Source organism: Pristis pectinata, chromosome 1, assembly GCF_009764475.1.
Source record: "Pristis pectinata isolate sPriPec2 chromosome 1, sPriPec2.1.pri, whole genome shotgun sequence".
Taxonomy (NCBI): Eukaryota; Metazoa; Chordata; class Chondrichthyes; order Rhinopristiformes; family Pristidae; genus Pristis; species Pristis pectinata.
Window position 1 is genome coordinate 127,995,746 of NC_067405.1, and position 104,456 is coordinate 128,100,201.

Genomic DNA, 104,456 nt, shown 5'->3' on the forward strand with positions numbered 1-104,456 from the left:
CTTTGCTATTAGGTAGGAGAACTGAAAAGGTGAAGACCCCATGAAAGGTCACTCATTTCCTGAGCCTATTATTTGCTATGATATTTGTTTGAGCAGAAATTGTTTGTTAAGGAGTATTTAAGGGAGAACTTTTGTCTCAAAGGTCACTGTAAGTCATGGGATCCTCCTTTGGTTGACTGTCTTCTAATTAATCTTTTGGGAAGTACTGCGTAGAAACTGTTAGTTATGATTTCAGATGTACTGAGAAGAGCTGTAAAGAGTCAATTTTATGAAATCATAGTGGAATGATTCTTATTTTGTTGTTTAAATATTTTGGTATTTTAACTGGATCTTTCTTATCAGCGTATCCTTATATCAATAAAGACATCTGAACATACAATTTAATCCATATGTGTGTGTTTGTTCATCTACTAGGATGATAGCAAGGTCATCCTTTGCATTTTGTGGGGGCAATGTGGTTGTGCAGCTGGCAGAGTTGCTGCCTCACAGCTCCAGTGACCAGGTTCTGACTTCCAGTGGAGTCTTGGGAGGGTAGAGTGAGAGGGAAGGGTGAATTGATGGGAATATGGACAGAATAAAAAAAATGTGGGATTATTGTAAATGGGTGCATGGTGTTTGACACAGACTGTACAGACCAGAGGGCCTGTTTCTGTCCAGCGTGACTCTCTGGAATGGAATTTGGGGTATATGATTCAGGGTTTATGGTCCAGTCAGGGTTTGACCAACTTGTAACCAGCAGAGAATAAAACAGTAGCACTCTGCATTTACATAGCACCTTTAACATTCATGAGGTTTCCCAAAATGCTTCACAGGACTGTTATTAAACAAGACGATGTCAAACCACATAAGAATGCTTCTGGGCTTGGTGAAAGTTAAGAGCGTAGAATGAGAAGGGCCAGTTGACGTCTCATCGAGGCAGTCAAAGTTAGAGATAACAATCATAGATGAGAGTTTCAGCAGCAAATAGACTGAGGCAGAGGCAAAGTTGGGTAATATCATGGAGGTGAAAGTAGTGGCCTTAGTGATGATGCCGATATGCGGTCTGAAGCTCCTTGCAGGCTCCAGTACAGTACAGGTTGGTTCAGTTTCAGACTATTGTCAGAGAAAGGAGTGGAATTGATGACCAGGGATGAAGTCTATAGCAAGGATAAAGTTGATGACTTTGGCTTTCCTCTTCATTATTTTGCTGGAGGAAAGTTCTGCACGTTCTGGGACTGGATATTGGACAAACTGTCTGAAAATCTGACAGTGGAGGGGTCAAAATAGGTAATGGTGAGGCAGCAATACAGATAAAGGATACTGACATTCCTTGTGCTTTCGAATGTCATTCCTGAGAGGAGTTCATAGGTTGGAAAATGGAGGGACACAAAATCATTGGGGAACTGGAAATATTAATGGAACAGGAAGAAAATTAAAAATACAGTTAGAAAATATAGTAAAATATATGTGAGTTTCTGAAAATATGTCTTTGATTTAAAGAAAATTATAGGGATTGTTACACTATCTGACATAAGTGATAGTAGATTAATTAATTTTATTTATCAATGCTCCATTCCTTAATAAAATTAATGGGGATAAATCATTGAGATATGGTTTGAGTTGGAAACAAAAGCCACGGGGAAGAATGAGAGATGTTCAGAAATCCTCAGCAGTAAGAGAACCTCTTCAAGGTCTCTAGAGAAGACAAGGCAGCAATTCTGGCCAGCATGTTAATCTGTGTTTAAACCATAGTGATGAACAAATCCTAATCAATGAGTTTTAAGAAATGAATGTGCATGAAATGATAAATAATTTTCTTTTGCCTTGGTTGTTGAATTTTCCCCTTACGTGAATTACGGACTTGTGTGAGAACATCTGGTCATCATTAAGCTACCACATGATGTGATGATTCACCTTCCCATTATCATCCCTGCATAATCAAGCTTTCACGTATTTGATGTGTGTCCAGAGTGCCAGTTACTTAAGGACAACGAGGCAACTCTTAAGTTGCCCCAATACTGCTGGCCACATGGCTCTCGGCTTGGCTGTTTTTTTCCATTGTGGCCCTGAGCGCTGGCACCAAGCATTTCAATATGAATGACTGCAGCATGGAGGCTGTCTTAGCATAGACAGTTGTTTGCATTCACAGAATGGCTCTAACAGCCAGCAGGATCCCCCAACCATACCTGCCTCCCCCACCTGGCCCAATGACAGTCAAAGATGTCATTGTTATTGAATGTCTGTGAAAATGCTCCAAATCTATCAAGAAATGAGTACTTAATTGTTAGCATAAATTAACTGCAGATGCTGGAAATCTAAAGTAAAAACAGAAAATGCTGGAAATACTCAACAGGTCAGGCTGCATCTGTGGGAAGATCAATAGAGATAACATTTCAAACATAGAGCATAGAACAATACAGCACAGGAACAGGCCCCTTAGCCCACAATGTCCGCACCGAACATAATGCCAGATTAAACTAAATCTCCTCTGCCTGTAATATAATCCATACCCCTCCATTCCCTGTATATTCATGTGTCTATCTAAAAACTTCTTAAATGCCACTCTCGTATCTGCTTCCATCACTACCTGTGACAGCCTGTTCCAGAGACCCACTGCTCTCTGTGTAAAAAAAAACCTGTCCCGCACATCTGCTTTAAACTTTTCCCCTCTCAGCCTAAATGCATGTCCTCTAGTATTTGACATTTCTACCTTGGGATAAAGATTCTATCTACCCTATCTATGCCATTCGCAATTTTATATACTTCTATCAGGTCTCGCATCAGTCTCCGATGCTCCAGACAAAACGACCCAAGTTTATCCAAACTCTCCTTATAGCTCATGCCATCTAATCCAGGCAGCATCCTGGTAAACCACTTCTGCACATTTTCCAAAGCCTCCACATTCTTCCTGTAATGGGGCGACCAGAATTGCACAAAATACTCCAAGTGCGGCCTAACCAAAGTTTTACAGAGCTCAGGCTGAAGACCCTTTGTCAGAACTGGGAAGGAGAGAAAAAAGCTTGCAGGGAGTGTGGGGGAGCGGCTGTCTCTGACAGGGTAAAACAAGGGTAACCATGGGGGTAAGCTATAAACAAGGTTATCTGGTCAATGAGTGAATGGGAGCAATTAGAGAATGAGAACATAGACAAAGAATATCAGAGGTACAAAATGCAGAGCAGGGAGACATGCCCGCACTACATCTTGGCAGTTAGATGCTGAAGGACACCACCCTGCTGAGGACAAACTCCAAGTGATTTGGGATGATTCTGTTCCTGCCAAATTGATGGAGCTGAAGGGTTACTTAGGACTTCTCAACAACTACAGATGACTTCTGCCATCTTCTAAGCACTGAGTTTGGACCTCTATATGGATTGCTGAATCACAAGCCAACTGGAAATTGGTAAAACAGAAACAAGAAGCTCTGCACAAAGGGTCGAAGCAGTTGTTGCTGAATTCACAGGTTCTTCTTTGTTATAATCCAACAAAGCCCTTGCTGGTGCCCTGTGAAGTATTGCCTTTGGTGTAGTTTTGTCGTCATGTGGAGAATGGAGATGAGTAACCAGCTGGTTTAGGATCAAGGTCCCTTTTCATAGTATAACTGGAAAGCTTAGCTACCAAAGTTGTACTTTGCAAAATAGGATACTTTTGTTGAATGCCAGCTGATGCTTCCTATGACCTCAGCTGGAATGCAGGGATGGGCAAGACTGACAATACAATAGGAGTACAGAGACTCTGAGTCAACACCAGTTGTTGCACGTCTGTGTGAGACAGCAATACCGAGTGGGATAGTGTCACTGCCGGAATACTTGGGCAGTACACTTGGCACAACCCAATAGGTTGATATCATGACATTACTGCCTCTCAGATGTACAAACACATCCAGCATGGATGAGAAGGAGAATGTGAAGGTAGCACATTGTTGCCATACAGGAAAAGATAGGAGCTAAGCACCTAGAATTATGTAGTTCTTTGCGGATCCAGAGTTGTTGTTCAACCACAAGGAAGAGCAACTAATCTGAAGGATGCCCATATGAACCTCTTATCTAGCATGTTGCCAGAGGTTCTGTTTGGTGGCTTAGCATAGACAAGCAGTACACTACAAATGTTAGATAGAACGTTACTATCAAACATAAAGATAAAGTTATTTAAGTGCCTAAAGTATTTTTCAAGAGCGCCAAAACACTTTTATTTTCACATTGACCTCTTTAATGCAAGCCACTTTCTTTAATTTTCTTTGTTAATTTTCTTTTAAGCAGTAAATATTTGTAGCAGGGTTGTAAAGTATCCAATAGGCTTTTGTTTAATGGATGGTGGTTAGTTTAGAATTCAGTCAAGTTGCAGCTGGAATGCTTGAGGATTTTCTCAGACTGCTGGCAATTAATGGCCAACTATAGTCCAGAGTCCAGGGACATGGCTCTCTCTGTACCAGTTTAATGAAGCATGCATGACTTTAGGCTGTAATCAGCATCTGAAACAATCTCAGATCCTACACCTCCAATGATTTAGGTAATTTTGGCATCCGAGTCATATTATACAAACCAAGAGTTGCAAATTTATTTTGACCAATGTAAAGGTTAATGAATAATTCTATATTGAGCACTTTGAAAAATTTGCAGTTGGAAGCATTTTTACAGTTAATAATGAAAATTCAATTTAAGAATCCAGTAGGGTAAAGCTGCTATCCATAACATATACAAAGAGGCCATTGTATTTATTGCTTTATGGATATCATGCAGTGAAGGAAATATATGCCTTTCCATTAAGGCGGAAAGACTAACTGAAAATGCCTGTGTTCTATTTCTTAATGGATGATGTCTTATACCTGCCCCAATACCAGATGCTTTGAATGCCCTGAATATTTTCACAGAATATTCATAACTAGAATATCTGTTTAATCAAAATTTGATGATTCCTTCATCACAACACAGTAAAGTCACCTAGGTTATATGCTCAGGTTTCTGTGGAGCTTGAATCCTGCAACCTACTGACTCAGCCAGTTCTTCAGTGACAGTAGCCACTGATCTGAGGTGGACATCTAAGTAGCATCAATCGTTAACCAGAGCCAGATGTGCTATTAGTCTGCACAAAGTCCTCAGACAACTCCTGTTATTAGTGGTCACAGAAGCATCAAATTCCTGCAAACATCATTGTGATAATGAGCAGATAAATACTTAGAAATGCATTCCTGGCCAGTAGCACTGAATCCACTGTCAGTTAGTGAAAGGGAGTTGGACTCTGTTGGACTCAGTAACTGCTCCATTGATGAATTTCTAGTTAAATCTGGTTTCAAGATATGGATTGAGAGATAAAGATTGATCAGGAGAAGAAGGTTATCCCAAGCCCTTCAAAATGGGATTTTTTAATGTCCAACTGAGAGAGCAGATGGGACCTCAATTTGTTTTCTCATCCAAAAGGTCATGCAGTGCTTCCTCAGTGTGGAAGGGAGATGAAGGGAGGTGGTGAGGAGAGGGAGAATGTTGGAGTGGAGTGATTTTGATTCCCTTTCAAGTTGGTGGGTTTCCTGAGACTTTGGAAGTCAAGAGAACTAGTTATAATGTTATAAAGTTAATATATAATCCTTAAAGTTATAAAACTGGTTAAATCAGAAAGTGCTAGCCTTATTAAAAGAGAAGCTGAGATTCTTCTCCTTAATGCAGTAGGGATAAAGTGAAAGCTTGATGGAAGCATTCAAAAATAAATTTGGTCTGTTGTGAGCATTAAATGCACAACATAGTCCTCTGTAGCCAATGGAACCAAATTTCAGGAGTTCAATGTGTGACTTTTGCTGCCTTTAACACATGAAACCATGGGCACATTTTTACCCCATGGAGCTTTGATGATGGCTGGGACTCCAGTTGAGGAGCATGGATTTAAGATGAGTGACAAAATAAGCAGAATGAAGATTTGGGTGATATTCCTTGTGCTGTGCTGTTGTGTTCCAACGTGTACTTCCTGTGAAAGTAGGTCCAGTGGTAAAAAGGAGCTCCTACTTGAATAAGGGGAGAATTTTTTTTGGTTGACAAGTGAAAAATTGTTGATTCTTTCACGGTTTTGGTTCTCAATCAAAAAATAATCTGATGGTATTGGAAATCAGGCAATGCATAATGTAACACTGAAGGTGTATTTAGTGATTATGGACCTCTTCCGATACAACGTAAGATTTTATTCACAATCCCCCAATATTGGTGTGTGATGTGCCATTATGACTCCCTCTGTAAAAATTAAAGCTATGTCTATGGTGTTTCAGTTGACTTTGGCTTTATGCACGATCTTCTCAAAGGGCATTGCCTGCACACTGTTATTCCTTCTGGTTCCTGCTCTTCTGATTGCATGTTTATCTTTCCAATCAATTTAATTCAATTTTTCTTTTCTTTTTTTAATTTTGAGTAGTTTGACATTACTGGGTCAGTCACAAAGCAGCAGAGAGAACTGAAGAATGTGATGTTACAGTGGAAGATGCATTGGTTTTACCTTTATGATTTTCACTATCAAATAGACAGAGGTCATTGCATGAGAAGTGGTTCAAATCCAAATGATTGCTGTTCATGGCTGTAAGTGGAATTAGCTGTTTGCAGTCTCCCTGCAGGTTTAAGTGCCCTATTTTTGTCCATTGCAGAATATGATGAGTATAGCAAAAATGTTATGTTTGCCACATAAATTAAGCACCTTTTTTTTCTTTTGATCTAGCTGGTTTGCTGTTTGAACCAGCATCAATTAGAATATCATTGCAATGTTCTGTTCAATTTCAGAGCTTTCTGTGTGATCGATTCTGAAATACAAAAAGAGCCATCATTTACTTCAGTGAACATTTTATTGCATTCTATTTTTGTTTCCTAGGCAGTATGGAAACAAGGGAACACACTCAACCCACTTTTCCCCAGATTCAGAAGGAACTCAGCTGCAATTCCAATGAAGTTATTGGCAATGTCAGAAATTCTGAGGAAATTCAGGACAAATTTTGTCAAAGACAACAGGATCAGTAGTTCAACTTATTGGACCTTTAAGATGAGGAAAACCATGATGATCTTGGCACATAAGACAATGTCATACTTTCTCTTGTTTTACACAGTGATAAGAACAAAATAGAAATACATAGATAACAGTTTGGTTTGCATCCCATCTCTATCCAAGACATTAAGGAAGACGTGGCAAAGTAAGTCTGCCAAGACCCACAGTTATACCAGAGGGATGAGTTCAAACACCACCACATAGGTGGAGAATTTACTTCTTTAAATGGGCAATCACGGGAGTGTAGGGCAGTCACGGTAGTGTAGCAGTTAACGTAACGCTTTTACAGCGCCAGCGACCCAGGTTCAATTCCGGCTGCTGTCTGTAAGGAGTTTGTACATTCTCCCCGTGTCTGCATGGGTTTCCTCCAGGTGCTCCAGTTTCCTCCCCACATTCCAAAGACGTACAGGTTAGGAAGTTGTGGGCATGCTATGTTGGCGCCGGAAGCATGGCGACACTTGCGGGCTGCCCCCAGAACACTACGCAAAAGATGCATTTCACTGTGTGTTTCAATGAACATGTGACTAATAAAGATATCTTAGAGATCTTATCTTATAAATCTGGACTGTAAAGCCAGTAATAATAATAGCAGCCATGAAACTAGCAGGTTGTCAGAAAAGCTTATGCAGTTTACCAATGGTGATCAGTTAAGGTAATTTACCATCCTTTGTCAGTCTGGCCTGTATGGGACTACAGACCCACCAGTATGGTTAACTACCACCTGAAATCCCCAAGCACTCAAGGGTAATTATGGATAGATATTAAATGCTGGCCTTGTCAGCAATGTATCCAACCAGTGAATGAAAAAAAGGTAAAATGTTACAGCCAAAAGTAGTGCAGCTGAGATCTAAATTGTATGAAGTCATGTGTTATATATGTTTTTTCAATAGACTATTGACCAACAAAATGGTTTTAATCACTTTAAAAGTGTTTAAACTATTTAGGTGTTTTAGATATTCTTTTTTTATCTTTTAAATAGTGGTGTGAATTAAGGAGCCAGAAGATCTTCACAGATTAAGGACTGTGTTCAAAACTTTCAGATTTCTAATAATTATTCTCCTCTGTTGTGATTTTCAACAAAAGAATTGAAAATGTTTTCAAAAAATGTTTTGAGTTACAAAACAGCAGTGATGCTGGAAAAGTGAAATAACAGAAAATGCTGGTAATACTCAGCAGGTCAGGCAGTATCTGTGAAACGAGTTCCTTTCTTTAGAGCTCTTTGCTGATGAAAGGTTATCAACTTGAAATGTTCCTTCTATTTCATTCTCCATGGATGCAGTCTGACCTGCCAAATATCTCCAGCATTTCCTGTTTTAATTGCAAATGTTGTTTCATTTATCAGCCAATTAGGAATGCAATTATGTAAAAATGAAGGAACAGCAACAGTACATCAGTCAAAGAGTAATGATGGGAAACTTTTTTCCAAAATTAAGCAGATTCTTAATTCCATTTTAGAAACTAATGTTCTTCCAATGGCTCGATCTTTAACCTCTGTGCCAAGTGTTACTAAGCTGCAAGGTGCGATCCCTGGGTTGGGCTGGGTTAGTCAATCATGGTTGAAGTTTCCAGCTTCAGGGATCAGACTTGTGGGAACTCCAGTTATGTGAATGCCAAGTGAAAATAGGATTGGCACCTTTTGGGATTGAATGTCTTCCCAAATGGAAGAGTACAGCATTTGGAACAGGCCCTTTGGCCCATGATGTCTGAATAAATGTTCAATACATATCTTGAACTCTGCTTTCAGTGCATATGGTGAGAAAGTAATAATACACATTCAAACAAGTCCATTATTATCAATAATCCAAATAGCTTCTTTGTCATTTTAAAAGTTGATGCATTGATGTGGACAAGTTCCAAACGTATGCCTGGTTTGGTAATCACAATCAAATCAGTAAATGGACCCAATAATTACCTCAGCAGTCCTGGTCCAGCAAAAGAAGAAATAATGCAGAGGTCCCACTCCTGATTGCTTGCTACTTGACTCTACTGTGTATGTCAGATGAAAATAGTATCATGTCAAATAATCAGATTGGCAATCTCACTGCCTAAATTCACACAGATTACAACCAGAGGAAGGTCATATTACATGAAATCTGCCCTCTGCACAATTGATCAAGAGACCTGGTTTGGGGTTTGTAACTTTTCAGCTTAATTTCCATTATATTGTAAATATATAGTCTGCATAGCTTGCCCAGCTATGTAGCAGAGTTTAGATTAAAATTGTCCATGCTAGCTTTTATCATTTTAGTCTTGTCCAAACCACACAGGTGTTTTAGTTGATCCATCTTTGGCAGCAAATGGAGAGAATTCCATCTTCTGTGTGAAATAGCAATTTGTAAAGTGAAATCAGAAAAGAGAGCACATTCACCAAAATGTAACTAGAAGACCATTTAGAGAGGACTTCCTGACTTCAATGATGTGTTTTCAGGCAGACATAGCCAGGAATTGTCCATCTAAGAACTGGTGTCCAGTCGCATGGATTACCAGGATGGTTTATGCAGGAGCAGGACCAGTACTCCTGCATTTGCAATTCTGACCTAACTTCTTCAGTTGGTTTCCTTGTTCTTTGATTTCCAGAAATCTAGCAGTTCATTTGATTCTCTTATTTGACCTATTTGATTACCTCTAAGCTGTCTTTATATTTCTTTTAATTCTTTCAAAGTTGCAGCATATATTGATGTTCGCAATATGATTTTGAAGCTTCATTACCAGTACATTAGTGGGTAAACTTGATTCTGCCAGTTAAAGAACTTTGAAAGTACACCACCAAGAATCTTTTCTGTCAGAGATAATCTTCATTATGAGGAAAGAGTTTCTATTTCCTTATTTTGTACCCTAATTAAGCTCCAGCTTACTGAAATTAGGACAAAAAATATCTTTCTCTTCACACGTTCATTTGTGCCCTTTAAGTCTGTAGTTCTATTTAATAACTTTAATAATATATTAAAATTGTTTGCCTTTAAATAGTGTCATCATTTTTTTTCATTGTAATCTTATGATGGTAGCTACCAATGTAAGCACAGTAGTCTAATTGTGTTCTTTCTTGTACAATTTTGTATAATTTATGTTTTTCTTGTGAATGTTGTGTATCTGATGTTAAGTGTCTGTGATGCTCCTGCAAGTAAGTTTTTCAATGCACCCGTGCATACATATAGTTGTGTATATGACAATAAACTCGACTTTGACTTGGTGGCAGAGAATGTTATGTACAGTTTATTATATTTGCACCAGGGAGTAGATCTCCACTGTGTCGATTGTTTAATTTTGTAAATTGAGTGCAAGTGCTCAAAGTGTCAGCAGATTTCCAACCTCTAGAGCAGGTGGAAACTGTGTGTGGCATTAGTTTCCATTCACAAATGCAGACAATGGGATAGGAACCTCATAATGCTGACCACATATTTGGAACATACTTCGTTTCATCAAAAATGAGAGTGTTTCGAGTTAAGGCACTCTGTGCCCTAGCACAAAATAGAACTAGAGAGCTTCACTAAAAACCAATAAAAGTCTATCATGTTCTTTATAAAGGTTATTGCTCTAATTTACTTAAGCTTGTTCCAACCAGATGTGGTCTTTGTTTAATGTTTCATCTTCAGCCACTGTGTATTTCAGAAATACACTTGTGATAATATTGATCCGCTTTTGTGATGTTCCTTAGAATATACAATCTCCTGTAGTTCTCCAATATCCTGAAAAGCACTTCTGAGAATCCTTTACAGTTTTTGATGTGTGTTGTTCTATTACAGCTATCCATGAATTTCCAAGTGATCTATTTACCAATAAGGAAAGGCAACATGGAGGAGTATTACTTCATATAACAGGAGTAAGTATAATTGTACAGATTTTTCACTGGGATTGTGCCCGTAGCTATATATTTTGTATTATTTTTAACTTGTAATATCTTTTCCAGGTAAAGTAGCCACAAACAAAGGAAACAAACTTTACTACAAAGGGAAAACAAGACTTTTTATCTAATTTTTACCTTCTAAAGTTAGGAATATAAGAGACAGAAACAGGAGAAGGCCACTTAGCCTCTCGTGCCTACTATACCATTCAATCCGTTCATAGCTGCTCTTTCACCTCAGCCACATTTTCCCGTATCAGCCCCATGTCCCCTGATTTTCTTCATATACAAAAGCCTAATCAAATTTTATCTGATTATGAAAAACAACTTATAAATTCTGTCTTGCTATGAGAAAATTCATATGGAAAACTGCACATGTATTGCTCATCATTTTTCATCGTTGACCTTCCAACTTACACTAGTGATAAGGAACTACCTCATTCAAGAAAATTTACATCATCTTCCCTGAATACGTAGATAAGTTATTTGTGATTATCAGGTCTCTACCTTCAAAGGGACTCATAAAACAATGTCCATGTTATATGCTTTAAATCATTGAAGCTAGATGAATTGCTGAGCTAAAGAAATTGTTAAGTTATTGACTCTATTTATCTACATATACATGCACAAATATGAATGAAAGTTGCATTTTAGGTGCATACTTTGGGTAGTGTACAGGAAAGGAATGATATCCAGCACATAGGTACAACTTCAAACCTATGTGGCAGGAAGCATGCATTATGTTAGGTAAATAACTAGTTAAAGGTAATTCCCATTAGCCAAGAAGCCTACAAAAAGAGGCAGTTCCATATCCTGCTAGATATTATAACACATAAACTCATAACTGAGGAAAGGTCATAAGCCTTTCCAAGGTCATCCCTTGGCATGTTTTGAACTGCCATGTTTCATTATCTTTTAACATTTAATATATCTTTCATCAATGAGATTATCTCTAAGACTTCCTCCTAGCGTGTAACATTTAAGTTCCTTTAATCTTTTCTCATAACCAGTGATCTTTACATTTAAGGCAAGTGTTCCAAATGTAGTTATAACTTGTCCTGGTGTACTGGCCAAAGTCCATTTTAATAGTGGTCCATCAGTTCAGTAATATAGTTTTACCATAATCTTTGTTTCATTTTTCAGCGTTATATATCCTTATATTCACCAAGTTTTTATCTGCCACCTTTTCACATGGAAAACTTGTCACTGTATTCCTCCTGTTTTTTCAGCTCACTCTGGTGAAAGGGTGCTACCTTCCCACAGACAACAGATCAGAAGATATACATTATTTTCTCAAAATAAATGAGCTCCTTTAATTATTGCATCAGTATGGTTCACAGGGACCCATATAAAAGTTGTCCCCGTTATTTATTTTGGTTAATTGAAGAAAGATGAGCTGTGTCAGGCTTGAGGGAGGTTAACTGGCCTACTCCTGTTTCTATTAGATTTTTAAATTGCTTTGCTGCATTATCTGGCTCCTTTCTTAATCTTACTGTGCTGACTGTTCTCTTCACGTTATTCACATCTTTCACAATTTTTAAGCTATGTGGAATTATTTGCAGTTTCAATAGGCCAATGCATTCATTTAACTGTGTAATTGATCTAAATCCTTATTGAAATCTCTTGCTGAATTTTCTATTCCTCACAGATGTTCTCCTTGTGTTATCAGGAAAAGTGATCAATTTACAGTCCTTTTTAATATCCCAGCCGATGAACAAAAACCTATACTGATTTTTATGAGGTTCTCCCAACTGGGTATTAAAACAAAAATGTGATTAATTGTGAGTGATTATTAGAGGCAATTGTGGAAGTGCCCTACTTGCAGTTTGGGAAGGAGTTTCTGCTTGGGGGACCTAATCAGTAGGCTCTCAAAAGGATTTTCTCAGGCACAATGGAAGCAAATAGCTAAACTGGTGCTCATCAATTTCACACTTTCATGCGCATGATAAAAACCTCCGCAGCAAGAAGTTAACCAGAACAATCAAGGTGAGAGAGGCCAGCCATATTTCTGAGAATGTATTCCATTGAGCATGCCTGCCTCATACATTCATTGGCTTGTCATTTTGCTGAAGTGCTATTAGGGTTTGCCATACACGTTCTTGTTAAAGACCCCATTATGCCATCAGTTTTAATGTGAAATTCTTACTTTATGCAAAGACTCATAAACATGGATTTCACACAAATGTTTGCTTATTTGTCTATCTACCAACATGACTGCACCTCAGGGTGAACAGAGGGCATTCTTTTCATATTTTTCTTTAGTAGAAAAGGCCTAACCTTTGGTCTCTCATATCCAACAGGAAAGCAGACTTGGAATGGCCTTGGGATTATACATTGTCATGGGTAATGTGTGGAAGTAATATTGATGGTGACAAGAATGAGAAGTGTATGAGCTGACTTGTGCAAAAGGTGCATCTGCTGATGGCATCTTTGTGTAGGGAAGGGATATGTTGTAGGTGGGCCTGTTTATGCATTGGCAAGGTGTGATAGTAAAGAAAAAGACTTTCTGAATCAAATGAGCATTAACAGCTCTTATAACCATCAACAGAGTGTCTTCAGGTTACTGCAGTATAACAGCTTCATGGCAGCTTTTACTGTTACCAGTTTATTTCATCTCAAGGCTAATCTTTAAATTGCTATATTCAGATTTTCTCCTGCACCCTCATATTGCAAAGGATGCCATGTCAGTTCCTCATTCCTTACCTTTGCCCGAATGTCTTGTAATTGCACGAGAGAATCCACTTTCTACATCTTTTACAGGACCATGTTGTACTAGAGCTGTCCTCTGAGTGTCCTGTTCTTCTTCAAATACCCTCTAGTCATATTTTCCTCGGATATCTGTTTAAGGTATGAGATAGCCTGGGAACCTCTGATGTTAAGACTCAAAGCTTATGCTCAGCCTTGATGCTGTCCTCCCCAGACCTTGATTAGGTGTCATTTCACCTCTTTGGCTGAAAATCTCATTATAAATGTAATTTGTACTGAGCTGCAAGACTTTGATTTTGTGATGTTTTTAGAGGGCATCGTCAAGATGTCATTTGTGTTCGTACAGTTCTTTTTGCTCGGATTTCATATATTGTGCTCCATGTGGTCAAAACACAAAACAAAACATGTTTTATCTGCAGTTTCCACTGCATGTGCATATGAGATCTGTTAGCATATGAGTGGCTTGATGGGACCAGTCAAAAAAACTGTAATTAGCTCCCGAGCTAAATGGTCCATTAGCAGTTTCCAGATCATAACCAACAAACTGGTTTCATTTAGAATTAACTCTTATTTTACTGAACAAAATATATATTTTATTTCTGAGGATCTGCTGTCATTTCTCTCCATTACTCTGAGGAAGTTCAGGTCACCTATGCATATCTGTGCAAATGTGGCAGTCCAAAACTTCGTCAAAGGAGATCCGACATTGGATAACTCCTGCAGCCCATTTGTGGAGCACAAGCATCCTGCAGTTTCCCAGCAATTACACTAGGGAGTCAGCCTGCTGAACCTGCTCCAGACTTGGGTTAGTTCAACGGTTGCATTTATTTCAGCAGAGGGGTACAAGTCTCCGGGAATAAAACAAGTTTCAGATAACTTGCAATGTAAATGTATTTATTTTAGTGTTTTCGTCTTTCTAAGTGTTCTGAAAATGTTGAATTTTTAATAGTTTTTGAAAGTTTGTGAAGAAAGTTGTTTAACAGCATTGACAGCTGGTTCAGCCTAGGGGTATTGCTTTAACCGGCTGTCAAAGTGTTTCTGTGGGATTATAGTCAGAGGTCCCTGTACTACGCAAGTTTCTTGAGAGCTGGTTTCACTCAGGAAATTCTCCCCAGCACAAGGTAAGAGTTGATTTAGCAGGCAAGCAAGCAGTGGGGAAATTCCAGGTCATAAATTTATTGCTCTGTGTGGAGTCTCGCTGTGCATAAATTGATTGCTAATTTCTTACAATATAACAGTGACTTCACAGCAGGTATCACTGCTTCAGCTCTGAGAAAGGTTGGGAAAGGTACTCTGGCAATGCCACAATACTCTCTACTGTCTTAGTTACTGTACTTAGTTTACTGTACATTTGAACCTTAGTTTTGGATTTCCACAACCAACAAGCACAGCAACAGTGATGTAATTATAACATAGAACCATACAGCACAAAACAGGCCCTTCGGCCTGTTTCGGCCTGTTGAATATGTTGAATTGAAAGCCATCGTCCTTGTTCCATTTTAAGAGAAGAGTTTCATAATAGTAACTTGATTTTAGTTTGTGAAGCTAGGAGCAGAAGCCTAACCCTAAGTCAGCGACAAAATCCCAAATTTTACCCCCTTCATCCCAACAATGACAGGCGATGAAACTATGCAATGCCACAATATGTACTGACTGCTTCCTTTCCTAATTTTTGGGCAAAGCTGTCTTGTCTGGCAGCAACTGACACAAGGATGCTTGATGCCAACACTGAGACCACACATCTCCAGCACTATAACTTCTTGTCTTAATGAGAAAGGAGAGATATTGGAATCACCTTTGCCCCTGGAAACTGACTATTCCTGGATTACAGCCAATAGGAAAATGGAACAAAGACCAGGATCCCACGATCTGTGTCCTTGAATTGCTACCCAACTTCCAATGCTTCCTTCAAGATGTGGAATACAGATTTCAGATGACGCCAGAATTCAGGGATTGTTTTTCCAGGTCCCCACCTACAATGCCAATGTGTAGAGCTTCTAAGAAAAAGAAGCTGGGAACAAACAGATTGATGAACATATGAATTAGGAGCAGGAATAGGCCAGAGGGTCCCTCAAGCCTGTATAACCGTAGCTAATCTGATTGTAACCTCAGCTCCATGTTCCAATCTACTCACCATAACCTTTCATCGCCTTTCCTATCTAGAAGCTATCTATATTTGCTTTAAATATATTCAAAAACTCTGCTTCCACCACACTTTGAGGAAGAACATTCCAAAGACTCACAACCCTCTGAGGGGGGAAAAAGATTGTATCACCTCTATCTTAAGTGAGGGTCCCTTTATTTTTAAATAGTGTCCCCCTAGTTCTAGATTCGCCCAGAAGAGGAACCATCTTCTCCAAATCCAGGACGTTATATGTTTCAGTCAAGCTCCCTTCTAACCCTCCAGTGGATACAAGCCTAGCCTTTCCAACCTTTCTGCCCACCATTCCAGATATTGGTTGAGTAGGCATTCTGTTAAATGCCTTCAACCCATCCACATCCTTCCTTAAATAAGGAGACCAGTAGTGTCTCATCACTCTTCTTTATAACTGAAACATTAACTTCCTGCTTTTGCATTCAATTCTCCCAGCAATAAACAATAACATTTTGTTAGCTTGCCCAATTATTTGGGAAACAAATAATTTTGCCTAATTATTTGCTGTTCTTCCACATTAACTTTCTGTGAAGCATGCATTAGGACACCCAGATCCCACTGCATCTCGGAGCTCCACGGCCTCTTGCCAAATGGATAAGCTTTTTTATTTTTCCTGCCAAAATCGAGAATTTCACATTTTCCCACATTATATTCCATTTGCCAGATCTTTGCCCATTCTACTTTCCTAACTAGCTTTGTGTCATCAGTAAATTTAGCAATCACACCTTCACTGCCTTCATCCAAATCTTTTATATAAATTGTGAATAGTTGAGGCCCCAGCACTGGTCCCTGTGGCACACCTCTCTTAGCATCCTGCTGACCAGAAAAGGATCCCTTTATGCCTGCTGTTTCCTGTTTTCCAGCCAATCTTCCATCCACACCAATATTTTACCTCCTACACCATGAGCTTTCATTTTCCACAGTGTGTCCAACCTCACTGGGCGTGATCTGGAGTGTCTGGTAATTTATAAAAATATTTGATTCTCTGGGGACTTCATTGTTACATCTGGGTAACTGAACATGGGACTGTGCGTGTTTACCTGGATTCAGGACAATCCATGCATATCTGCATTCGGGTCACTGTATGCCTACCTGACTCAGAAACGTGCATGCATTCCTGGACACAGGACTATGTGTGCATAACCAGACTTGGAACTGTGTATATTCATTCCTGGACTCAGACTGTGTATACGTAGATAGTCAAAAAATTGCAGATGCTGGAAACCTAAAATATAAACAGAAAATGCTGAAGCACTCAGCAGGTTCAGCAGCAGTTTTGCAGAAAGAGAAACAAAGTTAATGTTTTAGGTCAAAGACACTTCATCACAATTAGTATGCACATGCAGGCATACTTGAACCTGGGTCTGCATGGACACACCTGGGCTTGTGACTCTGTGCGTAAACATGCACTTAGAATCATGCATGCATACCTGGACATGAATACTTGGATCAGCAAAGACTTGGAATAAATAGTTTATATCTGCCACCATGACAAAAATGGGCAGCACAATGACACAGTCTCACAGCTGCAGTGACCTAGGTTCAGTCCTGACCTCCAGTGCTGTCAGTGTGGAGTTTGCACATTCTCCTTGTGACTGCATAGGTTTCTCCAGTTTCCTCCAACATGTGGGTTGGTGGGTTAATTTGCCACTGTAATATTGCCCATATAGTGTTGACAAGAGGTAGAATCTGGGGAAATTGAGGGAAGTGTGAGAAGAATAAAATAGGATTAGTGTAAAGGTGTTCTTGATGGTCAGCATGGACCTGATGGGCTAAAGGGCCTGTTTCTGTGCTGTAAAAGTCTCAGACTCTATAGCTCTAAAAAATACCAATGGCATTCCAACAATAATAGAAAATTATGGAGTGGGAGTGGCAGAGAATCCTAAAACAATCATTATTCCTGGAAAAAAGTAATAGGCAGTCTATTGTGACCAAAGGCTGATAAATCCCCTGGATGGTCCTCTGCATTCTGGGGTCTTGAAGGAAATAACTGCAGGGATGGTGGATACACTGATAAGCAGGGGTTGTAATATATAGGCATTTATAGAGGACTGACAATCTAACAGAAGACAGCATGCCAGAATAAATAGATAATTTTAGGTTTGGAGGCTGTAGCTAGTTGGCTGCCATGGGGTAATTGCGGAGGCTCCAACTATTTATACAATCTATGCATTGACTTAGATGTAGGGACTGGGTGCGTTGGAGTCAAATTTGCTGATGGCACAAAGACAGCTGGTGAAGCAAGTTGTGTAGAGGATGCAGTGTAGGATGAGTGAGTGGGCAAAAAATTTGGCAGTGAGGAGATGGGAGGTTATCCATTTTGGTGGGAAGGGTAGAAAAGCAGAATATTGCTTGAATGAAGACAGAACACTTGCATTGGAGGCAGTTCAGGAAGGTTCACCAGGTTGACGCCTGAAACACAGGGGCTGTCTTATTAGGGATGATCAAGCAGTCTGGGCCTACATTCACTGATGTTTAGGAGAATGAGATGATCTCATTTAAACATACAAGATTCCAAGGGAGCTTGAGAGATAATGCTGAGAGAATATATCCCCTTCTGGAAAAATAGAACAAGGGGGTGCGGTTTATGAATAACAGGCTGCCCATTGAAGATGGAGATGAGGAGGAATTTGTTCTTTAAATGAGTTTGGAGGCCAAACCATTAAGTATATTCAAGGCTGAGACAGAGAGAATTTCGGATAAAATTTGGGTCAAAGGTCATGGAGAGCATGAATGTAAGGTTGAGATAAAGTCTAGATTAGCCGTGAACTAATTGAATGCTGAATCAGGCTAGAGATGCTGTATGGTCTATTCCTGCTTCTTTTTATATTTGTATGTAAGTCAGACCCATGTGTGCATACATGGATTCACGCCACATACTATACATAAAATTAGGTCTTTGTGTGCATACATACACTCTAGATCTTGTCTGCATACATACACTCTAGATCTTGTCTGCATACATGAACAGGTCCTCACATGCATACATGCACATTTTTCTGCAATGTACTTGCATTCCTGAAATCAGGCCTATGTGTGTCCACACAGCCTCGAGCCTTTCAGACTACTGGCTGCAGACTTCAAAATGATGCACACCCACCCGGCAGTGAAGGGTTGCATTTACACCAATTGGAGTTTGATACCTGCTGCATAGAAGGTGTCACAACTTTCTCAGTGAAAGTGTTCCCAGCATTGCCCTAATCCCCTTTCAACAGAAGACCTGAGGTTAGTTTTTCTCATCACTTTTTGCACCCTCAGTTGTTTAAACTCAATGTTATCTGCTGGTTCCAACAAAAATGATGGTGGCCACACTGGGAGTAGAAGTAATGGAGTAATTAGTGCACTGCTATTTTCAATGCTGTACTGTATCATTTCTTTGGAGGAGAGGCCACATACTTGGCTGTCTGCTCAATGCTAGCTGGTCATGATCAAAATGCTGCTAAATATGGCTAACCTAATATTCAGGGCCTTATTTTAGCGCTAGGAGGATAAATTTGTTTAAAGTGATGTGGATTATTATGACTAAGTTGAAAGGTTGCTATTTATTTTGTTTGTAATTTCCAGCATCCACACTATTTTAAAAAAGATGTCAGTTCAGATTGTTCAATATAACTTCCAATGCACTCAATTTAACTCACAGCAAGCAACTAACAGCAATTTACAATGCAAATTCATGCCTCACTACTTTGGCATTCCTGTAAAGAAATATCTTAAATAAAAATATGCTTTTTTTGTCTGAATGTCTGGTTTATTGTAGGCTTTGAAATAAATCGGTTTGTATTTCTGTCGTTGAAGTCCTCAAGAATTAATTAACATTCTTATCCAATTTGCATCGATAAGGTGATTGTTAAAATAGTTAAGATGATCGTTTCCCAAAGACAGCAGCAAGCATTGTTTGCCTGACCAAACAAAGGTAAAAAAGCCGACAGTTACTAAAAATAAAATTTGCTACCTCTGCTTCCTCTTATGAACTTCTCGCTGAGAGAACTGACTAGTTCCTTTGAGGCTATGTATTCATTCCAGTGCTCCAGAAGATAACCATTGAAATGTTCATAACTTTTTCTGCAATACACATGCAATAGAATTTAGTAGCATGTAAGAGTGTGCAATTTTCCTGAGCTGTAATTATTTGGAACAAATTTATTTTTATACTCCAAAGTTTTATTGTGTCAACCTATGATCCAATGAGATGGACTATGACCTCACGATCTACCTTGTTGTGACCTCGCACCTTATTGCACTGCACTTTCTCTGTAGCTGTGACACTTTACTCTGTACGGTTATTGTTTTTACCTGTACTACATCAATGCACTCTGTACTGACTCGATGAAACTGCACTGTGTAATGAATTGACCTGTATGATCGGTTTGTAAGACAATCTTTCCACTGTACCTCGGTACAAGTGACAATAATAAACTAATACCAATACCAATAATACCAATATGATCCATAATTTTCTGTGCGTACTCTACAGTTTTCAGCTGGGTAGCTTGTTACTCTTGATTTATTTTTGGCACTAAAGTTAAGGCTGGAGAAAGATCTTCAGAGCTCTTCCATTCACTGTCTATCCAAAGTGAATTTGAGAAAATTGTTTGACCTTTTCCTTCAATGTGCATCATTTCAGAGGAAAACAACAAAAATATACCCAAATGGTGAGATATTAGTATTGGAAGCACAACCGAGCTCCCAGACACAGTGGATTTTAAAGGTTTGCACACCTGCACCTCCATTCACAGGGTCTTTCCAGAATTGCAGCAGCAGATGTAAATCATATCAGTGGCATACCAAGAAAAGCAGAATGGTGTTAGCTTTACTCCACCCAGATCATAATATGTACCTATATGTTTCGTTCCATCTTGTTGTCCTGGTTTTTCATTGACATGGGTGGGGCGATTGTTAAAATAGTTAACGAAGTGGATTGCTTCTCAGTAGCAAGTTTCACAACCCTATATTGGAGAAGCCGACATCCAGTATCTCCCAGGAGATATCCACTGAGATTGCATAACATTTACGTTACACTTATAAATGGATAAAATACAATCGATGGCCAGGCCAATTATGCCTTCAGGATACAAACAGAAATCAAGGCAAAAGCCGTTTTTGAGATGAGGAGGTAAATGTTGTAATCTTCAAGAGAAAAAGCATTTTTGGGAAATATGACTGACATTTGTTGTTTTCTCTTTACAGGCCGTGTATATGTTTTACGCACTGGCTATAGTTTGTGATGATTTCTTTGTTCCAGCCTTAGAAAAAATATGTGAGGTATGTTGACATGCATTGACTTAAGACATTGAGAGCATTATAAAAAATATTGTGCCTGAAACTCATATTATGCATTAACCACTGATTAAATGCTGGCCTTGATAGTGACACGCAGATCTGGAAAAACAAATAAGTAAGTGTGTCCTCATTCAGAGTATGTGTTTGCATATATTATCAAAAAAGATTAAATAGAGGTTGTTTTGATAGATCTGAAGAGATACAGTTTGAAGTCATGTCTTTGGTGTAGTTTACCAATGTCGCCTTTAGGAACAAGGATCACCCTCAATCACTTCAATTTTGTGGATTCTGAAGGGGCTAACGAAATTACTATGGGAAATGCAGACTCTTCCGCAGATGGGCAGAAGGTGGCTGACGAGACAGGTGGATGGGTAGTTTGTGAAGTGGTACGCTCCTTCCAGTGCTTACACAGGGCATCTATGTGCACCTGATGAATGGCTTTGAGGCTCTCAATACCAACTTGAACGTTCTTTCTCTATTTTGAGTGACCGTGGACCAGAGATTCCCAAGAGTCACTGAGGATGTTGCATTTCTTCAAGGGGCTTAAGCACATCATTGAATCCTTTTCTCCATTCACCTGGTGATCTCCTCCCTGGAGTCTGGTGCCAGTTATGCAATAGATGTGGACAGTCCGACTTAGCTGATGGAGAGTAACTGGAGCCTCAGTGCTGTGGCTGTTGATCACAGAGAGGATGTTGACGTTGGTTCATTTATCCTTCCAGTGAATTTGGAGAATTTTTTGGAGACAGCATTGGTCTTTTTCTAGTGCTTTAAGATGACTGCTGTAGACAGTTCAGGTCTCGAAAGTGTATAGGAGGACAGGGATCACTTATGCACAATAGACCATGAGTTTTTTGTCAGGTCTGAGATCTTGATCTTCAAATACCCTTTTCCTCAATCAACCAAAGGTTGTGCTGTTCCGTGGACAAACTTACAGAACAATTTGTTCGAACCGTGTGCCCAAGTGAAACCTTCAGCCACATCATGGTACTCTAGCTGGATCCAGAGGTGCAGAGCAACTGGGATGGGAAAGCCAAGCTGGCCCTGTAAAGTCCAAGTTAAGCTGATTGTCTAGGTCTTTAGAAATTAGTCTGTTTAGCTAAGATCACACTAACCATAAAAAGACAATTCCTACAAAGGTATAAAACAATAATATGAATAGTATAGACATCAGCAGCTGAATAGAGTGATTGACAACTCACCAAAAATATTACAGAATAGACAATAAAAATGATGATTGATCAACTATACTTTAAATTTAAACTTATCCTCAAGTTAACAGATCAGTAGGAACATATTGAAAATTTATTGTGTTCTAAAAATCTGAGGTCTGAGAAGGTGTAATTGTTTGTGTATCTGAATATTTGTGATGTCCTGTGATGACTTCTCTTTTTTTTTAATGTAGAGATTACATTTGAATGAAGATGTAGCTGGTGCCACCTTCATGGCTGCTGGAAGCTCAGCACCTGAGCTGTTTGCTTCAGTCATTGGTAATGTCCCCACACTCTTAATAAATCCTCTGGTACAAATGCAAAATACTGCAGTTGCTCTAAATTTGAAATAAAATAAAATAAAATAGAAATGTTGGGAATGCTCAGCAGTTAGGCAGCATCTGTGGAGAGAAGAATGAATTAACATTTCAATTCCAATGAAACATCACTGACCTGAAAAGTTAACCCTGTTTTTCTTTCTGCCAAATGCTGCCTGACCAGCTGATATTTCCAGTGCTTTCCACTTTAACAGAGAAAAAAAATATTTGTTTTCCTCTAACATTTAACTACAAGAGTGATGTGTATGCGAATATCACTGTCCAGGAAATTCCTCTCAGCTACTGGTAATTTAGATTTTCATGAAGTGCTTGTAAATTTTCACACAACGTTTATTGGACCTTCCCATTTCGCCTTGCGGAACACAGACCAGTTCTTCCCAAATCCAAGTGAGTTTCATGAAACTCCATCCCCTTGGGAAATGATCCATTTAAAATGGGACCCTCCCCTGATTCTTATTTCGGAGTTCATTCTTTGGATTGTATTCTCGATTTCATCAATAGGCTGAGTTATATTTCATTTAATTTTGTGCACAAACAAATCAGTTGTCATTGCCGTTATCTGTAGTTTGTAGCTGTAGCTGCATTTGCAAAGTTTGCAAATCAACCTAATCACTTGAATCTCTGAAAGAAATACAATTATTATTTCTTACTTTTCTTATAATGAAGTCTAGTAAAGCAAGTGCAAAGTAACACTTTCTTTTATGTTTCTGTAGGTGTCTTTATCACCCATGGAGACGTTGGAGTTGGAACTATTGTTGGTTCAGCAGTATTTAACATTCTGTGTATCATTGGTGTCTGCGGACTATTTGCAGGACAGGTTGGTCCTATTGAAAATAGTCCTGTTGAAAAATAATGAGTAAAAATTGAAAACATTACCAGCTTGTTATGTTTGTTCAGAATGGAAGTTCTTGAAAGCTTACATACCAACTCCAGTATTAATTTCCCTGGGGAGACAGGGGCAGACAGGTGTGTATGCCACCTGTTCGCATATCTCTGCCCCGGTACCTGCCAGAAAAGAAAATTGCAGATTCTGAAAGCCTGAAATAAAATGAAAATTTCAGGAAATGCTCAGCAGATCAAAGAGCATCTTTGGAGAGAGAAACGGAGTTAAAGTTCAGATTGATAAAGAATGAGGGAAATGGGTCTGAGAAAGTGGTTTTTGACTCACCTTCAGTTGTTCTACTGTTATTTCCCCTCAAGTGAATCTGCCCCATACATTCTGAAAAATGGTTTCCTATTTATTAAGCTACTCTTGCAGAACTATGAAGAATGAAAGAAGACAGTTACTCCAGCTGCATCAATCTTAATGCAAAGACAAAAACTGCAGATACTGGAAATCTGAAATAAAACTCAATAGGTCAGTCAGCATCTATGGCGAGAGAGAGATGGAGTTACCGTTTCAAGTCGATAGCCTTACATTAGAATCTAATATGGTTGATGAACGGTCACCAACCTGAAGGATTAATTCCATTTCTCTCTCGACACATGATGTCTGGCCTGCTGAGTATTCTGATCATTTCTGTTTGTTTTGCAACAATCTTATTACTGGGTCCAACGTAATCACTTGCTATGCTACTTCCATCACCTCAGAATATCAAAAGCAGTCTAGAGCTTTTACAGGTTATGAACTTCATTTGCACTTACTGGCAAGGCCAGAATTCATTGTCCATTCCTATCTGCGCTTGAATCAAGCGGCTACCTGGCCCATTTCAGAGGTTAGCTAAGACTCAAGAATATTGTAACATGGATCACATGGACTAAACTGCAAATTCCTCTCCCTATAGGCAATTAGTGAACTAGGTGGAATCTTATGGCTGTAATTTTCATAACGTCCATTACAAACATGACATCTAAGTCTAGAAATTAATTAATTAATGGTTTAAATATCCCAGATGTTTTGGTGGAATTCAGATTCATATCTAAGGTCTTAGTCCCTCTGGATTTTTATTCCACAAATTTTAACCACTCTGCTATCTTGATATCCTTATCTGAAAAATCTATTGATCTCCACTTTGCTCCAGCCTAGGCAGTGGAAGAAAGTTTGGGATTTCCCCTGCGCTTTGTGTGGAAATTCTTGATTTCTCTCCTGAAAGGCCTTATGTTAATATTATGCCCCCTGTTTTGAACAGCAAAGGACATTGGTTCTCTTTATTCTATTTAATCTTGTCAAAATTCTGTATACTTCAATCAGATTATCCTTCGATACTCTAAGAACATAGAGAACAGGTCTGTCGACCCATGATGTCTGCATTGAAAATGAATCTCAATCTAAACTAATCCTTGAAGCCAAAATAAGGAACCGTAGCTTGAAAATACTTCTTACCATTGAATGACTTTTGGTCCATGCTGAATCTGCAAGGGGCTTGTTTCTTTATGAGGCTAGGATTTATTGACCTTCAACCCACTATCCTGCTGGGAGCTGATAAACAAAATAACATTGACTTTTATAGGTGTATCATTTTAATTGGGGACATAATGAAAGTAATTTCTTGCCAGGGCTGATTCTCCTGTATAAATAACAGCAGAGTGATGCTAGTTAAGAGGTCTGGTCCTTGAACTGTATTATCCAGTTTTTGACTGTAGCAGAATAACATTCCAGCATTTAGGAAATTGCCCAACCAAAATGTGTTATAATTTGTGTGATGCCAAGTGTACTGGCCTGTAGGTTGATGTTGGCCAGGCTTCCTTCCTCTTTTGTTTGTGTTCTGCATTTTGCATTTTTGACATAGAATAGCTGAATAACACCAAAGAAAAATAAAGAGTAACATTTCACTATTTCCTTCAATAATGGTGAGGACTGATAGAAATAATAAAAAAGGTACAATTCTATCCTGCAGCAGAAAACCTTCTTATTAGAACCAAGCCTGTTACTCAGAATGTTTAGTTCTCTCTATAACTTAAAGCAAACATTATTACCTTTCATAACTGCTGTGTGGCTCAGGATCTTCTTATTTTATATACGTTATTTTACATTAAAAATAAGTTATGGATTATGCTTCATCAATGTCTTATGACAAAGATTTCCTCATCGCAAAACAATCTTTTCTGGAAATGAAGTTTAAATTTTAAGTAAAATTTTTCTTGATGTCTATCTTTGTATTCTTTAAAAGTGCGTAGGCTTTTGTGATTTGATATTCCCATCTGCCCTATTTTGAAAGCTCAGAAACATACAGAGTCTGTAACAGTATCCTTTTCAACATTTCTCCTTTCATCTTTTAATTTGCTGTTTTGGGGATCTTGTTCTGTACATTTGTCTAGACGACAAAATGTGCAAACCAAAAGATAAGCAGTACTTACCAAACTGGCTTTAATTTCATTGTCTGAAGAAAAAGTAGCAATGATTGATTAACTCCTTGTAAGGGAAGCTGAACAAAAAGAACACTGGCTTAAATCTCTGAAGAGGGACTTGAGCCCACAGCCTTGTGACTCAGAAACAAGAATGGTCCCATCTGTGCAATATTTTCTTAATGTTAAATATCTGGAGAAAGTACATAACAAATCATAAATGGTATTTGCAAGAAGAGATTTAATGGTCTGATAGGCCTTTTGTCTTCTAATCTCTTTCAAGTAAAAGACGGAAACAAAATAATACTAAAGGAAAGTACAAATACTTAGATACACAAAGGGTAAGAGAGAGGCTAGAGTGGATATTGGACCAATGGAAAATGACGCTGGAGAAATAGTAACAGGGAACAGAGAAATGATGGAGGAGCTAAGTAAGTACTTTGCATCATTCTTCACAGTGGAAGGCACCAGTAACATGCCAGAACATCAAGAGAGTCAGGGGGCAGAGGTGAGTGTTGTGGCCATTACCAGGTGGTGGGGAAGGTGCTGGGGAAGCTGAAAGGCCTGAAGGTGGATAAATCACCTGGACCAGATGGACTACACCCCAGAGTTCTGAAAAAGATAGCTGAAGAGATTGTGAAAGCATTAGTGGTGATATTTCAGGAATCCCTGGAGACAGGGAGGGTCCCAGAGGACTGGAAAATCACAAATGTGACACCCCTGTTTAAGAAGGGAGGAAGACATAAGACAGGATATCATAGGTCGGTTAGCCTGACCTCAATGGTTGGTAAGATTTTAGAGTCCATTTTAAATATGAAATTTTGGAGTACTTGGAAGTACATGATAAAATAAGGTGAAGTCAACATGATTTCAGTTAGGAGATATCTTGCCTGACAAATCTGTTAGAATTCTTTGAGGAGGTAACAAACAGGTTAGACAAAGGAGAATCAGTGTATGTTATTTACTTAGATTTTCAGAAGGCATTTGACAAGGTGCTGCTCACGAGGCTGCTAAACAAGTTAAGAACCCATGGTATTAGAGGCAAGGTACTATCATGGATAGAAGATTGGCTGACTGGCAGAAGTCAGAGAGTGGGGATAAAAAGGTCCTTTTCAGGATTGCTGCCGGTAACCAGTGGAGTTCCGCAGGGGTCAGTGTTGGGACCACAACTTTTCACTTTATACATTAATGATCTGGATGAAGGAACTGATGACATTGGTGGCCAAGTTTTCAGACGATACCAAGATATATGGATGGACAAGTAGTGTCGTGGGAGAAGTGAGTCTGCAGAGGGACTTGGACAGGTTAGGAGAGTGGGCAGAGAAGTGGCAGATGGAATACAGCATAGGGATGTGTGGGGTTTTGCACTTTGGTAGGAAGAATGAAGGTGTAAATTATTTTCTAAATGGAGAACGTATTCAAAAATGGGAGGTGCAAAGGTACTTGGGAGTCCTAATTCAGGATTCCCTAAAGGTTAACTTGCAGGTTGAATCAGGGTAAAGATGGCAAATGCAATCTTAGCATTCATTTTGAGAACAGTAGAGCATAAAAGCAAGGATGTACTGCTGAGGCTTTAGAAGGCATTGGTCAGACTGCATTTGGAATATTGTGAGCAATTTTGGGCCCTATATCTAAGGAAAGATGCTCTGGCTCTGGAGAAGGTCCAGAGGAGTTTCACGAGAATGATCCCAGGAATGAAGGGCTTGACTTATGAGGAGCGTTTGATGTCTCTCGGCCTGTACTTGATGGAGTTCAGAAGGATGAGGGGGGACCTCATTGAAACCTACCAGATACTGAAAGACCTGGATAGAATGGAATTAGAGAGGATGTTTCCATTAGTAGGAGAGTCTAGGATCGAAGGCCGCAGCCTCAGAATAAAGGGACATCTCTTTAAAACTGAGATGAAGAGGAATTTCTTCAGCCAGAGAGTGGTGAATCTGTGGAATTTGTTGCCACAGAGGGCTGTGGAGGCCAAGTCATTGGGTGTATTTAAGGCAGAGATTGATAGGTTTTTGATTGGCAAGGGGATTAAGGGTTACAGGGAGAAGGCAGGAGAATGAGGTTGAAAAAAAAACAATCAGCCATAATTGAATGGCAGAGCAGACTCGATAGGCTTAATTCTGCTCCTATATCTTATGGTCTTAATACATGGGAATCAACATAACCAGTTAACAGCATTCTTAAATCCTCAGAACAGCAATCAATTGACATTTGCTTTTAAAGAATGTTGGTCTGTATTGATTTTGTCAGAAAGCAGAGTTTCAGTCACCTGTTTAGTTCCAGGAAGAAGGCCAAAGCTTGATTTTTTTTCATGTTAAGAAGAAGAAAAAGGAGGATGCACAGTAAAGTAACTTTTCCTCAAGCGAGGACTGCACCTCCACAGAATCCTGGAAATGTTCTCAGTTGGCACCAGGAATTACTCACACTTGTTCATGGTGTTCTACTAATTAGCCTGATAAATTTGAAATTGTAGTGGCTTTTTCTACAATAACTAATAGAAAAATTATATAGAATTTACAGTAATAGCAGTCATCAGACAGATAATTAAAATATTGAGATTACTGTAATTCATTAACTGCTCCTTATGTGCTAATCCTTTCAGTCCTCAAGAAGTGAATTAGTGGTACCCTCTGCCACAATTAATAATTTTACTACAGAGTGAGCTCCAATGCGCTCCAAAGTATATAGCCCTGATGAAGTAATAGAGAATTAACCGTACAGCAATATAATATGAAAATTCAAGAGAAGTTTTTAAAACTGTTAATATTTTGAATGTAGGATTGTGGACATGTGTGCTTGAAAAATGGGTTTCAGCTTTTCTTGGTAGACTAAAAAAAACAGAATGAGAGGTGAAGGATAGAATTCTGCTTCAATTATGTAGGGCTCTGGTGAGACCACCTCTGGACTCTTGTGCACAGGTCTGGCCTCCCTATTTAAGGAAACATATACCTGTGATACAGAGGGATTGCAGTGAAAGTTCAGCAGATTGATTCCCAGGATAGCAGGCTTGCTTATTTGGAGAGAATAATCTGACTAGACCTATACTGTTGAGTAAGAATGAGAGGTGATCTCATTGAAACATATAAAATTCATGCGGGGCTTGACAGGCATTGATGTTTCCCTGGCACGAGGTATCTAGAACCAAGTTTCTCAGACTCAATGGGTTGGCCATTTAGGACAGAGATGAAAGGAAATTTCTTTGCCCAGAGGGTAACGACTCTTTGGAATTTTCTACTTAAGAGAGCTGAGGAGGCCCATTTGCTGAGTATATTCAAGGTGATTTCCAAAAGATTTATAAATCTTAAGGGAATCAAGATATATGGAGTGTGGTAATTGGTAAATTGGTTTATTATTGTAACCTGTACCAAGGTACAGTGAAAAACTTTGTTTTGCATGCCATCCATACAGATCATTTCACCACATCAGTACATCAAAGTAGTTAGTACAAGGGAAAAGCAATAATAGAATGCAGAACGTAGCATTAAAGTTAAGAGAAAGTGTAGTGCAAGCAGACAGTAAGGTGCAAAGCCATGACAAGGTAGAATGTGAGGTCAAGTGTTTATCTTTATACAAGAGGCCCGTTCGATAGTCTTATAACGGTGGGATAGAAGCTGTCCTTGAGCCTGGTGGTATGTGCTTTCAGGCTTTTGTATCTTCTGCCTGATGAGAGGGAGGAGAAGAGAGAAAGGAAAATGTCACTGAGATAAACAATCAGCCATGATCTTACAAAGTGGTGGAGTGGTAATGAGAGCCTGAATATCCTACTCTTGCTTCTGTTCCTTACATCCTTAAACATGCGCTGTGTATAACACATTCACACTTGGATCTCCACACAAATTTGTGAAATTGGACAAAGAGCAGTTGAAAGATGCAGTGTGATGTTGTGCACAGTGTTGTGCACTGGTATTGGTTTATTATTGTCACTTGTACCGAGGTACAGTGAAAAACTTGTCTTGCATACCGATCGTACAGGTCAATTCATTACACAGTGCAGTTACATTGAGTTAGTACAGAGTGCATTGATGTAGTACAGGTAGAAACAATAACAGTACAGAGTAAAGTGTCACAGCTATAGAGAAAGTGCAGTGCAATAAGGTGCAAGGTCACAACAAAGTAGATTGTGAGGTCAAGAGTCCATCTCATCCTGTAAGGGAACTGTTCAATAGTCTTATCACAGTGGGGTAGAAGCTGTCCTTAAGTCTGGTGGTACGTGCCCTCAGGCTCCTGTATCTTCTACCTGATGGAAGTGGAGAGAAGAGAGAATGACCCAGGTGGGTGGGGTCTTTGATTATGCTGGCTGCTTCACCAAGACAGCGAGAAGGTAAAGACAGAGTCCAAGGAGGGGAGGCTGGTGTCCATGATGCACTGGGTTGTGTCCACAACTCTCTGCAGTTTCTTGCGGTCCTGGACAGAGCAGTTGCCGTACCAAGCTGTGATACATCCAGATAGGATGCTTTCTATGGTGCATCGGTAAAAGTTGGTGAGAATCAAAGGGGACAAACCGAATTTCTTTAGCCTCCTGAGGAAGTAGAGGCACTGGTAAACTTTCTTGGCCATGGCATCTATGTGATTTGACCAGGACGGGCTGTTGGTGATGTTCACTCCCAGGAACTTGAAGCTCTCAACCCTCTCAACCTCAGCACCGTTGATGTAGACAGATGCATGTGCACCGCCCCCTTTCCTGAAGTCAATGACCAGCTCTTTAGTTTTGTTGACATTGAGGGAGAGATTGTTGTCATGACACCATTCCACTAAGCTCTCTATCTCCTTCCTGTACTCCGACCCATCGCTGTTTGAGATATGGCCTACAATGGTGGTATCATCTGCAAACTTGTAGATGGAGTTAGAGCAGAATCTGGCCACACAGTCATGAGTGTGTAGGGAGTAGCGTAGAGGGCTGAGAATGCAGCCTTGTGGGGCACCAGTGTTGAGAATAATCGTGCCGGAGGTATTGCTGCCTTTCCTCACTGATTGCGGTCTGTTGGTTAGAAAGTCAAGGATCCAGTTACAGAGGGAGGTGTTGAGTCCTAGGTCTCGGAGTTTGGTGACAAGTTTGCTTGGGATTATTGTATTGAGGGCAAAGCTGTAGTCAATAAACAATAGTCTAACGTAGGTGTCTTTACTGTCCAGATGCTCCAGAGCTGAGTGTAGGGCCAGGGAGATGGCGTTTGCTGTAGACCTGTTTCGGCGATAGGCAAATTGCAGTGGGTCAAGATTGTCTGGGAGGCTGGAGTTGATGCGTGCCATGACCAGCCTCTCAAAGTACTTCATGATGGTGGATGTCAGAGCCACTGATCGGTAATCACTGGAACAGGATTTGTATGTCATTCCCATCAGGAGCTGCTGCAGATCTCCCAGCTGTTATGTCATTATCATGCTGACCACTGGGAAGTGAGTGAGTGCTCAAAGAACTCTCTCCCTGACAGTTACCGCACAGTGGCAGGAAGGCTACCAGAGGTGTGAGAAAGCACACAGAGAAGGGGGTCACAGCATCAGCCTAAATATGTGGGCAGATGAAGGGTCTTGACCGAAATGTTGTCTGTCCATTTCCCTCCACAGATGCTGCCTGGCCTGCTAAATTCCTCCAGCATTATTTTTTTGCTTCAGCATCTGCAGTCTCTTGTGTCTCCTAAACATGTAGGCAGCCATCCTACCATCAGTTCCACCTGATCTCAAGCCAATGCAAGGTGCAGGCTGGTCGAAGGGACAGTGACTGCAACTTATACCTTAGAAATCATCTAAACAGCCTCAAATTAAAACAATGTCCCTGTAAAACTGAGATGAGGAGGAATTTCTTCAGCCAGAGGGTGGTGAATTTGTGGAGTTCATTGCCACAGAGGGTGGTAGGCCAAGTCATTGGGTATATTTAAGGCAGAGATTGATAGGTTCTTGATTGGTAAGGGGGTTAAGGGTCACGGGGAGAGAGAGAGGGGGAGAATGGAGGTTGGGGAAAAAAATCAGCCATGATTGAATGGCAGAGAAGACTCAATGGGCTGAATGGCCTAATTCTACTCCTACAGTATGTCTTCTGGTCTTATGAACAGAAAGGCTGTGATCAATGAAGGGAGGACCCGGGAATCATTTTGCGTAAGACTGACTATTGAACACTGTGAGTGGCAGATGCTGTGTGATGTGACAGTGTAGATTCCTTAATTGCCATCTCATTTCTGAAACCTGTGCAACATGCTCCTATTTTTTTTCTGTAAACAATAAATGTCACAGATTGCACACAAAAGGTGCAAGTGAAGGACAAGTGCGGTGTGTGACTTACATTCATGCCGTTCAGTCCAATTCGTCCATGCCAACCAAGTTGCCTATCTATGCTAGTCCCATTTGCCTGCATTTGGCCCATATTCCTCTAAGCCTTACCTATCCATCTACCTACCCAACTGTTTCTTTAAATATTGTAGTTGTATCTGTCTCTATCACCTCCTTTGGCAACTCGTTCCTTGTACCTACCACCCTCTGTGTGAGAAACATCCCCCACGGATCCCTTTTAAATCTTTCTCCTGTCACCTTAAACTTATACGCTTTAGTTTTAGACTTCCATACCCTTGGAGAAAGACTATAACTATCCATCCTATCTATGCCCCTCATAATTTTATAGACCTCTACAAGGTCACCCCTCAGCCTCCTACGTTCTGGGGAAAACAGTCCCATCCTATCTAATCTCTCTTTATAGCTTAAGCCCTCCCATCTAGGCAACATCTCTGTGATGTTATTCGGCTTGTGACTGACAATGATTGAACACCAGCCACACTATGAACTGGTGTGCCAAGGGCAACATCCCATTTAGTGAGGTTGATGCTAGTATGATTTCCTCTGCGTAAAGTTGCCTTCCACTTGGTTTGTAGGTACACTAATGGGCCCAATGCTATAATGGGATTCTGATTTTCACAATTTATTGCCCATCCCTAATCCCTTGAGAAGGTGATGGTGAGCCACTGCCTTGAATCTCTGCAGTCCATCTTGAGAAGGTACTCCCACTGCACTACTGGGTAAGGAGTTTCATTATTCCCCTTTCCACCCTTCTTAGCACTTGGTGGCAAGCTCAGGAGAGACTTTGACAAAATCCTGCCAGCAGATTGGATACCTGCTATTTAGGCTGCAGAATGGTATTTGATAAGAAGAAAGAATAAAAGAACACGATGATAAAGCAAGACATGGAAACACAGGAGTTAAGGCACTTTTTGTTCTTTGTGTCCTTGCATTTCTATGAAAGTTTGAAGGCTCATGTCATATCTGCATCGGTATGTTGATTAGAAGTGCCAAAGGCACTGAATGCAAATAAGGTAACCACAGGAAGGAAAGCACAAAAAGTTCTCATGAGAAATTCCATATTCTTCTGAAGTAACTTTACTTTCTGTCCTTTTCAGATTGTGTATCTGACTCAGTGGTCTGTGTTCAGGGATTCGTTGTACTATACTTTGTCAGTCATTCTGCTTATTGTGGTAAGTGAAAATCTTTGTTCTACTCACTGCTAAATTTTACATCCCAAAACATAAATGCAAGAAGTATCGCTGATTCCTAATGGCCCTGCCTTACATATTAAGGGTGCATTATCAGTAGTGGTGATATACATCATGGTCCAGGTCCAGTTACTGATATCACTGGGATACTGATATGTATAATTGACCATCAAGATAATACTTGAAGATGAAGTCAGTAGAATGCTTACCTTCACAGGTCACTGAGAAAGGATTTGCAAGCCATGTCTGCAGGTGTACATTTTGGCACAAAATTTTATGTCATATTTAGACTGGGTTCTATATGTTTATCATATGACGTTTTATATTAATACTCCTTTTTAATATTATCTATTCAGTCACAGCTAGAGAATCACCAGCAGTAAGTTCTTTTCACCCTTCTGCACCATTCCCTCTCATGTTCCCTCAGATCTGCCCTTGGTCCTTGGTCTTCTCATCTACATACTTAGCAACATTTCATGAAAACACAGCATCAGTTCCTACATTTACACTGATGATACCCTGCTCTGTCTTAGCACCATGCCTTGACCCCTCCACCTTTTTTACATTGTCAGACTCCATATCTATCCTACAGAATTGGATGAGCAGAGGTTTCCTTCAAGTAAGTATAGCAATCATTGTCTTTCATATTATTCACAAAGTCCCTTTCCTACCTAGACTCTGACCTTTTCTCTGGCTGCTCACTAGAATGTCTGTAGATTCTTCAGTGTTGCTGCTTATGAAGTAGAGCTACTGCCATTGCATCCTTTATTGTAGGTGGTTAACTCTAAGCCTAGGGAATGACTGCTACAATATCTCCAAGCCATAACAGATGATACATTTAGTCATTAAACATCCACTGACAGTAGACTATGCTGCTTCCCTTTAACCATCAATTATTTACACATGTTAAGCTATACAATAGGTTTAATATTTACAAATGTACAGACTGTTATCAAGTCAACCAATTATAATCTCAGTCAATCTACTGGACACTGTAGCCTTTGACTTCTTAAGTGTGAAGGTGTGTCAGTTGTCTATGAAGCCCTCACATCAGGTGCCCAGAATGTTGGTGGATCACTTGCCCTTCAGGCTGTGTTGGGTCCCGGTGTCTCCTGACCCATGAGCTGCCCAGCAATAGCTGCATCATAGAATCTGTCCTGTAACTCCAATTCATGCTCATCCTGTATCTGCTGTTCTCAGTCACCACCTTCCTGAGTGTCATGTGCACATTCTGATTGATCTGCTTCTATCATCATCTTCATCACTTGCTTCCTGGCTCCCATGGATCCATCTAGCCAATCCCTCACACCTTCATGGTTGGAGCTCTCTCACAGTGTTTCCCACTCTCCTGGATCCTTTTCTTGTCCTTCATTAGTCTTTGCAGGTTGCACTTCACCAATCTCAGCTGTGTCCACAACTAGTGATCCATCAGCATCAAAGCTCTGGGGAACGCTCTGTGGTGGAGTTGGTGGTGGTCCTGTTCATAAGTAGAAGCAAAGTAAACCAATGGTTCATGGATTATTTGATCCTTTGTCTAATAACCGCTGCCCCTCCCAATTGGAAAAACTATCAACATGCACCATCTGGAAGGGATGACCCAGCCACCTCCCTTCTTGCAGTCCTGACACACCGAGCATGATTTCACCAGAACTTCACTATCCTCAAAAATCCTAAATGCTAAAAGTAACAATTCCAGGATTTAGGCACAGCAACAAGCAAATGGCAGAATCAGCTCATATCTCTCATCCTCACTGTTCTATCTGCCACTTCCACTGCCTACCATCATCACCATTCTACCATAGAACTCTGCTGTATATTTACTATTCTGCTACCCCTCCAATCAGCAACATTACAACTTGTCACCAATATCTTGTGCTATGTTGATATCATATTGTGTCTATAGTCTTGCTGCTTGTTAAAGCAAATAAAAGAGGTAGTGCTGCTAACAAAACATTCTGCAAGCTCCCAACTGACAGCAGTGGCTGCGACAACTGTATCTCCAAGTAATACTACATAGCACACTCGGTTTTTAAAGCCGAGTATATACCCAAACCTGGCTGAGATTGAACCATCTGCTCATAAACAGAGTCAATTTTCACTTGGAGGTGAGCTGCAGATCCACACCATTATGATTGTCAATTTCAGCTTCACCCTGACTCAGCCCATCTGCTGGTGAAACCCTCACCCATACCTTTGTTACTTCTATTTCTGACCAGCCTACATTTTGAAGTCATCCAAAACTGCACATGCAGTAACCCACATAATGTTTCTACACATGAGTTCACTGATCTGCATTGACTCTTGGTTAAGCAAAATGTTGATTTTAAATTTCTAAGCCCTGTTTTCAAATCCCTCCATCTCCTCATCCGTTCCTACTTCTGAAATCTCCACCAGAGATATAAACCTTCCAAAGTAGCTTTACCACTCTAATTTTGTCATATTTCTTTACAGCATAGAATTCAACTATTTGGCCCTTCCAGGCTTCACCAGCTCTCAGAGCAATCTCATCAATGCCATTCCCCCCACCTACTTCCCTCCAATCTGTTCTATCTGTTCTCCTGAATATCTCCAAATTTAATCTCTCCACTATTGATGACACTGATGTCTCTGCTTTCAGCTGCCAGGCACCTAATTCCTTCTCCATGCTCCAGGCACAGTAGTGTAGCAGTTAGCGTAACACTATTACAGCGCCAGCAACGCGGGTTCAATTCCCGCCGCTGTCTGTAAGGAGTTTGTACGTTCTCCCCGTGTCTGCGTGGGTTTCCTCCAGGTGCTCCGGTTTCCTCCCACATTCCAAAGACGTATAGGTTAGGAAGTTGTGGGCATGCTATGTTGGCACCGAAAGCGTGGCGACACTTGTGGGCTGCTCCCAGAACACTCTACGCAAAAGATGCATTTCACTGTGTGTTTCGATGTACATGTGACTAATAAAGAAATCTTATCTTTTCTTTTCTTCTCTGAAACGTACCTCAAAATCTACCCAAATGACCAATCTTTGGTCATTGCTCTGATACTTCCTTCTATGGCCCAGTATCAATTATTTGATTACATGCCCATGCACTGGTAGGGAACATTTAGTTACAATAAAAGGATTAGTTCTTTTTGTTATTTGTCATGTCATGCCTGAAATCCACACAATGGAGTTGACAGCCTTCCAATATTTAATTTGTGCCACCTCCACTCATGTCACAATGGAGTTTATTAAATGCCATGGCAAAGCATTTGTCAACATCCTGACAAACATGGCCATTTATGCTGCCCAATGATAGACATATTGCAATTAACTGGGAGTCCTCAAAACATCCTTGTTGGCCTTCAACTTGCCCAATTATGCCATTCTTTGGACCTCACTAGCCTGTTTAGAACTCAGTTATACTGTACATCCCTGTGCATATGTAATGCAGTTTCAGTGGTGGATGAGGTGCAGAGATGCACACCCTAGGTTCATTCATGTTTCTGAGACTGGGACCGTTAATCATCCTGAAGATCATGATGTCCTGGAGAATTAAAGGTTAAAATCTCTTGGTTTTGTGATGCCACAGGAGAAAGTTAAACTTGTAAGCTTTTGATGTGTCAGGATTAGCTAGGAAAAATTGCAAGCACACGGAAATAAGTGACAGAGAAGACATCAAGCGTGAGCTGTTAAAATACAGCCTCAGTGACCTGTGTAGCAAGGGGATCCATTAACTGTGGGATAGAAAAATAAGAAATAGTTATCCACATTTTCAAAGGATTTGAGAACAGGTAAGTTATGAAGACTCCTTGAGAGAAGTGTCTGTGAAGAAGATAACAATAGCTGCTTTCAAAGGATTCAACAACAGATACATCAGGAGGACTCATGGTAACACTGATATGTCAAAAATGAGGTGTATAAAGATGCATGGTTTACAGCAGCAGAGTTTCACAGCTAGAAGCAGAAATGAAAAGCCACTCACTGTGTAAACTTAGCATAGGTAATTACTAGTCCATCAGCCTGTGTATGAAAAAAGTCTATTCTTTTAAATCTACTATCAAAGCATGTTATTGAGAACCATCAGTGGAAGGAGGTGAAGTCACAGATGACTGATGGCCATGAGAAGCTGGTGTATTCCTCTGAGCTGTATATAAATAACAAGGACCACTGCTGTGTCATATCCCACAAAACTGTACTACCAACCCCTCACCCTCCTCACCCTTCCACACGCCTAACCTTAACTAAGTCACTGTGATAGAAGGGACACTCCACAGCCCATCTTTTACTGAGCCTAGAATTGCAGCAGCTGAAACCCATGGGCTGCCTCTGGGCACGGAATTCAACATGCATAGTTGGTTTTACCTCTGCTAACTATTTTTCACCTCTAGTTTCCTTATTCTTTGTGCCTATGTACAATAAACTTAAACAACAATCAGCTTAACAATAAACCTTTGAGAAATGATTCACCACTGATGTATCTGCAGCCACCTTGCACTGGTGTTCCTATTCATGTAAGATGATTGGCATTCGTATCCATATATGGTAATGTGATACAATTGACAGCTATCACCAAATGTAACAGTGCATGATAATCGACAACATTTGCTTCAACATTTTACTAGTCACCTTATATGTGATTAATTCATGAAAAGGATGATGGTGCAAGGAGAAAGGTAATGAGAGGACCTGTAAATGATCATAGCCAAACCTACTGTAGAAGTAACTGGGAGAAGTAATTGTGATTTGAAATTTTTGAACTCATTATTGAGGCTAGAATGTGGCTAATCATAAGATGAAGTGCTTTTCCTGAAAGTGGTCCAGTTTTGGTGAACAGCTTCTATACTGATTGGTCACTTCTTTGTTTTAATGCATGTGCAAACTGGAGAAAATTCTTCCAGCTTCAAAATTCACATGAATTTTATCAGAAAGCTTAGAATTATTATCCTTATAAGTGCTAGAAAAGCTGCAGCCAGTGACAATTGATATCAGGGGAAGTAAGTTTTCTCTTTTGATTGAAAAAGCCAACAAGCATATTTCATCAATCCTTGAAACATCAGTTGTATTGTGTTATCACCTATAACGTATTATAGTGTCCTAGTCATCATCGTGCCAGAGTGAATGCCTTTCTGTAGATCCAAGATAGAGGGCTTACTCTCCTTCTCAGGGGAAAGGAATTTTTTTCTGGAATTTAAAGACTTTAATGCCTCACATTTATTGATGAAAAATAAATGAATCTCCAGCGAGTGGAATGGATTGCACAAAAATTGCTAATTCCACTAGGATATAACCATATGTGTAATATATCCCGCAAAGCTATGAATAATTCTTTCTATTGGATTAGTTTCTCAAAATGGGTGTTAGTCTGATGCATGGCTTCCCACCAAGCCACTATTGATTAGCTTGGCCCAATAGTAATCAAAGCAAGATCCCCGTGAAAGTCTTCACTTCTCTACCCAAAAAACAAAGAGCACTGAAATCATCAATGGGGCAAAAGCAGGAAATACTGAAAATGTGTAGCAAGTTAGGCAACATCTCTAAAGTGAGAAATGGAGTTAGTATTTCAGGTCAGTGGCTCTCATCAGTATTCTCTACAGAAGCAGTTTCGCCCTTTGAGCATTTCCACCATTATCTGTTTTCAGTCAGACTTTCAATATCCAGAAACTTTGTTAGGTGCCACACTCAGCAATGGCATTTGAAATCGGTATTTTCAGGAAGCAAATGTGTGAACTCACTTCATATTTTTTACAGAATGATTACATCATTAAAGGAAACATTCAGCCTGTCAGGTTCTATGTAACATCAATCCAGCTGGCCCCATTCTCCTGCCTCCTCTCCATGGTCATGTCAACTATTTCTTTTCAGATACTTATTAAACTGCAATTGAATCTGCCTCCATCACTACCCATTGCATGTCATCCACACCATAACCACTCATTGCATACATTATTTTTCCTTGTGTCACTTTTAATTCTGCTGCTGATTATCTAATTAGAGCATAGAACAGTACGGCACAGGAACAGGCCCTTTGGCCCACAATGTTGTGCCAAACTAATTAAACCAGTAGTTAAATGCCTAACTAAACTAATCCCTTCTGCCTACACAATGTCCATGTCTCTCCATTCGCTGCTCATTCATGTGCCTATCTAAGAGCCTCTTAAATGCCCCTATGGTATTTGCCTCAGCAATACCGCCCCTGACAGTACATTCCAGGCACACCCCATTCTCTGTGTAAAAACGCTTGCCCCACACATCTCTTTTGAACTTACCCCCTCTCATCTTACGTACATGCCCCCTAGTATTAGACATTTCGACCCTGAGAAAAAGATACCAGCTGTCTATCTATACCTCTCATAATCTTAGAAACTTCTTTCAGGTCTCCCCTCAGCCTCCACCGCTCCAGAGAAAACAATCCAAGTTTGTTCAACTTCTCCTTATAGCACATGCCCTCTAATCCAGGCAGCATCCTGGTAAACCTCTTTTGCACCCTCTCCAATGCCTCCACATCCTTCTTACCAGAACTGGGTGACCAGAACTGAATGCTATACTCCAGATGCGGCCTAACTAGAGTTTTATAAATCCACAACATAACTTCCTGACTCTTGAACTCAATGCCTTGACTAATAAAGGCAAGCATGCCATATGCTTTCTTTGGAACAAATTCTATGTTCCTGATTGTCAGTGGGAATAATTTCTCTCTATTTATGCTGTACCCAAGATTTAAAAAATCTCTCCTTGCAATTGCTTCTGTTCCAAGGAAAGCAACCTAGCTTCCTTGGTCTATCCACATAATCCCTAGAAACATTTTGGTAAATCTCTTGTACCCTCTCTAAAACACTTAGATTTTTTCTAAGCATGGCACCCAGTCCTGAACACATGCTTCAGTGTGGCTGAACCAGTATTTTACAAAGGTTATTCATGACTACTTATACTCTATGCCAGTATTTATAAATCCTCTTTCTTGGTGAAGAAGCTGAAAGTGAAGAGAAAGAATTTTAAATGGAGGAACTTACCACATGGGCAGCCATCTTATAAAAATACATCTCTTGGAGAGGCTGTGAAGGCTAACTCAAAATTAAGAAAATTACAGAGAATTGATCTTATAACTGGGGTTTGCATCACAAAGCAAGTTTACATGCAATTAAGGCCAAAATGAATGGTCCTGGTAAGATGCTTTGCCCAGCAGCAATATACACCAGGAATCTGTGGATGTGCTCAAATGGCATTTCAATGCTTCCAGAGGATGAGGTTCTGAGCCAAAAACCCATATGCAGAAAATTAGTCCAATTCTGCATATCCCAGTACAAAGTTAATACACATTTTATTATTTTCTTAACCAGAAATTGGTCATGAAGCCACTCTGTGATATAGCTTTATCCTAATAACATTTGTATTTTCCCTTCATTTTCTACACAGCTGTGTTAAAAATGTGAAATTCTCATTCCACGAGGCTCTATGTATTTGGCTTTAAAAGTTCAGTCTTCACATACGCAGACTTGGACACTGGAAATCTTTTTGACTGCCTTAAATATGGGTATTTATACACTGAGCTGTCAAAAAGATAGCTGGAAACTTGCAGAACATCTCAATGGCAGATTATCAATAAATGGCAAATTCTTTTGGGACTTCACACTAAACTCTACATGACAATGATTAGAAGAAAATTAATTCCTAAGGACAGAGTTAAAGTGAGTGATCCAAACCTTTGCCAGCAGTGAAAGTACAATGAACTGACACTTGCTTTATGGCAATACATATCATCTTGATAAGTAGTTATAATAAATATAGAATATAGATTGGACTATCAGTAAAGTATTTTTAAAGTATTAATATTCTGATCAGAGTGAGCCAAGCCTTTACATGTCAAGTAGAGCAGAAAAAGACAGCGTTGGCAATAATTTGAATACATTTTATGAAAGAATCATGGAGATTGAAACCGTAAAAACAAAAATAATGTATAAAATTGGTGTGGCTGGTTGCAAGTTCTAACAATTATGTTTAGAATATTTCTTATGAAATATTGTCTTTTGATTAAATTTCTAGAAACGAAAGAGATAACTTCCAAATATATCACATCTATCACGATGTTTTCAAAGATCTTTTCGGCTTGTGAAATATTTTTGAAAAATTATCACTGTTGTACAAATATGAATGTGCCATAAAAAACAATAAAATAATGACTGATAACCTGTTTTAATCATGTTGACTGAATGATCTATATTTGCCAGGACAACAGGAAGAACCTTCCTGGGCCTCTTCCAATAGTATAACAGGACGATCTTGTACCCCTCTGCAAACTGGTTCTCATTTTATCCAAAAGGTATCTCTCAGAAGGGATGGTTAGCTTTGACAGTGATGCGTGCTAATCTACTCTGGATTCTATTCCCCTTGTATTTAAATCCCATGCTCTTCTTTCTTGTTTCATTTATATTTAAGTCTGTTTCATTTCTCTCCTCTCTATACTCTCTGGGTTCTATTATATGATGTCCCTGCCTGAGAGCAGAAGCATTCAGACCAGGAACTACTGCAGGATCAGTTTCAGCCTTGGTGGGCATCGCATCTAGTTATATAAAGGAGAAGTTACATAACTAGTCATATCAGTGGCTGTCAATCAAGGAAGTTTGGGTTTGAGCTAGTGACCACAATGTAAAATGAATCTCAGAATGACAGCAATTTAAAATATTTAATGTTCAATTGATTTTTTAGCTAAGTGACATGAGAAGGAGTCACAAGGTTAGTGAAATTATTTAATTACTTTCTTTTCTTGCAGTTCATGTATGATGAGAAAATTGATTGGTAAGTAGTTTGAATCAGTAATTTTCTTCAAAGTTTTAATGTGGGATGATGTAGCTATAAATTACTGACAACATAATGGAATTACACTTTACGAATTAAAGGAGCCTGAGTTTTCACACAGTAGAGTCATACAGCACAGGAACAGGCCCTTTGACCCACCTCATCTATGCTGAACAAGGTGTCTTCCTGAGCTGGTTCTGTTTGCCTCCATTTGGCCCATATCCCTCTAAGCCTTTTCTATCCATGTCCCTGTCCAAATAGCTTTTAAACATTGTAGTTTTACCCACCTCCACAGCTTCCTCTGGTAGTTCACTCTGTATACCAACCACCCTCTGCTTGAAAAAGTTGCCCCTCAGGTCCCCTTTAAATTTTTACCCTCTCATCTTAAATCTATGCCCTCTGTTTTTAGACTCCCCTACCCTGGGAAAAAGACTGTGACCATCCACCTTATCTACACCCATCATGATTTTATATACCTCAATAAGGTCACCTCTCAACCTCCTGTGCTCCAGGGAGAAAAGTCCCAGCCTATTCAGCCTCTCCTTATAACTCAAGCCCTCCGGACTTGGTAACATCTTCGTGAATCTTTGCTACACCAGTTTAACGACATCCTTCCTATGCCTGGGCGACCAGACATGCATACAATACTCCAAGTGCAGTCTCACCAATGACTTGTACAATTGTAACATCATACCCCAATTCCTGTACTCACTGCCCTGACTCATGAAGGCAATCATGCCAAATGCCTTCTTCACCACCCTGTCTACCTGTATCACAATGAAAGTGGTATGCAATACATCAATAACAATCTGCAAATACAGCTTTGATATTTTTCTTTTCTAGCAATGAGCAAGCTAGTGTTAAAATATATATGCCTTGTGATTAACGCTCAATTATTGTCTATTAAGTAGTACATATATATGATAACATGGCTTGTTATAACATTGTGTTCTGCCACAAAATGATAACATGAATGTTTAATCCAGTATGTCAAGTTTTGAAACTCTGGTGAGCCAATATGGGGATGTGCTAAGTGATGATCATGCACTTCAGCATGAATATGGTGATTCATCTCAGGTGCTCTCACATGTGTCCCAGCATTTGGTTACAGAGCAATACCAACTGGGCCCTTGAATAGTTTAACTGTTTGTTTTCGCAACTGGGAAAGTTTTCTCAGTGTTTTGAGTGCTTATGGCATTGGTATCAATCCTCAGGCTCAGATTCCTGGTGTTCACACAGCAAGAATATAAAGGATTACGTAACTATAAAAACAATTTGGTATTAAAACTGATCATTCCCATAAGTGTCTCCAAGCTGATTGTTTCAAAGGGTGCTTTCACTTAATATACATATTTATAGCTGTGTTATGTATTGTTCCTGTTTCATTTCCTAACCATGGATATCCTGTTTACTTCTTTGAGGTGGGAAGGCCTTATCCTGATCCTAGTGTATGCAGGCTATATACTTGTGATGAAGTAAGTGTTCAAATTATTTGGTTTGCTTATTATCCATACTTATGCAAGATATGATGATGTTGCAGGGAGCATAATTTATCAACGAACTTGTTCTTTTTTTCTTTAACCCCTCTAAACCAGGAATGTTCCATGCTATCATTCTCAGCTCATTACAGGTACATTATATAGCAATAATCCCAGAAATTGTACAAAGAACAAGACAGCCATTGTCAAATTGAAAGTATTTACACATTACTAAGCATAAGAGAAAAAAGATATATAAAAGGAAAATTAAACAATTTTTACAGCACTATGTTGGACCTTCTATAAATATTTACTGATGTTAAAGATTCAAATTATACCTTTGACTTCCATTGAATGGGTTTCACATTAAACTGCTTGGATAAACTACTTTATTGGGTTAAATTAGCAACACAAGATGATAAGCTAATGTAGAGCGCAAGGCACTTGGGTTTGTTTACATACATAGGGAAAAAAGTTTAAGATCGACAACAACATAAATGCAACGACCATCTTTAAAGCAGTGAAATGTCCAAAGGAGGTTCAAAGGACGGTTATCAAACAAAACTGACGCCATGCCCTTTAAGATGATATTGAGACAGCTAATCAAAACCTTGGCCGAGGAACCTGATTTTAAGTGGCATCTTAAGGAAATGTAGAGAAGCAGGAAGGTTGAGGAGGAAACTCTAGAACAGAGGGCCATAGTAATGATCTTGTCCATTCTGGTATTGCTCCTCTATTTGAAGGCATGGCCATCAATGGTGGAGCAATACCAGAATAGACAAGATCATTACATCGGCAGAGAGCTTAGTGAGTTAGAGGACAGGATGCAGATAAAGAGAAAACAAGGATATAATATTCTATTTATATAGAGCCTTGATTTAATGACCGTTATGGTAACACAGTGGCACAACTAGTGGAGCCATTGCTTGTCAGTGCCAAAGGCTTGGGTCATATCCTGACCTCGGTTGCTATCAGTATGGAGTTTTGCATGTTCTCCTTGTGACTCCATGGGTTTCTTCTGGTTTCCCTGGTTTCCTCCCACATCCCAAAGTTGTGTGTGTTGGTTGGCTAATTGGCCACTATAAGTTGCCCATAGTGTATCGGCGAGTTGGAGAGTCCGGGAGGAATTGACGAGAATGTGGGGAGAATAAAAAAAAATGGGATTGATATAGGATTAATATAAATGGGTAGTTGATGGTCTGCATGGACTTGGTGGGCCGAAGGGGCTGTTTCCATGCTATGTCTCTATATGACTCTATGTTGTTGGGTTTGGAGATGGAATTGTGACTTCGTACAAAAATGTAAGGTGGATAATAGTGATTCAGCAGACCATCTTAACCCACTGCACATAAGTATTATTACTTCTTTAGAGTCTAGTGTACAGTTCAGTATCTTTACACTACAAAAAGGCTATTGAAGGACTGACCAAAATGAAAAGGGTACACTTATCAGCAGAGGGTGAGCAGAATGCAGGTTTCCTTCCATTCAAAGAGAACCTGATTTGGAAGGGGTTCAATAACACTTTATTTTATTCATCCACAGGGTTTCTGGCTAGGCCAACATTTGTTATCTATCCCTAGTTATTCTTGGACTGAGTGGTTTATCTGGTCACTTTAGAAGATGCTTAACTATATTGTTGTGGGTTAGGAGTCACGTTTGGGCCTGACCAGGTAAGGGCAGCAAGTTTCCTTCCATAAAGAGCACTAGTGAATCAAGAGGGGTTTTATAACTGTCCACTGCTTTGTATGGTTACTATTACTGCTACCATTTATTTTATTTCCAAATTTATTTCATCAATGAATTGAATTTAAATTCTCCATCTGCCAAGGTGGGATTTGAATGTGTCTTTGGATTATTTGCCAAACTCTGGATTACATTTTTAATGATGTGATTACCATGCTCCCATATCCTATGATATATTGGAACGTGAGCAATTTGGCAGAAATGGTGTTGATTCTGGAACATATGTATAAATCTGACTACCACACGCACATATTTTGTATATGGATGTGAAAGTCACTTAAAGGTCAAATAAAGAACTTAGAGAAGTGAGAATACGTACTCACGGCCATCTGGATGATTAATATATGCATAGAAAGAAAAGAAAGAAGGATATCAAGGCAGGGTATGAAGAGATAACTAGACTGGAAGGAGATCCTTGTGGAATACTGACTCCAGTTTGGGCTAGTTAGAATGTACCATTCTCTTACTGTAGATTCTCTATGGTGATATAAAATATATCAACAGTACTTCACAACAGCCTTTAATCAATGCTGGAGGGAACTCCCACTCAAGTCAGTTTTTGTATCTCTCAGCCATCACTTCTGAAACTGACAACCTTGTGCTTCGGGGTAGGCCGTGGAAGAAAATATCATTCTGAACTTTAAACTAAAATCTAATCTTCTCAGGTGATAATCTAGCACTGTGTCTCTGTCACACCCAGATCTCCTTGTGCCACTCAAATAAACCAGAAAATCAATCATCAGATTATGCTTTCTCACGAGTAAACCAGTACATAAATTGTCTTTTCCTTAACTTCAATGCCCAATTTTTATTTCACATCCTTCTGTCTTTTTCTCTAAAGCACTTTCCAAACATATACCAGCTGCTTCTCCTTCATTTGAAAAGTATTAATTGCAGTTTCTTTGAGGAACCACAGTGCTGTGTTAAGGCATATTGAGAGAATATTCAACACTGGCAAGTGATTGCAGGGGAAAGCCATTTGGAAAAGAATACCATAGTAAAACAGCAGTCTGGACATTATTTCATGTTTTTGCAGAAATGTCAATTAGAGATGCCTAGAATCAGGTCTCTCCAGTAATTAATGGGGCTCAGGTGGTGAGAACCCAGGAAATGACAAGGCAAATTTTATTAAATGTTAAAACCTACTCTTTTCCTCCACTCCTCTTAACATTTCCTTCTGTCAGAATTGCCATGGGCTATTTCTTCCATGGATGCTTTGACTCTGTCTAGAAACATGGCATGGCGGATTGAGTAGTTGGTTTGTGGATGCTGAAGCCTAGCTTCACCAAGCTCAGTGGAGCAGTTAGCTCTTCTTTCTCTAGGTCAGTGTTCAGTCTGGGGATGGGTGGCGAGTTGCCCACTGCAAGATTTAACTGTGGTGAAAAGGGGCAGTTTTAGCATAAAGGCATTCCATCAGTACAGCAGCCAGTTAGATTGCACCTTTCCAAATCCCTTTTAGCACCCAGACATGAAGTCCTGTCATTGAGCAGAACAGATATTAAGCATAGTGAAAGAAGTCATAGAGTTATACAGCATGGAATCAGGACCTTCAGCCCAAATTGTACATCCCAACCAAAGTGCCTTCTTGAGCTCGTCCCATTTGCCTGCATGTGGCCCATATCCCTCTAAACCTTTCCCATCCATGATCCTGCCCAAACATATTTTAAACATTGTAGTTGTACCAGCCTCTACCACCTCCTGTAATAGTTTGTTCCACATATCCACCACCATTTCTGTGAAAAAGTTGCCCCTTTAAATCTTTCACCTCTCACAAACCTACACCTTTCGTCTTAGACTCCCCTATCCTGGGAAAAAGACTGTGACCATCCACCTTATCTACGCCCTGATGATTTTATAAACTTCTATAAGGTCACCCCTCAGCCTCCCCCACTCCAGGGAAAACAGTCCCATCCTGTCTAGTCTCACCTTACAACTCAAGCCCTCCAGTCCCTGCAACATCCTTGTGAATCTCTTCTGCACCATCTCCATCTTAATCACATCCTTCCTATAGTTGGGCAACCAGAACGGCACACAATATTCCAGGTACAGTCTCACCAACATCTTGTACAGCGGTAACGTGACTTCCCAACTCTTGTACTCATTGCCTCATCTGATGAAAGCAAGCATGCTATACACCTTCTTCACCACGCTGTCTACCTGTGTCGCCACTTTCAGGGAACTGTGTAGTTGCACCCCTAGGTCTCTATTCTGCAGCTGTCATTTACTGTGTATGTCCTGCCCTGGCTTAACTTCCCAAAGGGCATCACTTTGCACATGTCTGAGTTAAATTCCATCTACCATTCCTTTGCCCACTTTCCCGGTTGATCGAGATCCTGTTTTAGTCTTAGACAACCTTCTTCACCATCCACCACGCCACCAACATTGGTGTCACTCAGAAACTTACTAATCGTGCCACCTATATTTTCATCCAAATCGTAAATATAGATGATAACCAACAGGGGGCCCAGCACTGATCCCTGCGGCACACCACTGTTTACGAGCCTCCAATCTGACAAACAACCCTTCACTACCACCCTCTGATTCCTTCCACCAAGCCAATTTCGTATCCATTTGGCGAGCTCACTCTGGTTCCTATGTCATGTCACCTTATGGACCAGTCTGCCATGCAGGACCTTGTTAAAAAAACTTGCTAAAGTCCAGCATGTATCGCCCTTGTCTATCCACTTGGTCACCTCTTCAAATTGGTGAGACATGATTTCCCACATAAAAAGCCATGCTGACTGTACCTAATAACTCCTTGCCTTTCTAAATGGAGGCAGATCCTGTCTTTCAGAATCCCCTCCAGTAACTTTCCCGCCACTGGCGTTAGTCTCACTGGTCTGTAGTTCCTTGGCTTGTCCTTGCAACCCTTCTTAAATAAAAGGCACAATGTTAGCTACCCTCCAGTCTTCCAGTACCTCACCCTTGGCTAAGGAAGATAGAAAAATCTCTGCCAGGGCCCCAATAATTTCTACCATTGCTTCCCACAATGTCCTGGGACACATTTGGTCAGGCCGGGCATATATCCATTTTTGTGCCATGTACCTCAAGACCACCAACACCTCTTTTATAACATCGATATGTTTTTGGTTGTCACTGTTCTCTTCCATGATTTCTCCAGCTTCTGTGACCTTCTCCACGGTAAATACAAGCAAGAAATATACATTTAAGATCTCGCCCATTTCACTTAGCTCCACACATGGACAGCCACACTGATGCTCAAGGGGAGCTATTCTCAGCCCCTTTACCCTTCTGCGTTTAACATACTTATAGAATCCTTAGGATTCTTATTTAATTTATCTGCCAAGGATATTCCATGTCTCCTTTTTGCCCATTTGATTTCCTTCTTAAGTATAGTCCTACATCCCTTATACTGCTCAAGGGGTCCAATTGATCCCAGCTATCTATAGTTGACATGCGCCTCCTTTTTTCTGACCAGAGCCTTAATATCTCTCGTCACCCAGGGTTCCCTAATCCTGCCAACCTTAGCCTTCTCTCTTACAGGAACATGTTGGCCCTGAACTCTCCCTATCTCACTTTTAAACGCCTTCAATATGTTAGACATGCCTTTACCTGCTAACAGCATCTCCCAATCAACCGTTGCAAGTTCCCATCTAATGCCATCAAAATTAGCCTTGTCCCAGTTTAGATCTTTAACTTGTCCTATCTTTGTCCATAATTATTTTAAAGCTAATAGAATTATGGTCACTTGTCTGAAAGTGCTTCCCCCGACACTTCAGCCGCTTGCTCAGCCTCATTTCCCAAGTGGAGGTCAGGTGTTGTGCTCTCTCTAGTAGGGACATCTACATCATGGTTGAGAAAACTTTCCTGGATACACTTAATAAATTCCATCCGATCTCATCCCTTAGCATTATGTCAGTCCCAGTCAATATCAGGGAAGTTAAAATTACCTACTATTACAACCCCATTATTCCTACAGCTCTCTGAGATCTCCCTACATACTTAAATTCCCGCTGACTATTTGGGGGCCTATAGTACAATCCCGGTAAAGTGTTAGGATACAATATGCAGAGAAGTGATAGCTTCAGTAATATTAAGTGATAATATTTGGCATGAAAATAAGAAAGGAATATATGTATGAAATGAACTATATCTTCTGTTATTGCATCTTGGGATGATCAGTGGATCAAAATGGTCTTTTCTAATCTGTGCATTCTATGTTAAATGAAGGGGTAGTGGGAGAGTAGAGATTTCAGTCACACACACACACACACACACACACACACACACACACACACACACACACACACACACACACACACACACACACACACACACACACACACACACACACACACACACACACACACAAGCACACCGATATGCATATCATTCTTTTTTCAAACATTTAAAGGAAGTGGCATGCTTTATATAGATCATAATAGCCAGAACGGATTTGAAGTAAATAATCTAATTCAGAGCATAATGTAGCTTCAATCATGCCCACTCATTATTTCTATAGTGTGTATCTGGGGAGATGTGATTTATGTTATTGACAGTGAAGAATGATATTTGTACCATCATTGAAATAGTAGGGAAATTCAATCTGTAGCATATTACCGGGAAATGACATCACAAAGGGATCAGTACCACTGCACTGGAATGTGTTTTCTGATCTTCTCCAAGGTCATGAGTAGACTTCATGTCAAGATTTTGCTTGCACTCACCACTTTATTTCCAATGATCTAGCATGAACGCTGTATTTACTTAGCTTTCTCTGGTCTGTTATGTACCCATGTGTTGGGGCACCATTGCATTGTTCACCTTGTTCAGGTGATGCTTGTAGAGCATTTGAAAGAAAATGTTTTTTGCTCATTCTGCTGGCAATGCAAAAGAAAATGAATCCCAAGATGAAGAAAATTGTTTAAGCTTTGTGAAATCTACCCGTGATTTTCTCCAAAAGTTATGACAGTCGAATCCTGTATCCATGACTGTGAAAGAATCTTTTCTCAACAAATGGTTGCTCAATTATTATCAAGCTAAGAATATTCCAGACTCTTAGACAGATCAACAGAATCAGGAGCTTACTCCCTCTGATCTCGTCTTCTTTGCTTGCAAGAAGAAATAGGGATGATTAAAATGCACGATCATTTATTTTGCACAATGTTTCAAGACCATTAAGTGAGCAAATGACCATGGAAACAAATAATGAGCACATACCAGAACTTTATGTTAGGGGAAACTGATTTTTAAGTTCCAAACTGCATTTATTATCTCAGCTCCATTGCCAGCAGATGGCCAATACGTAGATCTTCTCTTGATTATTAAGCCTATTACTGGAGATGTGAAACAGGCACAAGGCTAATGGAAGAAAATTATATTTTAAAAGCAGTTTCGCACTAGTTTTCTTTAAGAGAAGGAAGTTAAGAATAAGCTGCCCTGTGACATAATTAGTGAGAGCTATAGGTGCTTCTTAACATAAGAACATAAGAAGTAGGAGCAGGAGTAGGCCACCTGGCCCATCGAGCCTGCTCCACCTTTCAATAAGATCATGGCTGGTCTGGCTGTGGACTCAGCTCCATCTACCTACCATTTCCCCATAACCCTTAATTCCCCTGCTATGCAGAAATCTATCTAACTGTGTCTTAAATATATTTAATGAGGTAGCCTCTACTGCTTCCCTGGGCAGAGAATTCCATAGGTTCACTACTCTCTGGGAAAAGCAGTTTCTCCTCATCTCAATCCTAAATCTTTTCCCTTAAATCTTGAGGCCACGTCCCCCAGTGGACATAGTGGACTCTCACCTACCAGTGGAAACAACCCTCCTGCCTCTATCTTATCTATCCCTTTTTTAATTTTATATGTTTCTATAAGATCCCCTCTCATTCTTCTGAATTCCAGTGAGTATAGTCCCAGGTGACTCAATCTCTTCTCATAGGCTAACCCCCTCATCTCTGGAATCAACCTGGTGAACCTCCCCTGCACCGCCTCCAAAGCCATTGTATCTTTCCTCAAGTAAGGAGACCAGAACTGCATGCAGTACTCCAGGTGTGGCCTCATCAGTACCCTGTTCAGTTGCAGCATAACCTCTCTGCTCTTAAATTCAGCAATGAAGGCCAACATTCCATTTGCCTTCTTGATAACCTGTTGTACCTGCAATTCATGCACAAGCTCTCCCAAGTCCCTCTACACAACGGCATGCTGCAATCTTTCACCATTTAAATAATAATATCTTCAATTTTCCTTCCAAAGTGAAGTGAAATGACCTTGCATTTACCAACATTGTACTCCATTGGCCAGACCCTTGCCCACTCACTTAACCTATCTATATCTCTCTGCAGACTCTCCACATCCTCTGCACAATTTGCTTTTCCACTCAATTTAGCATCATCAGCAAACTTAGATATGTTACAGTGGCATGACATTCACTGTCTTCCAATTAGCCGGGACCTACCCAGAGTCCAGAGAATTTTGGTAAATTATCACAAATGCCTCTACTATAACTTCCACCATTTCCTTCAGTACCCTGAGATGCATCCCCTCAGGCCAAGGGACTCGTCTACCTTTAGGCCCACTAGTTTGTTCATCACTATCTCTTTAGTGATAGCGATTGTATCAAGGTCCTCACCTCCTCCCACATTTCTTCCATGGAGAAAGGTCCATTAATGGATACAAACTTTTTTATGATGAGGAACATGACATGAGAAAAGTTACAAATATTTGGAGGCATTGAGCAGAAACTCATGGAGGATCATTGCAATCATAAAGAATGAATTAACAATAATGTGTGAGATAGAGAAATGACATATTATATTAAACATAATTGATGCTTATAGAGTCCACCAAATGTTATTGAAGATATGGAGAGGGGCATTTTTAATTCCACCAAGCAGTGGAAACAGTGCAGATGGGCAGTTAAAATCTCCCCAGCTGCATACCCAGCCACCTACCAGTGTGAGCTATTCTGACACCATTTTAATCTGTTCAAATCAGCCCACAAAAACATGTACCCAAATCAGTAGGGCCCTTTCTAACATGACGAAAAGAGAAACGGATGTTGCTTGACCTGCCAAGTGCTTCCAACATCTTCTGGTTTTGTTTCAGATTTCAAGCATCTGTAGTTTTTTTTAAATTTTTCCTTTGTAGCATCAACAGGTTGACCCTGTGACATTTCCCACCAAGCCAACATTGCATCCAGCCAGAAGAGGCCCACAAAGCTACATTTTAATTTTTCTTGCAAAACTTTCATTATCACGCCCAAATGGAGCAGGAATACTTCTTCAGCCCTCCTGTGGAAAGTATTGCCACAATTCCCTTCCTCTCTCCCCCCATCCCCCCCCCCCGCCCCCCAAACCTCAGGCCACATGTTGAAAATCCGATGGAAAATTCTGCCTCATATCTGGCTTGGCTAGTGGTCACTGACCTTGTCTTCCAATTCATGCTCAGAATGGGTCCAAGTTAGGCCAATGAGTTTGACTTGCCAAGCCTGGAAGTTAATGAGGATGGTGATTTTTGAACTGACAGAAGATTGATTCCATAAAGTTCTTTTACTGGCCGGTGCTATCCAATCAGTCCAGAACAAGAAAACTATGATGCAGTGGAGGATGGGGATCCAGACAGAACGGAAGTTTCATTACCTAACCACACATGTTTAATACCAATCAAGCTGCAAATTCAGTTGATTTCAAGGTTAATCATGCAATTAAAGTTACTGCACTGTGCAACAGCAACATTCCACTAGCCTAGGATGAATCGTACCTGAAGATCTGAACTGTACATTATCATATTGCATTGACAAGGAGAAAAGTGAAACCACATTGACAATGCAAGTATCGCATATATGTTGTAGAGTTTATCCTGGTAGTGAGTGTATCTATCACAAATGAATATGCACTTGTTGTATCTGTGCCAATAATCCTACCTGCAAATTGAAATAACAGCAATAACCTATTTTGTTGTACAATATTTATTCACAGGTTTAATAACAAGATGCAGAACTATTTTGTGAGCAAGCTGATGAAGGATGTGGCAAATGGCAATGTGATCGGCAATGAGATGGAGGATGGTAATATTGATTCTCTCAGTAGTTGTGATGACCCATCACTCCCATTGTTATCTCAAGGTAAGGCTAAACAGACAGAAAATGGTCAGTAAAAAACTTTTATCCGCACTTAACATTTTTTTAATTATTCGGTAACTTTTTCAACAATTTTCTGAGCATCTTTGTCAACTGTTATTCAATTTTATTGTTAGAGAATTTAATGAAAAGGTGAATTTTCTTTTCGAGTAGATCTTTGTCAAACAAATTCTTTTGGGCCTCAATGACAATGAAAAATTGAATCAAATGCTTAATGTTTCATTTTTTTTTCACAATCAGGAGCAGTAGCGTTCCTAGAAGTGATTGTGTTGAGAAGCTGAAGGCTGTAAAGTTGCTGCTTTTTTCACTCTGAAGATGTCCTGCTGGGAGATGGCGCCAGTCACAAAGTGATTCCGCCTCTGCCAGTGCTGCTCTGCCCTTTCTTCTACTGACAACATGATTTGTTCACACGTGATTCACCCAGCATGAACCTAGGAGAAGTCTTTGTATCTAACCCACCTTGTGCCTTCCAGTATGCTGAATGTTCCACAGCTGATGCAGATCACTGCAAAAAGGGTGATTTCTTCAACGCCCCCCCCCCATGAAAACTTTGATTTTGGTTTTCATAGGAGTTATAGAAAGTTAAGACACAGAAGGGGGCCAGTCACCCCACTGTGGCCACGCCAGTCAGAAATGGACATTAGGTTAATCTTGCCACTAGGCTCTTAGTACACAGCTCTGCAGGTTCTGCCTCAAAACCTCACCCAGGGACATTTTTATATGGCCCCTGGTTACTGACCTTTCTGCTAAATAAAGTAGATACTTACTGTTTATCTCTCCAGGCCTCTCATAATTTTTGTACCTCGATTAAACCTCCACTCTGTTTCATTTGTTTCCATGAATGCAACCCAGCTTAGGCCTCATCATAATTATAATTCTCTGGCCCTGCAACATTCTTGTAAATAACTGCACCTTGTGGTGACCAGAACTGTACACAGTTGTCTAGCTGTGGACTAACCAATGTCTTATGCAGTTCGAGTGTGTCCTTCCTGCCTTTGTGTTCTGTGCCTCAGCCAATGAAGGCAAGTATCCTTGATATCTTCTTAGTGACTTATCTCCATGTTCTGCTACCTTAAGGGCCTTGTAGACATACACTTCAAGATCCCTCTTCCTAGTATTCTGGTGTTCAATGTGTATTCCATTGTCTAAGTTAATACAAATAAATAATAGAAACATGAGACACAAGAGATTGCAGATGCTGGAATTTGAAGCAACAAACAATCTGCTGGAGGAATTCAGCATCTGTGAGGGGGAAGAGATTGTCGACGTTTTGGGTTGAAACTGCAGCGGGACTGAGAGTGGAGAGGGGACATGGCCAGTGTAAAAAAGAGAGGGGGAGTGGTGCAGCAGGAGCCCGAGGTAATTGGTGGACTGAGGTGGGGTGTAAGATAACAGGCAGGTTGCACCAGGTAGGGGAGGGGAGGGGAGGTGGGTGGAGTTGGGAGACAGCGGCAGGGGGATGATATACGGTGGAAGACAAAGAGAAAAAAAATGAGAGGCAGATGGTGAGAAGTGGGGGGAGCGGAGTGTGAAGGTTGGAGACAGCTGCTGGTGGGGGGTGGGGGGGGGGGTGTTGATAAGCAGGAACACAAAGGGCTGCCAGTGCTGGAACTTGATAAGTAAAGGAGGTGATAATGGGAAGCATTAGGGGAGAAGTGAATGGCAGATAGAGCCAGAACCAGATGGGCCCTGCCCCCTCCACCCCCACGTTAGGTTGTTGCCTAGCTGCCCCAACCCTCCCCTGCCCTCACCCCACAAAAGATTTGATCAGATTCCTCTTCCATACTTCTGGAGACAAAGCAAAGGACACTTTGCAGATCACTCTGTCCAATATCCACACATTTGGCAGCGACGATCAATGCATATGATTGAAATCATAGGCCATCATAAACTTTCAGCTGGAGCTCCATTATATGATTTAAATGACAAGTAACTATGGCTCCATAAAGCATTTCCAAATATGTAAAAATTAAAGAAAATGGCAATGTTCAAATTCCATTTTAATTCATTCATTAATCCTCCAAAGTTAAGCGTGGTTTGTTCTCAACTGTGGTTCATCTGCTCACTTTGCTGAACACCAGTTTAATATCTTTAAATTGTTCTCCATCTACCTCACTAACTGTTGTCAGAATTCTGTCTGCTTAGCCTTACTGTGGTTCCTATTTCTTGATATCTTTCATAACAACCTTCTGAATACTATTTTGTCTTTTAAATGGTTTTCTTAATTAACAATATTTTCTGCAATAAATAACAAATAACTGTAATCATTCTTAATTCATTAACAATGGCCCAGGCTGATGATATGGTTTCTCTAAGCATAACACTAGCATTACATAAAATAAACTAGTAAATATCTTTCTCCTGATGGCTTGGTTACCTTAAATTAAACCAATGAGATGATAGATGAATTTATGCATCATTTTTGTTAATTTTGATTACAGTTCTATCCATCATTTTTAACTCATAAATGAACTTTGCAGGCATGAAGCTGCAAATGCCAAGGAGTCAGTCATTACAGATAAACAAATTATAAATTATATAGGGGGAAGTAAACAAATAGGTAACAATTAACAATCAAGCAACAAATTCAGATTTCATTTTTATTAAATTTAGTAATACAATTAGAATTACTGCAGTGTGAAGCTGCAAAATTAGGTTTCAGACTTTGGAAGGCCACAGACCCATGCTGGAAAATTCTGAGCCTTATTGTGCTTTCTAGGAACAGATGGTGTCATACTGCCAGGAGAGTTTAAAGTATGTGCATGCAAGCTGCCTGGGAATTCTGCTGCGGAATGTTCAATGAACCTTGGTTCAAACACTAGGACTTAGTCATAGTCATTGAGCCATGTGGCAGAGAGAGACAGACCTTTCAGTCCATCATGTCCATACCAACTGTCAATTATCCAGCTATACTAATTCTAGTAGTAGTTTTATAGCTTTCTATGCTTTGGTGATTCAAATGCATGTCTGGATACTTCTTAAATGTTGTGAAAGTTCATTTGCCCCTGCCACCAGTCAGGTAGTGTGTTCTACATTCCTACCACCCTATAGGTGAAAAGGTTCTTCCTCAGATCCCCTCTAAATGCCTTAATCCTTACCTTAAACCTCTGCCCTCTATTTGCTTCCATTCAAGCTCATTTAACCTGAGTAGGTTATTGTGGCCAGAGATTCGTCAGAAGGGATTAGGATGATTTCACTGGTGGAAGAGATCTTTACTGTGTTCCCTGGTGTTCCCTGTTGGCCTGCCATCAGCATTATTCATACCCCGTCCATGGGGAAGGGCATGACTTACATGTATCTGTTCTCTGATCTAAAGGTATTCAACATGGAAGAAGTGGATAAAGTCTTTCTGGCCTCAACCAAAGTGGCCATTTTACATGTGAGCCTGGCTAATGAACAGTGCTATGAATCTGAGGGACATAAAATTTGATCAAAATCATTCACCTAAATTCTCTTCATGTAGATTTTATTTTAGCTCAGGCACCCAGCTAACTGTTCCCCCACTACCTCCTCCTCCATAACTCAGGGACATTAAAACCATGCAGCACAGGTGAAACATAGATATGGAGTGTTTAAGATCTGTCAGTTCACTTGCACATTATGACATTTTATGCTTCTGAAAAATCCACTTTAAACAGTTAATTTATTACAAAGATGGTTGTCGTGCTTAAATGTGATTATTGAGTGGTTATATTTCCCTTGACAAGAAAACATTCAAATCCTCGTTATTTTCCACCTTAAAATAATAAGATCCTGAAATACAATCTCACAAGGCATCAGTTTCATATGCTGGTCTTTGAGCTTTTAGGGACTTACATACAATTTGTTTATGTGCAATGACCAGTTCAGTCTGCCAATGGTGTGGACAAGGAAATCTGTGCAGCAGAGAAATGTGACGGTATCGAAAATGGAAATGTTCCTCTGGACATTAATGCAAAAGAAGATGGCAACAAGGATGAAAGTGAACCAGAGCTCATGTCACCATTTTCTCCACCAGGTGAGGAATAATGCAACAGATATGTTTTTTTAATGTAATATGATCATTTTAAAGGCAAAAAGAAATCTATAACACATTCAAAATATGATTATCTGAAGTAAAATAATAATCAAAATTTACCACTGTTTACCAGTCTCAAAGGAATTATTTGGCATAGCCAGTGAATACACAAAAGTATTGCATTTCTGCATCTTTTCCACTAGATAGTCCTTTGAAATGTTCAAACCAATAGTGTAAACAATGTTACACAATTCCTCTGGGCTTTATATGGATTTTCTATTAATATAATGTAGACAATTAAGAGAAATTCTACAGAAATTACTGGTAAAACGGTTTAAACCAAGTCTTCCACCTAATGACCTTAACAGAACTTGGTAGGATTAGAAGATGAATCCATTTAATGATATGTAATATATCTCTGCTACTGAGGCTGAACAGAATCTTTGTAATAGTCACAAGATAATTAGAAGTCTGGAAGGTCCAGAATTGGTGAATCGTTCTTTATGTATTTATGGGAAGTATTGGTATTGGTTTATTATTGTCACTTGTACCGAGGTACAGTGAAAAACTTGTCTTGCATACCGATCGTACAGGTCAATTCATTACACAGTGCAGTTACATTAAGTTAGTACAAAGTGCATTGATGTAGTACAGGTAAAAACAATAACGGTACAGAGTAAAGTGTCACAACTACAGAGAAAGTGCAGTGCAATAAGGTGCAAGGTCACAACAAGGTAGATCATGAAGTCAATTTTCATCTCATTGTATAAGGGAACTGTTCAATAGTCTTATCACAGTGGGGTAGAAGCTGTCCTTAAGTCTGGTGGTACGTGCCCTCAGGCTCCTGTATCTTCTGCCCGATGGAAGAGGAGAGAAGGGAGAATGTCCCGGGTGGGTGGGGTCTTTGATTATGCTGGCTTCGCCAAGACAACGAGAGGTGAAGGCAGAGACCAAGGAGGGGAGGCTGGTGTCTGTGATGCACTGGGCTGTGTCCACAACTCTCTGCAGTTTCTTGCGGTCTTGGGCAGAGCAGTTACCGTACCAAGCCATGATACATTCAGATAGCTTTCTATGGTGCATCAGTAAAAGTTGGTGAGAGTCAAAGGGGACAAACCAAATTTCTTTAGCCTCCTGAGGAAGTAGAGGCACTGGTGAGCTTTCTTGGCCATGGCATCTATGCGATTTGACCAGGACAGGCTGTTGGTGATGTTCACTCCCAGGAGCTTGAGGCTCTCAACCCTCTCGACCTCAGCACCATTGATGTAGACAGGTGCATGTACACCGCCCCCTTTCCTGAAGTCAATGACCAGCTCTTTTGTTTTGTTGACATTGAGGGAAAGGTTGTTGTCATGACACCATTCCACTAAGCTCTCTATCTCCTTCCTGTACTCCGCCTCATTGCTGTTTGAGATACGGCCTACAATGGTGGTATCATCTGCAAACTTGTAGATGGAGTTAGAGCAGAATCTGGCCACATAGTCATGAGTGTGTAGGGAGTAGAGTAGAGGGCTGAGGATGCAGCCTTGTGGGGCACTGGTGTTGAGAATAATCGTGTCAGAGGTATTGCTGCCTATCCTCACTGATTGCGGTCTGTTTGTTAGAAAGTCAAAGATCCAGTTACAGAGGGAGGTGTTGAGTCCTAGGTCTCAGAGTCTGGTGACAAGCTTGCTTGGGATTATTATATTGAAAGCAGAGCTTTAGTCAATAAGCAGAAGTCTAACGTAGGTGTCTTTACTGTCCAGATGCTCCATAGCTGAGTTTAGGGCCAGGGAGATGGCATCCGCTGTAGATCTGTTCTGGTGATAGGCAAATTGCAATTGGGTCCAGGTTGTCTGGGAGGCTGGAGTTGATGCGTGCCTTGACCAACCTCTCAAAGTACTTCATGATGATGGATGTCAGAGCCACTGGTCGGTAGTCATTGAGGCATGTTACCTTGCTTTTCTTCGGTACCGGGATAATAGTGGTCTTCTTAAAACAGGTGGGAACCTGAGACTGAAGCAGGGAGAGGTTGAATATTGGCAAAGTAAGCCTTTACTGCCCATCTCTAATTGCCTTTGAGAAGGTAGTGGTGATTTAGCTTCTTGAAACTCTGCACATTTTGTGGTGAAAGTACTCATACAATATTGCTAGATACGGAGACCCCGTATATGAGTCCAGTGAGGATAAAGGAACTATCCAGTTAATTCTATTACTCCTTATGAGCACTGGTTGTGTTACAGGTATACTAAATTGACACAGAATGAAAGTTGAACCAAAGGGCGATGGCTGTTCTATATGTCAAGCCAAATTTTGTGCCTGTTTTAATTTGATAATTTCTTACCATGCTCTTAATGCCTTGTTTAGAGTGGTGTTCTAGATTTTTTTTTAATCATCTTAGCTTTCCTTGTGTACCTCGAGAAGACAATTTTAGAGGAGGGTCTTGCACAAATGGGCTAGGATTTGTTTCTGGGCTCGTTTTTAGTGCAGTGTGTATGGAAAAGCCTGAGAACTGATGGAGGTTAGAACTTGGGTCTCATCAGCAAACTTGGTGTGAGCTCTTACCAATGGTCACTTAGCCCTGCAAAAGTTTCAATAACAGGCTGCCTGCCCCATCAGCAGTGGTTCCCAGACATGTTCAAGGGAGGGCATTGGAACAAGCAATGTGTGTCAGAGAGGGGGAGAGATCCTCATTTGAATCCTAAGGGCTTGATCTCAATGGAATTATCTTGATAGGTTTTTTTTATACCTTTGGTTATCAGCTATTGACCATTTCTGAACAGCCAGTAGTTTTCCTGATGAGGATCCTTTTACAGGCATTAGGCCTAAGTTTACAGACTTAGTGCACCAAATGCCTCTCTTACTTGTCCATCCGTGACATTGAAGAAAAGGTCCTGGTGAATTTCCCTCTGGCAGCCAGTCTTGCTCACATTGCAAGCATCTGTGCCTCTGCTGAATTTGGTCTGCTTTAGGCTTATTTTATGCAGGACGTGGGCATCTGCATTTGCATTTTCTTCTCATATAAGCCCTCTATCAAAAAGGATTGACCTCATTGGTCTTCTCTATATTGGTTCCTGTTTGTTAGTTATCAAAAAAAACTCAAGGTGCAGCCTGCCCAAACCACTGTATGATTTAATCATAACTTCCTCCAACATTCAATCCAGAGAAGTTTGAAGTGATACACTTTGGAAGAACAAACTTCAAGGCAGAGTACATGGTTAATGGCAGGATTCTTAGCAGTATGGAGAAACAGAGAGATCTTGGGGTCCAAGTACAGAGATCCCTCAAAGTTGCTGCACAAGTGGATAGGGCAGTTAAGAAGGCATATGTTGTGCTGGCCTTCATTAGCCAGGGGATTGAGTTCAAGAGCCGAAAGGTAATGTTGCAGCTCTATGAGACTCTGGTTAGACCACACTTGGAATATTGTGTTCATTTCTGGTCATCACATTATAGGAAGGATGTGGAAGCCTTGGAGAGGGTGCAGAGGAGATTTACAAGGATGCCAGCTGGGTTGGAGAGCATGCCTTATGAGGAGAGGTTGAGCGAGTTAGGGCTTTTCTCTTTGGAGCGACAGAGGATGAGAGGAGACTTGATAGAAGTATATGAGATTATGAGAGGCATAGACAGAGTGGACAGCCAGCATCTTTTCCCCAAGGTGGCAATGGCCAATACTAGAGGTCACCCATTTAAGGTGCATGGAGGAAAATTCAGGGGAGATGTCAGAGGTAGGTTTTTTCATACGGGGAGTGGTGGGTGCCTAGAATGCACTGCCGAGGGTAGTGGTAGGGGCTGATACGATAGGTTCATTTAAGAGACTATTAGATAGGCACATGGACAAAAGAAAAATAGGGGGCTATGGGAGGTAAAGTAGAGAGGGGGATAGATTGAATGGGGATAAGGTTTATATAGGTTGGCACAACATCATGGGCCGAAGGGCCCATACTGTGCTGTACTGTTCTGTGTTCTATATATTTCTACTGTTTTATCCTGCAGCTCATTATTCCATTGGTGTTGTTGACTGCTGCTGCTTATTGGTGTTATCAGGGTAGCACAGTGACACAGCAAGTAGCTCTGCTGCTTCACAGCTCCACCAACCTGTATTCAATCCTGACCTCAGGTGCTGTTTGTGTGGAGTTTCCAGCTTTTCCCTGTGACTGTATGGGTTTCCTTGGGTGCTCTGATTTCCTCCCACATCCCAAAGAGGTGCCGGTTTGCAGGTTAATTGGGTCCTGTAAATTACCCCTAGTCTAGGTGGGTGGTAGGAGAATTGGGGTAAGTTATTGAGCATGTGAGAGAGAATAGGTTACTGGGAAGTGGGGGAAAGGGATTGGTGAGATTGCTCTGAGTTTCAGCATCAACTTAATGTGGAGAAGGCCTGCTTTTATATCATATGAAAATATGTAAATTAAAAAACATGTAGACCTTGAGCTTTTGAGCTTACTCCTAGATCTCACACAATTTCGGTTACATTGGCATCTTTTATGTAGATATTTTGATGCCCATTACCCTTGCCTTAAAGTGCAGACACCTCCTCTGAGGAGATATAAGGGAAGGCAGCAAAGCACCAATCATGCCAGGCTATTTTTTCATTCCTCCCATCAGCCATGCTTCAATTATGAGGCTCCTTTGAAAAATCATTCAGAATCAGTTACTGTAAGTGATAAGCAGAGGAGAAGATGCCTTTCATTTGGAAGAATTTTTAAAATGTGATGACACAAGGGACTGCAGATGCCGGAATTTGGAGCAATAAACAATCTGCTGGAGGAACTGCCGATGCTGGCAGTCCTGATGCAGGGTTTTGACCCGAAACATCAGCAATCCTTTTCCCACCACAGATGCTGCTCGATCCGCTGAGTTCCTCCAGCAGATTGTTACTCTAAAAGTGTGATGATGGTCCTTTCCATCTGACTAGAACTTGAGGCTGTTGAAAGAATTAACATTGTAAAAGTAACTGAAAAATGTGGATCACTTTGGTAATAATATCATTTTGTTGAGAATATAATGCTTTTAATTAGGTTATTTATCAGTACTCAAGAACTATCAATGCTTTTGGAAGGTAATTCAGATTCATGAAACTGAAACTGAACATTAGTAGTTGCAGCTGTTACCTTGGCTATCCCTATGTAACTTGAAATATGCCTTTAGTAAATACCTGGGCATACTAAGCCTTTTATGCCCATAGGGATATCCTTGTGTGTTGCTGCTCCACAGAATCAGCATAGTTTAATAATAATTATCTATGAATACATGACAATTTTATGTGTGAAATGTGCTTATAAAAATGCTATTACTACTGTTAATTAAAACAATTTGAACTTACTAATTTAAATCAAATAAAAAGGTCTACTCAGCCTTCTATCCACTGCCATTTATTTCCATTTATTTCAGTGGATTGCTATAATTGTGCCAGGGCTCAGTTGGCAAGTTTCCCAGCCTTCTAGAGCTGGGCAATCTGTAGAACTTTGCACTGCCCTATTGGTAGTGATGGGAGAACCCTGGCAGAGCACAGGGGAACCACAGTCAGCAATCAACTGGAGCACCCATATTCAGGATTTCCAAGATTGCACAAAGTTCTTGCTCTGCTACATTATAAGTGGGAGACTGGCTCCCGATGACTTCAACTGGCCCTGTCAAGACTTTCAATCAGACACCGATCAATTGAATTGATGTGGAGACACATTTGCTGCCAGTTTTATTGTATTTGAAGCATAGTATTAGGCCATTCAACCCCTCAAGCCTGTCCTGCCATTCAATATAATCATGGCCAATCTGCTGTAGGTCTCATTTCCTCTTCTGTGCCAGTTCCCCATAGCTCTCAATTTCACAATCTTTAAAATATGTATCTACTTCCTCTTTAAATGCCTCCAATGATTTAGCCTCAATAACCATCTGGAGTAGAGCATTCCAGAGATTCTACCATGGCCTGCAAGAAGAAATTCCTACAAGCGAGCTCAGTTTTAAATGACTGTGCCTTGTCTTGTAATTATGTCCCTCATTCAAGACTCTCATTTGTGGAAACGGAGTGCATTTCCCTTCACTCCAAACCACCTTCGGTGGCAGAGCTTTCATCTCTCTTGGGTCACACTATTCAATACTTGTATGGTTTTCTATCTGCTTTTGTCTTTCAAAACCTTCTTCAAAGCCTCCCTCCCAGCTTCTCTTCAGCCACCAATGCTCAGCAGGCATTTTCACATTTTCATACTTGGAGATGTATTGTTGCATAAATAAGCACTACTAAATGCTAGTTATTGTTACTTAACATGAAGAAACAACTGTAATTTCTCACGAGCATTCTTCAATCCAATATCAAAAGTGAATTTTTCCCCTAACAAATGCCTTAATTTTTTTTCACTTTCCCATTGTTGCCATAGATCCTGCAAGAGGTCTAACAGCAATAGTTACAATTTAAAATGCCAATGCTTTCACCTTGAAACAATTGTAAGTTTTATGCCTTTGTAAAATCAGCTTGCCAGTACACTGATGAAAAATATGTAACCTCAAGTTTAATTTGTAAACAGAACATCATTCTGGGCCCTTATCTTTAATTTACCTCAGATATGGCATATGTAAATTGAAACTGTATGACAATGTCAAACAACCTAAGGTTGTAAATATTCATAAATAAGCAAGCACCCTCAGTTCATTAGAAATAATGATGCTACAGCTCACCACTTCACCCTAAACCTCAAATTATATTAATGTTCAGCACGTAGCCAAGCTATAAATTGATGCACTTAATCTGATTAAAGCAATTTTATGTTTTTGCTCACGTTCTTATGTTTTCTACTGTACACCCTCATTCTACATAGTATTCACCAGAATGGGAGAAGTGCAGTATAAGGGTAATGACATGTTGAAAAGATGCTTGTGTCTGGGACCTTAACTCCCACATAGGAGTCAGAACATTGGACCTCATTGTTTCTGTCCCTTTTATCTCTTTCTTGGTTGGGGAAGTGGGCTAGCCTTCAACCAGATTAATAATAACATGTTAATCACCTTTTCATACAAATATACATGAAGCTGACATCATATGCTAGCTTTAACCTGCTCACCACCAACAAAAACAGATTCACTGTTGTTCCATACATGGACATGAAACTGCAGATGCTGGAATCTGAAGCAGGAGATAAAGTACTGGAAGAACTCATTGGGTCAAACAGTATCTGTGGAGGGAAAAGGATGGTCAATGTTTCAGGTTGAGCCCCTGCCTCTTCATTCTACTGGAAGTTAATATGAAAGGAGAGTGGCCCAAGTGTCTTTTTTATATATGGATCTCTCAAAGGGGGAAAACGGGATGAAGAGGCAAAGGGATTTTCACAGGGAATTCCAAAGCTGAGAAATCAAGGCGAGTTGGGAGAAAGGTGTGAGGCTGCACAACAGGTCAACACAAAATACAAGAGTTTTATGGGGTTTAGGAAGTGTTGAAGTAATGAATATTGAAATACAAGGCTGAGAATTTTAATTCTTAGCAGACCAAGATACATGAGCAAAACCTGTGACAGGATATGATATTGGAAAAAGAGTTTTGGATGAGGGGGGGCAGATAGGACGCCAACAAAGAGAACATTGGAACAGTTATGTAATTAGATGATAGAGATGTGCAAAATTCCTAGATTCAGGAAAGGTTATGTTAAGTTGGAAAATAACAGATGTATCTCCTCTATTCAAGAAAGAAGACGTAAAGCAGGAAACTACAGGCTAGTTAGTTTAATATCAGTCACGGAAAATGTTAGAAGCTTTTATTAAAGATATTATAGCAGGGCACTGAGAGAAACTCTAATTTATCAGGCAAAGTCAGTACGGGGAATCATGTATTTGACCAATTTATTGAAGTTCTCTGAAGTGGTAACATGTTATGGATAAGGAGAATCGGTACTTAGATTTAAGAAGCAACAAACAATCTGCTGGAGGAACTCAGTGGGTCATGTAGCTGAGCTCTTCCAGCAGACTGTTGCTCCAAATTCCAGCATCTGCAATCTCTGGTGTCTCCTTAGATTTCAGAAGGTGCCACATCAAAGGTTATTGTGGAAACTAAAAACCCATGGTGTAGAAGGTAACCTACTGATGTGGATAGAAGATTGGTTGGCTGACAGTAAACAGTGAGTAGGCATAAATGAGTCCTTTTCTGATCAACAAGGGGTAAGGAGTGGCATGCCATAGGGGAGGGAAAGTAAATGTATAAGGTAATGGTGAGATCACTTCTGGGATTCTGTGTACGACATCAGCCTCCTCATTAAAGGAACAATGCAAATACTTTAGAAGCAGTCCAGAGAAGATATACCAAATTAAGATCTAGTATGGGCATGAGCAACTTGTCTTATGAGAAAATGTTGGAGAGGTTCAACTTGGAGTAGTGGAGTTTAGAAGAGTGAGAAATGACATTTTATTTGAATATTTTCATGGGAAGTCTTGACATTGTGGATGTGCAGAAGATGCTTCCCCTTTGAGAAGAATCTAGAAGTGAGTGTTTAAAAATAAAGGGGAACCCATTTATAACGTAAGTGAGGCATTTTTTTCTCTCAGAGGGTCATGGTTCTTTGGAACTCCCTTCCTCAAAGGATTTTGGAAACAGAGTATTTGAATACTTTTAAGACAGAGTTAGATAGATTCTTGATGAGTAATGAGGTGAAAGATTATCAGGACAAGGCAGGAATGTGAAGCTGAGGTTGCAGTCAAAACAACCATGGCTCTTGAAGCCATGTTGCCTATACCTGCTCCTAATTTGCACATCCATGTTGCTTAAGTTAGCATGTCAGCCACCTTTCCCTTGCACTTCAAAAATTCTCTGGAATTAAGAGGGTTACTAATCAATCTGGCAACTGAAAACCAGTAATTAGAAGCAGTCGTTGGCATGATATAAAGATTTTGTTGGAATTTTTTTCCAATCCCTCTATTTCTTCACTGTGTAAAATCTAGTGCACTGAATTTTGTTTATCCCCAGATGGCTACTTGAATAAGATGAAGTGGCTAAGTTCATGGCCAGTCCTCATCATGCTGTTCTTCACCGTTCCTAACTGTGCAAAGCCTCGCTGGGAGAGGTTCTTCATGATAACCTTCATCATGTCTACCCTGTGGATTGCAGTCTTCTCGTATTTAATGGTGTGGATGGTAAGTAAGGAAACAAAGACAAATCATACTGTTTAAAGCAAATGCTCTCCTGAGCTCATCAAGGAATGACATTTGTAATAGTCCAAGGCTGCTTACATTCCAGATACTGGAAGTGTAATGAAAGAAAGGGAAGTATACGGTTCAGAATGGCGGTAGGGTATTGCTGGAAACAATCAGAATAATGCTCAGCTCAAACTGACTGACTTATAGCTTCTGAGTCACACTTTGTCTTTTGTACTGATTCTATCAATTCAAGGGAGTTTCTTATGAATTTGTGAAAGTGTTGGATGCAAAATGGGGAAAAGATCATCCCACCTCCTCAAAAGCTTTTTTTACCAATTTGCTACAATTAGTGAGCTCGAATACATCAATTCAGAGGCCAACTCAAAGGTATAAAACTTAGAATGGCTGATGTAATTCAGGGAAGTTTGAGATGTAATTAGGTTGTTGAAAATATGGTACAATGGACAAATGTCACCAAGTTTTATACCCCATTAGATTTCCTGTTTCCAGCTTAGTTTTGTACTGTTGTTTTAAGCGTAATCTTATCCCTGATGTGTGAAGTTTTATTTTTAGCATGGACATATCTACATAGTAAACTTTAAACTTCCTCAGATAAAATGTGCTGAAATGGGTTACATTTTTTTGTGTGACCCAGTTTCAAAGATATGTGGAAGTCGAATTTTTAAATAACATCAGCAGGCTGAGCCATGTTATTAGGACCAATGTTCAAATGAGATTTCCATGACATCAGGTTTAGAGGTTACTGGCATCTGCTTTGTCTCATCTAAAAATAAGGAATCCAAGCAAAGTATTTCTAAGAACCAGCAAGAGGAAGGGAGGACTCTTGGGTGAGGAAAACTGAATGGATGGCCCAAGAGAAAGATTGTATGAGAATTTTGAAAATAGCAAGTGTATTTATATACACTGAATCTTGAAGCATACATGAAGTCATTACAAATTGGTGATAAGGGTGGTATATTTTCTTTGGAATTGCTGAAAGATATTGATAATTCTTGTTTGTGAAGTTTTTGGTGAACTTGTAGCACCAAAACTGATTCCTCATGGTGTTTTCCTTGGCTTAATTGCTTAGAATCTTGTTTATCAAGTCTCCAAGTGTATATATGACAGTGCATGGCATATTACAGTGGTATGGGACAGCATGTTGCCTTATCCCTGCACTATTGCACCCACTAAGTTTAGCCATGTCACTGCTGAGTAGGAGTGGTATAACATGGGAGCTCCAACATGTATAATTGAATCTAAGAACTATTCAACTCCTATGTCAAATAAATGGATGTATTCCTTAAAGCAAACTTTATTCTGGATCTTGAAAGAGAAGTAGCTATTATGGGAGCCCAAAATTATGTGATTTGTGGATATAGAACAGGAATACTCCTGGCAGAGCTTGGGCCAGAAGTATTTGGCACACTGACAAATCTCTCATGCCTCATAAGCCGAAAGGTATCTTGTTTAAAGATATTACGCAAAAACTGGAAGATTACTTTAGTCTGAAGCCAGTAGAAAGAACTGAACGCTGGTGGTTTCGAACAAGGAGCCACAAGTAGGAAGGGAGAATTAGTGATTACATTGTTTCATTGAAGAACTTAGTCTAGATTTGCGATTTTGATGCCTTTTTAGATTGTGCCTTCCGTGATAAGTTTGAGTGGGCATTGATGGGTGAACAAATTCAGTCAAAGCCATTAGCATACAAAACCTGATATTCGAACTTGAACATAAAATTGCTGTGTCAATAGAAACATTATTCAAGAATGAAAGTAACTAGTGTGGCTGCTGTGCACTTTCAGAGAGCCACACCAAAGTCCAAAGGTGCGAACTTGAATCAAAAACATGATGAATGCATCAGTTCAGTCAGTTGCTAAAATTGCAGGGGCCATCACTCGGCACAGGCAAGTGCTTCACTTGTCAAAAGGGGGACTACATTTTGACAACCTTCAGATCCAAGAACAAGATAAACTTTGAAAAGCAACTTCAGTGGTATTTGGAAATGACAACAGAAAGTTGTATAGTATCTGTGCTACAAGCATTAATAACAACAGAGTCTTTCAAATAAAGGTATTGATTAACAGTCAATGCACTGACATGCAGATTCATATTGCTGCAGGCTGGTAATGATTCAATACATCAATAGTAGCAAGTTTAGCCAGATACTATTGACTGAAAGCCTGGTCAAACCATAAACCTATTGTTGTGAGGTTTTGACAGACTTTATGACAAACGGAGTGCATGATGCAACACAATGGACAGTAAGCAAAGTATAAAAATAGGCCATCTGGAATGGGAAAGGACTGACTGCGACAGCTCAAGCAGGAGTGGAAGAATGTATTCAGAAACAATGCTGCAATGTTGCACCTTGACACATTGTATGAAAGTATGTTCTGACAGCTCCACTGCGGTACAATACACACATTCATATCACACTAGATGTGAAGTCAGTTGAAAGAGAGCAGTCTTGTATGCTCTAAGGAGTCATGTTGAGAGCAACTGGATAGACTGGAATTTGTGAAAATTGACCCGAGAGGGCCAAGCCAGTAAATACTGTGCCCAACATAAACAATAGACTGAAGTCTCATCAAATCAAGCAAGAGGTAGCACAAAGATATCCACTATCCACTTCACAAAACTTGTATGCGGAGTTAGTAGGGTCGAAGGTAATCACAAGATTTCATCTTTCCCATTCCTATCCATCTTTGATAGATAGTCATCAACAAAGATAGTCAGCAGTACCTAGCCATCAACATGCACAAAGGTCTCCAGTCAAATCCTACAAGATCAAGTCTTCATCCAATGTTTTCTGGGCCACAGTGGACAAAGCCTTCCAAGAAGTGAATCATTGCTTGTGTTACCAAGATGATAAGTTGGTTGACGCAAGCACAGAAAGAGAGTCCTCTGATTTTGGAGGAAGTGTTCATGAGGTTATGTGAGCATAATGGAAGATGAAGTGCATATTTTTGCAATGAGAAGTAGTGTACCTTGCTTTGAAGAGCAATGTTGATGGCCTACAGACAGGGAAGTAAAAGCTAGACATCATCACCAATGCAACAATGCCTGAAAATATAGAAAGGCTAAGACCATATAGAAAGGCTAAGAACATTACAAGAGATGGTGAAGTTAATGTTGATTTGCAAATAAACCATTAGCTCTTTAGATGTATTTAAATATGCTGCGTCTCAATGTACTTGTGAAACATTACAATGGATTAAGAGAATTCAAGAAGCTAGGGATGAACTTATTGAAGAATTGTCCAAAAATAGAGAAGGAAATAAAGAACAAGCATTATTTTGTTGTGCAAGTTTCCTATGGCGATGTAAGGTTTGAACACAAGAATCATATTCAAAACTCATTGTTAGCAGCCTCCTCTATATGAATCAATGAAAATATGATACATGTCGCAGAAAAATATTACTCGGACCCGGAGGGCATCTGCTTCAGAAAGCCTTTATTGTAACATGATATCATGGAGAGCTCAGACTCCTAAAAGTGGAGTTCCTAGACTCTGCTCAACAAAGGATTACACTCATTTTTATAGTTAAAATATACATGACAAAAGCATTGATTCACACAAATACAAAAGTTTCACAGCATGTTCTAGGCGATAACCCGAAGCACCTATCAGCTTAAAAGTTACTCTGCCTGCAGCGTTAGGGTAGATTACAAAACAATGATTCCAGAGAAACACAAGTTCCCATGTCCTTCAAGCAAGCAAGCAAGCTAGATAGGGTCAGTTAGTTGGCAGTTAACCAAGGACAGACAGCTGTCATGGCAGAAATGGCTTTGACCCTTTTTAATAATGCTTTAAATTTTCTTCCACAGTTCCCTCCTTGTTGATCTTTTAGATCAACATTCCTCATATGGTATTTCCTCCTGTTCCTCGTAAGGGGGGGAGGGTCGTATCCAGAGGGGAAGGGTCCTTCTTTCTTTGGGTAAACCTCTTCACCTCACCAGTGTTCCTTGCTAGATTTATCTCTTACCATTTGGGGTACCATAGGGACTTCAGAACCAGACAAAACTTTCTTCATTAACTGACTACAGCATAACTTCAATGCTCCACATGCACAACACCCTGTCTAGCATATGTATGACATAGTGACAAGAAGGTGTTGGAATGACTGCTGCCTGCGATCGAAACCAGCCCTCCTACTATCACCAACCCTCCTAACCACTGCACCTTTCCAATATCTTCTGCAGATATTATGTAAAATGTCAGTCAGTGTTCCATGGGTGATGCTTTTTGCATCTAGCAGTGTGAATCCAATCTTCTTTCCCGTCGAACTTCAGAGCCGTTTGGGTCGTTAGCAGCATAGTGCAGGGTCCATAAAGAACAAGCATTATTTTGTTGTGCAAGTTTCCTAGGGGGATGTAAGGTCAAGGTTTGAACACAAGAATCATATTCAAAACTCATTGTTAGCAGCCTCCTCTAGATGAATCAATGAAAATATGATACAAATTCAAGGTATTTAGGAAATAGTCTATAAATTGCAATAAAATGTCCTTAAAATCCTCAAGTGTGTAACATGAGATGTCAGTTTTGAGGTAGTATGCTGTCTAGCAAACTATCTGGCCCTAAATATAATTATGTGCATAATATAATTCTATCTGATTACCATTTCAAATTATAAGGGATTTGATTATTTGTTTGTTTATTTCAGCCTTTACTAATATTTTATGAACCAATCTTTATTCTTCACTCTGCATAATGTTTCAAAGAAGATTTTTTTTTGTTTTCATCTATGCTATATCTGTGAATTTTCTAAGTAGTCAGCTGCTCAACTAGCCTGGTAATACCACAGCTGCTGCATGCTGTGTTCCCTTTCAAGTGACATCTTAGAGCAGTGGACATTAGAAAAGCAGTTCTTGGTGCAGAGATCCGTAGATTTCTGTGTGGAGCTTTCTTCAAGGTCAGATGCAAGTGCCATTGCTTCACTTAAAATTCACAGACTCCACCCATGGAAACTGTGCACCTTTTTTACTCTTAAGGAATCACACAATTCCATCAAATAAAAGTTGTCCAAGCATTGAGAATGCTATCTATATTGAAAACAAATTAATTATGCCCCATTGTATGTTCTTACAGCAAGATTCTATGTAAACATTCTATCAAATTTTGAAACCTGGGGATGTGTAGACATTTGAAGACTTTTTCAGCTTAAAATGGAAATTAAAACTTTGCATTTGAATGGTTTTACTGTATTGTCAAAGTTCAATGCTACATGAAAGGGCTAATTAAGTCTGTTCACCTAATATTGTTCTTTTTACTAACATCCAATATTCATGTAATTTGTGTCATTTTAATTTCTTTGTCACTGATGAGATATATTTGGACTATATCATTTTTAACAGTCCTTTTGTAAACTTTGCAATTGATAAGGACAGGCCATAGAAACCAAATACAAACCAAAGTCAGACATAATGCATGTTATTGAAATTTTTATTAACATAATAGTTTTGGAAAGGCAAGTTATAGACAAATTGGGATAATGATGTGGCTGATGATTCAGTGCTATTACTACTGCTGCTTCTAATTTATTTATCTGGTTTTGATGGATATCAGAAATGAAAATACCCAGTGAATGTGATTTATATGATAGCAGTTGGTGTAATGTGAATTTATCAGGGTAGCCCACACAAGGTTGTGACAGGAACAATTTTTGAAGCGAGTTATTGAAAGGACAGTACAGGCTTCAAAGCCACCCTTTATATCCAAATAATGTTGTCCAATGGATGACAGACAGACTATGAGATCTATTACATCGTATTAAGGGCTTTAAACTGCCTTCTCAGCAGACACTATATAGCCTGACATAAATAATCACGAAGTAGTGATATCTTACTTATTGGTTGAACATATATCATTCACTTGTGGTAGGTTGTCAAATTTGTGCTGCCCATTCTACAGTTGATTATGGTAATCTCATGTACAGTTTGTACAACCTGGCTCAGCAAATGGCTTGAACAATAGACAAACATGGCAAATCTTCTGAAATCTGAATCTCCCAGACTGATGTGTGATTCAACTATTTCACTGACTGCCACCAAACTGAGAGTTGAACTCTATAATGCTGGAGATTTCCCTGCTCAAATCACAGCTGTTGTTGCACAGAATGCATATCAGCTGAATTATTATGAAAGCAGGCAAGCCAAGATCAATCCAAAGCACTGGTTCTCACCCTGTTGTCTGATCAGCTCACTGCTGTGGCCTATGTCACATGCTGTTAGATATATTTTTCAATGCGTACTGTATGTGGCAAATAGGTCATGTGGATGTGGGCCACATAAGACATTAGGAGCTATAAATATGCAACACACACAACATGCTGGAGGAACTCAGCAGGTCAGGCAGCATCTATGGAGAGAAATAAACAGTAGACATTTTGGGTTGCGACCCTTCATCAGGACCGGAAGGGAAGAGGGCAGAAGCCAGAATTAAAAGGTAGGGGGAAGGGGAGGAGCACAAGCTGGCAGGTGATAGGTGAGTCCAGGTGAGAGGGGGAAGGTAGGTGGGTTGCTGTTGTAGTCTGGCAGACTGACCTTTATCTTACCAAAGCCAGACGTCAACTCTCTGACACCTCCAATTACTTACCCCTCAACCAGGATCCCACCAAGGAGCATCAGGCCATTGTCTCCCCCACCATCACCAACCTCATCACCTCTGGAGACATCCCCTCTACAGCCTCCAACCTCATAGTTCCCCTACCCTGTACTGACCATTTCTACCTCCTACCCAAGATCCACAAACCTAACTGCCCTGGTAGGCCCATTGTTTCTGCCTGCTCCCACCCCACTGAACTTGTGACCTCATATCTTGACTCTATTTTGTCCCCCTTGGTTCAATCCCTTCCCACCTACATCATGACACTTGTCATGCTCTCTATCACTTTAATGACTTTCAGTTCCCCAGCTCTGACCGCTTCAATTTCACTATGGACGTTGAGCCCCTCACCCTATCCCCCCCAACATAATGAGGACAGGGTTCCCCTTGTCCTCATCTACCACCCCATGAGCCTTTGCATCCAACACATCATCCTCCGCAACTTCCGCCACCTCCAACGGGATCCCATCACCAGGCACATCTTCCCCTCCCCACGCCTCTCTGCTTTCCACAGGGATCGCTCTCTCCACGACTCCTTTGTGCACTTCTCCCTCCCCACTGATGACCCTCCCAGCACTTATCCTGCAACTGTGCAAAGTGTTACACCTGTCCCCACACCTCCTCCCTCACCACCATTCAGGACCCCAGACAGTCCTTCCAGGTGAGACACCACTTCACCTGTGAGTCTGAGTGTGTCATTTATTGCATCCAGTGCAGCCTCCTCTATATTGGTGAGACCCGATGCAGATTGGATGACCGCTTCATCGAGCACCTTCACTCTGTCCGCCACAATAGCCAGGATCTCCTGGTGGCCAGCTACTTCAATTCCGTTTCCCACTCCCATACTGACATGTCTATTCATGGCCTCCTCTACTGCCACATTGTCTCCAACCTGATGGCCTCAACATCGATTTCTCTAGCTTCCTGTAACCCCTCCCTTACTTTTATTTCCCCCTTTTTCCCCTCCCCCCTTTGTTTTCCCACATTCCTGTGGCCCCTCACCTCTTGCCCCTCTCCCGCACTCAAGACCTGCCCGTCTATTCCCCACCTCCTTCCCTTTATTCCATGGTCTACTGTCTTCTCCTACCGGATTGGTGCCTCTTCTACCCATCACCTCCCAGCTTCTCACATCACTCCCTTTCATTCCCCCTCCCCTATCCACCTACCTTCCCCCTCTCACCTGGACTCACCTATTACCTGCCAGCTCGTGCTTCTCCCCCTCTCCCTACCTTCATATTCTGGCTTCTGCCCTCTTCTCTTCCAGTCCAGATGAAGGGGCTCAGCCCAAAACATTGACTGTTGATTTCCCTCCATAGATGCTGCCTGACCTGCTGAGTTCCTCCAGCATTTTGTGTGTGTTGCTCCAGATTCCAGCATTTGCAGAATCTCTTGTGTCTCTGAGAGCTATAAGTATGGTTCACAATGGAAAATGGGTTAAAAGTGCTTGAAAGTTTCCAATGTTTTGCTTTAATGATCCCTCATGTTAACATGCCAAAGTCAGTTCTGTGACTATCAGGACACTTTGGATGCTACAATACACTTTGCATTATAGATGATTCCTGCATAGAGTGGCCTGGTGGTGCTTGTCTCCTCTTCAGGAGAAGCCCCCAACACCTGGTATTCTCAGGAGGTCTCCCATTCAAGTGCCACCTAAGCATTGGTCAGCTTAGTTTCTGTGATGCAATGGGATCAGTCATTTCTAGGCTAGTACCTCCCTTGATGTAGCTTTATTCTTTTGGAATCTAATGTTAAGTCCCTTATCATTCTTCTTTTCAATTTGGCCTTCCTTTCAAACTAGTCAGAATGATATCAAACAATTTTCCCATAAAATAGGAATGATTAGCAAAGTTTTAATGACAGGTGGATTATACAGAATAAAACTCTGTCGAATTCATTGTAATGCCCCTTCCTTCTTGTGGTATGTATCATTGATTTTGTCTTAAACATAAGGGTTAAGAAGTTGGCAGACAATATAAAATTGGTACAACACACTCAAAATGCTGGAGGACTCAGCAGGTCAGCAGGTCCTGGGTACGGCTCCGCCACCACCTTGTGCCACATGGCTTCCAGCTCCGTTCCCAGGCCTCCCAGTTTGGCCCCAACAAGGATCCCAGGTACCTGCGTTCCATTCACTGCTGCTCCCTCTGCTTCTCAAGCCGGATTCTATGCCCCACGCCATGCGCAGTTACGTGTGGGCCCTGTCTCTGTCTCTGCCACAGCTCCGGGCCTCGCTCTCCATGACCCGCCACAGACCTCTCCGACACTTCCTCCTCTGCCTCCTGGGCTCTTGTGTCTCTATATAGTATCGGTAATTGACTTGAAAGAGAGGAAGAAAGCTGTAGGCAACAAGGTGCTTGGAGGAGTACAGGGGTGTCTGGAAGGGAATACATATCGAATGGTAGGAAATTGGGAAATATCGAGGAAGAAAGGGAACTTGGTATGCAGTCCTGAAGATAGAGGATCAAACAAGTCGATAAGGTGGTCAAGAAGACCAAGGGGGTACTTTTCTTTCTTAGCTCTGGCATAGTCTGGTGAAGCAAGGACATCATCTGCAAACTTGTAGATGGAGTTAGAGCAGAATTTACCCACACAGTCATGAGTATATAGGGAGTGAAAATTGGTAAATTGGTTTATTATTGTCACTTGTACCGAGGTACAGTGAAAAACTTGTCTTGCATACCGTCCATACAGATCAATTCATTACAGCAGTGCATTGAGGTAGTACAAGGGAAAACAATCACAGAATGCAGAATAGTGGTACAGTTGCAGAGAAAGTGTAGTGCAGGTAGACAATAAGGTGCAAGGTTATAATGAGGCAGATTGTGAGGTCAAGAACCCATCTTATCGTACTAGGCAACCGTTCAACAGTCTTATAACAGCGGGATGCAAGCTGTCCTTAAGCCTGGTGGTACACGGTTTTGTATCTTTTGCCCAATGGGAGAGGGGAGAAGAGAGAATGTCTGGGGTGGGTGGGGTCTTTGATTATGTTGGCTGCTTTACCAAGACAGCGAGGTATAGTAAAGGCCTGAGGACACAGCCTTGCAGGGCACCGGTGTTAAGTATAAACATGCTGCTTAGAATGTGAGTTTTAGCTGTGAAGATAGGCTGGGGTGTTTTTCTTTAAAACAGTTTAGATTGAAGTGAGGTTCACTGAAAATTCTGAGAGCTGAGACAAAAAAGGACATGATCAGGAGAGTAGCATAAGGCTGACTAGCTCTCTTTGGCTACCACAAGCACGAGGGACCAAATGGCTTCTTTCAATGCCATAAATGTCTATGATTCTGTGATAAATCAAAGCCAGGCTGTTGTCCTCCACTCTATTGAATGCATTCACATTCAGTAGAATGGTTATAGTTGAGTCACAGTATTCCTGCATGAAATTGAAGATTTGGAATTGTGCGATGGTTGGCAGAAGCAGATAAAAGGCTTTCTGCTGCCAGCCGCACTAAATAAGACATACCCACACATTCAATCTGTTACATTTATAATGAAAATTCATAAACTAGACAAACACCTTGTTTTGATGTACATCTTTGTAACAGCCTTGGGATACTGTGTGCTGTAAAGTGGGTATTTATACAGATCTTCTTGAGTTATTTGGTACCACATTCATTTGGCTGTATCCACTTGTTTCTTTTCTGTGTGCAGGTTACTGTAATAGGATTCACGCTCGGAATTCCAGATATTATCATGGGAATCACATTTCTGGCAGCAGGAACAAGTGTTCCAGATTGCATGGCTAGCTTAATTGTGGCCAGACAAGGTAAGTACAGATTTACTCATCTTATGCTGGTTTATTAATGCAGTTGTGCAATGTAAATAGGCTGCATTAGTTCAGCTTAGCAAGATATTAGTCATAATAGTTTCCAACAGTCCAATCCACCTTTAAAGTAACCCAACTGTTAGATCAATGTGGTTGATTTCTTTTTCTAGAAAAAAATTGATCTTAACATTGATTGTTTTTATGGATTAGCAATGTTTCCTTGTCAGATATCAGTAACTCAGTAATTTTAATTACACAGAAAGCTCTTTTAAAGTAGTTGAAATGGAAAATAGGTCATGTTCATTATTCTTTCCATAGACAACATTGTTTATAAGGGACTGATGCCTAGATTCATGGTCATTAACATTAAACACAATATTTAGTCACTTCAGCACAAAATATTGTGTTTAATGCTAATGACCCTAGATCAAGGCAAAATTCATTCTACCGGCTTGGTACAGAGTAGTAATGTGTTGATTTCACTAACTCCATTAGTGAATGGAGGAGAATGGAGCCCATTATGTGTAGAATACAATTCAGTGTATCACAATCTCCAAGGTGACTATTCAGATTGATTACCCCCATGAGAATGCTTGCTCCAACACTACATCTTTCCCCTGCCTTATCTTTATTGAGAGATAAGTGGGACTGCTGAAAATGTTACATTGAATTACAGATAATATATAGCCTTATTTCATCTCACTAAATCTTTCATCCACAGATAATTACCCAACATAGCCTTAAATGTATCTGTACTATGCACCACGGAATATAATAGTAAGTTATACATCCAGACTGATTAACTGCTAAAAATAGTTCTTTCACTGCCATGCATCCACTGATGTCAGAAACTCCTGAAGAAATTCAACATCATCTAACTTAATCATATTTCTTTGTTATTTTTCCAAGCTTTTTAATGTACTCACATTTGCTCACATATTCAATCTTCTCCCAATCTGTATAATCTAGTGTTTATGCCCCTTGTTATAATTCACCTCTGAATCCAAATGATTTTCCCATATGGACCACCATTCCAAACAATTTTAACAGTTAAATGTTAGTATAACAACACAGTTAATAGCAATCTCTTGCCTCTCCACTTAGTATCATTCCACGTGATATTTGTACTATGTCTTCTTCGTGAGGCCATGATCTGCTCCATGATAACATTTTCTAAATTTGATAGAGATTATCAAACAGATAAAAGCCAATGCGACACTGAAAGAAAGGTGTGTTGCATCTTGAACTGATTACCCATCTAATCATTGCAGTTGGGGGTTAAGACTTTCTCCCTTTCCTCAATCCCCTCCCACCACTTGTCTGATTTAACCGCAGAATGTACATGAAAATAGGGCATGAAAATGAGCTGTTTTCCTCTTTATAGTGTGGAATCACCAAACAGCATGGATAAAATCAAGAACTTATGAGCGGATGTATGTTAGAGAAATTCGTTACAACCTCATCTTGACACCTCATGATTATATGGTGGTTTGTGTGGTACTGTGCTATCCCACAGGATCTCAATACATTTCACTGAAACCCATGGGCAATGTTCAGTTCCCAGATACAAAGCAAAGGAAATAAGTGCTGAACCAGGATGATGGGCTTTCAAGCCTTCACATTAACCTGAGATGTTTAGAGTTATTCCAAAGACTATGATTGCATGCATCCTACACAACATACAGATGTAACCACTGCACAGAAATGAAGACACCACACTTTTCTACTTGGAATTCATTTGGAAAGGACAAAAAGAAGTGGATTGACTGAGAACTCCGGATGTCAAGGTCAAAGATGCCAAAAAAGGCTCATGGATCCAAAAGAATTCAGACAGCTAGTGATTGTCTTTATGATGTGGACGTAAGAATTAGAGGCAGGAGTAGGCCCTTCATCCCATAGCACCTGATCCACCATTCAATAAGATCATAGCTGACCTTTTATCTCAGTGCCACTTTCCTGAACTAAACACATATTCCTTGATTCTCTTAATATCCAAAAATGTATTAATCCCTATCTTGAATATACTCAGCAACTATATACTATGCCTTCTTGAGTCGAGCATTCCTCTCCTCTTAGTGAAGAAGTTCTTCTTGTCTCAGTCCTGAATGGTCAGTCTCTTATTTGGATACTGTGACCCTGGCTCTGGACACCTCATCCAGGGTAAACATCATCCATACATCTACCCTATCAAGCTCTGTTAGAATTGCGTGTTTCATTGTATGCTCAAGAGAATACGGACCCAATCTACTCAGAGGACAATTCCCCATCTCAGAAACCAATTTTGAGAACTTTTGCACTCCTTCAATTACAAGTAAATCCTTGGTTACATAAGGAAACCAGTGCACAGTATTCCATTTGCAGTCTCATAAGGTCCCATATTTCATTAGATTAAAATGACTTCACGCTTGACTCAAATTCTCTTGTAACAAGGGCCTTCATAATTACTTGCAACGTGTTAACTTCCAGTGATTTGTCTACATCCAGGTTCCTTTGAACATCTTTCAATTTCTCACAGTTTAAGAAAAGTACCCTGACTTTTTATTTTTTCTACCAAAGTGGATGATCTCACATTTTTCCATAATATATTCCATCTACCATCACTTAACTTATCTGTGTCTCTTTGAAGCTGTTCTGCATCCTCGTCACAACACAAGCTGCTACCTAGTTTTACTGTATATCTAAAACAAACATGAATAAATTGCACTTTGCTCCCTCATCCAAGTCATTGATACAGAATTGTGAACAGCTGGAGCCACAGCACCAATCCCTGTGTATCCCACTTGTCATGGTCTCCCAACCCAAAAGTAACGCAATTATTGATTAACCGGTCCTCAGTCCATGCCAGCATAATACCCCAACTTTACACTCTAATTTTGCTTAATGACCTCTTGTGTGGCACCATTGAAGGCCTTTTGAAAATCCAAATACACCATATCCACTGGTTCCCTACACTGTACTAGTTCAAAACTCTGTTGCAGATTTGTCGAACATGATTTGCTATACATAAGTCCACGTTGAATCTGCCCAAACACTATTATTTTCTAAACTACCCTACTACAGCATCCTTTATAACAGATTCCAGCAGTTTCCCACTCACTTGTGTGTGGTTCCCCATTATTTCTCTCCCTCCTTTCTTAAGCAGCATGGTTACAATAGCTATCGTCCAATCTGTGGGAACCTTGCAGAATCTATAGAATTTTGGAGCATTCATTTTCTCTATAACCACTAGTTTCAAAATCTTAGGATGGGGGTCATCACTTATTGGCTATCAGTCCCGTAAATTTTTCCAATTTTTTTTTTTACTAATGTTAATTTCTTTAACCTGCTTAATTATTGTAGACCTATTGTTTTGCACTATTTCCAGGAGATTTTCTCTGTCTTTTTCCATGAAAGCAGGCATAAGACCATAAGAAATAGGAGCAGCAGTAGGTAATTCATTAATGTCATGGCTGATCTTTTACCTCAGCAACACTTGCTTGCACTGACCCCATATCCCTTGGTACCTTTAATTCCAAAGCATCTTTTGATCTCTGACTTGAATACACTCAGTGACTAAGCCTCCACAGCTCTCTTGGGAAGTGACTTCCAAAGATTCACTACCCTCTGCTGGATGAAGAAAGTTCTTCTCATCCTTGAATGACATATCCCTTATTTAGTGACTGTGACCTATCGTTTGATATTGTTGTCTTGGGACCATACTGGTGGAGATAACCATTTAAGAGAAATATCATCTCTGTATCTAGCCTGTCAGAAATTTGTATGTTTCACTGAGATGACTTTTTATTATCCTAAATATGGAGGTATACCAGACCAATCTGCTTAATCCCTCCAACAAATCCATTATCCATGCAGTCAGGTTAGTAAATCTTTGCTGCACTCCTTCTATTGCCAATATATCCTCTCTTCAGAAGGGAGATTGGACCTGTGCATAGTATTTCAGATGAGGTCTCACCCTGAATACAATTGTAGCAAGATGCCTTAACAACATTCTATTTGCCTTCCAGTTACTTGGTGTACTTCAACATTACCTTGCAGTGAATCATATACGACACCCAAGTCCCTCTGAACATTAACACCTTGCAAATTCTCATCATTTAAAGAGTACTTAACTTTTCTATTTTTGTACCAAACTGGATGATCTCGCATTTAACCACATTATCTGCCATGTCTTTGCCCCTTCATTTGAGCTGATTATATCCCCCCAAAACTTTTCTGCATCCTCTTAATATTTGCTTAATTTCTCTGCTAATTCTTTATTCTGGGATATACTTCCTCCTATCTCAGTCTGTAATTCTTTAATGTTTTGCTAATTACTGAGCTAGCTGGCCAGGCAGGTAGTGAAGAGGATGCAGGGAGGCTTCAAGAGGATCTGATTACACTGGGAGGACGTGGCATCAGTCCCACCGGGACCATTTAGGACTAAAGTTGTGAATTAAAGCAGTCTTGAGAACTCAGGTGTAATGAATGACAGAGGAAGTAGAGGCCTCATGGTTCCCATCCTGAACTTTGACCCATTCAGATAACAAGATGGATCTTTCTGAAAATATTTCTTTTTCATTTATAAAGGCATGGGTGACATGGCAGTGTCCAACACAGTCGGAAGCAATGTCTTTGATATCCTTGTTGGTTTAGGTCTTCCGTGGGGTCTTCAGACAATAGTTATTGACACTGGATCTTTTGTAAGTATGTTGTACTTTTCATTAAATCAAACACCAATAGGAAGTATAAACAAATGATATGCCTCAAAGCTGAGTCAACTCAGTTATAATTTATACTTACCTTTCTCAAGACCCATCTCGACCCGAAATGTTGACTGTTTATTTCCCTCCATAGACGCTGCCTGACCTGCTGACTTCCTCCAGCACTTTTTGTATGTGTTGCCCAGATTCCGTCATCTGCAGAATCTCTTGTGTCTCCTTTGTAATATGCTGTACTTTTCCAGCTAATGCAGGAATTCAAGATACGAAACCAAAATTAAGCTGCATTTTGTAAAATAATAATGTGCTCTGTCTGTTTGTATGTCTTGTAATTGAAATTATTTTTCTGTTTACTTCTGCCCACTTTCTGCTAATAATATGTGCTCCTTTTGCCTAAACCTCACAACTGATTCAGAGGTATAAGTGCTATTTTTGGATCACAGTTTACAGTGATGAAGTTATTTAGACACATCTGAAGAATTCTTTAATAGAAATCAAACAATTTCACCAACTTCAAGTAATATCCTAATTAAAAGCCCTGACCTGCTTTCCTTAGTCAGGGCTTTTAATTAGAATATTACTTGAAGTTGGTGAAATTGTTTGATTTCTATTAAAGAATTCTTCAGATGTGAATCAAATCAAGAAGTGTCTTTCAGGTGTCCTGAGGCATGAGTCATTATTAATGTTTCAATTTATCCTGATGGCTGTAACCTGCACTTTGTGACTAAATGGATCCACTTTGTTTTACAGGTACGCATCAACAGCAGAGGCCTTGTTTATTCTGTCATACTTCTTTTAGGATCCGTGGCACTTACAGTAAGTAGGCTGTATTTTACTCATGCAAAAGATCCTTGATGATGCAACTCTATCACCAAATCCATGCCATAAAATGAGTAAGAGTTGATAGCTCTGAGTCCCAGGTTGAGCCTGCTGGAGGACTATCATGGGCAGTGATTGTGGAAATGTTGGTTTCAAGCTGGAGTGTGCAGGAATGGCAGATGGAGAACAATTTAGTTCAGAGGTCTTCTGAACATCATGGCTTCAAAAAATATTCATCCATTGAATGCATGGATCAGTTGATGCAGGAGGCTTCAAAGCAATAGCACTTCTAATGTTGGTGTTCTTAATATTGTGACTGGTGGCATTTAAGGCTTAAATGCTCCTTTTTACCATTTGAACAGTAGATTTTGTGTTTGTCCTCTGATGTTGCACTTGGTTTGACATTCCTCTAGGCTAGAACATTTCAGAGATTTTCCAAAGGCAGTTGGTTTTGACGATCTCTAGTTTGTGATTAATTCTTGTCATAAGCTTCCAGTACTCTGAACCACACAGCAAAAGTCTGTAACTACCAAAGGTAAACATAGTCATAATAGGGTAAGAACAAGGGATGGTAAAGGACTCTGCAGTGAATGATATGACCATAGTTAATATGGTTAGGATTATAATTATCACATATAGAATGGTTCTGCTATTTCATATGATAATTGAGAGGAAAGACCAGATGGTGCTTCCAGCCTGTCCTAGACAGCTTGATATATGATTTATCTCAGTACGTAAAATCTTCTAACCATCTTTTGTCCCCATTTACTACTGAGGAAGTTGAAATCCTTTACCACTATAACCCGACCACTCTTACACCTCTCTCTGATTTTCCTCCATGTTCGCCCTTCTGTCTTTATGTTAGGAGGTCTGTTGTACACTCCCAGTGAGTTATCTAACCTTTATCCATTTGATTGTTAATCAATATTGCAATACCACCTCCTCTTTTACATCCATCTCTGTCAACCCTGAAGATTCCATACCCTGATATGTTGAGTGGCCACTCCTACTTTTCTTTCAGCCATGTCTCTGTGATTGGATCAATATCTAATCCCATGTACTGTTCAACACTCTGTTCATTTGCTTTACTAGTCGGACTCCTTGTATTAGAATGGATGTGATTTAGCACTCCATTCCTCCCACATGCCTTACCATGCCCATGTTAGTTCTGCTTACCATACTGACTTAGTTTTCCTTCTATACTTGACTGCACCTGCACCCCAACTGTATTATCTCCTCTGTAGCCCATTCCCTGGCCAAAACAGTTTAACCGCTCCCACCTCACACAAACAGCACTGGCAAACCTCCCCACAAGGATGTTGGATCCTTTCCACTTCAGGTGTAATCTGTCCAAGTTGTACAGGTCCCAGCTAACCCAGGAGTGGATCCAGTGATCCAGAAATCTAAAGCCTTCTGCTATACACAGTCCCTTTAGCCACACATTCATCTGCCCTATCCTCCTATTCTTCACTAGCATGTGGCATGGGAAATAATCCAGAGTAACCTCAGAGATTCTGTTCTTTAATCTGCTATCCAGCTCCCTAAATACATGCTGCAAGACCCTCTTTTTACCTATGTTGTTAGTACCAAAGTAGATCTTGACCTCTGGCTATTAACCTTCCCCCTTTAGAATGCCCTGCAACCATTCTGTGACATCCTTGGCCCTAGCACTAGGGAGGCAACACGCCATACTGGATTCATATTAATGACCACAGAAGCACCTGTCTAGTGCCCTCCCACCTACTGCCTTGGACTCTTGGACTCATGCTCCTCCCTCTTGAGTGGCTGAGCCACCCAAAGTGACATGGTCTTGGCTCTGGCCAGACTCCTCAGAGGTACATTCACTCCCACCATTTTCCAGCATGTAAAAATGGCTTTTGAGTGAGATGCAGTCTGAGGTTTAGATTTCTCTCTCCACAGATGCTGCCTGATCTGCTGAATATTTCCAGTATTGCTTGTTTTTATTTTACTTTTAACACTACATTTATCTGAGAAAAAGGGAACAGATACAGCAGGTTGACCCTTTCCAGTCAAGGGAAGTATTTTAGACTGGAAATAACCAATTGACTGTGCCCCCAATGCTTTCTGAAGTCTCTGTAGCATCCTCTCTCACCACGCCTCCAAAACTCCACCCCCTCCAACCTCCCACCACTGTGTGGACAGAATATTCAAGCTGAGACTTGACCAAAGTCCTGTGCAAGAAGAAAAAGACATGCTTGCTTTTTGTGTTGAATTGTCTTGTCAATACACACTGGAACCTTTTCTGTTGATAACTTCACATCATTAGCCATGGATCTTTACAGATTAATGAACCATTATACTGAGATCTCTTTCCTTGATGATTGGCTTTATTTCTTTTCCCTGCAAGGTATTAGCATTTGACTTGATCATGTGTACAACACTGCAGTTCTGTAAGATAAACTTCTTTCATCAAACATCGATCGAATCCCCAAATCCATTTGTAGGAATCGTGCATCACCTTTAGAATTAGCCCTCACTCCTATCTTGTGTTTAAAAGTCTGGTTCTAATCAACAATGTGAGAGTAGTATTCTTCAGTCAGATGATGTATTTACTATACTGGGAGCTCTACTCATTTGGCTAATGGATGTATTCACCAGTCTAAGAGCTGTAATCACCAGACTGGAAGCTACTGAGGTTTCAGTTGCTGTACTGCATTTTAACAACCCATGTACTTGATTACCTAGTTTGACGCTTGTTCACCATTGAACATTGAATTTAATGGTTTTCCTTTCTTCTATTATTCAGTCCCATGTGCCTCTTCAGGTACATTGATAAGAATCTGCTGAAACCTATCTCTGTATGTAGCATTTCTGACTCATTTAATAGCTCTGCCAGTTATTTTTTTTATCAGATATGTCTACTTATTATCCAAGAACTAAAGTAAGATCTATCAGTGGATCTTATCAGTTTATGAGATGCACAGGTCAGGGCAGTTAGCTTAACATTGTATGCAGTAGGCATTTACAATATTACTCTCCTTGGAAGGTGAATTAAGCATTACCCTATAGCTGCAGCAATGTACTATCTATGGAAATCTTGCTAGCACCTAACAATAATTGTCCAAATATTAGACTTCAGGGGGCTTCATACCACCTCTCACCTAATCTCTGCACTTTCCAAAGTTGTGCACAGACCCCCAATCCAGAGTCAGACTCCTGGTTGGCATTTTTGTCCCTTCTCCTCCTCACGAGTTCAAGTGTCTATGGCATAATGAGCCCAACTGTTGCTAACATGGTCAAAATCCCCCAGCTTCATGTAGACGGTGTATTGAAGCAGAACTGCTGTGTTGGAATGATAGAATACTGCACATTTAATCACTGACCCACCGAGAGGAGGTATTATTTATATGATGTGTTATTCAGATGTGGCAAGCATGATTCAGAACAAAGTACAGGACTACATCAGTTCTTGTTTGTACCCTATCAATTACTTAGAGCACACTATTTTAAGTTAGTGTATGGGCCATTAATTGAACGACTATCCACAGATCTGCATACTGCATTTCAGCTCTACACCTTGTTAATAACTTTAAGCACATCAAATATGTCTCCCTTCTTTGTCCTTTGCAAATAAACAAATAAATTTATAACTTAAGGTAAGCTGTTAATGCCACTATCATGAGCAAGCCACAGGTTAAAAAGGTGTCCTTTTCCTCACAAGTTCTGTGTATAAGTGGATAGTTTCTTTAAAGAAACTTTTTTTAAACTAATTTCCAACTTATGTGGAGAAGTTTCCATGCGGTATTAAGTTCAAGTTCAAGTTTATTGTTGTAGGCATACCTACCCAGGGTATAAATGCCATGAAAGTTTGCTTTTTGCAGCTGCAGCACAGTAAGTTACAAATATAAATTACATAAACTTAAATTAACATAAATTATATGTATCCATATGGGCATTATATATTTTGGAATCCATGTCAATTGGAAATGCCCTTACTCTGGTACATTGGGGAACATTCAAAGTTCAGAAAGACTCATTCCTTACACTAAGTTCGTGCTCTCATTGGCTGAGCTTTCCCAATCACCTGAGCAACCAACCCCTTCTCCCCTACCCACCCACCAAACCTTGCTACTGAACTTGCCTCCACCCTGAACTCAGTGAATTATTCCAAAACATTATCACTGTGTGAATTCAAATACATCTTTGTAAACTTAGTTTTTAATTTGTACTGATTTTATTCATATCCTGGGGCCTAGTTGGTCTGAATCACTCCAAGATCCTATTCACAGGCAATGCAGTGTAGCGGTTAGCATAACACTATTACAGCGCCAGCAACCTGGATTCAATTCCCGCTGCCGTCTGGAAGGAGTTTGTACATTCTCCCTGTGTCTGTGTGGGTTTCCTCTGGGTGCTCCAGTTTCCTCCCACATTCCAAAAAAAACATACAGGTTAGGAAGTTGTAGGCATGCTATGTTGGTGCCAGAAGCATGGCGACACTTGCGGGCTGCCCCCAGAACATTCTACACAAAAGATTAATTTCACTGTGTGTTTCGATTTACATGTGACTAATAAAGATATCTTATCTAAGTTAAGGATATGAGATCAAACAGTAATACAAAAGGCCTTGCACATATATCGGATGGTCTAGAGCACTTCCCTTTCTGTGAGTTACCTCTTTAAAGGAGGGATGGTGGTAGTCAGTTAGTGCACAGTAAGTCCGCACAAGCAGCAATGTCATTAAACAGAGAATGTCTTCAAAGAGGAGTTAAATGTTCCATGGCTAAATATGGAAAGAGGCATGTAGGTACTGTGAGGTTCCCAATATTTTCTTGTTTTACTAGGAGCAAAAAAGCATCATGTTATTTAAAGCTACCAGTTTGTAAAAGGTTGGATATTTCTAAAGTTTTGCACAAATACTCTTCAAGACATGCAGGATTTCAAAATTGATCCTTGAAAATGCTTTACTCAGAAGAGTAAACAAATGAGTCTACAGCAAAGCAAATTTAATATGGGTTATAGTGGGAACAAAATTCACAGCAACTTCTCCTTTCATACTGATTGCCAAAATTCTCCCTCAAGAAAAATTCTTTCATCAAGAAAAAAAATGTAGGAAAAGAAAGGTCATCAAGGAGAAATTAATAAACTAATGGTTGTAAACACAGGCACTATAAACCAGAAAGGACAACCATGATGCATTTTGCTCTCAGGCAAATTGTTGGCTTTCTTGTTAGCTACTTGTTATGTCTGCTGGATAGGTCAGGGTTACTTTCTGATAGCAAAGACCCACATTAATATTGGAACATCAAGAGCATTGTATTTTGTCTAAAAAGCAATGATGTTTTTCATTAATTACGGATTTGTTAGAGGTAATCGATAATATGGAACTCAGATAATGCACTATTAGTTAAATTAACACAGCGGCTGCACACCTCGCTCTAGAAATTGGAATTTGCCCTTTTTTACTAAGCTAAATATGTGCTGTGCATAATGCTTTTGTCCAATCAAATCGCATGAAAAGTAGTGAAATTGGCTAAAAACATAGTAATAGCAGTGCGTAGGTAGAATTTTACATCATGTGTAAAAGTGATGTAATTCAATGTAAAACTAGGGTTTTAAATCTGATCAAAGAAAACCACAAAAATGAGAAGAGCAAGTTGGCTGTTGTTTGGGAAGATATGAATATGGACAGGCAGTGGCCAGCATTTAAGGAAATAATACATGATTTGCAAAAAATATATATTCCTTTAAGACACAAAACCCAACAGTAATATTGATCTGTCAGTGACTGATAGGAAAAATTGTAAACAGTATTAAATCAAAAGTTGCCTGAGAATTAGGAGCATTTTTAGAATGCAACAGAGGACCAAGAAATTTATGGAAAACAAGGCAAGATAGAATAAAGATTGGTCAACAAGGTTTGAGAACATGGAATTCAGGATCATGTACATGAATGCATTAAGAATTGTTGAAGAGAGAGAATGAAGAGTGGGATTAGCCAAATATTTCTCAGGATCACAGGCTGTGACTAGAGGGGTACCACAGAGATCAATGCTCAGGCCCCAGCTATTTACAATCTATATCAATAATTTGGCTGAAGGGACCTGGAGCCAGTTTTCTGATGATACAGACCGAGGTAGAATTGTGAGTAGGAAGGAGGATGTAAAGATACTTTAAAGAGATGTGAACAAGCTGAAAGGGTGGAGGACAACATGACAGGTGACATATAATGTGGGAAAATGTGAGGTCATCCACTTCAGTGCACAAAACAATGAAACTCAGTATTTCTAAAATGGTGACAGATTGGAAAATGTTGATATTCAAAGAGATCTAAATGTGATTGTACATGAGTCACTGAAAGCTAACATGCAGGTGAAAAACAAGCTATTAGGAGGGCATATGAAATACCGCCTTTATTATAGGAGATTTTGAGCACAGTAGTAAATTGGTAAATTGGTTTATTATTGTCATGTGTACTGAGGTACAGTGAAAAACTTGTCTTGCATACCGTTCGTGCAGATCAGTTCATTACACAGTGTATTGAGCTAATACAAGGTGAAACAATAACAGAATGCCAAATAAAGTGCTACAGTTACAGAAGAAGTGTAGTGCAGGAGACAATAAGGTGCAAGATCATAATGATGTAGATTGTGAGGTCAAGAGTCCGTCTTATCATACTAGGGAACGGTTCAATTGTCTTATATCAGCAGGATAGAAGCTGTCCTTGAGCCTGGTGGTACGTGCTTTCAGGCTTTTGTATCTTCTGCCCGATGGGAGGGGGGAGAAAAGAGAATGTCCGGGGTGGGTGGGGTCTTTGATTATGCTGATTGCTTTACTGAGGCAGGGACAAGTGTGGACAGACTCCATGGAGGGGAGGCTGGTTTCCATGATGTACTGAGCTGTGTCCACAACTCTCTGCAGTTTCTTGCGGTTACAGGTTAAGCAGTTGCCGTCCCAAGCCATGATGCATCTGGATAGGTTGCTTTCTATGGTGCAATGATAAAAATTGCTGAGGGTCAACGTGGACATGCAAAATTTCTTCAGCCTCCTGAGGAAGTAGAGGTGCTGGTGAGCTTTCTTGGCCATGGGGTCTACGTGGTTGGACCAGGACAGGCTATTGATGATGTTCACTCCTAGGAACTTGAAGCTCTCAACCATCTTGACCTCAGCACCATTGATGTAGACAGGAGCATGTGCACTGCCCTCCTTCCTGAAGTCAAGGACCAGCTCTTTTGTTTTACTGACATTGAGGGAAAGGTTGTTGTCATGACACCATGTCACTAGGCTCTGTATCTCCTTCCAGTAAATGTGTCTACTTGCAATCATATGGGATCTTGATGAAACTGCAAATGACAAAGAGGATTACAAACTGCATAATTACAAACAAATACAAACACATACAAACTGCCATAGAGGAAATAGAACAAAGATTTATCAGACTTTTCTGGGGATGGCGGGTTTGCCACATGAGGACTGATTGAGGAGACTGGGACTGTATTCTCCACTGTTTAGAAAAATGAGAGGTAATCTCATTGAAACAAAATTCTTACAATGCTCAGACAGACTGGATGCAGGGAGGATGTTTCCCCTGGCTGAGAAGTCTTTAACCAGGGGTCACAGTCTCAGAATAAGGGTACGCTGTTTAGGACTGAGATAAGAAAGTTCCTCACTCAGAAAGTGGTGATCATTGGGAATTCTCGACCTTGGATGGTCATTCAAGACAGATGTTGATAGATTTCTGCATATTAAGGGAATGAAGATTTGTGGGGATAATGCAAGAAAATGGAGCTGAGGTAGAAAATCAGCCACGATCACGATGAATGGTGGAGCAGGTTCAAAGGGTCAGGAGGCCTACTCCTGCTTCCAATTCTTAGAACAGAGAAACTAGAACAGTACAGCACAGGAACAGGCCCCATGACCCATGATGTCTGTGCTGACCATGATGCCAATTTAAACTGCATATTTACATGCATATGGGCTATATCCCTCAACTCCCTGCCTGCTCATGTGTCTAAATACCTCAAACGTTTTTTTCATATCTGCTTCCACCACATCTCCTTCCACCAACTCCCCTGGTATCTGCTTCATCCACCTCCCCTGGCAGTGCATTCTAGGCACCTGCCACTCTCTGTGTCAAAGAATTTAACACGTAAATCTCCTTTAAAGCTCCATCCTCTAGTATTTAACATTTCTTCCTGGAAAAAAATCTCGGACTACCTACCTGACCATGCCTCTCATAATTTTATATACCTCGATAAGGTAGCCCCTCAGCCTCCAATGCTCCAGAGAAAACAATCCCAGTTTACCCAACTTCATGGTTCTTGTATCCGATGGTTAACCTCATATCCCATGGTTCTTGGGTTCTTATGGCAATTTGCATCCAGAATCATCGGCTAAAGTGGGACATTTGCTTTTCATGGCACTGGGAAGAGCATCAGCATTTTAAGGAACTCTCCGCATGACAGCTGCTGAACAGCAGCATGCAAGGTTGCCATGGAGTTGATGGAAAACATGGTGTGGAGGGGGTGTGCGTGGCAATCTTCAGCTGCTGTAGGCACTCCCCACCCTCGTACAGTTGTCTGCCTTGTGCTGCAAATGGCCCTTTGCCAGTGCGAGATACTGGATTCAGCAGTGAAGGGCCCAGAGATTACAACAGACAGTTCCGTTGTGAAATATGTAAAAAGGCCGAAATCAGTGCTGGAGCAGAGACAGGGATTTCTATTATCCTGAGCATTAAATAAGGCCTTGGTGAAGCTGCACCTGGAGTATTGTGTACCTGACAGAGGATGTAGCTCCCCCAGAGGAAATGGAACAAAGATTTATCAGAGATCCTGCAGTTGCCACACACAAGGCATCAATATCATGTGTATATCCTTTACTCAATGTCTTATTGCCAGTCCCTGCTTCTAGTCAATTTGTCAGAGTTTAAGAAAAGTTATAAACTCCAATTTATGCCAAAAACAGAGGAAATGTGCAGTGCCTGATGTCATTAGCTGAGGTGAATTGCCAATTTCCCAGTGGGCGCAATTTCAACAGATATCTTTGCTTTGATCAATGCTGAGTAGAATGACATCTCTGAGGAATTTGCAAATGAAAAATGGATGATAGCAGATGCACTTTACATGGTTTTATGTTCCATCACATTCTGCTTCATTTTCTTGTTTTAACTCTAATTCTGTGAAGACTAAATGCAATTCATTGTTGAGATAGAAGATACTGATTGATTCTTAATCATCAAAGCTACCAGCTAAATGTATGTTAAAGCTGACAGCTTATATGGGTGTATAAGGTGGCTGTATTTATTTCTGCTGTAGTAACTGAAAGTATTTGTGATTCCAGGTGGCTGGTATCCATGTGAATGGGTGGAAATTGGATAAAAAGCTCGGTATTTATGTGCTAGTCCTCTACGCTGTTTTCTTGTGTTTCTCAATCATGATTGAATTCAATGTGTTTACTTTTGTCAACCTGCCAATGTGCCAAGCCAGCATTTAAGCATATTTGAGCACGACTGGATACCATCAAGAAAAGAACCTTCTTAAGCTGCTCTTGTATCTTTCTTTGATATATAAAGAATGTTTTCTTTTGGCCATTTTGAAAGTTAAAGCAGCCTTTCACACAGAGCCAAAACTATTATTTGAAAAGAAGACTGCTGACTGATTGTTGCACACTGAAGTCAAATAAGGAGCTCTCACTCCCTCCTATGGAGCTTTTAAGAATTACGCCTGTGGTTCAGCAATTTGTCTCCAACATCTGGATTTCCTGTTTGTTTTACAGCCTCCTGCTTGTGCACATGAGTGCGAAATTATAATGTGTTAAACAGCAAGAGTGCTACAGATCAGTCTTTTATTTCATGAGACTTCACCACACATGCTACGTGTGGGAAGCAATTTGTTAGGCAGTCTTTTCTGACCTAATTTTTAGTAGGGCCACGATACAAGTTGAAGCCTGTCTTTGTTTTTGTTCAGAAACATAAAGAGTATATGTTGGAATTGTGTGGACTTGAACAAGATCATTTGTATATTTGGTGAATGTAGCTTAAATAATGAACGAAAATGCTAAAATTGTACATTTTAATAGGAAAGTATATATGCTGACTTTAAGTTTGAATTTTGATTCATAGTATTTTGATACTATGTTATATATACCTATATAGAGAGCATACTGATGATAGTTCTTTTATGAAAAATGAACATTGTAACATTTTTAAACATTTAATTCATTTGTTCCTGCAGTGATAAACATGAATGAACTCATTCTTCAACTGAATTATATGGTGCAATATGGTTCCTGCAACATTTTATGATATTTTTGGCAATATAAATATTACTGTATATGTCATCTTCACAGCATATAATGCGAACACATGGAACAAGAGTCTCTGGTTAGGGACTTCTCGATTTTTTAATGTCTCATTACAGCCTTGGAAAATTGAAGAAAAGGGATGCTAACCCTTTAAATTTGTATATTTTCTCATTTAATGGTTGCTTTCTGCATGAAAGACAATGGACAAAGAGCAAATGAATCTTTCTTGCAAATCAGATTGAGGTTGCATAACTAGATATGATATGGCAACATCTTTAAAAATGCCTATTATTATTGATCCTATAATTTACAATTTTAATGTAAAACTAAGAATGATTTTTAAAACTACTTTTTGATGTAAATCATCATTTGGCTTTTAATAAATATTAAATTAAACAGAAAGCCAATTCGGGAAAATGATGAAATGGACAAACAGATTTAAACATACATGTAGATGTAATTGTTTTACTGGCAACATCTTTAAAAATGCCTATTCTTGATTATTGATCCTATATTTCAATTTTAATGTGAAATTGACAATGATTTCTAAAACTTTTTAACTGCAAATCATCATTTGGCTTTTAGCAAGCTACAAATTAAACAAAAGGTCAGTTCTGGAAAGTGATGAAGTGGCCATACAAATTTAACATACATGTAGATGTAATTGTTCTACTGTAAAGCACATATTACATGAATAGATATATCTAGGAATAAACTGCCTGTCAATGAGTGTGTTGACTCAGCTGCTCAGCATCCTATTTACAAAGATAGGATATATGAGTCTTCAAAGCAAACTATCCCATTTTGTACAACTGTGATCAGTTTGCATTGAAACTCTCTCTCTTGGTGTCTACAAATGCACAGTAATTCCCATATTAAAAGAATCCTGGTGCATCTTTTCATACTGTCATTTTCTCTTTTAATGTGAACACAGTCCATTTTTGAGTCCATCTTAATGGTATTGTGGCAATAAAATGGATAAGGTGAAAACTGAATGTTAGGACATTGAAAAGTCAGTTAAACTTTTGACTTTGTAGGTTATTGATTAAATATTTATGGTCTTGGCTGTTTGACCAATTTAGAGGATTGATAAACTGCAATTGGTCCTCTGGGTGCACAAAAACTGCACATGCTAGTGTTATAAACTAGCATTTTACATGGTGCCGTTTACAAACTCAACACAAATAAGTCTACAAGATGCAGATAATCAAAGACATTCTCGCACTCCCAATATTTTTACAGGATTCAACAGCCCACATTGTAATGTTAAACTGAAAGAGTTACCTTAATAGTAGACTTATGATAATTGCAGCTCCATAAAACCCTGAAAGGTCCACCTTTGATATGTATTGTTGAGTTGGACAATCAGGCGTTACAGGAAGGGGTTGTCATTCAAGGTTTCCCCCTCTGATTGCTTTCCCATGGTTCTGATTGCAGACCGTGTGAGTGTTTCCAACTTTGGTGTCCTCTCATGGTTGCCTAAAGCTGGCTGTCTGCCTGGGGTGACAGTGTGGTACTGAAACCCAGCATGAGCCATTACCTGCAGGACAGAAAATGTCAGGAAGGGGATCTGCGTTCATTTTGTAAAGTTGCTGGCCAGGATTCACAGAAGTTCCCAACCACTGGTGTGATGAAAAGGGACTAATTCAACCTATAGCTTGTGATCTTACCAGTCAATGAATGTTTATTGGGTTGGAGACCATTGACATGATGGGATTGTCTAGTTTAGTCATAGCTTAATGAAGGGCAGTATGGTGGCCTGGGCTTTATAAGGAATGGCCTTATACCTCATGATTGCCCTCATGGTGATTGTCTGATCATGACAATACCATTGGTGTGGTGAGTGCTGTCCTGTTCCCACAGTGAGTGAGAGAAAGACACGTGTTTATAAAGTGCCTTTCACATCTCTCTCAGAACATCCCAAAGCACTTTACAGCCAATAAAGTACTTGCAAAGAGTAATCATTGTTGTAATATAGGAAATGTGGCAACTAATTTATCTAAGCAAGCTCCAGCAAATAGCTATCCAACAATGACCATATGTTCTGCTTTAGAGAGGTTGAGTGGTAAATCAGCTCAATGGAAACACCTCCGCTACCCATCAAAATAATGCACAGGGCCTTTAACATCTGTCTGATAGAGCAGACGGAGCCAAAGTTTTACATCTGAAGCAACAGTGTTGCACTCCCTTCAGAACCGCACTAGTGTGTTAAACATAATCTTGTGCTCAAGACTTTGGTGTGGGACACACCCAGAGTCTTCCAAGAGAGCTTAACCCCCTCAAGCCTGCTTTGCTGCCCAGTAAGATCGTGGCTCATCGTCTTCCTCTTCTGTTCCCCATGTCCATTGCTGTCCAGGAGCCTGTTGATCTCAGTCTTAAATATATTCAACTATTAAATGTGCACTATATTCTCGGATTTCATAATTTCAAAGATTTATAACCCCTTGAGCAAAGAACTTTTCTTTCTATCTGATCTATCACCTCATCATATGTTCCCTGAGGAAAGCGCTTATTGACATTAACACTGTTAGCCCTTCTTAATCAAGAACCCCCCCAGTGCGCTTCACTCCAGCGAGTTTAATCCAATTTTAGTTTTGTTTCGTAGGAGAACCCCACCACCCCTTCACTACAGCCACTCCAAGTCAAGTGCATCCTTCCTTACATGTGGAGGTGGAGGGTGCAGAAGCAGGAAAGCTGGCAACTGAACCACAGCTGGCATTAGTCTTCACCGAGTAACTCCTATGGTCATTACAGTCAAAGATGGGAATTGTGGCCATGCGTATGTGTACGACAGCATCAGGAAGGAGAGAATAGACATTAAAGTTGAAATAATTAATGGCACACATCACCAACTACCACCTGCTTCCCACCCACCCAACCCCACTTATCCAGGTTCTGTCCCAGAAAGTGAAAGTTGATCAGCAAAAGGAGGGAACTGAACAGATAACATTGATCCACTCAGAGGCAAACCAGCTTCTCAACTTTATAGGTCAACAAGCCATACTCCTTCATTAGCAACGCACAAGATGCTGGAGGAACTCTGGGTCCTCCAGCAGCTCATGTGTTCCTCTAGATTCCAGCATCTGCAGTCTCTTGTGTCTCCAATCTCATTCATTTCCTGACTCACCTAAATCTTAGGAACCAAAGACTTAATTATTTGCCCTTAGCATTTGGAGTCGCTCTTGGACAAACCACTCAGTGAGTGGCAGCTCCTTTCTCTGGTGAGCATCAGTGATCCAGTTTGGTTTTCTCAACAGCAGACAACTCCTTGAAATTGAACACACAGACAAGAGACTGAGAATTAATAGGGTAAGAGAGTGAGATGGTATAAAACCAGTGAGTGACAACTTACTTTCATATGAAGATTGCTGATTATCTTACTCTGTTTTTGTTGCAATTCAAATTACCTAATCTCACTTTCAAGTTGACATCACTTTGTGGATGGCTGTTGAAATCAGTGACAAATTTTGGGGACTAAAGGATGAAAAGGTTGAAATCTTATATTTTCATGGGAGCCAGAAAATAAATGATATTTTTTCCACAAATTAACTTTCAAAGTTGTATTGGATATTTGAGCATTCTCAACAATGTAAAGTTTTATAATTAATGGAGTATGATAACTAAGGATCTGCTGTAAAAGGAAAGATAATTATATTGTTGAAATTGCATTGGGAGTGGAAAGAAAAAATACTATTTTTCTGTCTGAATTCTATTGATATTTCAATTAAATTCTGTAAAAGAGAGTTTATTAAGAGATTGTTATATAAAGAGTGGGTATTTTATTAGATGTTTTTTAATACGTTCATGTATTCTGTATTGTTGCTGAAGTTTCCAAAGCCAGAGTTATCCAAGTGCATGGTATGATATATTGAAGAAGGAACCTGAGATGTCAAATTGTGTTCTCCCAACAGATGCCTAACTACTGAGAGTCTCTAGAATCTTTTGTTTTTGCCTCAGATTTCAAGCATCTTCACTATTGAGTTTTACATGATTGTATTGTCTTATTCAGATCAATGTCTTCTGTTATCTTCTATGTACAGCCTGCCCCATTCTGGTGTATTATGAAAATATTGACTATAACTTGAAATTATCCAAATTCATTAAATGTGTGAGTCAAATCCAATTGTTAGGCTATTTTATATATTCCACATATGTACTTTTCAAGGACATAGAGGATGCCATTTTCTTAATTATACCAGTGCTCTTTCCATACTAGTATCTTGACAATAGCAATTATCTTACACAAATTGTTGATATCAGCACTTGGTATGATGCCTTAAAAAGTTAGGGTTGTAACTTCTCCCGCCACCTCTAAGTCAGGCAGAAACACAGAATTGTGCAATGCCCTGTCCATCAAAGTGAATCAAATCCTAGGTAAGCACTGAATTTAGACAGCCCTTGTCTCTAAGGTTAAATCTGTCAACCTTGTGTTTCATAGTAAGCTGAGAATCGGACAATACTCTCAGCTTCGGTAGAAGGGTTTTGTTGCAATTGGATTGGATAGAGGGGAGGCTATTTAGAGTGATCTAAGTAATACCTCAGCTGAGTGAAAGGAATTACACTCTGCGTCCTAAAAACATGTAAAACACTTCAGCATACATTGAGTGGGACCAGAAACCCAAATGGCATGTTTGTGTGGAAGGGAAGTGCACAATATTTAATGTACTATCCTTTTTCTCTAGCATAAACTAAAATCATTGGAAGCAGGTTAGGAGCTAACTTGGTATTGAAAGAATGATGATGAAAGAATGTATGAAAAAAGAAATATTACTGGACTGAGCTAAAGTGTGTGTCTTTTATATTCCCTTTTGAGATCTTTTCAATGAAATATGGGTTATGAAGGAATCTATGTTCTCAGCTTTTGACTATTGTTTATAAAGTTGAATGTGGAACGTTTCTATAAAGTTGAGAAAATGGACCTCAATCATTAAATAAAACATGCCAATGATGTTATTATATTAGAGCCTATGATTAGTTTCCTGTTTTGGATCTAGGTTGTTGTTAAGGCTGTCCTTATAGAATCCTTGTAACTTAGTACAGACCTTTATTTGAATTTTTTATGATGACTTAACTATAAATGAGAGTTACTAGGGAAATTATTATCAGGCAGGTTTTTTTGGCACTGTTACAGCACTAGAATCATATTAAATACCTGTCTGAACAATATTTTTTACTTGACAAACAAAAAATTGAAATAAATTTAGAGATTGCATCTCAGTACTTGGAAGCAAGAACTGATGACTGCTTGTGAGACCACACCACATAACTACAACATTGCTTTAGTGAACAGGATGCACGGCGTCTTCTGGTTCACTTGTGTTCCAAACAGGAAAAACTCTGACAAATATTTTCCTTTTGAAGTTAAAACCCATTGGAATCTCAGCTATTTGTATGAGATCAATTATCAGCAAACATTTCTTTGGAAAACAAAATTCTATTTAATAAAAATTTGCCAGTGTGGCCTCTAGTTTTCAAGTTCAGTTTGACACAGTTGGTCATATTTTTGTTATCTATGTGTTGGGTGGCTGTGGCTCTACTCCAGGCTCTGAGTTTATACTTTAGCTGATATCCTGGAGTAGTTCTGAAGAAATGCTGCATAATCAGCTTCTGAATGAGAGATCGGAGTAGGTTTCCTGGTCCTGCAACTGGCTTCATTGGATCTCTCAAGGTATCGAACAAGTGAAAGTATTTTATGGCAGTTTCATCTTATAGTTGCTCAGTTTCCCTTTATTTGCACCACTGATCCAACGTTACAGGATCAGGAATATCTATCATATCAAATTAAGAACCTTTCTGCCAGTTTATGTTGGTGTAAACTATCCCGTAGCATCAACTGTGGAAGAGAAAGAAGGTTTCCTGGTCAACATTTTCCCTCAACCATTACAGATTCACTGATCCTTCATTTTACTAGCTGCTTATGCAACCTTGCAATGTGTTGCATTTTACTGCAGAACAGTAGTGATTGCATTTTGAAAGTAATTTATTGGATGCGATTGCATTTTGAAAGTAATTTATTTGATGAGGTGCTATACAAATACTGGTCCTTACTTAGTTCTGCTAAATTTATATTTCATTCGAGAACTAATTTGTATTGGTCAAAATTGAATAGAATAGCATAAGCCTGATTGTGGGATGGGAACACAGTGCATTGATCTGGATAGTGGCCATAAGTCTTCATTGGACTTAAGTACAGTTTATCCCAAACTATCAAATATCATTTCAACAAACATTCGATTTCTAAGTTAATCAATATATTCTCTTAGAAAAATGGCAATATCTTGTGTAAATTGTAAAAGTCATGCAATAAGTATTTATTCAAATGCATATCTAGAAAAATTGTAGAATGAATGTGACCTAATGCACTGTGAATGGCACTTGATGTGGATTTATGTGTATAAACTGAGGTTATATTATGTAAAAAGTTAAATTAATTGAATGTATTATCATCCCATGACTGATGGGTAGAACAGAATGCCTGCACATTATGTTGTATCCAGAGCAACCTACAGAAGATACCTTATCAAGCAAATATTGATACAATCTTTAAAAATGTTTGACATGTAATGCAATGTGCATCTTTAAATAAACACTATTAGTACAATTCTGTATCAAAGCAGTGAATTATTTCTGCCTCTGAATGAAAGGCTGTGAAGAACATGGTTCAACTAATTCGTGAATTGATGCAACATCTCACAGAGTGTTTGCCATGGGTTTGACTCATGATTCTGTAGTCTTCCATATTCTAATTTGAGTTTAGAGGCATCAAAGGCAATGATAAATATAGAATCGTATGGCACGGAAACAGACCCATCTTCCCAGTTATTCAGTGCTGACTATCAAGCACCCATTTACACTGATTCTATTCTCCCGACGTGCCTATCAACTACTTCCAGATTCTACCAGTTACCTACACACAAGGAGCAATTTAGAGTAACCAATTAACCTACCAACTTGCATGTCTTTGGGTGTGGGAGGAAAATGGAACAAAGATAACGAGCAAACTCCATGCGGATAGCACCCAAGGTCAGGATTGAACCTGGGTCTCTGGAGCTGTGAGGCAGCAACCTTACTAGCTGTGCCATTGTGCTCCCCCAAACTTGAAAGAACAGCAGATTGCAATAATCCAAAATGGGATAAAGTAAAGAATGATTACACCAGCCAGACATTTGGGAGCAAGCCATCCCCTTCCTATCCAAGCTGTAACATGGCCTGATAAGAGTTAACTTAAAAGAGAATGAGATTGTAGAACGCTTCAGAACAAAATAAGGCTGTTTGGCCTGCCATATCTATTCTGCTTCTTTGATAATGTTCTCCAATTAGTTGCTGACAGCAGAATGGGAGTTCTGCCAGTGTCAAGACAGCAGCAGCTCTACCGGCTTATGCCATTTTCTCCACATCAATTAGAGATATACTGTAAATGCTGAACTTTGAAAAGAAGACAATGCTGATGTTTTAAATCTGAAATAAAAGCAGAACATGCTGGAAATAGCAGGTTAAGGAGCATCTGTGCAGAGAGAAACAGAGTCGATATTTCATATCGATGACCTTTCTCCAGAAGTGGGAACAGGCAAGTTTAAATCTGCAGAGAGGGTGGGGGAAGAGAGAACAAAGGAAATGCCTATAACAGGCTGGAGGCAGAGAAGAGACAGAAGCCACAGACTGGTGTCTGTTATGAGGGGGAGACGGGGAGGTATAAACAGAGAGAGGACAGAGGAGAGAAGAAAAAGCTGCTGTAACTGTCAGATACAGAACACACCAGTTGTTGGAAATCTGAAATAAAGGGGAATGCTGGGAAAGCCCTGCAGGTCAAGCAGCATCCTGTGAGGTACATCAGAATTGGCCAAGGATTCAAAAGCAAAAAAGACTGCAGATGCTGGAAATTCTGAAACAAAGTCAGAAGGTACTGGAAAACACCCAGATAGCATCCTGGAGAGGGAAACAGGGCTATTGTCCCAGGCAAATGACCCCCTCCACCACAAGATGTCATTGACCCAAAGTACCAGCTTCATACCCCTCCCCACAGACACTGCCCATCTCGCTGAGCACTCCCAGCCTTCACTGCTCTTTATACCAGAACCTGCCAGTTCTGACACAATCTGGTTTTCTGATATTGTTGAATTCAGTGCTGAGTCCGAAGGTCTGAAGTGTGTTCAGATAGAAGATAAGACAATAAACAGAACAGAATCAGATATATTATCACTGACATATGACGTGAAATTTGTTGTTTTGCAGCAGCAGTACAATGCAATGGCAGAAAAATCTATAAATTACAAAAATAAAGAAATAAAGAAATAGTGCAAAAAAGGAATAACGAGGTAGAGTCCATGGGTTCATGGATCATTCAGAAACCTGATGTTGGAGGGGAAGAAGCTGTTCCTGAATCGTCAAGTTAGGTCTTCAGGCTCCTGTACCTCCTACCCGATGGTCGTAACAAGAAGAGGGCACGTCCCGGATGGTGAGGGTCCTTAATGATGGATGCTGCCTTCTTGAGCACCGCCTCTTGAAGATGTCTTTGATAGTGGGGAGGGTTGTGCCTGTGATGGAGCTGGCTGAGTCTATAACCTTCTGCAGCCTCTTGCGATCCTGTGCATTGGAGGCTCCATACCAGGCTGTGATGCAACCAGTTCAGAATGCTCTCCACTGTACATCTATAGAAGTTTGGAAGAGTCTTTGTTGACATGCCAAATCTCCTCAAACTCCAAACAAAGTAGAGCCACTGGCATGCCTCCTTCGTGATTACATTAATGTGTTGGACCTAGGATAGACCCTCTGAGATGTTGATGTCCAGGAACTTGAAGCTGCTCACCCTTTCCACCGCTGACTCCTCAGTGAGGATTGGTGTGTGTTCTCCCGAATTCCCCTTCCTGAAGTCCACAATCAGTTCCTTGGTCTTGCTAACATTGGACATTCTTATCTGTCTTTGAAACTCTTTCTCAATGGCAGTGGAGTCTTTGAATGACCTTAAGGCACAGGTAGAAGACTGTTGCTCAGAAAAAAGAGTGAAAGGTTATGGGGTTGCCAGGAATGCAGAGCTGAAGTTAGTCAGGTCAGCCAAAATCTAATTAAGTGGTGGAGCAGGCTTCAGGATCGAGTGGTCCACTCCTGCTCCCAATTGCTGCGTTCATATCATTTCTGGCCATAGGCAGCCACTGCTTATAATATGGAGTAGACTTTACACAATCTCTAATATAATATTCTGCTCCAACAGGATGTACTTTCATTCCACTATGCCTTTGTTGACCATCATATTAAAAATATTGTTGTGGAAAATATGTATGATTCTAATTCTGAGACTCGTCTGTTGAAAACATTTAGCTCCATGAACCCAAGATGTAGGTAGAGTTCAACTGATGGTTTGGTTGGACTGATAGAATGCAAATTCATGTGTGTCATTGCCCAGGAGGCCACTTCTTGGAATCAGCCAATTCATAAGAGGGAAGATCTGAGTGTCAGCTATTATTTCCTAACAGCAAAAATCATCTTCCTCCACATCAGCCTCATCTGACAAGGGCAGCTGCCAGCTAGGGAACGGAATGTGATGAATCTATTAATTAGTTGAAAATGCTCACTTAACATTTATTATGCATTATACCCTGAATGTAAGTATATTAATTAACTACCTCACTCTCAGAACCAAGATCTGCATTTCAAAGTTAAATCTGGAACATATTTTGAATAATTCAGGTTGATAAGCCTTATCACCACTATTATTGTTATCTGTAAAATTACCAAAGATAAAGAGCTGGTCATTTAAAATGGAGGTGCATAGAAATTTCTTTTCACAGAAGGTGGTGAATTTCTGGAATTCTCTACCTCAGAGGATTGAGGAAATTAGATCATTAGACGTATTTAAGGTGAAGTAGATAAATTTTGAAAGATTAGGGAATGGAGGACTATGAGGAACTGATACAGAGGAGGAGTTGAGGTCAGTGTAGATCAGCCATGATCATACTGAATGGCAGGGCCGGCTTGAAGGATCAGGTGGCCGACTTCTGCTTCTATTTTCTTGAGTTTCAAACAATGGTTTAATAAACAGTTCCCAGCTTCCATATCTGGAATCTGGAGCAGTTTGTTCAGCCATGGCTCCTTGCTCTGCTGCCAAGTCAGAAAGCTTTGGGTTCAATTCCCTGGCCAGCCACTTGTGCTGAAAAGTCCAGACTGATGTGGTATTGAGGGTATGCTATGCTATTGGAAATACCTTCTTTCGGATGAGATGTTAAACTCTACTTCTTTGATGAGAAGAGCATCAGAGATATTCCCAGTTTCTTTGACATGAAAAGAACAGATTAATTGGTCACATTTCTGCATGTGGAAACTTCCTGTGTGCAAATTAATTCCTGTATCACAACAGTGACTACTCATCGGAAGCACTTCATTCCCTGGAAGCTACTAAAGTATAACCAGTAGTTGCTGAGCAGCAGCATGACAATTGCTGACACATAGAAGAAAAGATTGGAACACTATCCAACCAGGTGACTGAGCTGCATGAATGGAGTCTTTGATGGAAGGAAGATCAGAGTGATGCCGAGAAGATTCCTTACTTTACCTGAATCTGTCAGCTCATTAACATACTGCACTGGCACATGCTATGGGGGAAAGGCGTGACTGGGGATCGCAATCTGAAGCTAGCGCAATGTCAAGCTTGAGGCTCACGCCTCTGCTGGAGAGGCAGAGATTGTCCCCTCTGGCATTTCTTCCTTTGGCATCTCAATGGTACATTTGACAATTGTGCTGCCCTTATCTGTTGCCATTTTGGACCTTTAATATCACCTTGCATAAAGCAGTGAGAGGAAAGGATTGTCTTTACTTTAAGAGGCTGCACCTCGTTTCAGAGAACACAATCTCTCTTTGTAATGATGCGGATACCATTTGCAACCCACACTACCTCCCTCTTCCATTCCCCTGCCCCCCCCCCCCCCAGCCAAGATTCCATTCTGCGCTAGAGAACTCATGGGCTGTTCACCTATTGTGACTAATGATTCAATTGGTGCCCAATTTTAGCATTCATTTAAAATTGTGAAATATAAACGTTGAACATGAAACTACACACCTTTCCACATTTATGCTGTGTATGAGTGTCTCATCACTGTCCAAAGCAGGAGTTTGACTGACATTATCTTATCCAGATAACAGCACAGAGATGGGCCATTTTAGCCCATCAGGTCCCAGAGGAGCAGGTCCTATTCTTCTCTCCCAACCCTCCGTATTTCCCCAAATTCTCTCCCACACATGCCATCAACGTCCCTTTGATTCCTTTTGCCTTTTGCTACACGAAGGGGTACCTTATGGTAGCCATTAACCCACCAGCAAGTCTTTTAGGATGTGGAAGGAAACCGGAGCTCATGGAGCCACAGCGAGAATGTGGAAACTCTTTACGGGCAGTCAGATTAGTTTGATTAAATTCAACACTTCAGAGCATTTCTGTCACCAGGTTTTAGGTTTAGCCCATTTTATCAGCAATAATTTTCCCAGGCTAGACTCTAATCCCTCTGATAACCAGGATATTACCCTAGTTTTTACTCACTTATAGTCCTTCATTGTCAATCTCTTCCTCTTGACCATTCTCTGGCGTAACAAACGATGTCACCTGGCATGCAGCTCTGCTAATGATAATTAATCCCAGGGTGCCACATCTCATATGAGCATTTAATATTTATGTTGAAAGTGCAGAGCAAATCAGTTGCTTTATATAGAAACTGCTGATTTTTCATTTCCATGCAGTTCAGGCTTCTTCCTTAGTGACTCTCCAATCTGCAACCCTCCAATTTCTAACCAGGCTTAATAATGTCCCCCGCTCTCTCCCTGATTCCCTCAGGCTCCAGCCATGCAGATGACCCAGTGTGCAAACTTAGAAGTGATTATTATTACAGTAAAGTAAGGGCAAGGGTC

The 104,456-nt window shown here is 40.1% G+C and overlaps 1 protein-coding gene across 1 annotated transcript; it reads left to right on the forward strand.

The window, feature by feature from the left end:
* The first annotated feature begins 1,035 nt into the window (after positions 1-1,035).
* Positions 1,036-91,757, forward strand: LOC127571654 (sodium/potassium/calcium exchanger 4-like). The gene is made up of 15 exons (XM_052018276.1): positions 1,036-1,075; positions 10,731-10,807; positions 20,877-20,951; positions 22,375-22,459; positions 23,232-23,335; positions 33,180-33,254; positions 41,993-42,018; positions 43,440-43,493; positions 53,177-53,322; positions 57,182-57,334; positions 66,252-66,418; positions 76,677-76,791; positions 81,358-81,470; positions 82,239-82,304; positions 91,605-91,757. The coding sequence occupies exons 1-15, from the start codon at positions 1,036-1,038 to the stop codon at positions 91,755-91,757; spliced, it is 1,449 nt and encodes a 482-aa protein (XP_051874236.1).
* Positions 91,758-104,456: the final 12,699 nt, after the last annotated feature.

Coding starts and splice junctions, on each gene's coding strand:
- LOC127571654 (XM_052018276.1), top strand. CDS start 1,036: ATGCGGTCTGAAGCTCCTTGCAGGCTCCAGTACAGTACAG. Junction 10,808..20,876: donor TATTACTTCATATAACAGGA/GTAAGTATAATT, acceptor TTCTCTTTACAG/GCCGTGTATATGTTTTACGC. Junction 81,471..82,238: donor TTATTGACACTGGATCTTTT/GTAAGTATGTTG, acceptor TTTGTTTTACAG/GTACGCATCAACAGCAGAGG.